The sequence below is a fragment of the Salmo salar genome, chromosome 15 (genome assembly GCF_965601325.2).
Source record: "Salmo salar chromosome 15, fSalSal1, whole genome shotgun sequence".
Classification (NCBI taxonomy): Eukaryota; Metazoa; Chordata; class Actinopteri; order Salmoniformes; family Salmonidae; genus Salmo; species Salmo salar.
Window position 1 is genome coordinate 79,943,178 of NC_138305.1, and position 138,949 is coordinate 80,082,126.

Below are 138,949 nucleotides of genomic sequence, written 5' to 3' on the forward strand. Positions count from 1 at the left end.
GCTGCCACCGATCTACGTTTCTTTTTCCATTTGTTTTGTCTTGATTGTACACACCTGGTTCCCATTACATTATAATTTATTCCCTATTTAACCCTCTGGTTCCCACATGGTTTTGTGCGTGTTTGTTCTTTGTTTAGTGTTCAAGACTTCTGTTAGCTGGTGTGTTTTTCCCTGCGTGGAAATTGTTGTTTCTTTGAGTAAAGTACATCTTTTACTCAGTTCTGTGTCCTGCGCCTGACTCCGTCCTAACCGCTGCACACTGACACATGACACAAATATACATCTGGTACCAAATGCTAGGGGTTAAAATAACTAACATGTCTTAATGTGTCACCAAGATGTTATGGCCCATAATATGTCACCAAGATGTTGGACACAGTAATATTTTGAAAGGTTAAAATGAATGAATCAAATGTATTTATAAAGCCCTTTTTACATGAACAGATGTCACAAAGTGCTTATACAACCAGAAATAACTTATTATGTCACGAGGTACTATGGGTCATTTTGACACCAAAATATACCGAACCAAAATATAAACGCAAAGTGTTAGTTTCATGTTTCACAAGTCGAAATAAAAGATCCCAGAAATCTCCCATACACACAAAAAGTTAATTTTTCTTAAATTTTGTGCACACATTTCTTTACATCCCTGTTAGTGAGCACTTCTCCTTTGCCAAGATAATCCATCCACCTGACAGGTGTGGCATACCAAGAAGCTGATTAAACAGCATGATCATTACACAGGTGCACCTTGTGCTGGGGACAATAAAATGCCACTCTAAAACGTGTAGTTTTGTCACACAACAGATGTTTAAAGTTTTTAGGAAGTGTGCAATTGGCATGCTGACTGAAGGAATGTCCAGCAGAGCTGTTGCCAGAGAATTTAATGATAATTTCTCTACCATAAGCCGCGTCCAACGTTGTTTTGGCGTTTTAGAGAATTTGGCAGTACGTCCTCATAAACGCAGACCACGTGTAACCATGCCAGCCCAGGACCTCCACATCTGGCTTCTTCACCTGCGGGATCGTCTGAGATCAGCCACCTGGACAGCTGATGAAACTGTGGGTTTGCACAAGCAAAGAATTTCTGCTCAAACTATCAGAAACCATCTCAGGGAAGCTCATGTGAGTGTTCGTCGTCCTCACCAGGTTCTTGACCTGACTGCAGTTTGGCATCTTAACCGACTTCAGTGGTCAAATGCTCACCTTCAATGGCCACTGGCACGCTGGAGAAGTGTGCTCTTCACGGATGAATCCCGGTTTCAACTGTACGGGGCAGATGGCAGACAGCGTATGGCGTCATCTGGGCGACATTTTGCTGATGTCAATGTTGTGAACAGAGTGCCCCATGGTGGCGGTGGGGTTATGGTATGGGCAGGCATAAGCTACGGACAACTAACACAATTGCATTTTATCTATGGCAATTTGAACGCACAGAGATACCGTGACGAAATCCTGAGGCCATTTGTCCTATATTTTTATTTTATTTTTTATTTTAAATCCCAGCCCCCGTCCCCGCAGGAGGACTTTTTCCTTCTGGTAGACCGTCAATATATACATACACATACTGTGTGAGTGGGTGGTGTGTGTGTGTGTGTGTGTGTGTGTGTGTGTGTGTGTGTGTGTGTGTGTGTGTGTGTGTGTGTGTGTGTGTGTGTGTGTGTGAGTGAGTGAGTCAAATCAAATCAAATTTATTTGTCACATACACATGGTTAGCAGACGTTAATGCGAGTGTAGCGAAATGCTTGTGCTTCTAGTTCCGACAATGCAGTAATTTCCAACGAGTAACCTAACCTAACAATTTCACAACAATTACCTTATACACACAAGTGTAAAGGAATGAATGAGAATATGTACATAAAAAAATATATGAATGAGTGATGGTATAGAACGGCATAGGCAATATGCAGTGGATGGTATAGAGTACAGTATATACATATGAGATGAGTAATGTAGGATATGTAAACATATACAAGTGGCATTGTTTAAAGTGGCTAGTGATACATTACATCAAGATGGCAAGATGCAGTAGATGGTATAAAGTACAGTATATACATATGAGATGAGTAATGTAGGATATGTAAACATATAAAAGTGGCATTGTTTAAAGTGGCTAGTGATACACTACATCAAGATGGCAAGATGCAGTAGATGGTAAAGAGTACAGTATATACATATGAGATGAGTAATGTAGGGTATGAAACATATAAAAGTGGCATTGTTTATAGTGGCTAGTGATACATTACATCAAGATGGCAAGATGCAGTAGATCCTGTAGAGTACAGTATATACATATGAGATGAGTAATGTAGGGTATGTAAACATTATATGAAGTGGCATTGTTTAAAGTGGCTAGTGATACATTTATTACATACATTTTTCCATTATTAAAGTGGCTGGAGTTGAGTCAGTATGTTGGCAGCAGCCACTCAATGTTAGTGATGGCTATTTAACAGTCTGATGGCCTTGAGATAGAAGCTGTTTTTCAGTCTCTCGGTCCCCGCTTTGATGCACCTGTACTGACCTCGCCTTCTGGATGATAGCGGGGTGAACAGGCAGTGGCTCGGATGGTTGTTGTCCTTGATGATCTTTTTGGCCCTCCTGTGACATCGGGTGGTGTAGGTGTCCTGGAGGGCAGGTAGTTTGCCCCCGGTGATGCGTTGTGCAGACCTCACTACCCTCTGGAGAGCTTTACGGTTATGGGCGGAGCAATTGCCGTACCAGGCGGTGATACAGCCCGACAGGATGCTCTCGATTGTAAATCTGTAAAAGTTTGTGAGTGTTTTTGGTGACAAGCCAAATTTCTTCAGCCTCCTGAGGTTGAAGAGGTGCTGCTGCGCCTTCTTCACCCCGCTGTCTGTGTGGTTGGACCATTTCAGTTTGTCCGTGATGTGTACGCTGAGGAACTTAAAACTTTCTACCCTCTCCACTATTGTACCGTCGATGTGGATAGGGGGGTGCTCCCTCTGCTGTTTCCTGAAGTCCACGATCTTCTCCTTTGTTTTGTTGACATTGAGTGTGAGGTTATTTTCCTGACACCACACTCCGAGGGCCCTCACCTACTCCCTGTAGGCCGTCTCGTCATTGTTGGTAATCAAGCCTACCACTGTAGTGTCGTCTGCAAACTTGATGATTGAGTTGGAGGCGTGCATGGCCACGCAGTCGTGGGTGAACAGGGAATACAGGAGAGGGCTGAGAATGCACCCTTGTGGGGCCCCAGTGTTGAGGATTAGCGGGGTGGAGATGTTGTTACCTACCCTCACCACCTGGGGGCGGCCCGTCAGGAAGTCCAGGACCCAGTTGCACAGGGCGGGGTCGAGACCCAGGGTCTCGAGCTTGATGACGAGTTTGGAGGGTACTATGGTGTTAAATGCTGAGCTGTAGTCGATGAACAGCATTCTCACATAGGTATTCCTCTTGTCCAGATGGGTTAGGGCAGTGTGCAGTGTGATTGCGATTGCATCGTCTGTGGACCTATTGGGGCGGTAAGCAAATTGGAGTGGGTCTAGGGTGTCAGGTAGAGTGGAGGTGATATGGTCCTTGACTAGTCTCTCAAAGCATTTCATGATGACGGAAGTGAGTGCTATGGGGCGGTAGTCATTTAGCTCAGTTACCTTAGCTTTCTTGGGAACAGGAACAGTGGTGGCCCTCTTGAAGCAGACTGGGATAAGGATTGATTGAATATGTCCGTAAACACACCAGCCAGCTGGTCTGTGCATGCTCTGAGGACACGGCTGGGGATGCCGTCTGGGCCTGCAGCCTTGCGAGGGTTGACACGTTTAAATGTTTTGCTCACGTCGGCTGCAGTGAAGGTTTTGGTAGCGGGCCGTGTCAGTGGCACTGTATTGTCCTCAAAGCGAGCAAAGAAGTTGTTTAGTCTGTCTGGGAGCAAGACATCCTGGTCCGTGATTGACTGTAGACCCAGTGAGTGAGTGAGTGAGTGAGTGAGTGAGTGAGTGAGTGAGTGAGTGAGTGAGTGAGTGAGTGAGTGAGTGAGTGAGTGAGTGAGTGAGTGAGTGAGTGAGTGAGTGAGTGAGTGAGTGAGTGAGTGAGTGAGTGAGTGAAAGAAACGAAATAGTTAACAGGTCATGGTTGCATAGCCGCAGGCAGAACAGCAGAAACTGGAACAGCAGCACTACTAGCTGGACTTGGTACGGGGTAAGCCAGAAGTCAGGCCAGGTAGTCCTCCAGCTAGTCCTAGGGCTCAGGTCCTGCAGTAAAGGAGAGAGAGAAAGAGATGGAAGAATTAGAGGGAGCATACCTAAAATCACACAGGACACCAGACAAGACAGGAGAATTTCACCAGCTATGACAGACTGACCCTAGCCCCCCGGCACATAGACTATTTTGCAGCATATATACTGGAGACTGAGACGCGGGGGGGGGGGGGGGGGGCAACCTGGCAGAGACAGTAAGGGTGTTTCGTCACGACTTACAAGTTGAGACATGGATTAGCAGACCATTCAATAAAAATGTAGCTCTATAGGACAAAGCCCTGCCTCAAACTGTTTTCTTAGAAATTATAGGAACAACAAGGAGGCCTGCATCTTGTGACCGTAGCGCACGTGTGGGTATGTACGGCAGATAGGTAGGAGCAAGTCCATGTAATGCTTTGTAGATTAGCAGTAAAATCTTGAAATCAGCCCTAGCCTTAATAAGAAGCCAGTGTAAAGAGGCTAGCACTGGAGTAATATGACTAACTTCTTTTGTTCTAGTCAAGGTTTTAGCAGCCATGTAGAGCATTGCAGTAGTCTAGTCTTGAAGTGACAAAAGCACAGATTATCTTTTCTGCATAATTTTGGGGCAAAAAGTTTCAGATTGTTACAATGCTACAAAGATGTAAAAAGGCTGCTCTTGAAATATTTTTGATATGTTCGTCAAAAGAGAGATCAGTGTCCAGAGTAACGCCAAGGTCCTTCACAGTTTTATTTGAGACGACTGTACAACCATCGAGAGTAATTGTCAGATCCGACAGCAGATCTCTTTGTTTCTTGGGACCTAGAAATATCTTCTCTGTTTTGTCCGAGTTTAAAAGTTAAACATTTAAACACAGGCTTCCAGGGTAGGCAATTTTAGGGCTTCGCCATGTTTCATCAAAATGTACAACTGTGTGTTGTCTGCATAGCAGTGAAAGTTGACATTGTGTTTCCGAATGACATAATCAAGAGGTAGCATATATAATGAAAACAATAGTGGTCCTAGAACGGAACTTTTGAGGAAAACCAAAACTTACCATTTATTTGTCTAAGGACAAACCATCCACAAAGAATAACTGATATCTTTCTGACAGATAAGATCCCCAGGCAAGAATTTGTCCGCGTAGACCAATTCGGGTTTCCAATCTCTCCAAAAGAATGTGGTGAACGATGGTGTCGAAAGCGGAACCAAGGTCTAGGAGCACAAGGATAGACACATACTGTAGCCTTGGTCTGACGCCATTAAAAGGTAATTTGACAGCTTCACGAGGGCGGTCTCAGTACTATGTTTGGGACTAAAACCAGACTAGAGAGTTTCATTTATATTATTTGTCTATTATTTGCTGAGCAACAGCTTTTTCTAAAATGGTTGGGAGGAATGGGAGTTTCAATATAGGCCGATATTTTATATATATTTTTTGGGGTCAAGGTTTGGCTTTTTCAGGAATTATTACTGCCACTTTTAGTGAGTTTGGTACACATCCAGAGGATAGGGAGCTGTTTATTATGTTCAAAATAGGAGGGGTAAGCACAGGAAGTAGCTCTTTCAGTAGTTTAGTTGGAATAAGGTCCAGAAGACAGCTGGAAGGTTTAAAGGCCATTACTATTTTCTTTAATGTTTCAAGAGATAAAGAATAACAAAAATGAGTGTCTCCATTGTTCCAAGGTCCTGGTAGTTCTGTGCAGTTTTGTTGAAGAAGTTCATGAATTCATCCCTGTTGAATTGAAGGCCATCCTTACTTGGGGAATGCTGCTTTTTAGATAGCGTTGCGACAATATGAAAAATATATTCTGGATAGTTTTTATTGTCCTCAATCGGGTTGGAAAAGTAGGCCGATAGAGCAGCAGTGGACAAAACCCACTGAGTAGATGATGGGTCCAAAAGCCTTTTGGAGACAGTTTGTGGACTTCTCCATGTGGATATTGAAGTCACCAAAAATGTGAATGTTATTTGCTATTTCTTCAAGGTCCAATAGGAATTGAAGGAACTCAGTTAGGAATGCTGTATACAGCCCAGGAGGGCTGTAAACAGTAGCTATAAAAAGTGATTGAGTAGGCTGCATACATTTCATGACTAAAACCTCAAAAGACGAAAACACAGGGTTTTTTTTGTCATAAATTTTAATTGACTCATAAATGTTAGCAACAACTCCGCCTTTGCAGGATTCGTAGGGGGTTATGGTCAATAGTGTAACCAGGAGGAGAGGCCTCATTTAACACAGTAAATTCATGAGGCTTACAGTAAAGTACTTAATTGTTACCCAGAAATGATTTAGTATTGATATAAAAATAGCCTTTAATACAATCATTTTATAGATAAGAGTGGGAAAAAAAGCTGCTTGTGCATTGATAAGCAAACCAAAGCACACCAAAGACAGCATAAGTAATAACATCAAAAAGCCTATTTTACACCATAGCCTGCTGAATTTGCAAAATAACTTTTCTTTCCTTTTGATTTAGGCACACACTGATGTTTCAGCATTGTCTCAATGAAGAGTTTGTCGTTCGACTAGCCACATGCGACATATACGAGCAGTTAGTTAGCAGCAGGCGGACGAGCAAAATCCACTGTTGTAGTACAGATGAAGCCTGAGCTGGAATGTGAAGCTGAGTATGTCTAGCTTGCATCGTGGGTGGGGGGGGGGGGGGGGGGGGGGGGGGGGGGGGGGGGAAGTGTGCCTCTACATGAACATTCTCAAGGGAACATTGAGCTGTGAATTTTATTAGAACAATGGATGGGACACAAACCTGTGCTTTCACATTGTATCCACAAGTAAATGAAAAATGACAGCAATAAAGTATTATCCAATTCAACAGAAAGGAATTCAATATATTGCATTACTCTGCTTATAAAAGGAGAGATGACAGACAGCGAGATAGTGGAGCAGCAGCAGCAGCAGGTCCACACCCAGCTAGCCGTCTTCATCCCTGAACCCCGCTGATGATATTAGAGGCATTACTGATGGTGGCGGGCACATAGGGAATTACACACACGGTTTTAGAGACATTACTGATGGTGGCGGGTGCATGGGGAATAATAGCCAGACTAGATTTTGACCGCTTGTAAACGCTTGTAAATAGGCCTACACCTTACCCAGTTAGGTCGGTCCGGGCTATTGTTTTTGTTCGAATATGTCGGAGCTGGCATAAAATATGTCTCGGAAAACGTACCTCAATCCAGGAACAGTCCATGGCACTGTACATTTCTCATTATCCATAAAGCAACACGTGAAGATTGAAATACTGTACTTAAAAAATATTTTACTGCCTTTTGTGTCTTCATGCTAGGTAGCAGAAGCCACAGCATCCATTTTGGAATGCACATTGCATTGAACAACAAAGGATAGTCAGCCAATCAGGCCCCTTGTTGTTCAATGTGACGTGCATTCCAAAATGGCTGCTGTGGCTTATGCTACCTAGTGTGAGGATGAAAAAGGCAGTTTAATTTTAGAAAACGAGCAGTATTTCAATCTTCTCGATGTAGCTTTTTGGATAATGGGAACATCTGGAGTACAGTGCCATGGACTATTCCTGGATTCAGGTATGTTTTCTCGCACCGGCTCCACCGTGTCTTAATCAAAACAGAAGCCCTGTCCAACCTTACAGGGAAAGGTGTACTTAACGAGGGAAGGTCAGAATCTAGTGTGGCTAGGGGAATGACAAAGTGGGAGGCCTGCGTGAGACGACTGAGAGACAGGCTGGGTTGAGGGGAACCCTGCCTCACCCACCCCTCCATCCCCCCTTTTCCATTCCACTACTTCTACACAAGGGCTTTCTGTAAAAATGTTATTGATTTATCTCTCTCTCTCTCCCCCCCCACCCCACCCTCCCTGCCCCCTCCCTCTTTCTCTCAATACTTCTTCTTCAAAGGAGAAAAAAAGAGAGAGAGCAACACTTCATCCTGAGTGTCATAAATAAAGGCCTGGTAGATATTCAATGGACTGCTAAACTGACATCCTGTATCAGGCAGAGTGAAAGTCAATGGGAGAGCAGCCGGGAGGTCTCTATATCTGGCTCACACACATCACAAGTACATACACAGTCACAGCAATACACACACAAACATAGTCTCCACAACACACACACATGAAACACATCGAGATACACACACACAGGCAAACACACACACACACACACACCTGAAACCCATCTAGACACACGCACACACTATTATGCTTCCAGCATGGTTCTATATTTGTGAGTGTGAGACCACCTGGGACTGAGAGCAAGGCAGAGTGGATAGAGGCTGTTGCATTCCTAAGTCGAAAGCAGCCCAGACCCAGTGGGACCAGCAGGACCTGGGGGACAGCAGATACATCTGATACAGTGAGGACTGAGGAAAGGGAAATGCTGTGGGATTGACAGGTTTAAAACAGCAGACAAAACTAGGATGTCCCTCAGACAGTCTGTGTTGGCTGTCTCTGACTCTCACTCTGTTCAGGATAAAAAAATAGATCTTGTATTTTTCTGCAGATGTAATGTAGTACATATTGTTCACCTTATTTGGGAAAAGGGGAAAGTGGAAAGGAACGCTATAAACTAATCTAGGGGTTGGAAAACGTGGATGATAGGCTATTTCACGGCCCAGTACATCACTGGGGCCAAGCTACCTGTCATCTAGGACCTCTATACCAGGCGGTGTCAGAGGAAGGCCCTAAAAATTGTCAAAGACTGCAGCCACCCTAGTCATAGACTGTTCTCTCTGCTACCACACGGCAAGCGGTACCGGAGCGCCAAGTCTACGTCCAAGAAGCTTCTAAACAGCTTCTACTCTTTTTCTACTCTTTTTGTAAACAGTTTCTAATCTTTTCCATATTTTTTGAAACTGCATTGTTGGTTAGGGGCTCGTAAGTAAGCATTTCACTGTAAGGTCTACACCTGTTGTATTCAGCGCATGTGACTAATCCAATTTGATTTGATTTGATATCAATCAATTGTCTACTTCTTCGTAATTTTGGGCAGTACAGTATAGTAAGCAGTGAAAACACCCGGAAAACCACATCATTACTGGGACACAAAGGTCTCTGGTAGTTATATATGAATCAATAAGTGAACGTCTTTCCCTCCTGCAGCCACAAACAGGAAACAAATCAAAATGATCGAATTGCTAAACACGCTCATACGATTCGGCTCAGTAAGCTCAGGTCAGCCTAGCCAGGGAAAGATACCGGGGCCTAAAGCAGAGGAACATTGTGGTCAATGTATCTGATCAGCTCCACTGGCCCAACATCCAAAACAAATCAAATCTTATTGGTCACATACACATACTTAGCAGATGTTATTGTGGGTGTAGTGAAATGCTTGTATTCCTAGCTCCAACAGTGCAGTATTATCTAACAGTGCAGTAGTATCTAAAAACTATTCACAACAATACACACAAATCTAAAAGTAAAATAATGGAATTAAGAAATATATAAATATTTGATCGAGCAATGTCGGAGTGGCATTGACTAAAATACAGTAGAATAGAATACAGTATATACTTATGAGATGAGTAAGGCAGTATGTAAAAATTATTTAAACATTATTAAAGTGACAAGTGTTCCATTATTAAAGTGTCCAGTGATTCCAAGTCTATGTATATAGGGCAGCAGCCTCTAAGGTGCAGGGTTGTGTAACCGGGTGGAAGCCGGCTAGTGATGGCTATTTAACATTCTGATGGCCTTGAGATAGAAGCTGTTTTTCAGTCTCTCGGTCCCAGCTTTGACGCAAATATACCGACCTTGCCTTCTTTATGATAGCGGGGTGAACAGGCAGTGGCTCGGGTGGTTGATGTCATTGATGATCTTTTTGGCCTTCCTGTGACATCGGCTGCTGTAGGGGTCCTGGAGGGCAAGTAGTTTGCCCCCGGTGATGCGTTGGGGAGACCGCACCACCCTCTGGAGAGCTCTGCGGTTGCGGGGGGTGCAGTTGTCGTACCAGGCAGTGTGCACCTGTAAAAGTTTGTGAGGATTTTAGGGGCCAAGCCAAATGTATTCAGCCTCCTGAGGTTAAAGAGGCGCTGTTGCGCCTTCTTCACCACACTGTCTGTTTGGGTGGACCATTTCAGATCGTCAGTGATATGTACTCAGAGGAACTTGAAGCTTACCACTTTCTCCACTGCTGTCCCGTCGAGGTGGACAGGGGCGTGCCCCCTCTGCTGTTTCCTGAAGTCCACGATAAGCTTCTTTGTTTTGTTGGTGTTGAATGAGAGGTTATTTTCCTGGCACCATTCTCCCAGGGCCCTCAGCTCCTCCCTGTAGGCTGTTTCGTCATTGTTTGTAATCAGGCCTACTACTGTTGTGTTGTCTGAAAACTTGATGATTGAGTTGGAGGCGTGCGTGGCCATGCAGCCATGGGTGAACAGGGAGTACAGGAGGGGGCCCCTGTGTAGAGGATCAGCGAAGTGGAGGTGTTATTGCCTACCTTCACCACCTGGAGGCGCCCCATCAGGAAGTCCAGGATCCAGTTGCACAGGGCGGGGTTCAGACCCAGGGCCCTCGAGCTTAACCTGTTGGGGGTAGGGGGCAGTATTGACACGGCTGGATAAAAAACGTACCCGATTTAATCTGGTTACTACTCCTGCCCAGTAACTAGAATATGCATATAATTATTGGCTTTGGATAGTAAACACCCTAAAGTTTCTAAAACTGTTTGAATGGTGTCTGTGAGTATAACAGAACTCATATGGCAGGCAAAAACCTGAGAAGATTCCTTACAGGAAGTGCCCTCTCTGACAAGATCTTGTTCTTCTTGTCTCTGTTTATTGAAGACTGAGGATCTTTGCTGTAACGTGACACTTCCTACGGCTCCCATAGACTCTCAGAGCCTAGGAAAAAGCTGAATGATATCGAGGCAGCCCCAGGCTGAAACACATTTACGCTTTTGGCAAGTGGCCGTTCAGAGGACAATGGGCTTAGGCGCATGCACGAGTCGACCCCGTGCTTTATTTTCTTTCCTCTTTTTACCTAAACGCAGATTCCCGGTAAGAATATTATCGCTTTTTACGAGAAAAATGGCATAAAAATTGATTTTAAACAGCGGTTGACATGCTTCGAAGTACAGTAATGGAATATATAGAATTTTTTTGTCACGAAATGCGCCGTGCTCGTCACCCTTCTTTACCCTTTCGGATAGTGTCTTGAACGCACGAACAAAACACCGCTGTTTGGATATAACTATGGATTATTTGGGACCAAACCAACATTTGTTATTGAAGTAGAAGTCCTGGGAGTGCATTCTGACAAAGAACACCAAAGGTAATAACATTTTTCTTATAGTAAATCTGACTTTGGTGAGTGCTAAACTTGCTGGGTGTCTAAATAGCTAGCCCTGTGATGCCAGGCTATCTACTGAGAATATTGCAAAATGTGCTTTCACCGAAAAGCTATTTTAAAATCGGACATATCGAGTGCATAGAGGAGTTCTGTATCTATAATTCTTAAAATAATTGTTATGCTTTTTGTGAACGTTTATCGTGAGTAATTTAATAAATTTTTTGTAAATTCACCGGAAGTTTGCGGGGGGTATTCTAGTTCTGAACGTCACATGCTAATGTAAAAAGCTGGTTTTTGATATAAATATGAACTTGATTGAACAAAACATGCATGTATTGTATAACATAATGTCCTAGGTGTGTCATCTGATGAAGATCATCAAAGGTTAGTGCTGCATTTAGCTGTCTTCTGGGTTTTTGTGACATTATATGCTAGCTTGAAAAATGGGTGTCTGATTATTTCTGGCTGGGAACTCTGCTGACATAATCTAATGTTTTGCTTTCGTTGTAAAGCCTTTTTGAAATCGGACAGTGTGGTTAGATTAACGAGAGTCTTGTCTTTAAAATGGTGTAAAATAGTCATATGTTTGAGAAATTGACGTAATAGCATTTCTAAGGTATTTGAATAACGCGCCACAGGATTCCACTGGCTGTTACGTAGGTGGGACGATTTCGTCCCACTGGCTCTAGAGAAGTTAATGATGAGCTTGGAAGGTACTATGGTGTTGAATGCTGTGCTATAGTCAATGAACAGCATTCTTACATAGGTATTCCTCTTGTCCAGATGGGATAGGGCAGTGTGGAGTGCGATGGCGATTGCATTGTCTGTGGATCTATTGGGATGGTAAGCAAATTGAAGTGGGTCAAGGGTGTCAGGTAAGGTAGAGGTGTCATGATCCTTAACTAGCCTCTCAAAGCACTTCATGACGAAAGAAGTGTGTGCTACGAGGCGATAGTCATTTTGTTCAGTTACCTTTTCTTTCTTGGGTACAGGAACAATGGTGGATATCTTGAAGCAAGTGGGGACAGCAGACTGGGATAGGGAGAGATTGACTATGTCTGTAAACACTCCAGCCAGCTGGTCTGCGCATGCTCTGAGGACGCGGCTAGGGATGCCGTCTGGGCCGGCAGCCTTGCGAGGGTTAACACACTTATATGTCTTACTCATGGCGACCATGGAGAAAGAGAGCCCACAGTCCTTGGTAGCGGGCCGCGTTGGTGGCACTGTGTTTTCCTAAAAATGGGTGAAAAAGGTGTTTAGCTTGTCAGGAAGCAAGACATCAGTGTCTGCGACGTGGCTAGTTTTCCCTTTGTAGTCCGTGATTGTCTGTAGACCCTGCCACATACGTCTCGTGTCTGAGCCATTGAAATGCGACTCCACTTTGTCTCTATACTGATGTTTTGCCTGTTTGATTGCCTTACGGAGGGAATAACTACACTGTTTGTATTCAGCCATATTCCCAGTCCCCTTGCATTAGTTAAATGCGGTGTTTTGCGCTTTCAGTTTCGTGCAAATGTATTCGTAGTGAGTAGTTAATCATAAAACATACACCACCGCCTTTCTTCTTCCCGGAGAGTTCTTTATTCCTGATTGCTGTCAAGACGGGGACAGTATATCCTGAGAGAGCCATGTTTCCGTGAAACAGAGTATGTTACAATCCCTGATATCTCTCTGGAAGGAGATCCTCGCTCTGAGCTCGTCTACTTTATTATCCATAGACTGAACATTAGCGAGTAATATACTTGGAAGTGGTGAATGGTGTGCACGCCTCCTGAGTCGAACTAGAACTCCACTCCGAATACCTGTTCTCCGCCGGCGGTGTTTTGGAGCAGCCTCTGGAATAAGTTAAATTGCCCTGGGGGGTACGAACAAAGGATCCAATTCGGGAAAGTCGTATTCCTGGTCGTAATGCTGGTGAGTTACCGTCGCTCTGATATCCAAAAGTTATTTCCAGCTGTATGTAATAACAAACAAATGTCTGTGCTAATAATGTAAGAAAAAACAAACACAAAAAAATTATAATTCAAAGTTGCTTAGGAGCAAGAAGCATCTTAAAAACTCCTGGGGCTTTCAGACCAGACGCATCGTCCATGGCGATGGACGATGCGTCTCTTTTCAAGTTCACATCATAAGACAGCACATAGATTTGAACCTTATGACCAGAGACTGATTACTGACCATCCCAGTATTTCCCAGACCAGACTGTTGAACTAAGATGTTGGCAACCTTTATATTAAAGGAGCTTTCCCTGGGAATAGACTGAAATTAAAGTTTCATAATCTGTAACAAGATCATTACAGGGTGGTCCCTTCTTCGTTGGTAGTGAAGGATCAGAATGAGGAATTACTGTCCCTCTTCATTCTCTTCGCTCTCATTGTCTCTTCCTCTCCTCTCCTCTGCTCTCCTCTGCTCTACTGTCACTTGTCTATGTCCTGCTGATCTGAAAGGTCCTATCTTCACAGGCATAGTCTTATCTGTGGCGTGTGATGTTAGGCCTCTATCTCTCTCTGTCTGCAGTCTGTCTCTTTGCTTGCCTGCTTGTCTTGCCTGCTCGACTCTCTGTCTGTCTGTCTGTCTGTCTGTCTGTCTGTCTGTCTGTCTGTCTGTCTGTCTGTCTGTCTGTCTGTCTGTCTGTCTGTCTGTCTGTCTGTCTGTCTGTCTGTCTGTCTGTCTGTCTGTCTGTCTGTCTGTCTGTCTGTCTGTCTGTCTGTCTGTCTCTGCCTACCTGCCAGCCTGCCTATCTGCCTGTTTCTCCCTGTCAGCCTGTGTGTCTGCCTGTTGCCTGTCTGTCTGCCTTGCCTGCCTGTGTGAGTGCCGAGAGCCATTTCTCATGGCCCAGGCACTTCAGCAGTGATTCAGATCCAGGGAAGCCTTGCTTCATCTGTCATCATACAGCACTGGCTGTCATACCACCACATCGCATAGAACTACACACAGGATTGGTCAGAGGATAGGTCTGAGTTAAGGAGATATACGCTCACACTCAAAGACATAAAGTACATACATACAGGCAGAGACATGCTCATATACCCAGTACTACAATCATATCTAAACAAAACAGTTGCCTTGCCTTAAAAGCAGCAATTCTCAATCGTTACCCATGAAAGTCTGTGATTGTCTGATTGTCTTCTGAAAGGGGGGAGTGATGGGGAGTTGACTCCAGTAACTACTGCGTTACTTCCTTATACCCACACCAATGATATCCTTAATTACGCTCATTAATGTGTTTTTACTTACCAGTTACTTAATTAACCCCAATTAGCTCAGTAATGTGGCACGGCATGATTGCAAAGCGTTATTTAGCCAAACATGGACATTTGTATATGTTGGTGGTAATTGAATGGTCATTGGAGCTGGGAATAATTAATCAGTCATTAGCGTAAACTAAAAATAAAATGTGCAGATAACATCAATATGAGTGAGACTGGTGTGGTGCTGGGGGAGTGATGGCTGTGATGTCTCATTCAGCAGAGAGAGGGAGAACGAGAGAGAGAGAACGAGAAAGAGAGAACGAGAGAGAGAACGAGAGAGAGAGCATCTGTGTTAGTATCCTCCAGTGGAACATTCTCTTCACTTTTTTTATTGAGCTCTCTAATTAAGATAATTCATTACTTCACCAGTCAGAAAAACAACACATTTCATATAATACTATAATACTCCCTGGGAGAAAATCAATGGATTCTGTTCATCTAAACTAGCAAATTATCCAAATGGACCAGTGTTCTTGAGCTCTGATTTGTATTTGAGAAAGCAAATTTGTATTTGTGCAAAGTGGTGTATTCGGATGATTACAAAACAATCGACAAAAGACACAATGACGGGTAAAAGACAAAAGGATAAGGAGTCAATTTTAAATATCAAGTCTCCACAGACGAAACATGATGCCGGTCCAGGAATGATGATCCACTCTTCTAGAGTCTAAAGCAATTTACTGTAGCACACCTCTGCAATGCGACCGTGAACAATAAGGGTGCGACAAAGGAAATCCCTAAATTGTGTCATCACATTGTAAAATAAATCGCTATGGTTACGGCCTGCCGCAACGCAGGTTAAACGTAAGCCCGGCCCCCTTTCAGGGGCATCTCAACTGGCCGCATTTTAAAGAGGTGGGAACTCCCAGCGGACCAGGAAATAACGAATGCCCTCTATCCCAGAGAGGAGTGTGAGACCAGCTATTCATAGATCCTTTTTCTCTCTCTACCGCTCTCCTCTCCCTCTGATTCTCACACACGGGCCGCCTCGCACGCACACACAGACACATACCCATAAGCACATGCCCAACTATTCACAGTTAAAAGCAAATGTCTATATCTGTCCCCTAAACACACCAACGATCAGCACACATACAATACACACAGTCCAGACTGACATATGCTGTCTGCTCAGCAGGTTCTACAGGGAGAAATAATGGTAGACAGACAGATAGGTCAGAGAGACTGATGTAACCGTAGTATTGTGTTCAGATTCCACTCAGTAGTCCCTCTCCCTCCCTACTCTGCTCTTCCTCTGCTCTGTCCCTCTTATCACCTGCTCCATACGAGTAAAAAAATACTGAGATCATCTTGTACTTCTCCTTTGAACACCATGTGACACCTGCCACAGAGCATCCCACAGGAATAGTTATCCGTCCCTCCCTCCCTTCCTCCCTCCCTCCTCATTCCAATGTGTATTCAGCATACATATCACACCATGAATGAACCCTCTGACTGGCTCCTGCACCGCATTCAGGATCCATACATCTAGACACTGCTGCCGGAGAGAGGGAGAGGGAGAGAGAGAGGGAGAGGAAGACTGTGTCCTTCAGACAACCATGGCTGGATATAGGGGAGCAGGGAATGGGAAAATATGACTAGTGTACCTGTAGAAATGTATCCCCATTTACAGCCTACAGAGACCATATTATGGGTTATGATGGGGACAGAACATGAGAGGCCCACGGGTCTGAGGGAGACAGGGGGAGAGGGGTGGTGGAATGGAGCTGTGGCAGGCTAACACAGGGGACGGGAGCGGGGGCATTTGGCAGGGGGGATGGAATAAGGAGGGGTGGCGGACTGAAGTGGGGGTGAGTGGGGTTGGGGGTGGGGTTAATGAAGCGCTAAATCCTTTCTTCTCCACTCTGCCAGCCTCCCTCCCATTCTCCTGTCCTCTGGCTCGACCTACCTTCACACATGAACTTCTCTGTTCAGGGGAGAGAACCTACAGCACACACACACACACACACACACACACACACACACACACACACACACACACACACACACACACACACACACACACACACACACACACACACACACACACACACACACACGTACACTCTCTCATAGACACAAACTACAGTGTACCTCCCGAGGCACACACAAAACAAAGTAGATGCACATTTTCCTTTAGCCGTTAAATTAGCCATTATATTTGTCGTCTGGATGGTCTAAACATGTATGAATTGACTATAGACCTCAACGGGGTAGTACTTGCCTGAATCTCACAGAGAGAAAGAGAGACAAAGAGAGAGACAAGGAGAGAGTTGAGTACCCCAGAGATAGAGGGGATAGAGATTGAAAAAGAAAGAGAATAGAGAGACAGTGAGAGAGAGAAGAAAAGAGAACGAGAAGAGAGCGAGAGAGAGAGAGAGAGATGACCTTTTGTGGACTGGTTTTTCCTGACAAGGGCACTGGATGGCATCTCTCTCTGAGGAGGTTCATGCAGAAACAAACGAGGCGACAGGAGGGAACAGACAGCTCAGTGATAGGTTCAGAGGAGGGGGGGGGGGGGGGGGGGGAGTGGGAGAGGAGAGGAGGTGGGGAGGGGAGGTGGGTTTCACCATATCTGTCAAACAGCCAAGGAAAACATCTCGAAAAAATACAACAACAACACTGACAAGTGCATTGAGCAAGGACACAATAAGAAGGAGAAATAAAAGAAATGAAAGAGAAGCTGTGTTGCCCTCATGTCGATGATGAGATGGACACTCAGGAACAGAGGAGGGCAGAGCGCTGGGCACGTCATGCCACCGCAGCCCATCACTTAGACACCGAGCTGGCAGGGAGCAGGGCCGTAACTAGCCACAATCAGTCCGTCTGCACCACACCTGCAAGGCTGAGGCACCGCTGAGCTACGGGAGAATCAGTTAGTAGAGAAACAGGGGTTCTGTCTCTCACCCCTCTTATTATAGCAGAGTGACAGACACACAGAGGGAGAAGAAATGTGTGACAGAAATTGAAAAAAGTAGGGGGAACTCCAGGGTACATTTATGATGCAGAGTGAGTGAGTGAGTGAGTGAGTGAGTGAGTGAGTGAGTGAGTGAGTGAGTGAGTGAGTGAGTGAGTGAGTGAGTGAGTGAGTGAGTGAGTGTGTTTTTTCACATCTTGTTTTATTATGCAACATAATTTCCAGTAGCACTTGTCAGCATCAGTCCAGCAAGTTAGAATACAGCAGTGCGTGTGTGTGTGTGTGTGTGTGTGTGTGTGTGTGGTGTGTGTGTGTGTGTGTGTGTGTGTGTGTGTGTGTGTGTGTGTTGTGTGTTCCTCAGTGTTCCTCCCAGGTGTAGCAGGCCTGCCAGCCAGACCTGACAGTACCTCTGTTTACGATTCCACTTAAACATGACGAGGCCTGCGATGTGACCTGGGGACCAGACCTCTGTCTCAGCTTTACAACAACACGGCCACAGCAGATCAGAGCACAGCAGAACAAGACCAACAGCACTGTGGCAGAGCCTCAGAATAATGAGCATCAGAAAGAGAAAGCACCTTGAAATGAGACTGGAGTCAATGCAGGCCTTTTCCCTCCATTATGTGGGGCCAGAGGGGCCCTGGGTACTATTACACACAGAACTACACTCTATGCCAATCCGCTACAGGGGAAGATTCATATATTACCCTTTAGTGGCGGATGCTGGCTGACTTTGCCTCGCCTCTCCCTCTCTTTGTGTTTCCCAGCAGATATGTTGTGTTTAAATGAGTTATCTCCAACGAGGTTTTGAGCGGCGGTCATGGGCCCCTCTGCACAACAATTAAACCGGTAAATAAAGTTGTTGTGCACGGCCGTTTGCAATTAAACAGTGTTGTCTCGCAGTGCCATCAGCAGACAGAGGGAGAGGAACCCCAGAGGTTCTGGCTGTGTGGCTGCTGATGGCACTCACTGTACCAGGCCACTGCCAGCCCTCAGGGTTACTGTACTGGGGAAAGATAAGCCAGGAGCAGGCAGCGTTCCAGCTACCTGTGGCATCTGGCAGGCAACTCACGGACAACTAACATTTTAGATATCTCCCCAGACCGCCAGCCAGGAGAAATAGTCGGGGAGAGGAGAGGACAGCAACTCCATGTATCTGAAAGTGGCTGATGTAGGATCTAATGAGGGTTAGTAGTTTCAATCAGCCCCAACAGAGGAGAAAAGACTGGTATACTGTCTCCATATATGTTAGTTAGCTACCTGTGTAGGCTGCAGGGCTGCAGAGTGAAGGAACTCTCCCTCTCTCCCAGGACTAAGTCCCTGTTTCAGAGACACAGCTACTTCTCATGGCAGGCAGTTCCAGAAGAAGACCAGGGAAGACACAACCCGAAGGGAAGGAACAGAAATCAATACTGAGTTAAATTGAAGAATCTGTGCCCATTATTTCCCCTGTTTCCCATTCCTGCACTGTGTTTCTGTGACATCGCTTCTCTGCACCGAGACCTCCGCCTGTCCTATTCACACTCACCCACTGACAGATGGAACATGCAAACATGCGAACACACACACATTCACACCCTCTATCTTGTTTACTCACACAAACAAAACAAATCATTAAATAATTCAAACACTTTCCCACCTACAAAAATAAACACTCTAACCACACAGCAAAGCAAATAGAGAAATATTACTCACAACTACTGTAATATAAGGGGTTTATAGCACATTCTCTGAACCTTTGAGGAGGTCCACAATCACAATACTCTACGCTCTGGCAATTACAATACTCTCAGCTATCCTGTATAGTAAAAGGAGAACCGTTGTGCCCCACAGTGCTCACCTGTGGATTCCCCTACAGTAGCCAGAGATGTTAGCTAGCTACAGTAGCTATTTCCTGGCTGCATTATAGTATATGCTGGCTGCCTGGCTGTGAGCTGGCTCTGGCTCTCTGGCTCTGGCTCTCTGGCTCTGGCCTGTCCACCCCACTCCTCTCAACTCTCCACTGCAGCCTCATTACTCACTCTGCACAGCTTAACAGTGCGGAACAATACGGGATCACATCCATTTCAATCTGAAATAATCACCAGCATGAAATCTAATAAATTATGCAGCGCTCAATAGCCCAGGACTTCAGCCCTGCATTAACACTGAGCTAATGATGCCAACACATTATTCTCAAAGTCAACGTGCATCGTTCGTCCCTGGGCTGGGACGTCAAGACTGCAGCCACAGCATGAATCGCTGTACACCACAGCTTCACAGTAAAAGCTCAGCCCATCTTGTAAGAGTGGTGATCCATAATCCAGGCCGTTCTATAACTTCATCACCTTTTTCATGCTGTGGAGCGTTCACCCATTGCATTATTCGAATGTGTTTTCTGAGAACTCCGCTACAGTGCAGCAGATAAAGAATGTGATAACTGCTATCTCATCATCAGCTGAACCATGGGTCATCTTATGGTCCAACGGAAGGATTTATTACATATTCCTGAATCCTATTCTGTGGTCAGCGGTCACTGTGGGGTTGAGTGTACGGTCATAGGTTCATGTCGTGTAACAGAAGATGCGCTCTGATCGGGAAAGCTCCATCTTGGGCTAAAGGGTGGGATGTTATCGCCGCCGCCAGTCACAGTGCTATCTGCCTCTTAAGGCTCTGTGTTACTCTGGAGACACACACGATGACGCAGACTCACCAGAGCTGCTTCTGTCGAGGCTGTGGTTACTGGCTGTCTCTGGAGTGGTGTGTGATTGGAGGTCCATGGTCTATCCACCCCCTCAGCCATGTCCGTTATCTCTTTCTCTCTCGGGGTGAGACGCCTTCTATCGACCGACCCCAAGATAGAAAAGACAGAACACAACACTATCAATAGTGAGAGGGACAAACATACATTTACACATAAACACAAACCCCATGTCTTTGGCTTCTGTTTTGCTAACAAATGTTTTACAACTGAGTTTTGGCATTACGTGTACTGTGTCGTAAAATATCGAGGCAAATTGACTCTTTCCCAAGGCTGTATTAGTGGTTATAAATCGTGCTACATTATTCAGACCAATAACTCACTGCATAGCAGCAGGCATTTGTTTGCAATATGTCAAATGATTTCCACACCAATGCAGAAGACAATAATCATTGATATATCTTTAAGCATAATGAGCAGTATGTTTTGTCATTCTTGTATATAATCAATTTTGAGTTCTAAATAACAGAGCAGCCTGGTCTCATAGACTAGACGTAACATAGTAAACATAAATCCGGGACACTGAAATGAGTATGATATGTTATGTTTGGTATGGTTACACAAGACAGATGGTTACCTAAAGCAAAAAACGAAAGTAGGGTGGTTGATCGGGGTGGATGGATGGGCGTATAACGCAAACATCTAGCAACCCAAAGGTTGCAAGTTCGAATCTCTTTGCAGACAACTTTACCCTTTTAGCAACTTTTCAAAACCTACAATTATTTTGCTACTTTGCAACTACTTAGCATGTTAGCAAACCCTTACCCTAACCCTTTTAGCTAACCCTTCCCCTAACCCTAACCTTAACCCTTGAATTTAACTCCTAAACTTAACCCTAACCTTAACCCTAACCCCAAGCCAACGTTAGCCAGCTAGCTAATGTCAGCCACCTATCTAACATTAGCCACCTAGCTAGAATTTGTAACATATCGTACGTTTGCAAATTTGTTACATTGTTCATTTTACAAATTCATAACATACAATACGAATTGTAATTCGTAACCTATTATATGAAATTTGTGATGGATATACACAAATTAATACATACCATATGAAACGAAACGTATCATACTAAAATGATTGCCCCGGATTTACGTACAGAATAATACAAAATGCTCTGAGACCAGGTAGAACAGAGTGGATAGATAGCAATAAAGATAGAGGGGGTATGGAGGAAGAGCGAGTGATGTAGATGAAAAACAAGAAGAGAGTGAGTTGGAGGGTAAGAGTTGCTTGAGTCTAATTTTGGAAACACTTAGTACTGAAGTCATTTGGCTGTGGGCCAAAGTGTTTCTGCCAGGCAGACTGTTCAGTTACATCTCACACAGTCTCCTAATTATTCCCCCACCACTCACTTAATGCCCCGCTGCCGAGTCCTCCCTGTTACACAGTCAAACAGAGCAAACACAAGGTCATTATTAACACACACAGCACATTACACCAACCACAATACGGTGAGACAAGACGCGGAAGCTGAGGGAAACACATTCAATACTGTATTACTCTCCATTTAAACTCGACATTAAAACTCCCAGAAATGAACGCTCTGGATAAAGTCTAAATGGGGTTTGAAGTTAAAAGCACTAAAATGATAGATCACACAGTCTAAACAAGTTCTCAACTTGTAATTGAAATGTGTGAGTGAATGAACAGCAGCAATGTGCACTGCAGTCCCCTGAGAAAGCAGATGGAACATCACAGCTCAGGGGAACTTTTGAAGAATGTTGTCCATCTGAACTAGCAGAGAGAACCAACCGAAGGAAACCTTGAGGAAACTTCTAGGACTCTGAAACAAAAGTGTGCTGTTCCTCAAGAGCATGGTCATACTGCGGAGTATAAGCCGCACACAGACACACACACACACACACACACACACACCACACACACACACACACACACACACACACACACACACACACACACACACACACACACACACACACACACACACACACACACACACACAGAAATCACTGTGCTTGCTTTAAATATGACACTGGCTCAAAGGAAAACTAGGATTAGCCATATGCAATCGATTAGCCAGGCCCGTGTAATAATTAAAGGAAGCCTGGGTTGCAGCAAGGTATGTGTGTCGAATGCTAAGGTCCCCAGACTCAATAGCATCCCACTCAGTACAATCACTACTACATCTCATTGCCAGCTCTAGGTCCTTGCGATCGGACTGTCACGCAAGGTAGATTGTGCGTGTGTGTCTGCGTGTGCAAGCTGCAAGTTTGTGTGTGTGAGTGCAATTGGTCCTCGCTCACTCCTCAGTGTAATCTTTTGATTTGTCGGATTGACCCCACTTAATTCAATTGAACAGAATCGCTGTGACAGCAACACTGAATGGATTTACAATGCACTGCACCGGCTCTAATAATAACTTACTTCCTTCCCACTGCACTAGTTGGCACAGCCACAAAGTCATAACATCCTAACCATAACCACACCGCTAACCATAATGCTTAACCCTAACCTTTAATTAAGAAAATTTTAGTTTTTACAATATAAACCATTTTCACTTTGCAGCTGGCCCATCTAGAGGAAATCACTCATCTCTGCCTCCAGGACAAGACTCATCCCAATAAATGTCAACCTGCCTGCACAGCAGGAATAGAGAGGATGCAGATAAAGATACTGTGTACATTACAATGTCAGGACAAATGCACACATGAGAATACTGCACTTTGTACAGTAACTCTCTCCCTCTCTCTCTCCCTCTCCCTCTCCCTCTCCCTCTCCCTCTCTCACTGAAGCTGAGGCCAATGGTGGTCTCTATACAAGGCTGCTTGCCGTTGTGTTCCAGATCAATGGCTTCTCTCTCAGTCCTGTCGACCTCTGTGTCTGGCCTGGGAAAGGTCAGAGGGGGAGCCCATATGCCTAGCCCAGCCATCTCTCAGAGAGAGAGAGGGAGAAGGAGAGCGATAGAAAGAGTGAGGACAGGGAGAGGCACAGAGAAAGGGGTGGGACAAAGGAAATAAAGAGAAATCAAAACTCAAGGTGAAGTGTTGAGATTGCTGCTAGTTGTATGTCAACATTATTTGATATGCATATTGATCACCACCACACTGTATGACGAAGCTGAAGTTTAAACAGCGTGTTCATGTAAATTCATCTTCATGACAGGACTACTGGAGGTATCCATTTGAACTGCACAATGACCTCAGCTAATTTACTGTTTTTTCATCTCATTATTATTGCAGAACAGACATTATCGTCCACCAAGATCAATGTCGAAGCCTTATTTTCCCCCAGTTTAACGCTAAAGAGGCATGTTTTAATTTGGAATTGAACAAATAGCTTTGTAGGCCTAAATACACACTGCATCATCCGCTGTCTCTTCTGAGAATGGCGTTTTAATTGCAAAGTAGGACAAAAATCATTAATTCTTTGCAGGGGACAATCTCTCCGTAGAGTGGAACACTGCCAGAGAGGGAGGATGCCTCTAGTCCAATGGGCACAATGCAATGGCGTAAAGGTGGGAATTGCTGCACTTTATTTATTTATTTTTGTTCACCGCCACTTCAGACACCTCAGGCCATTTACCTGCATCAAGAAGTAGAAGAAGAGGTCTGCAGGGAACCCATCTACTCTGTTGACTTAATTTCATTGCACAGAGACAAAGTTCCTGAAATCTTGAACTAAACCGGGTTTTAGTGCAGGTTCTCATACTGTTTAACCTCTACAATACTGTACAATATGTCCAACTTTCAACTTGACTGCCCATTTCTCGCGCTCTTTTGGAACTTAACTCACCTAACATAACATAGCAGGTGTAAAAGTAAAAGAAAAACCTAAGCAGAGTTCCCACATCCAGTTTTCAGCGGAAAAAGAAGCTAGGTTGAAGACTGTATCCCTAAAAACCGGATACATCTGGTTGTTCGCAACTATGCTAAGGGTGTAACTCACCTGATGCCCAAGGGCAGGGTGCTAAGGAGGTGATTGGCCAGTATACGAAAGCAGAGTTTGGCTGGCTGGCTTGTCAGAGCAGGAGCACCCAGTAGCAGGGCCTTCATTACAGTTGCCCCTTTTGGTTGTAGGCTATTTATGATGGTTCTGACTCGTTTTCCCCTCTGTAACTAATACAATATATTTGATACCTCATAGTAAAATAAATGTATTGATGAGAAATCTTAAATAATCTTCGTCAATAACTTGGTCTTGTAAATCCTGCTGTAATGTGTTCCGGACTCCCCCTGCTGGTCAAAAGAGGATATAACAATTCTCAGAATCCTCATTCATTCACCACATATCACAAGAGTTCATGCTAAACAAACAAGTAGGCCATAGCGGATCTTCAAAGGTATGCCAGAGGTCTTGGTTATTATTATGCAAGAGTGAGTTTTATTTGTGAAGCATTAGATCATCACTGTAAGCAATCCCTCACTTAATGCAGGACATTTTCCACGCTAGGTACAGTATGAATAGGAAACCCTGGCCCTCATAAAAAAAATGCATTGTAATCTTTACCTTGTCCCTCCATCTAATTTCGACATCACTGAAACAATAACCAAAGTGGTCATCATCGCTCGCATAAATCCAAACTGAGAAAGCCCTGCTTAGGCTGTAACAGCTGTTATGGAAAGGTGTGCATTATGTGGGTGTCTGCGTACCTACCTCATGAACGAAGCTACGCCTACTGTCCTCCAAGTCTTTAGATCTTTGTGATATGGAGAACAGAACTGAGGCCTATAGCAGGAAAAGCCAACTCTCTAGTACTGCTGAGAACAGCCTTTCCTGTGTACATTGATTTCTTTTCACTTTCAGCCAGCTCTTTCTTTTTGGCACGCCGTCTCAGCCCAGTGAGTTCATTCATATCGAATCACCTGAATATCATAATGCAACGATGATGAATGATAAATGGACAGGGACTCCTGCTTTGATTAACGAGGACGCTATCCTGGTTCACTATTATAAACCATGAGCCTTACCACCATGCAAGACCTAAGCTAACTAGTGAGGGAAAATGTATCAAATATAACCAAAGTGGAATCAAACTTAATTGTGATGTCACTGTTCAGATGAGGCTGAGCGATGGCTGAGAGATTCGACGAGGCAGGTGGCTTTGTACAGTAGCCTAGATTCACGTGACCGGAGTCTATGCTTACATACTGTAGTTGGTGCAGTTTAACCACTGTCTGCAATGGATTATTGCTTTATGTCAAGCTGCCCATTAATATTTATAGCTAAAGAATTTGTATGACTTCAAAGTTGACCTTATTATTCATGGTATTACTGAGCTGCTATTACAACTTGGCCTTGGGAGGAAAGACAAGTTGCACTTTTTGATTAGGGTAATCTTAAGGTATTTTTTTATTTTCTTTTTATTCTCATGCTGAGATCAAGGTCTCTTTCTCAGATGAGCCCTGCATACACATCAATACACATCAATATTCACATCAATACACATCAATGCACTAAAAGCAAAACAATCATAGAAAACAAGCATGGTTTTCAGTAAAAAGGTCCTCAATCAGCCTTTTTTAATTTCCCTAGAGGCACCAATTCATCCAACTTTAGAGAGCCATTCCAAAAGTAAGGAAGGCTTTATAAACAAAAAGGGTGCAATGCATTCATCTACGGGATTTCAAAGAGGGTCAGCGTACTTTCTGATACAAAATGCATTGATGTGTATTGAACTTATCACCCGTAATAAAGCTTACTGCCCTATGATAAACTGCATCCAATGGCTTTAATACAATGTCAACTGCATTCATATAGACAATATCCCCATAGTCTATGACCGGTATGAATAGCGACTGAATGATTTGTTTTCTGCTATTTAATAAAAGGCATGACCTATTCCTATAAAATAAGCGCATTTCAATTCTTAATTTCTTAACTCCTCAAAATGCTTTTTGAAAGAAAGCTTTCCTTCAATCCAGATGCCCAGATATTTATAAGCCCGGACACGATCAATAAAGGCACTATCCAATTAACAAATCACCAGACACATTTTTTACGTGGAGAAAAACATACTTGATTTGACATGCATTAAGTACCAATTTCAGTTCAACAAAGGCTTTTTGCAATGCAATGAAGGTAGATTGAAGCTCCGAAAGAACCTGGTCAACCGTGGGTGCAATGCAATACACAAGTGTCATCGGTATTTTTTTGTTATATACACTGCTCAAAAAAATAAAGGGAACACTTAAACAACACAATGTAACTCCAAGTCAATCACACTTCTGTGAAATCAAACTGTCCACTTAGGAAGCAACACTGATTGACAATAAATTTCACATGCTGTTGTGCAAATGGAACAGACAACAGGTGGAAATTATAGGCAATTAGCAAGACACCCCCAATAAAGGAGTGGTTCTGCAGGTGGGGACCACAGACCACTTCTCAGTTCCTATGCTTCCTGGCTGATGTTTTGGTCACTTTTGAATGCTGGCGGTGCTTCCACTCTAGTGGTAGCATGAGACGCAGTCTACAACCCACACAAGTGGCTCAGGTAGTGCAGCTCATCCAGGATGGCACATCAATGCGAGCTGTGGCAAGAAGGTTTGCTGTGTATGTCAGCGTAGTGTCCAGAGCATGGAGGCGCTACCAGGAGACAGGCCAGTACATCAGGAGACGTGGAGGAGGCCGTAGGAGGGCAACAACCCAGCAGCAGGACCGCTACCTCCGCCTTTGTGCAAGGAGGAGCAGGAGAAGCACTGCCAGAGCCCTGCAAAATGACCTCCAGCAGGCCACAAATGTGCATGTGTCTGCTCAAACGGTCAGAAACAGACTCCATGAGGGTGGTATGAGGGCCCGACGTCCACAGGTGGGGGTTGTGCTTACAGCCCAACACCGTGCAGGACGTTTGGCATTTGCCAGAGAACACCAAGATTGGCAAATTCGCCACTGGCGCCCTATGCTCTTCACAGATGAAAGCAGGTTCACACTGAGCACGTGACAGACGTGACAGAGTCTGGAGACGCCGTGGAGAACGTTCTGCTGCCTGCAACATCCTCCAGCATGACCGGTTTGGCGGTGGGTCAGTCATGGTGGGGGGTGGCATTTCTTTGGGGGGCCGCACAGCCCTCCATGTGCTCGCCAGAGGTAGCCTGACTGCCATTAGGTACCGAGATGAGATCCTCAGACCCCTTGTGAGACCATATGCTGGTGCGGTTGGCCCTGGGTTCCTCCTAATGCAAGACAATGCTAGACCTCATGTGGCTGGAGTGTGTCAGCAGTTCCTGCAAGAAGAAGGCATTGATGCTATGGACTGGCCAGCCTGTTCCCCAGACCTGAATCCAATTGAGCACATCTGGAACATCATGTCTCGCTCCATCCACCAACACCACGTTGCACCACAGACTGTCCAGGAGTTGGTGGATGCTTTAGTCCAGGTCTGGGAGGAGATCCCTCAGGAGACCATCCGCCACCTCATCAGGAGCATGCCCAGGCGTTGTAGGGAGGTCATACAGGCACGTAGAGGCCACACACACTACTGAGTTTCATTTTTACTTGTTTTAAGGACATTACATCAAAGTTGGATCAGCCTGTAGTGTGGTTTTCCACTTTAATTTTGAGTGTGACTCCAAATCCAGACCTCCATGGGTTGATAAATTGGATTTCCATTGATTATTTTTGTGTGATTTTGTTGTCAGCACATTCAACTATGTAAAGAAAAAAGTATTTAATAAGATTATTTCTTTCATTCAGATCTAGGATGTGTTGTTTAAGTGTTCCCTTTATTTTTTTGAGCAGTATATTTTTTTATTTCACCTTTATTTAACCAGGTAGGCTAGTTGAGAACCAGTTCTCATTTGCAACTGCAACCTGGCCAAGATAAAGCGTAACAATTCGACACATACAACAACACAGAGTTACACATGGAATAAACAAAACATACAGTCAATAATACAGTAGAACAAAAGAAAACAAAAAGTCTATATACAGTGAGTGCAAATGAGGTAAGTTAAGACAATAAATAGGCCATGGTGGCAAAGTAATTACAATATAGCAATTAAACACTGGAATGGTAGGTATACAGGTTTATGTTACAATTTTTGGTAATTGTATTTATTTAGGCCTGGTATAACAACAAACCTATTGATGGCTCTTGGACATTGAATGAGTAATAGATATTACCCTGTCCTACTTATTGAGATAGGCATACCTTAATTTAGACTATTATTTAACCTGATGACTCAACTGCATACAATAAAGGTCTAATAAAGATTCATTTAGGCTTCTATATGAAGAAAATATATATAAGAATATATATCATACGATATTCTTTATTGATCATGTTATTTTCCCTGTTCTGTCATTTAGGCCAATTGTGTTTTTGCTTATTTCTAGACAAATATCTACGTGCAGAAACATGTCTCTGCACATAGATATTTAGAGCCAGACTTTGAAAGTACTGCACAAGGAAGTTCATTTGATAAAAAAAACAACGGAGGTGGGTGCATTCAAGTGTTCCTCTCACGTGGGTTCTTTACTCAATGTTTACCTTCAGATAAACATATGAGAAGGCTACATGAAACTGTTTGGGCAGGGGAAGCTGGGTCCCACTGCACGGGTCCTCTCGGTGTATGACTGTACAAATCCACAGTTTTGAAGTCAGATGGCGAATTGTTCACCATGCAGCAGATCCGGGGGCTCTGACCTATTCGGAGAAGAGGATCAGCATCTAACCAGATCTGAGTGATGAACTGCTGAAACAGAAGGCAACCAACAACAAGGTGGATGAAGCAACACGCACATTTTCCACTGCCAACAAGGCTCAAGACTTAAGGGAATGGGGGGTCAGGGAAGGGAAGGGGAGGCAAGGGAAAAATGGTTTACAGGGAGGGTTTTCTGGGTGGGGAACGACCAATTGGTGGTTTTCCTTGTGGATCCTGCTTTTTGTTACACATCCATGCTTATCAACACTAAAGATAACAGTTATATAATTAATATAACATTCCTGTCTGAAAAACTATGACACGGTTAGATATTCTCGCTTGGATTTTGAAAGGGCTAAATTGTCCTATCAAATGTTCCAGCTGTCTTGATATCCTAGCAAGAAACCAAATTGACATAGCAATGCTCCAAGAAGCACACCTGCTCCATAAGGATGCAGATAGAGTATTGTGGCGGCAGGTAGCCTAGTGGCTAGAGTGTTGGACTAGTAACTGAAAGGTTGCAAGATCAATTCCCAGAGCTGACAAGGTAAAAATCTGTTGTTCTGCCCCTGAACAAGGCAGTTAACCCACTGTTCCTAGGCCATCATTGAAAATGAGATTCTGTTCTTAACTGACTTGCTTAGTTAAATAAAAGGTACGAAAAATACAAAACCTTTTGAACAAACGGCTTCTTTTTCATCAGCCCCAAACCAAACTAAAGGTGTAATCATAATCATACATAAAAAAAATTGAAATCACCATCTTGGCTAAAGGCAAAGACCAAGAAGGCAGAATCACTTTACTTAAATGCATCCATAATGAAAAGGACATTTCAATTATTATTGTGTATGCTCCAATTCCATAATTTATTGGGACAAACATCAATGCCATTTTGGACATGTGGGACAAATGTAATAATTAAGCAATAAAGCACACGAGGACAGTTAATTCTATGGGATGCCATCCAAAAGAATAGTGCAACTGCATTTGCATCTGGGTTGAATAAATCACAATTAAAGAAGATATCAGAATTGGAAATGCTGTTAACTGCGTATGAGCATTCAACAAAAGCAAAAAAGAAATCAAACCAGGTAGCTATTACATTTTCCAAAGTCAAGACAGAACTTTAATTATTTATAAGACAGAGAGTTTGACTCAACCATAACTTCCATGTTAATCGTCCCAGTCGTTTACTGGCCAACAAGCAATGCAGTAATAATCAATTAGCTGATATAGCAACTCTTGAATCTAAAACAGTTCATTTGGGTGAGATGTGAATACAGCACAAACGTCGCTTTTATTAAAAAAGGTAAGGACGCTGCCCAGTGTTCTAACTATCACCCCCTATCTTTGATAAACACTTATTAAACTGTTTTCCAAAATGTTGTCATCACATCTTGAGACTTACCTACACAAATTGGTCCACATGGACTAAAGTGGGATTGTTATAAAACATTTATCCTCAGAATAACCTCTGTCGACCATTACATATCTTAGATGCTTCATCAGAAATAACAGCTTTCGATGCTGAAAAAGCTTTTGATAGACTAGAAAGGTCATATCTCTGATCTGTCGTTGAACATATGGGAAATGGCTGCAATTTCATTACTGTGATTAAAATGCTATATGCCAATTCTTCGTCTATAGTTATAACAGGCAATATCTGCTATGCTTCGTTCAGAATCACTAGAAACAACAGACAAAGTTTCCCTAAAATATACAGGTCACGTCATCTCATTATACACAGATGATATTTTACTATATCTAGACAATGTATCTCAATTCGCTCCCAAACGCATTGAATATCATGGATAAATTCAGCTTCATCTCAAGTTATAACATTTACAGTATCTAAGCAAATCAGCTCTACTGCCTCTCAAGACCCCAATGGAATGCCAATTGTTACCCATATTAAATATTTGGGAGTATATATATTTAATTCCTTACATAAAACCATTGCTAGAAACTAACAGAACGCTGAAATTAATTCAATCCGACCTCAGATGGACTAACATCCCAGTTACTTTAAATGGCAGAATATGTACTGTAAAAAATGAATATATTGCCACGGCTGAATTTCTGTAGTTCAATGCTTCTCATGTCTCCCCCTTCTGGCTATTGGGATACAATTCTTAGTGCGGTTTCAAAATTCATATGGCAAGGTAAGCGATCCCAGATAAAATGAACAAACTTACAAAGAGGCAGAGGCGAAAATCTGATATCAACTTTGGAGGGGACAATTACATGAAATTTTCTCAAGAGCAATTCCTGAGGGGGACACCAAAAGTAGTGCTGTAACACATAGCCTACATTGTAATATGGTAAATGTATATTGAGGAACCAAAGAAATAAGGTGTTTGCCGTACTCCTAACTACCGGTACCCAAAACTACACAACTAATCACAACAGCAATACCATTGCCTTTAACAAATCTTAGTTCAGTCACCAGTTTAAGTTGAGAGTGGGGGTATCCATGGCATTTTCCAATTATGTTCCTATTTTACAAGTACAAAAATTGAGAACCTTTCATAATGTTGTCAAACAAAGACTCAACAAACTTACCTGAGACTCCCTGTCTCTGCCAGTCTGTCCCTGCATATCTGTCCCCAACTCTGCTGTCTGTGTGCCATCTGTTGCCTGCTCTGCCTAATGACATAATTGTGAAACATTTCCATTAGAATTTCATTTCTTTCTTATGAACATTTTATCAACTAGTCTTTGAGATATTAGACTACTAGGGTTCTTACTTTGCATTTTGGTGTACTGAAAAATACTCTGATGTCCGTCTTTTATTTTTCTGCCATTTTTCTACCTGGCTTGCTGGCTACACACACACACAGTGTGTAGGTTATTTACAGTAGGAAATGGGCTTCTATCATCTTATCTTTTATCATTCTATTTGGGCTTTGATCTAAAAGGTAGCTAGCAAATGTGAAACGGATTAAAATGACAAGAGTGGACAGCTGTATGAGTTCACCATTTACACAACATATGCTGCAACCTTTTGTAATTTTAATAGTTTCATATTGGCTGGCTTCCAACAATAGCTGAATTTGCAAAGCTAGCGAGCACCAATTCCGTTTCAGTGGTGTTTGCTATAATCTTTGCTACCCGGGTTAAATAAAGGTGAAATAAAATAAATAAATAAAAGTTCCCTTGCGACAATTTAGCTTTTTCAACGAGACCATTAAATATATTTAAGACAATGGTAGAAGAGAGTGTAGTTCTGTTCAGTTTGGACTTCAGTTTATCGCTAACCTTATCACAGGGACTTTGAAGCACTAACTTACATCATCTGCATGCTGATCTTGGAATAAATTGACGATAGCAAAGATTCCATCTTTGACGAGGCCACATAAATGGAATAGGTACTAGCTAGCTTAATAGTTAATATTTGCCCGCTAGCTCTGCATATTCAGCTAGTGTGTGTGCGCGATTGACTGGATTAACCTCACGTCAGTTACGTTCATTGAGTGCCTTTCAGACAGTGGATTCCACCCCTCTGTTACCTTGCCAAATAAGGAACTGGCAGTGGATCAAACCATTGTGAGGCAAAGCGTGGGGGGGTCGCAATCTTTTGAAACTTAAAAACGCGCTATTAAGTGTCTATAATCAGCACTATTGCTTTCATTGCGTATTATGAATATTATTTAAATTACATAGTTATGTTTCAGTGATATATTGGGGGGGACAAATCATATTTTTCCCAGGATGGGGGGGTCGTGTGTCCCCCGTCCCCCCCGGGATTTCCGCCCCTGCAAAGAGGGAGAGATGTATAGTGAGGAATATCCGTACCAAACTTTGAATTGTATTTCCTGGTACTATGCATTTTGACCTATCCTAAATTGGTTTAAACATTATTCTTCCACCCCATGGCGGAGTATAGAAGGAAATATGGTGTCTCCTATTGCCCTATACAATTTAAACTATGCTTTGGTCCAATTATTGCTCACAATTTCTATTTGGCGCAAAATTATAAAAACAATGTAACTGGAAATCAAAATGGCATGCCCATACTCCATTATTTCACAACAATGCCTTTTTCCACCCCCAATGGTCCAAATGTGGAATCTATACCCTTGCCAATATCATGGAGAGAGTAATGGTTTGAGAACATTCCAAGACTTAAAAGACACATACACATTACCAGGCAACTGCTTTTTTCTATATTTTTCTCCATAGGCCAGCATAGCTGTCCCTTGGGAAACCCAACTACCGAACAATCCAATGATGGGATTTTAAAAATAAATGATCTGGGCTCCCAAAAGGACAGATCTCTATAATACAGTCAGTAAGGAATAAAGTTCTTAGCAAAAAAAGACAAGCATAAAGCAAAGAATAAGAGGACCAAACAATTCAAGCGGTAGAGCAAAAGGGGGATGTAGCGTTTGTCAACTTCCTTGTCATTTCTACAGTTCTTTTTGTCACTCCATCACCAGGGTTCACCAGCCATACGAGTCACCAAATTCTGTAATACATGTTCTCATGTCAAGTTGTATAATGATAGGAGACAGGCACAGGAATACGATTTTTTTGTTTTTGTTTCTCTACCCAAATTAGCGTACGTCATGAACATGACAGGGACGAAGCCCAAAACAAACACGTGTATATATATATATATATATATATATATATATATATATATATAACACAGGGCTGTAACACAAACAAAGAGCTAAGTATAAAGCTGTAATAAATACACAGGATGAGACCCGTAATAACAATACAGAGGACGAGACCCGTAATAACAAGTGCACAGTAACACGCAAGCTGATACAACAGAGCACAGGTACTCACAAGACCAACAGCCATGGGACAATAATCAACAAGGACAATGGGGAACAGAGGACACACATATACACATACTAATCAGGGGGAATGGAAACCAGGTGTGCGTAATGAGACAAGACAGTCCGGGGTTGGTGGTAATGATCCAGTTCAGTGACGTCTAGAAGGCCAGTGATGTAGACCTCCAGAGATGGTGAACGGAATGAGCAGTAGTACCAGGAAAATCCGTGACAGTACCGCCCCCCCTCCCCTCCCCCCCGACGCGCTGCACTAGCAGCAGGACGACACCAGCCTCGGTGACGACCACAGGGACGCGGTGCGGGTCAGTCAGGGCGCTGACAGTGAAAATCCCTGGTCAGCGAACCATACACGATGTCCACCGCAGGAACCCAGCGCCGCTCCTCTGGGCCGTACCCCTCCCAGTCGATGAGGTACTGGAGACGCCTGATGCCTTGAATCCAGGACTTCACGCACTGAGTACACCGGACCTCCCTCGATGTCCAGAGGTGGAGGCGGGGCGTCACTTGGTCAAGCCTCAGCGAGGGGACCAGGCACCACTGGCTTGAGGAGAGACACATGAAAAGTTGGGTTCATGCGGTAATCAGCAAGGAGTTGCAAATGGTACGTTACCTCATTAACCCTCCTAAGGACTTTAAATGGCCCCACATACCGCGGGCTCAGCTTACGGCAGGGCAGGCAGAGGGGCAGGTTCCGAGTGGAGAGCCAGACTCGGTCGCCTGGAGAGAAAACAGGCGCCTCACTGCAGTGGCGGTCAGTCTGTTCTGGCCTGTTCCTTGTGCCGATGCACGGCCCGCTGGAGACGAGTGTTCCAGATCTCCTCAGCGTACCGAAACCACTTGTCCACTGTAGGGGCCTCGGTCTGGTTCGGATGCCAAGGTCCCAGGGCCGGCTGATACCACAACACGCACTGGAAAGGAGTGAGGTTAGTGGAGGCGTGGCGAAGGGAATTCTGTGCATACTCAGCCCAAAGTAGAAAATCTACCCACTCCCCCGGCCGGTCCTGACAGTAACACCTCAGGAACCTGCCCACTTCCTGATTCCTGCCCATTTGCTTGAGGACGGTACCCGGAGGTGAGACTGACCGTGACCCCCAGGCGTTCCAAGAACGCCTTCCATATGCGTGAGGTGAACTGAGGGCCACGTGGTCTGACACAATGTCCTCCTGGATCCCGAAGTGCCGGAAGACGTGCGTAAAAAGAGCCTCCACGGTTTGCCTGGCCAACGGTTTGCCTGGAGCCCAGGCAGAGGAAGGAGGCGACAAGCTTTGGAAAACTGGTTCACAATGACGAGAATGGTGGTGTTCCCCTGGGAGGGGGGAAGGTCAGTGACAAAGTCCACCAAGAGGTGAGACCAGGGTTATTGTGGAACCGGCAGGGGAAGGAGCTTTCCATAAGGAATGTGTCTGGGTGTCTTAGACTGGGCACAGATGGAGCAGGAAGAGACGTAAACCTGGACGTCCTTAGCCAAGGTGGGCCACCAGTACTTCTCAGTCAGACAGGCGATGGTACGGCCTATCCCAGGATGACCTGACACAGGTGCCGTGTGCGCCCAGATAAGGAGGCAGTCCCGCACACCCGTGGGCACATAGGCGCGGTTCTCCGGGAACTGTGCCTATGCGGGTTCCGTACGCAGGTGTGGGCGTCCACGTCCCACACCACTGGAGCGATGATACGGAACGGAGGGATGATGGGGTCTCCTCTCCCTGCCTCTCCTCTGCGTCCATCTCTACTCCCTCTGTGGATATGAGGTAGCCCAAAAAGAACACGGAACACTGGAAAAACAAACATTTTTCTTGTTTAACCTGTTGGTGGCTAGGGGGCAGTATTTTCACTGCTGGATAAAAAAACGTACCCGATTTAATCTGGTTACTAATCCTACCCAGTAACTAGAATATGCATATACTTATTATATATGGATAGAAAACACCCTAACGTTTCTAAAACTGTTTGAATGGTGTCTGTGAGTATAACAGAACTCATTTGGCAGGCAAAACCCTGAGACATTTTCTGACAGGAAGTGGATACCTGATGTGTTGAATGACCTTTAAGCCTATGCCATTGATACACACAGGGGTTGATTAATGTTTTGGCACTTCCTATTGCTTCCACTAGATGTCACCAGCCTTTACAAAGTGTTTTGAGTCTTTTACTGTGAGATCTGACCGAACAAGAGCCATGGAACGGTGATGGCCGATTAGACTCTGGCGCGCGAGTTCATGTTGGGTACCCTCGTTCCAATACGTTATAAAAGAGAATGCATTCGTCCACCTTGAATATTATTCATGTTCTGGTTAAAAAAGGCACTAATGATTTATGCTATACAACGTTTGACATGTTTGAACGAACGTAAATATATTTTTTCCCCTCGTTCATGACGAGAAGTCCGGCTGGCTTAGATCATGTGCTAACAATACGGAGCTTTTTGGACATAAATTATGAGCTTTTTTGAACAAAACTACATTCGTTATGGACCTGGGATTCCTGGAAGTGACATCTGATGAAGAGAATCAAACGTAATGGATTATTTACATAGTATTTTCGATTTTAGATCTCTCCAACATGGCCGTTTGTCTGTATAGCAAAGCGTATTTTTCTGGGCGCAGTGCTCAGATTATTGCAAAGTGTGATTTCCCAGTAAGGTTATTTTTAAATCTGGCAAGTTGATTGCGTTCAAGAGATGTAAATCTATAATTCTTTAAATGACAATATAATATTTTACCAATGTTTTCTAATTTTAATTATTTAATTTGTGGTGCTGACTTGACTGCCGGTTATTGGAGGGAAACGATTTCCAAAACATCAACGCCATAGTAAAACGCTGTTTTTGGATATAAATATGAACTTGATAGAACTAAAAATGCATTTATTGTCTAACATAATGTCCTAGGAGTGTCATCTGATGGAGATTGTTAAAGGTTAGTGCATCATTTTAGCTGGTTTTATGGTTTTGGTGACGCCTGTCTTTGAGTTGACAAAACATTACACACAGCTATTGTCAATGTACTCTCCTAACAAAATCTAACTTTATGCTTTCGCCGTAAAACCTTTTTGAAATCGGACAACGTGGTTAGATTAAGGAGATGTTTATCTTTCAAAGGGTGTAACATAGTTGTATGTTTGAAAAATTTGAATTTTGACATTTATTTGGTTTCAAATTTGCCGCTCTTGAAATGCACCTGCTGTTGATAGGGTGCACCACGGGTGGCACGCTAGCGTCCCACATAGCCCCAAGAAGTTAACATATAGATGATGCTCCAACAGTCTTCCCAGCACAGACCTGACCAACGAGACATGCTGGGCGCAGTCAGCAGAATATACCAAAATGTTGCCTATATAATGTCTCGTCCCAGCATGTCCCGAAACACTTTGTTAATAAAGGCCTGGAAGACTGGAGGAGCATTAGACAAGCCAAAGGGCATTACGTGATACTCATAATGCCCCGTAGTCATGGAAAAGGACGTTTTCCATTCGTCGCCTGCACAAATGCGCACCAGATTGTAGGCGCTCCTCAAGTACAGTTTCGAGATGTACTGCGACCCGTGATTTTGTTTGATGATGGTTGGGATGAGGAGTAAATGATAGCTGAACTTAACCTCTTGGGGCTAGGTGGGACGCTAGCGTGCCACCTGTGGTGCACTCCATCAACAGCAGGTGCATTTCAAGAGCGGCAAATTTGAATCCAAATAAATGTCAAAATTCAAATTTTTCAAAAATACAACTATGTTACACCATTTGAAAGATAAACATCTCCTTAATCTAACCACGTTTTACGATTTCAAAAAGGTTTTACGGCGAAAGCATACATTTAGAGTATGTTAGGACAGTACATTTACAAGAGTTGTGTGTAATGTTTTGTCAAGTCAAAGACAGGGTCACCAAAACCATAAAACCAGCTAAAATGATACACTAACCTTTTACAATCTCCATCAGATGACACTCCTAGGACATTATGTTAGACAATGCATGCATTTTTAGTTCTATCAAGTTCATATTTATATACAAAAACAGCGTTTTACTATGGCATTGATGTTGAGGAAATCGTTTCCCTCCAATAACCGGCAGTCAAGTCAGCGTCACAAATTAAATAATTAAAATTAGAAAACATTGGTAAAATATTATATTGTCATTTAAAGAATTATAGATTTACATCTTTTGAACGCAATCAACTTGCCAGATTTAAAAATAACCTTACTGGGAAATCACACTTTGCAATAATCTGAGCACTGTGCCCAGAAAAATACGCGTTGCGATACAGACTAGACGTCATGTTGGGGAGATCTAAAATCGAAAATACTATGTAAATAATCCATTACCTTTGATTCTCTTCATCAGATGTCACTTCCAGGTATCACAGGTCCATAACGAATGTAGTTTTGTTCAAAAAAGCTCATCATTTATGTCCAAAAATCTCCGTCTCGTTAGCACATGATGTAAGCCAGCCGGACTTCTCGTCATGAACGAGGGGAAAAAATATATTTCCGTTCGTTCAAACATGTCAAACGTTGTATAGCATAAATCATTAGGGCCTTTTTTAACCAGAACATGAATAATATTCAAGGTGGACGAATGCATAGCCTTTTATAACGTATTGGAACGAGGGTACCCAACATGAAGTAGCGCGCCAGGTGTCTAATGGGACATCACCGTTCCATGGCTCTTGTTCGGTCAGATCTCCCTCCAGAAGACTCAAAACACTTTGTAAAGGCTGGTGACATCTAGTGGAAGCAATAGGAAGTGCCAAAATATTCCTAAACCCCTGTGTTTTTCAATGGGAGAGGTTTAAAGTCAATACAACACATCAGGTATCCACTTCCTGTCAGAAAATGTCTCAGGGTTTTGCCTGCCAAATGAGTTCTGTTATACTCACAGACACCATTCAAACAGTTTTGGAAACTTTAGAGTGTTTTCTATCCATATATAATAAGTATATGCATATTCTAGTTACTGGGTAGGATTAGTAACCAGATTAAATCGGGTACATTTTTTTTATCCAGACGTGCAAATGCTGCCCCCTAGACCCAACAGGTTAACAGTGGCTTTATTCAGTGTTTGATAATCAATGCAGGGTCACAGTCCCCCATCTTTCTTCTTAACAAAAAGAAGCTTGGGGAGGCTGGTGATGTGGAGGGGTGGATAAAACCCTGCTGGAGGCTCTCCTGTACGTAGGTCTCTAAGGCCTCGGTCTCCACATAGGAGAGGGGGTAGACGTGTCCTCTCGGGAGGGCTGCGTCAGACAGCAGGTCAATTGCACAGTCCCAGGGGCAATGAGGAGGCAGGCGTGTAGCCTGGGTCTTTGAGAAAACCCGGTGCAGATCCTGCTATTCTTCCGGTAAATCCACTTGAGGGGCATGGTCCAGAATTTCCACCGTAGTGGTGCTGACACACATCGCAAGACACCTCCCCTGACACTCCTGCTACCAACCCAGCAGTCTCCTCTCGGACCAGAAAATAACAGGGTTATGCCAACTCAACCAGGGGAGACCTAAAACAACAGGGTGTGTGAGGGTGTCTATAATCAAAAAGGTGATCTGTTCTAAATGAGAGTCATGGTTCAGCAGAGAAACGGGAACAGTGATGTGATGTACGAGCACTGTCCCTATTGGACAATTATCCAGGGCTCGAACCAGAATGGTTGACTGTAGGGGAACCAAAGGAATGCGTAATGCAGCTCCAGAATCTATCAGAGCTAACGGGAGTGAGGGGCTAGGATACTCCGGGAATTTAATGGGAAAACACACTGGTTGAGATGACAGAAAAGGAGAGGAGATCTTGCATCCTCCCTGGGTTGGAGCAGGGGAATTTCCTGGCTTGTCACCTCCTCGCCTATTAGCGGATAGAGGGCAGGTCAGGGAGAAATGACCACTTTCTCCACAATAGGATTAGAGGCCCAGATTCCTCCTTCTCCTACGCGCTGCCTCGGGAAAACTTGCGAGAGCCCACCTCCATTGGCTCTGGCCATGGAGCAGGTGTAGCCATGGGCTCCGGATTCCACACAGGTCTTTTCGTGACTGCAGGAGATTGTCCAACCAGATCGCCATGCTGACAAGCTGGTCGAGTGACAGGTTGTCATCACGGCAGGCTAATTCCAGCTGTACCTCCTCCTGCAGTCCGCTGCGGAAAACGGTGACCAAAGCTGACTCGTTCCATCCAGTGGCGGCTGCGATGGTCTGGGAACTCCAGGGCGAACTCCAAGGCGGTCCTAGATCTCTGGCTTAGTCAGAGTAGGCGTTCACCTCCCTCTCGGCCCTCCACAGGATGATAAAACACAGAGCGGAAGAGGAGGGTGAAGCGCTCGTAGGACCTCGACCTCGACCGCCCATTTCCCAGACCATGGCACCCCAGTCCAGGGCCAGTCCTGTCAGTGCCGAGATGACGGTGGCAACCCTGTCTCTCCCGGAGACAGCCTCGGCGTAGCGAGCGAGGTACAGGTTGCATTGCAGAAGGAATCGCTTGCATCTCACTGAGCGCTCTGGGAGGGACAGGGGTATTCCATGGACTGGCTCAAATGGGACGGAGGCAGGTAGTGGTACTGTGGGAGCTGGTACCGTAACCGGTGTTGGAAACTGGAGGGACTGCACATTCCCCTCCTAACACAGGATGGTTGCCAGTACCCTGTCCATGGCGTTGCCAAGTCTGGAGAGACAGTTCTTGTGATGCTGGTCCGTCCCTACGATGGTCTCCAGCTCGGTCTTTCCCGCTGTCTCCATTAGATGGGTTGATTATTCTGTCACGTTGTATAATGATTGGAGACAGGCGCAGGAATATGAAATAGGGGGGTTTATTTCTCTATCCAAAATGACGGGGATGAAGCCCAAAACAAACAATATATATAACACAGGGCTGTCACCCAAGCTAAGCGCAAGGTGTAACGCTGTAATAAATACAGAGGACGAGACCCGTAATAACAAGTGCACAGTAACACGAAAGCCGATACAACAGAGCACATGTACTCACAAGACCAACGGACATGGAACAATAATCAACAAGGACAATGTGGAACAGAGGGCACACATATACACATACTAATCAGGGGGAATGGAAACCAGGTGTGTGTAATGAGACAAGACAGTCCGGGGTTGGTGGTAATGATCCAGTTCAGTGACGTCTAGAAGGCCAGTGATGTAGACCTCCAGAGCTGGTGAACGGAATGAGCAGCAGTACCGGGGGAATCCTTGACATTGCGCATACACACAGCTCCTCATTTCTTCAATCAGAGGCAACGAGGATCAGCTGCCTCCAATGGGAGATCAACCCAAACAACCCCAACACAGAAATAGAAAGCCTAGAACACAAACATAGACATAGAAAACATAGAAAAACACAAAACACCCCCTGTCAATCCCTGACCTACTCTACTATAGAAAATGACATCTTACTAGGGTCAGGACGTGACATGCGCTTTGCGGAGCAGCGCAGAGGTGCTGTGAAGCAAGTTGTCAAGGAAGGGAGTTTGTGTTTATACAGCACCTCCCACCTCCCGTCAACCAATCATGTTAATGCAGAGCTATACGGAGCCTTCCACATTGTTACAAAATTTGGAAGGCGCACACGATGCAGTATGGAGCTAAATTTGGCCTCGCTTGCCTCTGGAGGCACCGCAATTGCGGCACACCCTCCAAGAGCAACCAGGGTGGCAGAGGAAAGCCCATAAAATTGTCAGGGACTCCAGTTACCCGTCATAGACTATATTCTCTGCTACCGCACGGCAAGTGGTACCGGAGCGCCAAGTCTAGGACCAAAAGGCTCCTTAACAGCTTCGCCCACATACTGACTCGGTACCGGTACCCCCTGTATATAGCCTCGTTATTGTTATGTTATTGTGTTACTTTTTATTATTTTTTACTTTAGTTTATTTGATAAATATTTTCTTAACTCTTCTTGAACTGCACTGTTGGTTAAGGGCTTGTAAATGAGCATTTCACTGTAAGGTCTACACTTGTTGTATTCGGCGCATGTGACAAATAAAGTCTGATTTGATTTGATATGGAGCCTCCGACCACATATTCAGCTTAAGCATAATTGGTTCTTGCTGGGTTAAAGGCTCTGCATGGTCAATCCAACGTCTGCAGTGGCCGTACAGCATTTACTGCGATATGGACTCTGTAGGAGTCAGGGCATTCATACTGTACTTCCTGTGCTTCGCAGAGCTGTTGTCAAGAAAGTGAGTTTGTGTTTATACAGGACCTCCCACCTCCACCTACCGTCAACCAATCATGTCAATGCGGAGCTATACGGAGCCCTCCGCAATTTGGGAAGCGCACAGCGATGCGGTACGGAGCTCGATTTGGACTCTGCAAGCCTCAGGAGACTCCATAATTGCGTCACACATACGGAGCCTCTGGATCGCATGGCTGGAGCAAGCATAAATTGTCTTAGTAGCTCATTGGCACAGGTCAGGGCGCATCGCACCCCCTCCCCCTTTCTGGAGTAGCGACTATGCTTTTTACACGTTTCTCATGGCAAGGACCAGGGACTGGCCTCTGCTGCCTCTTGAGGGCCTGCACTCCTCTGTCGAACCGAACGGCGGAACGAGTGAACCCAGTCCCTCTGCAAGCCAATACGTCACTGAGGCAGCAATCATTTTGGTGCCAGGGATGCACTCTCTTTTCAGCATATCCCCCTCCGATCTCCCTAATGGAAGTGACACCGCAAACCTCCCACACTCCTACACACTCACCCAGCCACCAGGCCACGCACCACTCACCGGGATAGCAGCGGAGGGCACAGCCATGGCGGCCACAACAGTGCTGGGCAAGTGCCCCTCCTCAGCACACCTCCGTCCCACTCACCCAAACACCACAGCGCACTCCAGGCTTCAGATGCTCCACTAAAACCAAGAGTAACCAGAGAGGCATACAAATCTAAATGCACCAATACAAATACTAAAACGATACCTTACCAAATAAATAAACACTTCAAATATTCCCATGCTCCGGTACCTGATCCTGCCGACTATCGTCAAATGTACATAGGGGATTTCACACATAAAATAATATTGCCATAGCCCTACTTCACCACTTTTTATCTATGAAAGCTGAGGTCCTCAGCATTAGTCTAAAATACACAGGTGCTTTGATTCAGGGAGTGGAGCATGGGAATGACCAGTCCAGAAATATATCAAAAATATATGTTTTATTAACAATCTGAATTACTCAAACAGCTCAATAAAAGCTTCTCATGGAGATCATCTTTAGCCCCTAGCGCCTCACACAATCACTGCTGACAAGAACAACAGGGTTAAATCATCTTCTGAGTTCCATCAGCACATAGGCATTCAATCGTCAATCAATGTACTACGTTTTAATCAATATACTTATCATTTCTGGTCAACACACAAAAGACATACTTAGGAAGACACGCTATGGGAGAAGGAGAACAGATACCAAAGGCTACAGGCAACCTTGTCATGAACGTACTCACACTACATCACATTTGTCTAGGCCACTATCACCACACCCATCCTCCCAAGGCACGCCAACCTGCACATTGTAACGGGGTCCAGTGAATGAATGAAACAAACAAGTATTTGTACCTTGGGCCATACCCTTAATTGGCACTTACAGACAACTGGCGCTGACAGAGCCTGCGTTCAAGACTTCAACAACTTCACTCTGTTACACACTTTCACAACATACATTGCTGCTACTGCACCACATACGCTGCTGCTACAGCTCAGTCTATTATCTATCCTGTTGCCTAGTCACTTTACCCATACTTATATGTACATAGCTACCTCAATTACCTTGTACCCCTGCACATCAACTCGGTACTGGTACTCCCTGTGTATAGCCATGTATCTTCAGGCTATGCTCAAACCCTACACTTCAACCCGAGCACTCCGTTCTGCCAGCTCTGGTCTCTTGGCCCTCCCAGCCCTACGGGGGTCAGCTCACACTCAGCCCAGTCAAAGCTTTTCTCTGTCCTGGCACGCCAATGGTGGAACGAGCTTACCCCTAATGTCAGGACAGTTGAAAACTGCTGTTGTTCTTATTTTACTATTATGTAATACCTGGTTCTTAAATACAGTCCTTACCTATTGTGCTATTGCAGTTCTGTTCCATTTTTATTTACTTTTGTACCCCATTTCATATGCATATATTCATCCTGCTCTAGTCATTGCATTTAATGTGTATATTCATTATCTCTCTGTTTCTGGACCTTTACAGACCATCCCCATGTACATCCCCATGCTCATCTTCCCTTGTGCGGATCATGTTTTTGTGTGTGTTAACTCTTGGGCTGCTTTATTCCCCTCTAACCGGGAACGGTGCCAGTGAGTCACAAACCAGTAAAATACGTAGAGCCGGGTCACTCTCTTTCACTAGGACTATTGAATAAATGGAGATTACCTTCTCCCACTAACTGAGATAGGCCTTCCTTGATGTAGACCATTATTGTAATAGGGCTTGATATCTCAACTGCATACAATAAAGCACTAACTGTAAGATTAATCTAGACTTTTATATGAATAATACACAGTATATGATAGGTGTCATGACGTGGCCCTTTCTGGGTGTAGATCGTGGCTTCCCCCTCTCTCACTCGCTCCTACTTCCAGGTTCTGTTATCTCAGGTTGTAAATTCCTGGCGGAGACTCTCTTCCCCTTTTCATGCAGAGAGAGAGACAACAGAGTGAACAAAGGATTTCACGTGGCCGAACTCCTAAATGGGAAAATGAAACTAGATGTCCACTTGTGAGAATGTGGGAAGGGTCCGTGGACACTTAAGGGACAGTTATGTTGAATGTGTTTCATTTGGTGACCTCACGCAGGACAGGAAACACACATAACTATATTTCTGAATGTGTACATTTCTCAATTATGGTGTTTGCATGTAATTCTTGTATAAAATAAATTAGTAAAGATGAAACTATTTGTGATATGATGTAATGTGATGTTAACCTTTAATTTTGAGAGAATTGTATTCCCTGTAAAGTTCAACTAGTCAGTGGACACACCCCCGTGAGCACAGACATTATCTGGCGTCATGGAACCACCTTTTCTATTGTTACAAATAAACCCCCCTCCTGAGGAAATCCTCTTCAGACCACGCATACCTCGGTGTAAGCTGAGGTGGCACAGGTTTGAGTACCAAGATTAGAAAACCATACCACGTGGAGCATTGGCTACATGGCTGGAAATGGTTAAACTCTGAGACTATCGATCCCTACAGAATAAGAGCAAATCTTAGATTCTAATTACTAGTCTGCTGCCAGAAATTATGTAAACTGGAGATGCGAATACCGACAACCACCGAAACACCTATTCTTTGAAAACATTTCTGAATGGTACTCTGAAGTAGCCACTCTAACCAAGAAATACCTTGATCTTCAGGGAAACAGAAAGAGAGAGAGAGATTCGGATGAACTCTCCAGCAGACGGATCTGATTCCAACAGAGAAGACAACAATGAGATACACCGTAAATATGTACTTGCAATTATTCTCGAATGAGCGGCTGTTCATGTGCGAAGGATTAGCATTTCAATGTATATAATTATAGACTGTGTACCCCCCCCCCCCCCCCTTAAAAGATTTAGATGCACTATTGTAAAGTGGTTGTTCCACTGGATATCATAAGGTGAATGCACCAATTTGTAAGTCGCTCTGGATAAGAGCGTCTGCTAAATGACTTAAATGTAAATGTAAATGTAATGTAAATGTAATGAATTCATTTTGTCTTTCCCGCTCTTTCTCAGTCCACACCCCTTCCCTTTGTCCACCAAGCCGTCATATCGGTTTAGCCCACTAGGGAATCATCCCTATCAATGTTAGTAACCAATATCTACTGTTTGTTTGTTTATGCATTTCTGTGATTATTTAGTTAGTTAGTAAATAAATGATTAAGCCAATTGGTGTATGGATGATTTATAGTAAAGGCTGGGTTCGTGCAGATAACCAACAATTTACGGCGTTCAGATGAGACTAACGTGAGGTAAAGAATAATTCATTAATAGAAGACTAATTGATTAAAATATATCTGAAGCATTATATTGGGAAAATTATAACTTTGTAATCTGAAGATTTTCCGTGGTACCCCGACTTCCTATTTAATTAAATGTATATGATTAGTTTAATCGCGTAATTATAATTACAGAGAAATGATTTGATAAAATAACAATCCTCACCTTTAATGATGCCAAAGACACGACATAGGATATATATTTATTGATAATCTTAATCTTAATTTTCCCTGTTCTGTCATTTAGACCAATGGTGTTTTTGTTTATGTCTAGACCAATCTCCATTTGCACAAATTTGTACAGGGAACCGGAAAGGTGAAGAATATTTGAGGAAAACATTTTCTCCTGACTTTGAACCAGACTTTGAAAGTTTACTGCACAAGGAAGTTCACTTGATAGAAAACAACAGCGGTGGGTGCAATCAAGTGCTCCACCTACATAGGTTGCATGTCTCTTTACTTAATATTAACCTTTAGATTAACACATGAAAATATATACATAAAGTATAATCTAAAATATTATTGTCAATGGTTATTCTAAACTGTCAATGGATGAATTGTCATTTGCCAATATAAACCTAGGAGATTGTTACTATGTCACGTCCTGACCAGCAGAGGGCGTAAGTGTATTAGTTTTGGTCAGGACGTGGCAGAGCTTTTGTGTTATGTGTTAGTTAATTGGGGTTGGACTCCCAATTGAAGGCAGGTGTGTTGTGTTGTCTTTGATTGGGAGTCCTATATAGTAGTGTGTGTTTTTCTTTGGGGTTGTGGGTAATTGTTTCTTGTTTAGTGTGTTTGCACCTGACAGGACTGTTGGCTGTCAGTTTCCTTGTTTTGTTTGTTGTAGTGTTCATTCTAATTAAATTGAAATATGAATACTAACTCCGTTGCATTTTGGTCCATTCCTGAAGACAGCCCTGACATACTATGTGTGTGTTATTTGACATTTACATTTTAGTCACTTAGCAGATGCTCTTATCCAGAGCAACTTTCAGCTAGTGTATTCATCTTAAGATAGCTAGGTGGGACAACCACATATCACAAGCATAGAAAGTACATCAGTAGAGTCAGAGATAGAATCCTTAATCATTTACTTAAATCATATCTTAAATCACTTAAATCATTATTTTCTACACTTTGCCCCTTAACAACTCCTTTTGTATATATGATTTGTATTATTTTATTAGATAAATATTAGTATTCAAAGAATATCGTAATATGTTGATTTCATCTAAATGTTTGTTGTTGTGAGAAATTACATGTCTGTGGCAGAGTATTGTCTGTAAAATGTAGGCACACTTTGAACCATAATAAAATGCCACTCAAGTTCCCTGGCAAAGCCAACCCATTGAGGGAGCTGATAACCATCTCTAAATAGGAAGGGAGAGGAGAAGAAATCATCAGTTTGAAGCATTTCGAGACAGAAATCAAGCAAGAGTTATATTTTAGATCTATATTAAAAATGTTCAGAAGAAAAAGGGGAAATACTTTTCCGGTGAGTTACCTTCAAAATGCTTCAAATGTTTTGCAGATTGATGACTTGACTGATTGTAATAGTGTTTAAGACTGGAATGTACTGATCATAGAAGTGTTTGTCACAGTATTTCTCACCAATGGTTCTAAACTGTTTTACAGACTACAGCAAGCTGGAAGAGAGAAGACCACTATGACAGCATCACTCTCTCACTCACCCCTGATCCACCTGTGCCTTTGTCTGTTGGTCTGGTCACACCTGGGCCTGTCTGAGGTCTCCCACTGCCGTCAGTTAACCACCATCTAGTGCACCAAGCCCCATTTGTTCCTGGCCACAGCCTTGTGGGCCAGGGCTTCGACGTGGTCACGCTACAGCTCAAAGGGGCCTACGTGATTAACTCTCAGAGCTACCTGATCACCACCACCAACTCATGTACCTTGTGTGAGAACCCACTGATGGGCAACAGGTTTGAGAAGCTGCCCCTCTCTGTTCAGGACTTGTGGGTGAACAGCAGCTGAAGCGTAAGGCTCTCCAGCTCTGCTTTAACGTCTGTCAGCTCCTTGGTGGGGAGTGTCTCAATGATACAGAATGATTGGAGGACGGCTGCGGGGTTGGCAGGATTCACCAACCTGCAGCTGGAGGGCAGCCAGTTTCCGGCTTCGCCTCCGTCAGAGCCAGAGTGGATGTTATTAGCGTGCAGAAAGTCGATTTGTAGACAGGACAATTGTTAACTTGTTTTTTTCTTTGATTTATTTATTGTTTTTGTTTGGCGTTTTGCATTGACTGCTTGTTCTTATTTTCTACTGTCTTTCAATTCTTTGTTTAAGTATTTGTTAAATGCGATTTTGCATACTGTCTTTGATCAGAGCCCTATACTACGTACATAGTTTGAGAAGTTAGTGAGGTAACTTTGGTCAACTCTGAGTTCAATTCGGGATAACCGGTATCACGAAAGTGGCTCACCTTTTAGCCACGTACATTTCGATGGCAACGAATCCTTCAGAATTAACCTGCTCCTGGGCAGGCTAACTCCATTTATCCTGAATGAAGTGCCTGAGCAGCGAGTTGAGGACCAACGAAATCATATTCCCTCCCTCTCACAAAGACTGCATCCTCATCCCCTTCATTTGAAGAAGACGACTGATTCAATATTTTATTATTAATCAAATGTTTTTTGTGTGTACATTTTTTTTATTGTTAAATACCTATCACATTACACATTCAGTAATGACAGAATGCATTTTCAACTTCACACACAGTAAAACATATGACTTAATACAATTATTTTATCGATAGGAGTGGGAAAAAAAGGTTATTGTGCATTGAAAAGCACACCAAAGATGGCATTAACGATAACAAGCCTATATCACACCATAGCTTGGTGATTTTGCAAGATAACTTTTCTTTCATTTTGATTTAGTCACAAATGAAAATGTGGCTCAGACTCATCCATTGATTGATGTTCCAGCATTGTCTCAATGAAGAGTTCGGCTTTCGACTAGCCATGTGTGACATGCACACGCAGATACAAGTCTGCTAGAGTTAGTGGCAGGCAGATAAACAGTATCCACCGCTGTAGTACGGATTAAGACTGAGCTGGAATGTGAAGCTAACTGAAGCTGGCTAGCTTAATAAAGTATATCTAGCTTCAATCAATCTGAGCCCATCATAAAAAGAAAATACAAAGTAGGTCACAAAAAAAAAGAAGATTTGAAATACAAATGAACTAACATCAAGAAGTTTATGATGTCACTTTTTGCATCTTCTGTTCTTCTGTTTTTCAGGTACTGTCTCTTCATCACCCCTCTCTACCCTGACTTCCACCAGGAGACTCTCTCCCTCCCCCAGATGCTCAACAGAACCACACTCCCCATGCAACGGCACTTCATCACCACCTACGGCACCCACCACATCCCTCAGGTAGTGACTCCAAATGAAATACTGTACCGTGTTTGACTACCACTGCTTTTAGTGTATCAAAGCTCTATTTGAGTGGTCGACAATGTGGTTTTTAAAATCTGTATTTTGATCTATCATTGTGGAGTGACACTTTAATACGTTTTCTAATTCTAACTTCCTCAGATGACCCTGGGAGGAGGGCTGAAGAGGGTGATTTCCCTCCGCACCTGCCTGGCCTCCCTCAACAAGGTGTGGTTTTGCATTCTCGTTCTGCCTAGCATGTGATAATCACCTGACTGGCACCCAGTGTAACCATTACAGGCCCTCTCTCAACTAAGAAGCAAACCTCAATATATACTGTCTGCTTTAATTTACCCACGTTCAATGTTTCAACGTCTTTTAACTCACCCTAGTGTTCATACACCCATGAAATATTTGACCAAGAAGAAGAATGATGGAGTGCTGCATCAGATGACCTGGCCTCCACAATCACCCGACCTCAACTCAGTTGAGACGGTTTGGGATGAGTTGGACCGCAGAGTGAAGAATAAGCAGCCAACAAGTGCTCAGCATATATGGGAACTCCTTCAAGACTGTTGGAAAAGCATTCCAGGTGAAGCTGGTTGAGAGAATGCCAAGAGTGTGCAAAGCTGTCATCAAGGCAAAGGGTGGCTACTTTGAAGAATCTCAAATATAAAATATATTTTGATTTGTTTAACACTTTTTTGGTTACTTCATGATTCCATGTGTTATTTCATAGTTTTGATGTCTTCACTATTATTCTACAATGTAGAAAATAGTAAAAAATCAAGAAAAACCCTTGAATGAGTAGGCGTGTCCAAACTTTTGACTGGTACTCTACATATTTTTTTATACAAGGCACTTTGTTGACGAGTAGCCTAGTGGTTAGAGCATTGGACTAGTAACCGAAAGGTTGCAAGTACAATTCCCTGAGCTGACAAGGTACAAATCTGTCCTTCTGCCCCTGAACAAGGCAGTTAACCCACTGTTCCTAGGCCGTCATTGTAAATAAGAATTTGTTCTTAATAACTGACTTGCCTAGTTAAATAAAAAAAGTTATGTAACCAACCATAGCAGCGTCGACGATTATGTTTACCTCCCAGCGTCCCCTGCCTACTTCTATTTCCCAGCAGTGCTGTCCAGAGCTGAACTTACTGTCACTCATTGTGTGTGGTATGCTCTCATTGTATGTGATATAAAATTGATGGACTATATTGTGCTGTATGAGCTGATTTAGCTGATGTAGCATTTCTAGGAGTACAAAATACACCGCATCTGTCATGGGAGTTTTTGACTATCTTTTGTAGTGCCAGTCTCTCTGGGAGAGGTTTCACGACCTGCAGCATCTGCAGCATGTAGTTGAATGAAAATAAACTACATTCATTCCCTCCTGTGGATACTCTGCATTTTAGACGACAACCAGAGGAACCAGAGAAATATGTGGAGAGAGGTGATTACACCTTCAAAAATAGCAGCATTGTGTCCGTGTAACAGCTACCTCCCAAAGGCTTGGCAGGACACAGTGGAGACACCTCCATCAAAAGGAGTGTGGCTTAGCTGGACAGGTCAGGCCACATCATCGGAGTCTCGTTTCACATTTGATGACGCACCACTGTTTGTGAAACACTTGGAAAGCATTCGAAATAGCAATACACTGAAAGTACACACGGCAACATGATATCATACTCTGCAATGTATGACAAATACAGATTCCGAAATAAATGTCTCATGACAATAATAATAAGTTGTGAATAAAGTTTCACTATCATTAAATGGAAACCAGCCAAGTTATCCATTTAACTACCTGATCCAAACAGAGGACGAGTTAGAAGACACATGATCTGGATGCATGAAAGGAAACAAGCAAAAAACAAGCACAACGAAAAAGCATAACATCCAGCATCACTGCAAATTAAAATTCTAACAATACATGGCAATTAACAATTACTCCTCCCCCTTTCAGAGTGAGGAGTTTGAAACAAATGAGAACACACTAAAACAATCCGTATAGTGCTAATACCTTCCCCACCCCTACTGTATTTCCGGCATTCATCTACAGTATAAGATTTCCAGTCTTGTTACATTAGTTACACCATTTAGTAGAATTCTCAGTAACATTAGCCACAACCGACTTGAAAATACAGCTGTCTATATACCTACCCAGAAAATAAACACGCAATTCCAATGCAACAATTTCCATACAAGGTTTTTCTAAAGCCATCCTGTCTGAGAGAGCCACTCTCGCTGTGTGTGCAGTGTCTTGTGCTTGTCCAATAGTCAACACGAGTTTGTGATATTCATCTTTATCATTACAATTGATACCTTTGCTGTAAAACCAGCTGAGGATCGCATCATTATTGTCACTTGAGTTCAAACCCATTTGATGTGCAGGAATGAGATCCTCAGCGGCATGGACCGCCCATGTCTCCAAAAACGCAGCTATTGGCTTAACATTATCGCTTAGCTCGCTATCCATATTGAAAATAAGGAGCGTTTCACGAATTCGAAAACGAAACAGTACAATGTTGTATCTTTATGTCTCCAAAACTATCATTGTCCTATTCACAGTATCTAGGAAGAGCAGGCCACAGTAAATCAACAGTTCAGCGGCAAACTCAAATAAGTCCAACTCCCACAATTCTGCAGTGGGCTTATGTGCCAAACAGAAAGAAGGGCCTCAGTGTCCATGTACGGCTTCCATTAGGTCGGGAGAGCTAAGTGTTTTTAAATGTTACAGTTAAATATTCAATGTTATGTCTATGTCCTCGTTCGTTGGCCTAGTCGTGTTAAATGTTTTTAGAATGTACAGTTTTTCAAATTTGATTCAGAAGGAATTGTTCTTTAAATGTTGGTGAATGGAACCTGGAAGAAAATAATACAATTACGTTTCCCTGCGGTAAAACACATCACGCCAGGGTCACCATTATGTAGTTGAATGCAAATGATGTTGAATATGATAAATAATAAATGACATTCATCAATCTGACTTCAATATTATGTGAATAAATGCAACAGGCCCTGTACGTCTCTGGTGGATCAAGTCAAGGTAGCAAGCTTTGCATCACCTCTCAGTATGACTACAATGAACATGTGTCTATCTTTCACTGTTATTGAATTTAATTGATGTGGACCCAGAGGATATCACTTGAAAGTATTAATTCAAATTACAAACAACCATAACTACATTCAATTATATTGACATCCTAAAAAGTGGCACTATTCACTGCACTTCTCCCTAACCTTAAAAATCAACCATATTCATTTCACATTAAAACAATCTAATAAATACACCTGACCAGCCGTAGGGGGCACAAGGGGAAGTGGAGTGGTTTCTCTTACTTAGACAACCTTGTCCAAATGAAAATCTTCAACTGCTTTTTAAAGCTTTTTCTACTTTTTCTTTGCTTGATCTCCAGGGGGAGGCTATTCCATAGACAAATGCCTGTATAGAAAAACGTGCTCCTCGCAGTACTGTTTACTCTTTGGATTTATGCAATTAATAAGATGCTAGATACAAATAGCTAATCCTGACGACCAATGTTGTAGCATTCATGTATTGAGTCAAGTAGTTCAGGGATGTCAAGGTGGAACCCAAGCATATGCTATGGGTAGTGTAAATTATATAGTATTTACCAATAGACCTACTAAATTATGAAGGTATAGTCAAATAATTACTCTGTAAAACAAGGAATGCATTTACTCATTTCAACTAATAGAATGTATTAGTTACCACTAGTTAACACTAAAACAAGTACATAAAATACATTATACATTACAGAATAACACAGAATAACTGACTATCAACTAAATAAGACCTAACGAGATAACGTGTCTTCAGTTCAACATAATCTCTAAGAGAAATAACTAAACTCAGCAAAACAAATAAACATCCTCTCACTGTCAACTGCGTTTATTTTCAGCAAACTTAACATGTAAATATTTGTATGAACATAACAAGATTCAACAACTGAGACATGAACTGAACAAGTTCCACAGACATGCGACTAACAGAAATTTAATAATGGGGGTCAAAATCTAAAGTAACAGTCAGTATCTGGTGTGGCCACCAGCTGCATTAAGTATTGCAGTGCATCTCTTCCTCATGGACTGCACCAGATTTGCCAGTTCTTGCAGTGAGATGTTACCCCACTCTTCCACCAAGGCACCTGCAAGTTCCCGGACATTTCTGGGGGGAATGGCCCTAGCCCTCACCCTCCGATCCAACAGGTCCCAGACGTGCTCAATGGGATTGAGATCAGGGCTCTTTGCTGGCCATGGCAGAAAAATGACATTCCTGTCTTGCAGGAACTCACACACAGAACGAGCAGTATGGCTGGTGGCATTGTCATGCTGGAGGGTCATGTCAGGATGAGCCTGCAGGAAGGGTACCACGTGAGGGAGAAGGATGTCTTCCCTGTAACGCACAGCACTGAGATTGCCTGCAATGACAACAAGCTCAGTCCGATGATGCTGTGACACACCGCCCCAGGCCATGACGGACCCTCCACCTCCAAATCGATCCCGCTCCAGAGTACAGGCCTCGGTGTAATGCTCATTCCTTTGACAATAAACGCGAATCCGACCATCACCCCTGGTGAGACAAAACCGCGACTCGTCAGTGAAGAACACTTTTTGCCAGTCCTGTCTGGTCCAGTGACGGTGGGTTTGTGCCCATAGGCAACGTTGTTGCCGGTGATGTCTGGTGAGGACCTGCCTTACAACAGGCCTACAAGCCCTCAGTCCAGCCTCTCTCGGCCTACTGCGGACAGTCTGAGCACTGATGGAGGGATTGTGCGTTCCTGGTGTAACTTTGGCAATTGTTGCCATCCTGTACCTGTCCCACAGGGGTGATGTTCGGATGTACCGATCCTGTGCAGCTGTTGTGACACGTGGTCTGCCACTGCGAGGACGATCAGCTGTCCGTCCTGTCTCCCTGTAGCGCTGTCTTAGGCGTCTCACAGTACAGACATTGCAATTTATTGCCCTGCCCACATCTGCAGTCCTCATGCCTCCTTGCAGCATGCCTAAGGTACGTTCACGCAGATGAGCAGGGACCCTGGGCATCTTTCTTTTGGTGTTTTTCAGAGTCAGTAGAAAGGCCTCTTTAGTGTCCTAAGTTTTCATAACTGTGACCTTAATTGCCTACCGTCTGTAAGCTGTTAAGTGTCGTAATGACCGTTCCACAGGTGCATGTTCATTAATTGTTTATGGTTCATTGGATAAGCATGGGGAACAGTGTTTAAACCCTTTACAACGAAGATCTGTGAAGTTATTTGGATTTTTACGAATTATCTTAGAAAGACAGGGACCTGAAAAAGGGCCGTTTCTTTTTTTGCTGAGTTTATGTGTGTGATACACACAGGAGCTTGCTAACAAGTTCTCAAAGCCAGATTCTAATCTAATCAACTCAATTTAAATGATAGGAGTGCACCCCTGTGTCGCTCCCTCTTTGAACTATCCACCGTCTGACGAACAGAATAACAGTTTCCCTGTAACAATAAATCTATAGCACTTACAGCACAATAAGCACAATAGAACACATTCTTAGCTCTCGATGAATTCATGAAACAATCCAAACATGAAAATGTGATTCACAGTAACATTAGTTAGTTTCGTCGATTCAAGTTTCATCAGACTTCACACCTCTCATTTTACATTTAAGTTTTAGTCATTTAGCAGACGCTCTTATCCAGAGAGACTTACAGTAGTGAATGCATACATTTCATACATTATTTTTCCATACTGGTCCCCCGTGGGAATCAAACCCACAACCCTGGCGTTGCAAACACCATGCTCTACCAACTGAGCCACATGGGCGTCAGTGAGTCTGGACTTCTGTGGGAACGTCTTATCCCCGAGATTGCCACGTATAAGGTGTGGCTCTCGCTTGTGAGATGCAAATATATGGCCAGCTACGTATAAGGTGTGGCTCTCTCCAGTGAGATGCAACTACATGGCCTTCCATCTAAACAATGTATTGAGTCCAAACGCTGGGCCTCACCACCTTCTAATTTTTTCACTACACCCTCTCATGTTCTCCACGGCTTCCCTTTCTTTCTCCTGCAACTCCTTTTTTTTAAATCTCTTCTTCCTTCTTTAGAAAATGGTGCATCTCCTCAAACTGGATGCTGATTTGAGTCATTAGCTGACAGGACTCAGTCTTGTTTTCTGTCATTTATTCTTCCTGTTGTTTGGTCAGGTGCTCTACGGAGCTGTTGTCACAGAGTGAGGAACTGAATTGCCTCCTCTAGTTCCTCCTGGCCACGGCTGTCTCTTTGATACGTTTAAACGTTTTCTCATGATGCTTCTCCCCATTCATGCATATGACGCAAACCAACTGTTGGTCTGTTGCACAAGTCAGTCTCCTTGTAAGAGAAACAATTATGAGAATAACAATATGTTAAGTCTTTCCAGAACATCCCCATAGAACACTGGAGAAATGAAATTACCAAATTCAAGAAGCGAATGAAAGGATAAAAAAGGCTGTTTTGTAAAAGGCTTTAATTGAAATGAATAGGAATCTCTGGATCAATGGTCAATGTTCTATTTATTTAGGCTGAGCTTTCAGTGGTCAGACCTTCATCAGGCTTTTATTACCTTAACTTATCAATCCAATTTAGTTACAAAACTCACCCCTCTTCCCATTATGGACTGCTACCTTTTTTGTCTTATCTTGTTAACCTTTTTCGGCCATGCTCTTCAGAACATGGTTTTTTGAGAGGTTTCCCTCAGCTGTTGGGATTATAGCGCGGCAATGAGGACAACGTTTCTGTGTTCTCCAAAAGTTTGTAAAGCATTGTCTGCAGAATGAGAGACTGCAGGAAAGGCTAAATGGCAGGGCCGGCTCTGGCCTTTTGGGGGCCCTAAGCGAGATTTAGTTTTGGTTCCCCCCAAGAAAGGAGGGGTCGGGGAGCTCCCTAGTGGCCGGGGCCCTAAGCGACTGCTTATGTTGTTTATGCCTGGAGCCAGCCCTGCTAACTGGATCAATGAAGAGAGAAAGACATGCAGAACAGGTTAGTTCCTCCACAGGCCATCTCTCTCAGCTGATCCTTACCTAAACCTGGGTCAGAATAAGGAAATAGTCTCTCAAGCCACAATTAATTCATTTCCTTATGCTACTTCTCATTTTATGACTGTATAACTGATTAAGTAGATCAGCTGATGTTATGAAGCACTTTTACTTCTGCAAATTACCACAGTTTGGTTTGCTACCCAACATATCAGTATGAATTATTACACTCTCCTCTCAAGGAAGTATGATAATGTCACAATCATCAAACCAATTTGGAATCAATGGATTTATCTTTGCACAATAGCCTGCTGTATGTGGTAACGAATAATCTGACATCTGCCAGGAATCTTCCAAGATCTTCAATTACTGGCAACAGCATACAGAAGTGCAACATCACACTCTAGTGGTAAACATGTAACATGTAAACATGTAGTAAATGTGACTTCAGAGAGAGTAGCTGAGGTTGTTACACAGCAAACATACAGTATAAGCTAAATACTTCCCATTTTTCTGTCCTGGCCCTAAGACATGATTGATGTAACTTATTTGTATCTTCAGTTTGCCCCTTTCATGTGCCAACCTATAGGTATTTTTAATGACATTGTTAAGGGGGCTGTGTGCACATCAACTGCACACTCAATTTAGGTTATCAAATCTAATCAAACTTTATTTGTCACATGCGTTGAATACACAGTGCAGTTTCAAGAAAGAGTTAAGAAAATATTTACCAAATACACTAAAGTGAAAAATAATAAAAAGTAACACAATAAAATAACAATTACGAGGCTATATACAGGGAGTACCGAGTCAGTGTGCGGGGTACAGGTTAGTTGAGGTAATTTGTACATGTAGGTGGGGGTGAAGTGACTATGCATAGATAATAAACAGCGAGTAGCAGCAGTGTAAAAAACAAAAGAGAGGGGGGTCAATGTAAATAATCCAGTGGCCATTTGATTAATTGTTCAGCAGTCTTATGGCTTGGGGGTAGAAGCTGTTAAGGAGCCTTTTGGTCCTAGACTTTTGCTCCGGTACCACTTGCCGTGCGGTATCAGAGAAAACAGTCTATGGCTTGGAGTCTTTGACAATTTTTGGGGCTTTCCTCTGACACCGCCTAGTATATCTGTCCTGGATGGCAGGAAGCTTGGCCCCAGTGATGTACTGGGCCATACGCACTACCCTCTGTCGTTCCTTACGATCAGATGTCGAGCATCACCGCCATACCAGGCGGTGATGCAACCGGTCAAGATGCTCTCGATGGTGCAGCTGTAGAACTTTTTGAGGATATGGGGACCCATGCCAAATCTTTGCAGTCTCCTGAGGGGGAAAAGGTGTTGTTGTGCCCTCTTCACGACTGTCTCGGTGTGTTTGGACCATAATAGTTTGTTGGTGATGTGGACACCAAGGAACTTGAAACTCTCAACCCGCTCCACTGCAGCCCCCTTGATGTTAATGGAGGCTTGTTCGGCCCGCCTTTTCCTGTAGTCAGAGAATATCGTTGTTGGTGATCAGGCCTACCACTGTTGTGTCGTCAGCAAACTTAATGATGGTGTTGGAGTCGTTTGGCCACGCAGTCGTGGGTGAACACAGAGTACAGGAGGGGACTAAGCAAACACCCCTGAGGGGCCCCAGTGTTGAGGATCAGTTTAGCAGTCGTTTATGCAGGATTATACACTAAGTATACAAAACATTAAGAACACCTGCTCTTTCCATGACATAGACTGACCAGGTGAATCCAGGTGAAAGCTATGATCCCTTATTGATGCCACATGATTCACTTCAATCAGTATAGATGAAGGGGAGGAGACAGGTTAAAGAAGGATTTTTAAGCCTTGAGACAATTGAGACAAGGGTAAATGGTCAAGACAAAAAATGTAAGTGCCTTTGAACATGGTATGGTAGTAGATACCAGGTGTAATGGTTTGTGTCAAGAACTGCAGGGTTTTTCAAGCTCAACAGTTTCCCATGTGTATCAAGAATGGTCCACCACCCAAAGCCAGATTCATCCAACTTGACACAACTGTGGGAGGCATAGACAACACTAATGCAAAGGGTAAAATAATATAGAACACCACACATTTTATATGAATACTTATCTGTTATCGCCGAAGTCTGAGACTGCCATTATTAGCACCCCATAATGAGAAGAGAGGGGTGAGTTTTGTAACTAAATTGGATTGATAAGTTAAGGTAATGAAAGCCTGATGAAGGTCTGACGACCGAAAGCTCAGCCTAAATATGTTGAAAATTGTCTATTGATCCTGAGTGTACAGAGATTCCATTTAATTTCAAGTAAATACTCAAGGCATAGACACCAGTAATACAAAGTTAGAGTAAAATAATATACCATTTTATTTGTCAAGTTTTTTGCACACAAGTTACAATATGTGCAAGTGAGGAAGATGAAAAACCCTTGTGAAAAGCCTCTAATCATCTAAATCATACATTCTTAATTATAAAAAGTCAACAAGTATGATACAATTTGGAATACAGTCAGATCCATAATTATTGGCACCCTTGATAAAGATGAGCAAAAAAAGACTGTGTATAATACTAATACTGAGATATATTGTATGCAAAAGAAAAGGGAAATTGTATATGATTTTAGACTAATACAATTGCTCATGGAAAGAGATTTTGTAAGAATGAGGAAACAGCATTCTACTTATTTTCGATGTGTAACTTATTAAATAGATCAACCAGTTTGCACTTTGCCCTGCTGTAGATCACCCCACATTGTCTATGAATACTTACAGTGTCTGTTATCAGCCAAGACACAGAGACAGAAATGTTATAGCAGTAAGAAAGGAGGCTACATGTGCAACATCATATTCTAGTGGTTAATCATTCTAAACATAGACTTTAGTCAGAGGTTGTGTTACACAGCAAACATTCAGAATAATTTGCCCTGGCCCTAAGATATGTCATGTTTATCTTCAGTGTGTCCCCAACATTATTTTAATGACAATGAGGGAGACTAGGCACATCAATTCCACACGTATAATTTACTTTGCAGGATTATACGCATGCTTGTGAACTCCTCAACCATAGCAGTAACCGAACAGAGAACAAACAACCCCTTATCTGACCACAAAAACAGACTTCTGAGACTGGGATGCACCTGGTCTGCCTCTGACACACACAGTACAGCCACCTATAACATCCGTGAGAACATCACTTCGTAAGGAAGATGATGCTGCAGACTGCAACCACGTCCTCAACCTGCCAACCCAAACAGGACATGGTTGAATGACACCCAGACAGAGTTGCAGATTACTTCACCCTCACAACACAACAGTATCTGATGACAGACATGGACTATATACTGTAGCTCTACAACCCCTACACATTTAATTGGGTAAATATTTTCACATGAATTGCGCAGGAAACACATACAGTACGTTGGTAGCCTAAAATACAAGCTGCTCCAAAATCCTTCTCATCTAGCCTAGCCCACTTCTGTAGCCTACACTTTCTCCCATTTAATATATTTATTTTAAACTATATTGAAATGAATGACATCTCAAAGCAGTTTAGACTAATCGTTTGACCAAATATCGTAAGAAAGGTCCCGAATTGGAGCCACGTCTCATACTCAAAATCGATACCTGTCATCCGCTAGATCCTGCGTCACACCAACTGCGTCAGAAACAATAGTGCCATAGGGGGATCTATACGTGCTTTATTTCAAAGGGATATTGTATCCATTCCTTATGTCACAACTTACTGGAATACATTTGTCAATAATATCTGTTGGAAAAAAGTCTGGTTATTACCATAGAAATACCTGCTTGTTAACAAGGTGAAAGAGGTCTCTTTCAGAATGATCCATAAGTATTACCCTGCAACTCATTACCTGAAGAAACTCAAAAAAAGACATAACTGTACTTTTTGTGTTGAGCATCCAGAAACAGTTTTGCATTTATTTTGACATAGTCTACATGTAAATACATTCTGGAAAGATATTGTAACGGCTGTCTTCTGTAAAAATGGACCAAGGCGCAGCAGGTATGTGAATACTCATCTTTAATAAAAATAAAGGAGTAGAGCATCCACTTCACAATTCAAACAGTATATAAGACAGGAACAGTTTTGCAGGCACACAATACGCAGTGCAAAAACAACTACCCACAAAACCAAGTGACAAACATACTCCTACATATATGACTCCCAATCAGGAACAACGATCCCCAGCTGTTCCTGATCAGGAGTCACAAGACCAACACAGAACACAAGACTGCCACGTCCTGACCCCAAAACTACAACAACAGCTCCATCTGCTGGTCAGGACGTGACAGTACCCCCCCCTCAAGGTGCAGACCCCGGAATGCACCTAACAACGAAAAAACACCAACAAACAAAATCCCCAACAAAACCCATAAACAATAACCCCTAAACAATAAGGGAGGGAAGGGAGGGTGGCTGCCGTCAACGACGGCACTGTGCTACACCCTCCCTCCCCAACCCACCTATCCTGGAGGTGGCTCCGGTGCAGGACGTGGACCCTGCTCCACCCTCGGCGTCGCCCACTTCGGTGGAGCCGATAGCTGCGCCAGGCAGACGGACCCCTCGAGCCGGGCCGGAGGACAGGAGGGCCCCTCGGGCTGGGCCGGGGGGCAGGAGGGCCCCTCGGGCTGGGCCGGGGGGCAGGAGGGCCCCTCGGGCTGGGCCGGGGGGCAGGAGGGCCCCTCGGGCTGGGCCGGGGGGCAGGAGGGCCCCTCGGGCTGGGCCGGGGGGCAGGAGGGCCCCTCGGGCTGGGCCGGAAGGCAGGAGGGCCCCTCGGGCTGGGCCGGAAGGCATGCGGGCCCCTCGGGCTGGGCCGGAAGGCATGCGGGCCACTCGGGCTGGGCCGGAAGGCATGCGGGCCACTCGGGCTGGACCGGAGGGCTGGAGGACCACTCGGGCTGGACCGGAGGGCAGGAGGACCACTCGGGCTGGACCGAAGGGCAGGAGGACCCCTCGGGCTGATCCTGACAGGCCGGGCACCCTGGCAGATCAGGGCAGGCGGGCACCTCTGGCAGAACCGGGCAGTCCGGCCACTCTGGCAGAACAGGGCAGTCCGGCCACTCTGGCAGAACAGGGCAGTCCGGCCACTCCGGCAGAACAGGGCAGTCCGGCCACTCCGGCAGTTCAGGGCAGTCCGGCCACTCCGGCAGTTCAGGGCAGTCCGGCCACTCCGGCAGTTCAGGGCAGTCCGGCCACTCCGGCAGTTCAGCGCAGTCCGGCCACTCCGGCAGTTCAGCGCAGTCCGGCCACTCCGGCAGTTCAGCGCAGTCCGACCACTCCGGCAGTTCAGCGCAGTCCGGCCACTCCGGCGACTGTTGACTGGCGGGCAGCTCCGACGACTGTTGACTGGCGGGCAGCTCCGACGACTGTTGACTGGCGGGCAGCTCCGACGACTGTTGACTGGCGGGCAGCTCCGACGACTGTTGACTCCTGATGCGTGGGGCAGGTATTGGACGTACCAGCCTGGAGACACGCACCTCCATGCTAGTGTGTCTAGCGGGAAACACCGGACCGAAAGGGCGCACTGGCGGTCTTGAGTGCAGGGTTGGCATCACCCCTTCCGGCTCGATGCTCCCCTTGCCCTGGCACCTGCGGGGCGCTGGTACTGGGCGCACTGGGCTGTGCGTCCGTATAGGCGAGATGGTGCGCACCTCAGCGTAACATGACGCCCTCCACCTCGTACGCACCTCCCTGTAGTCACGGGTAGCTGGCTTACGGCTCTTCCCTGGCCTGGCCAAACTACCCGTGTGCCCCCCCCAAAAAAAATCTTGGGGCTGCCTCTCGGGTTCCCTTAGCTCCCTTAACTTGTCCGCCCAGAATTTTCTTTCGTCCTGCCAGGTCCATTCTTCCATTTCCTTCTCCTGTGGCTTCCTCCTCTTCTGCTGCTTGGTCCTTTGGTGGTGGGTAGTTCTGTAACGGCTGTCTTCTGTAAAAATGGACCAAGGCGCAGCAGGTATGTGAATACTCATCTTTAATAAAAATAAAGGAGTAGAGCATCCACTTCACAATTCAAACAATATATAAGACAGGAACAGTTTTGCAGGCACACAATACGCAGTGCAAAAACAACTACCCACAAAACCAAGTGACAAACATACTCCTACATATATGACTCCCAATCAGGAACAACGATCCCCAGCTGTTCCTGATCAGGAGTCACAAGACCAACACAGAACACAAGACTGCCACGTCCTGACCCCAAAACTACAACAACAGCTCCATCTGCTGGTCAGGACGTGACAGATATTCATAGTTTTATAATTGTTCATATTTTTTGATGACTTGTTTTTTATGGGAGAATGTGCTGCTCGGTTCCTTAATTTTATCTCGTAAATTTAACTTTGCTAATGGAAAAATGTCATATTCATAAATGTAAATTCAATAATAAAAACCACTCTTCTGTGTTTTCTATAAGGAATTTGAGCAGTACATTAAGACAATTCTACATTATTCTAATAAGAATGCTGTTAAAGCAATCAATATGTGTGTTTCTTTTAAGGTCTTTGTATAATCTGTAATTTGTTGTACCTCCTAGCATATGTTGTCATTGTCTTGTATGTATACTGGTTTTTCTGCAAATTCTTTTCTTTTAATAATAATAAAAATATAGCGCCATAGGGGGTGGAATATCATTGGACACCATCAGCCTCTTTGAATTCGCCTGCATACCATTTTGCGTACCTACACAACTATACTATACTACAACTATAACGCATGTGGCTTGATGTGAGAATGTACCATGTGGTTATTGTTTTACTAAAAACCCAAGTCAATAGGCTATATACCAACTTAACTGTCATAGATCCACAAGTAGCCTAAAACTATATGGTACAGCTCAAAGAATATATACACTGCTCGAAAAAATAAAGGGAACACTTAAACAACACAATGTAACTCCAAGTCAATCACACTTCTGTGAAATCAAACTGTCCACTTAGGAAGCAACACTGATTGACAATAAATTTCACATGCTGTTGTGCAAATGGAATAGACAACAGGTGGAAATTATAGGCAATTAGCAAGACACCCCCAATAAAGGAGTGGTTCTGCAGGTGGGGACCACAGACCACTCTCAGTTCCTATGCTTCCTGGCTGATGTTTTGGTCACTTTTGAATGCTGGCGGTGCTTTCACTCTAGTGGTAGCATGAGAGTCTACAACCCACACAAGTGGCTCAGGAAGTGCAGCTCATCCAGGATGGCACATCAACGCGAGCTGTGGCAAGAAGGTTTGCTGTGTCTGTCAACGTAGTGTCCAGAACATGGAGGCACTACCAGGAGACAGGCCAGTACATCAGGAGATGTGGAGGAGGCCGTAGGAGGGCAACAACCCAGCAGCAGGACCGCTACCCCCGCCTTTGTGCAAGGAGGAGCAGGAGAAGCACTGCCAGAGCCCTGCAAAATGACCTCCAGCAGGCCACAAATGTGCATGTGTCTGCTCAAACGGTCAGAAACAGACTCCATGAGGGTGGTATGAGGGCCCGACGTCCACAGGTGGGGGTTGTGCTTACAGCCCAACACCGTGCAGGACATTTGGCATTTGCCAGAGAACACCAAGATTGGCAAATTTGCCACTGGCGCCCTGTGCTCTTCACAGATGAAAGCAGGTTCACACTGAGCACGTGACAGACGTGACAGAGTCTGGAGACGCCGTGGAGAACGTTCTGCTGCCTGCAACATCCTCCAGCATGACCGGTTTGGCGGTGGGTCAGTCATAGTGTAGGGTGGCATTTCTTTGGGGGGCCGCACAGCCCTCCATGTGCTCGCCAGAGGTAGCCTGAGGATCTCAGACAATACAAAAGAGAGGTTGAACAGGCTAGTAATAGGGGTTGCAACAATTTCGGCAGATCATTTTAGAAAGAGAGGGTCCAGATTGTCTAGCCCGGCTGATTTGTAGGGGTCCAAATTTTGCAGCTCTTTCAGAACACCAGCTATCTGGATTTGGGTGAAGGAGAAATGGGGGAGGCTTGGGCGAGTTGCTGTGGGGGGTGCAGGGCTGTTGACCGGGGTAGGGGTAGCCAGGTGGAAAGCATGGCCAGCCGTAGAAAAATGCTGATTGAAATTCTCAATTATCGTGGATTTACCAGTTGTGACAGTGTTTCCTAGCCTCAGTGCAGTGGGAGTGCTGGCTGTTTGGTTGGTGGTGATGTCAGGTCCAGGGGCTGCCACCGATGGAACCGGGGGTGCCTCAGCCGGCTCATCAGGCTTCCACTCCCTAGTTGGCTCGAGAGGTTTCCTTGCCCTGGTTGGCTCAGCAGGCGCACATCCCATGTCAGGCCTCAGCCGGATCGTCAGGTTTTACGCCTCAGCCAGCCGTAAGGCATCTACGCCTCATCTACGCCTCAGCCGGCTCATCAGGCTTCCACGTCCCAGCGGGATCATCAGGCTGTCATTCCTCAACCGGATCATCAGGCTCTCACGCCTCAGCCGGCTTCGCCAGGCTCCTTAGCCTCTGCCAGTTTGTCGGGCTTCTACACCCCAGCCGGCTGGTCCAGCACCCATGCCTCGGCCGGCCCGTCAGGCTCGTCCAGGTGGGACCTGGGTGGCGCCACTTGAGGGTGGGGTACTGTCACGCCTGCTCCCGCTCTCCCTCCCTGGTGCTCGAGGGCGCCAGGCTGCCCAGCATTACACACTCCTGCCACCATCATTACGCACACCTGCTTCCCTTGTCACGCGCATCAGCGTTTCATTCCACTCACTTGGACTCAATCACTTGTGTTATTTCCTCCCCTATATCTGTCTGTTCCCCAGCTCTGTCCCCCACTTCAACATTAATTGTAGTATTTTGTTTTGTTACCCGGTTCTGAAGCTCTTCCTGTCCTGTTCCTTGTCTGTGCAATTTTAAATGTTCAGTCTTCGTACCTGCTTCTCTACTCCCGTGTCAGTTCTTACAAATAATATTCTACCCATGAGGCCACGAGGTAATTTGACTGCAGGAAAGGGCTACTGATTATATAATTGATTAAGTGTCTCTTTCCTTGTAGAATGTTGACAGCTGTCTAGAACACATTGTATTGCTAAGATGCTCAAACTTAATAGATACACTCACCGACACAGGATAAACTTTAACCCTCATATTGGCCTTGACCAAACCGGTAAGTTGCCACTCACTATAGCTGCACTTCGCCACTTGCTCATCTTTGAAAAATGCAAAAAGGTCTGAAATAGACCTCAAAGTCGACATACTGTACAAACAATTATGTAGGCTAAGTAATACAAAATAATTGTTTTACCTACTGCTCTCCTAACTAGCTAGCTAAAGTGTAGTCAATGGCTAGACAGAGAAAGGAGACGGAATTCATTCAATTAATTTCAATACAGCACAAGGTCTCTGATCGTGCTGATGAACGGTAGCTGACAGTGACGGCTAGAGATGATTTGCAGGAGATTCCTGCAGGAATTTTTTGTCTTGCTGAGGTCTTCCCTGTTGCTAATTAGCATTTCAAATTTTGGGGAGTAAATTGAGGCTTACATATTGATAAAACTAACCTTGTCTGAGAGAGAATTACACGATTATCAAAACGTCGCGCCAAGGTAAGCCTACACCAAACACATACTTAAGTGTTTTTAAAATTCCCTATGTAAAAAATGTATGGTGGAAAGACGATTGGAACCATTTCTGTGTTTGACAGCTAGGTTTTATGGGTATTATGACCTTTCTAATGTGGCAGACTATAAACTGTATGGTTTCCTGAGTCGTAGTGGGAGGACAACACAACATAAAAGCGTTTCCACCGCAATTTCTCGCAAAATTAATTTTACAGAAACAAAACGATCCCACCATGAAGAACAAACAAATTGTCTCTCTGTATTTATAAAATTGTACTGACATATCCTGTTTCCATCAGCTGGGTTGTAACTTTTTTCATGCATCAAATCAGGTAATTCATCCATATGAAATGGTTGGATGGAAACCTTGTTAAAGAGAAGAATAAAACGAATGTATCTAAGTACACGGTGAGTTATCCTTTATTCTCGTTACAAAGTACTATTGGGTTACATTTGCACCACAGCCCTTACGAAAAAAGATGGCATTCAGAGTGCAGTATAACTGCTGTCAATAGAAATGTCACACACACAAACTGAGTGTGGGGATGGTGGAAGAACATCACAGGGTCATATTTAAATGAGTCCAAAATAACACCGTTTCTTTTAACTGCAGTAATTTTGCAGTGTAACTGCAGTTATGTTGCAGTAAAACAGCAATTTAACTGCAGTACCCCGCAGATATTCTGCAATTACTGCGTCCAAAATACCACAGTTGACTGCAGTTACTGCACTTTGACTGCAGTTTCAAAAAGGCAATATTTTTTGTAAGAGACAGAACGCACTGCCTCTGCAACGCAATGCTGCAAGGCAAATGCAGGGTTCTATTGGAAATTCATGTAGGCTACATCTTGTGTACCAAAACGCAATAACACTGTCTATCTAATCGAAATGTCACTGTCTGTCTAATCGAGGCGTAGAGACCCTACGCTGCCGCCAACTGGGAGGACCAACAAAAAAGGAAGGACGTCGTTACGTATCAATGTAGACATTTGAATCATTATTTCATCCACCCAATGGAATGGTCATCCGCCCAATGGCATGGTCGAGACAACGGGTAGCAACCTAAAAGGACACTAACATGTAAGTATTTTACATTTTGTATCCGACACATCAGTCATTCCAGTTCCGTTTAGGGATACTCTCAGGACTTCTGTATCCCGATGGCCAGCATCAGCATGTTCGTGGTCTATGGCTGTCATTACTGTAAAGCCAAAGAACGTGGATGCCGTTACCCAGTGGCGCACATGTTTTACGCCAAGTCATTAATACAACCTCTGCATAGCTCTGCATAGCCTAAACTGATTAAAGCATTGTTGTTCCTCGGTCACATCGGGCTTAATGATGGTTGATAGATAAACAAAAGCGTCGTACAGCATCAACAACATCTGGTTGTATCTAGCCTATTTAATCCCTTACATTGCGTAGGAAGCATTACGAAGGCATTCTGTATAGGCTGTAAATTATTTAGTTCATACAATACAGTCACCATACTGACTGATGGGCTGATAACCGACTGTTTGATTATTATTATTATTGACCATTATTTTACAATTAGGTGGATTTAACTGGCTACCTGTCCATTGGTATATGCCTTAGCACATATTCTATTTACAGGAGTATGAGAGGATTCACTCGAATACTTTTTTGGTTATTAGCGCATGAATTTGCTGCCGGATTTGCCCATCATGACAAGAGGAAGTGTTGAGGCGTGACACCGAGGAAAACAACGGAAGAAAACGAAATGGATATTATATAGGGCGAAACTAAACTTGTTGGCATAATTTCGCCTGGTATTATTATTCCGCTATAACAGTGCCACAGCAGCGAATTGTTTTTGGTCTAACTGTTGTAGCCTGAATAGCCTACATATCTGATCAATTAGCGGTCGACATGCAGGGAGGGTGTTTATATATAAGACACCTACGTCTTTTCTGCATAGGCCTACTGGGTTTCCGATCATGCTCCCATCCTTTGTCTATGCAGTCGCGCAACAAAGCCATGCAGCGCGCAACACAGGTTCATGCATGTTATTGTATTCACTCAGGTTATTATTAAAAAGGGTCAAATAGTAACACCTGCGTCTCTATGGTCAAACAGTGACACCTGCGTCTCTATGGTCAAACAGTAACACCTGCGTCTCTATGGTCAAACAGTAACACCTGCGTCTCTATGGTCAAACAGTAACACCTGCGTCTCTATGGTCAAACAGTGACACCTGCGTCTCTATGGTCAAACAGTAACACCTGCGTCTCTATGGTCAAACAGTAACACCTGCGTCTCTATGGTCAAACAGTGACACCTGCGTCTCTATGGTCAAACAGTAACACCTGCGTCTCTATGGTCAAACAGTAACACCTGCGTCTCTATGGTCAAACAGTAACACCTGCGTCTCTATGGTCAAACAGTAACACCTGCGTCTCTATGGTCAAACAGTAACACCTGCGTCTCTATGGTCAAACAGTAACACCTGCGTCTCTATGGTCAAACAGTAACACCTGCGTCTCTATGGTCAAACAGTAACACCTGCGTCTCTATGGTCAAACAGTAACACCTGCGTCTCTATGGTCAAACAGTAACACCTGCGTCTCTATGGTCAAACAGTAACACCTGCGTCTCTATGGTCAAACAGTAACACCTGCGTCTCTATGGTCAAACAGTAACACCTGCGTCTCTATGGTCAAACAGTAACACCTGCGTCTCTATGGTCAAACAGTAACACCTGCGTCTCTATGGTCAAACAGTAACACCTGCGTCTCTATGGTCAAACAGTGACACCTGCGTCTCTATGGTCAAACAGTGACACCTGCGTCTCTATGGTCAAACAGTAACACCTGCGTCTCTATGGTCAAACAGTGACACCTGCGTCTCTATGGTCAAACAGTAACACCTGCGTCTCTATGGTCAAACAGTAACACCTGCGTCTCTATGGTCAAACAGTAACACCTGCGTCTCTATGGTCAAACAGTAACACCTGCGTCTCTATGGTCAAACAGTAACACCTGCGTCTCTATGGTCAAACAGTAACACCTGCGTCTCTATGGTCAAACAGTGACACCTGCGTCTCTATGGTCAAACAGTAACACCTGCGTCTCTATGGTCAAACAGTGACACCTGCGTCTCTATGGTCAAACAGTAACACCTGCGTCTCTATGGTCAAACAGTAACACCTGCGTCTCTATGGTCAAACAGTAACACCTGCGTCTCTATGGTCAAACAGTAACACCTGCGTCTCTATGGTCAAACAGTAACACCTGCGTCTCTATGGTCAAACAGTAACACCTGCGTCTCTATGGTCAAACAGTAACACCTGCGTCTCTATGGTCAAACAGTAACACCTGCGTCTCTATGGTCAAACAGTAACACCTGCGTCTCTATGGTCAAACAGTAACACCTGCGTCTCTATGGTCAAACAGTAACACCTGCGTCTCTATGGTCAAACAGTAACACCTGCGTCTCTATGGTCAAACAGTGACACCTGCGTCTCTATGGTCAAACAGTAACACCTGCGTCTCTATGGTCAAACAGTAACACCTGCGTCTCTATGGTCAAACAGTAACACCTGCGTCTCTATGGTCAAACAGTAACACCTGCGTCTCTATGGTCAAACAGTAACACCTGCGTCTCTATGGTCAAACAGTAACACCTGCGTCTCTATGGTCAAACAGTAACACCTGCGTCTCTATGGTCAAACAGTAACACCTGCGTCTCTATGGTCAAACAGTAACACCTGCGTCTCTATGGTCAAACAGTAACACCTGCGTCTCTATGGTCAAACAGTAACACCTGCGTCTCTATGGTCAAACAGTAACACCTGCGTCTCTATGGTCAAACAGTAACACCTGCGTCTCTATGGTCAAACAGTAACACCTGCGTCTCTATGGTCAAACAGTGACACCTGCGTCTCTATGGTCAAACAGTAACACCTGCGTCTCTATGGTCAAACAGTAACACCTGCGTCTCTATGGTCAAACAGTAACACCTGCGTCTCTATGGTCAAACAGTAACACCTGCGTCTCTATGGTCAAACAGTAACACCTGCGTCTCTATGGTCAAACAGTAACACCTGCGTCTCTCGTGTTGCTTCCTCGTACGTAGGCTAAATCAACATGGCAAAATGTCTTCCATGCAGTCTCCAAACGCTACTGTGTGCGAGTGGCGTGCCTGCATTGTGCACCTGCTCTTTTACAAAAGCACGTGAAATAGGCCCCAATGAATGCATACCAACCTACTAAAAGATAAACCTCATGCTTACTCATTATGTGCATCCTATGGTCTGTAACCTTTGGTAACCAACATTTGCATATAAACCTATAGCATACAGAATAAAACAGAAATGTCGACAACAAAAAAGAAGAAAAAAGAAATGTCCCCTATATCTTGTATGCCTGGGGATATATTGTCATTACACTATAACAGTCTCTGTGAGAATTTGATTTCAAATCTGAACCACTGCCAGACCAGACTTGACACATGGTAGTTTTACTCACTAAAACCCTTCTCTGTTTCCCCATGCCTGTAACATTTTCATATTTTAAGAGTGATTCTCACTAACACTCGATCCCTTGTCCCTTATACATAATTGACAGGGGTCTCCCATGTGAGCTTGTCCATTGTTAAATGCCCATTGACTCTGGTGTGCATCCCCCCTCCCCCATCCCACAGGAGACCACTACTCACTTTAAAAACCACATGAAAAATTAGTCCTGTTGACCGAGTGACAGCAGTGGTTGCAGAGGGCAACGTGTTGAAGGTCTTAAACCAATCGCGGTTCCCAGACCCCCCATACCCTCCCCGACCAATCCTACTGTATGCCACTATGTGGATGGAGAGAGTATCCTCTATGTGTCATGGTGTGGTTGCAATAAATTATATAGATGTTAATCATAATATGTTTTGATCCAAGGACCATACATTTTAGGGTCATATTGAATAAGGTCGTGTAAAACTAAGTGTGTGTGTGTGTGTATGCATGTGTGTGTGTGCGTATGCTATTATTGAATGTGTGTGTGTGTGTGCTGGTGAGGAGTTCAAAGGAAAGAATAAGACCTATATACATCATATCCCCATGTTTCTTGTTATACTGTGTATGCATGACCATGCCTGCCATAATCCCATGCAATAGCAATGAGAACCGTGTACGGTCTGGACTCTGGTTAGGCATCCCCAGCCTGGTTCTGGTTAGCAAGGTTCAGCCTCCTCCCTCTCCCTGCCACCTGCTCCCCATTTGAGCCTGGCAAACGGATATTGCCTGAGTGAGCTCCATTTGGCACAATAAGGAGAGGTAGCCACCAAAACAAACCACTTATCAGTGGTATGCTATCCAATACTGTGTGTGTGTGTGTGTGTGTGTGTGTGTGTGTGTGTGTGTGTGTGTGTGTGTGTGTGTGTGTGTGTGTGAGAGAGAGAGAGAGAGAGAGAGAGAGGTAGGTCAAGTTAGTATGTGATGTAACGTACATCAAATCTAAAAGAAAACATGACTGAGTGAACTTTATAAGAATAGAAATACTCTGTACTCAGTTACTCTGTAAATATAGTTTACCAAACTATTAGTTACTTCACACCAGAAGAACTTAAGCTACGCTAAAGCTACCCCTAAGAAAAATATAGTTTACTCAACTGAAGTTACTTCACAAAGAAGTTCACTACATCTAAACTACTTCGTGATATATTATCATATCTAAATCTTAAATGTCATAGACTACAAAGTGCAAGAACAGATCACTCTGGAGTCAGGTGTTAACAGAATGTGTAATTTATTAAATGCAAGTGAGAATTAGACATGTCTGATGTTGAAAGAGAAAGGAAATTCTTGCCTACTTCAACTATGTTTTCTTCTTGCAAAAAAAGTAGTGTGTAGTTCCAGTAGTTAGCTAAATCCGCTCCATGGTAAAAAAAAATAAAAGTAACTGAAAACACTACCGAGATTTAAATTTAGTTAAACTACCACCAAGCTACAGTTGAAGTCAGAGGTTTACATACACTTAGGTTGGAGTCATTAAAACTTGTTTTTCAACCACTCCACAAATTTCTTGTTAACAAACTATAGTTTTGGCAAGTCGTTTAGGACATCTACTTTGTGCATGACACCAGTAATTTTTCAAATAATTGTTTACAGACAGATTATTTCACTTATAATTCACTGTATCACAATTCCAGTGGGTCAGAAGTTTACATACACTAAGTTGACTGTGCCTTTAAACAGCTTGGAAAACTCCAGAAAACGATGTCATGACTTTAGAAGCATCTGATAGGCTAATTGACATCATTTGAGTCAATTGGAGGTGTACCTGTGGATGTATTTCAAGGCATACCTTCAAACTCAGTGCCTCTTTGCTTGACATCATAGGAAATTCTAAAGAAATCAGTGAAGACCTCAGAAAAAAAATTGTAGACCTCCACAAGTCTGGTTCATCCTTGGGAGCAATTTCCAAACGCCTGAAGGTACCGCGTTCATCTGTACAAACAATAGTACGCAAGTATAAACACCTTGGGACCACACGTTCTGTCTCCTAGAGATGAACGTACTTTGGTGCGAAAAGTGCAAATCAATCTCAGAACAACAGCAAAGGACCTTGTGAAGATGCTGGAGGAAACAGGTACAAAAGTATCTATATCCATAATAAAACGAGTCCTATATCGACATAACCTGAAAGGCTGCTCAGCAAGGAAGAAGCCACTGCTTTCATACTATGGTTTGCAACTGCACATGGGGACAAAGATCGTACTTTTTGGAGAAATGTCCTCTGGTCTGATGAAACAAAAATAGAACTGTTTGGCCATAATGACCATCGTTATGTTTGGAGGAAAAAGGGGGAGGCTTCGAAGCTGAAGAACACCATCCCAACCGTGAAGCACGGGGGTGGCAGCATCATGTTGTGGTGGTGATTTGCTGCAGGAGGGACTGATGCATTTCACAAAATAGATGGCATCATGAGGTGGGGAAATTATGTGGATATATTGAAGCAAACTCTCATGACATCAGTCAGCAAGTTAAAGCTTCGTCGCAAATGGGTCTTCCAAATGGACAATGACCCCAAGCATACTTCCAAAGTTGTGGCAAAATGGCTTAAGGACAACAAAGTCAAGGTATTGGAGTGGCCATCAAAGCCCTGACCTCAAGCCTATAGAAAATGTGTGGGCAGAACTGAAAAAGCGTGTGCGAGCAAGGAGGCCTACAAACCTGACTCAGTTACAGCAGCTCTGTCAGGAGGAATGGGCCAAAATTCACCCAACTTATTGGGGGTAGCTTGTGGAAGGCTACCCAAAACGTTTGACCCAAGTTAAACAATTTAAAGGCATTGCTTCCAAATACTAACTGACCCACTGGGAATGTGAAGAAAATAAATTAAAGCTGAAATAAATCATTGTCTCTAATATTGTTGTTCTGATATTTTACATTCTTAAAATAAAGTGGTGATCCTAACTGTCCTAAAACAGGACATTTTTACTAGGATTAAATGTCAGGAATTGTGAAAAACGGAGTTGAAATGTATTTGGCTAAGGTGTATGTAAACTTCCGACTTCAACTGTACATGTAGTTCACTACTCCCCAACACTGGATAGTGGCTAGTTTGGTTGTCAGACAAGAATTTGCTCATTATGTTATTTTTAAACATACTGTATCCCCTTTTAAAGCTTTACTGTTATCTGCAATGCTTTGTCAAATACTATAGGGAAGATACAAGCTATTGCAATGCCTAGTGTACTGTAGATAGATACCACTCTTCCCTGTCTTTATTTGCATGAAGAAAATAATTGAAATAACTTTAAATAGCTTGACATTGAAAGACAACTGTCAAACCGACTCACATGTTAGATTAATTTTACATTACTGAGCTGATGTGAGACTTGTTAGCACTATAATGAATCTAATCAAATGTTATTTGTCACATGGATTGTAAACCACAGGTGTAGACTAACACTGAAATGCTTACCTACTGGTCCGTTTCCAACAATGCAGAGTTAAATACAGCCTAATACCAAAGCATGTCTGTTCTATGTAATATATTCCCAAATAAATGTATTCTCAGGTATTTAATTGTAGGTGTTATGCTGTGTGTAATGAACTGACATGATTGATTGTTGCTGACACTGATGTTCAGATGAAGGGAATTAAACATTGTACGATGCGCACCACCGTGGCACTCAACTCAGGGCGATGTTAACAAATTAGCAAAAACATCCTTCTCAATAACACTTGTGTCTGTAGGCACCGCACACTACAACAAAAGCTAGCTAAACCGTGGGAAAGCTAGGCTACTGCATGCACTCTCAGGAGTGACGTGTCGAGGCCTTCAAGAAGGCGGAAGTAAAAAAAAATCCTTAGGCATTCTCTGAGGGCGTAGAAGGCCCTCACTGTTTCCCACTGCCCTTCACTCTCCATGTCGTTGAACTGGCTGACCTATATCCTGCTCTGAGTGTTCCGTAGCTTCACTGTGAGGTCTGGTTCATTTGTAGCGCTGTGTTTATTTTTTCAGTCTTTCTTTTCATCTCTGTAGTTGAGGCAAGCTCAACCTCGGCAGGCAGTGAGCATCAGGGTCAGCAGACACGGGTAATTAATTAGCATCATCGACATGGTGGCCTCTCCTCACCCCTCAGAAAGCTAATTTAAGGGTAAGTCTGGCTTGGAGATGTCTGATTGGCTGACTGGAGGTCATTTCTTCCAGTTGGTTTCACCTGCGATCCGACACATCAACAGGAGATAGCGAGCCTGCCTGGAAAAGTAGGGCAGGAGGTTAATTGTGTGTGTGTGTGTGTGTGTGTGTGTGTGTGTGTGTGTGTGTGTGTGTGTGTGTGTGTGTGTGTGTGTGTGTGTGTGGGTATGCGTGTTATTTTTGGATGGAATTGGACCTTTACACAGTGATCTGTACAGTAAATGTACATAATTTTCCTCCACTCAACAAACTCATACCTATCCCCATCAAAATCACCCCACCCCTATAGGCCTGAGGCAGCACATTACATCACTCAAACTACACACAGTCAGAGGGATAGGGACCAATCCTCCTTTAAAGCCTCTCAGTATACAGCATTTCTGGCTTTGATTGGCTTTGATTTAATTCATCACATATGTATGCACCCAACTCACAAATGTAGATTTGCATATGCATATGATAAACTATATAACATCTGAGGAAGGATGCATTGGTGTGTCCCCATTTATGACTCTCAGCCGCCAAAGACAAATATTGCTGGGGTGCAGCCAGGGGAGGAGAGAGTAAAAAAAGCCGTCCCCTCTCCTACTAGTGTTTCACGGTATACCAAAACTTCAGTACTTTTTTGATACTAGAACATGAAAAACATTTTGGTACTAGAATTTGTGTTACTTTCGGTCAAATGTGTCTCATGTCATATACCGATTGAGAGGATCGAGTGTCTAGTAATTTGTCTGAATCTTTTCAAGGTGGCAGTAGCTAGCCAGGCTACTTTGGCTTGGTCATGCAGCTGACTTTTGTCATGCAAGCCACTTTTGAGAAGCAAGTGAGAGGAGAGAGAAAATGAAAAACATCATACCTCCATGCCTGCAGCTTGTTGACAAAACTGGCTCCAGAAGCGAACTATGGGAATACTTTGATTACAGAGCAGATGATGAGGGGCCAGTCCACCGAAACAACTATGCAAAGGGTATTACAAAGCAGTGCAGTGTACTGTATCATTGTCGTTATTCAATAAAATTATAATTATTTTTGATTGACAATGACATGATCATACTGTATATTCAGTATGACATTCATGTGAGCATTATAGTATGAGGGCAGCAGGTAGCCTAGCGGTTAAGAGCTTTGGGCCACTAATAGGTCGCAGGTTCAAATCCCCGAGCCGACTAGGTGAAAAATATGTCGATGTGGCCTTAAGCAAGGCACTTAAACCTAATTGCTCCTGTAAGTCTAAGAGCCTGCTAAAAATGATTTTTATTTTTTATTTTAAATTACACAACCCTAAAGTCATGTGAAATTCACTATATTTAGACTACTTGGTATTTGTCTAGGCTTGCTATCAGTAACCACTAGCCAACCAACAGCCCTGGGTGGAGCATTGCACCCTGGGAAGTGAAATTGTAGTATGCTGTGTAAAATCCATTATATTTATATGGTGTGTAGACTATTGCAGTATAGAAGCTTCAAAGAGTTTTTATGTCGTTTTGGAACTAAACTATTAATTTAATACATTAAATTATTTAGCTGAAAAGAATTAATGAATCACATGAGAATAGGTGGAACCTCAATTGGGGAGGACAGGCTTGTGGTAATGGCTGGAGTGGAATATATGAATGGTATCAAATAAGTCAAACATGGTTTGATGCCATTCCATTCACTCCATTATTATGAGGTGTCTTCCCCTCAGCAGCCTCCACTGTAATGAATCATAGGTCATTTGACCCAATATTAACCCATACAGGAGATAAAAAAATTAACACTGGGTCTCTGATATGGTTTTGCATAAGGTACATTTAAGGTATTCTTCTGTTATTTAATATGGGATTTATTTTTTGCAAGAAATTGAATAAAGAATTGGCCGCAGGGTGATGTTAGCCCAGTGAGCAGCAAGTGGAAAGCCATTATTGGGTCAGTGCCTGCCTTGTCCAGTCTCATTAGCTCCAATAGAGTGAGCTGTGGCCTGTGGGGTGTACTGTTACTGCAATGAGCTGGAAGGCTGGGGGATTTTTCCACACATACCTTTCTGTACAGGAGGATATCACACACTGGTTGGCATATTATGGGTGTCAATGGAAACCGTCCATTAAGAAAGCTATTGATATTAAATACAGTTGGGGATATCTGTTCCTGGAGTCTCCCCACAGCCCAGTTACACATCTGACTCACCTGTTGTTCTGAGGCAGTACCAGGAAGTGCTGATTAGGCTTCAAGATCAGCCAAGAGGTTTCAAAGTTCACATTTCTTTCAACTAGGATGGAAAGGCCTCATCCAAAACACTGAACGTGCCAATCCCAAGGGAGACTGGGCAGGTCATAGGTTTGATATCAAGAGACAGCAATGTGCTGCTCAACTGCTGTGTAGGGAGATACAGGCTGTTAAAACTGCTGCTACTGCTGCTGTTAGGGGAAAACTTTGGGAGGGAAGCTTTCGGGATTTAAAATGCATTTTAGCTCAGTGGATACAGTATGTTAGATACTGTACTAGTGGATGTACCCAGCGGATCACCTGACAGAACTGGTCTCATCTGCTGTATGGAATACATATAAACAGAAGGGAAACGAAAAGACAGTCAGCACATCTTTAGGAGGTAAATAATCTAAAGGAAAAGGAAAGTAAAACTGAAGATCAGTTACTCTGACTTGGTATGTACAGTAAACAGTTTTTGAATAGGTCTTACTTACATTTTCCAAAATTCTAAAAGGAAATCTCTGAATACACTTGGCTGAATCAACTGTGGTTGAGGTACCTGTATCAAGCACAAATATGAAAGGCATCTAGTTTTATGGCACACAGTTGTATTGTATATGCATTCCATAATAGAGCAGTAAAGTGTAATAACATCAACTTACTGTGAGTAGGATTCCAAAGGGCACCCTGGACCCAGTGTCACTACAGCTGCTGTCACTGTTGCATTTGGTAGGGTACAATGTAACGTGCGTAACCAGAGTACATTTGTATAAATTGTAGCTAAGGAGATGGACTACATATTTGGAAATGTAGGACCTATTTCCCACCTTGTGAAAAACTAAATCGTAATATTTCAAATTCTTCACTGGTCATGTTGATATTTCATGTAGCCTTATCATGCATAGCCTGCAGAAGCATCATGAAGAGAAGCTTAGTAGCTACCTGTTAAATTGGCAGGTAATGTCCCATGATAACGGCATCTGGACAATGATAACAGAAAACTGCTGCCATAACCAGGATCATAAACGGATGAGTCCTGTCCGCCCCATGTGTTTCAGGTTGGCCCTGCCTTACGCTTCAAGCACCCAGAGGGAAAACTAGCCACTAACATGCACACAGGGGACTGATGCATAGACAGTGCGTAGGTACAGTGGGAGTGTGTGACAGATAGTCAGTTAAAGATGGAGAACTGGGACCTATAGTGTGGCGTATTGTTTAGAATGAGCGCGTGTAGCTGTATGGGATGCGTTACGGCTTGGATGTTGGAGAGGGACGGACAGACAGACACTGTGTCTCCATGCTGAGTTCAGGGCCTGGCTTTCTGGCAATGTCATACTGCCTAGCCTCAGCCCCAGTCAAGATCTCTGCTGGCCTAAGGGACAACCTGCTGACGCCTACTCACTGAGGGCCCGGCTGTCTGTCCAGCCGTCTGTCTGGCAGTTCTATACCTGCTGTGCCATGGCCTTTCTGTCTGTCAGTTCTTGTTTGCAGCTCTGTCTACTGTATGATGTAAGTTGTAGTTTTCTTGTGGCTGCTATGTATGGAGTGTATCCCTCTGTCTTGCTAGTGCTTTTGGGGTGACTGTGTGCATCACCTGACTCTGATCATGATGTCCATAATGTGCACTGATCACCTCATAATTCATCATCAGGCACTAGTCAGAACAATGCTGCTCATCTATGAGGTCATACTGGTACTCCTACAGTATGTAAACATATTGGCTGTAATGGATTGAATACATGATGTAAGACTTCAGTGCACATCATGATCAGAGTCATGTGATGCACACAGTTACAGTGCCTTGCAAAAGTATTCCCCCCTTGGCGTTTTTCCTATTTTGTTTCATTACAACCTGTAATTTAAATGGATTTTTATTTGGATTTCATGTAATGGACACAAAATAGTCCAAATTGGTGAAGTGAAGTGAAAAAAATAACTTGTTTCAAAAAATAAATAAATAAATAAAAACGGAAAACTGGTGCGTGCATATGTATTCACCCCCTTTGCGAAGCCCCTAAATAAGATCTGGAGCAACTAATTACCTTCAGAAGTCACATAATTAGTTAAATAAAGTCCACCTGTGTGCAATCTAAGTGTCACATGATCTGTCACATGATCTCAGTATATATACACACCTGTTCTGAAAGGCCCCAGAGTCTGCAACACCACTAAGCAAGGGGCAGCACCAAGCCAGCGGCACAATGAAGACCAAGGAGCTCTCCAAACAGGTCAGGGACAAAGTTGTGGAGTAGTACAGATCAGGGTTGGGTTATAAAAAAAGATCTGAAACTTTGAACATCCCACCATTAAATCTATTATTAAAAAAGGGAAAGAATATGGCACCACAACAAACCTGCCAAGAGAGGGCCGCCCACTAAAACTCACGGACCAGGCAAGGAGGGCATTAATCAGAGAGGCAACAAAGTGACCAAAGATAACCCTGAAGGAGCTGCAAAGCTCCACAGCGGAGATTGGAGTATCTGTCCATAGGACCACTTTAAGCCATACACTCCACAGAGCTGGGCTTTACAGAAGAGTGGCCAGAAAAAAATAAGCAAACATGTTTGGTGTTCGCCCAAAGGCATGTGGGAGACTCCCCAAACATACGGAAGAAGGTACTCTGGTCAGATGAGACTAAAATGTAGCTTTTTGGCCATCAAGGAAAAAGCTATGTCTGGTGCAAACCTAACACCTCTCATCACCCCGAAAAAACCTTCCCTACAGTGAAGCATGGTGGTGTCAGCATCATGCTGTGGGGATGTTTTTCCATCGGCAGGAACTGGGAAACTGGTCAGAAATGAAGGAATGATGGATGGCGCTCAATAGAGGGAAATTATTGAGGGAAACCTGTTTCAGTCTTCCAGAGATTTGAGACTAGGACAGAGGTTCAACTTCCAGCAGGACAATGACCCTAAGCATACTGCTAAAGCAACACTGAGTGGTTTAAGGGGAAACATTTAAATGTCTTGGAATGGCCTAGTCAAAGCCCTGACCTCAATCCAATTGAGAATCTGTGGTATGACCTAAAGATGTACACAAGCGGAACCCATCCAACTTGAAGGAGCTGGAGCAGGTTGGCTAGATGTGCCAAGCTTATAGAGACATACCCCAAGAGACTTGCAGCTGTAATTGCTGCAAAAGGTGGCTCTACAAAGTATTGACTTTGGGGGGGGTGAACAGTTATGCTGTCATGGCTGTCAAAAGGAGCAGACCAAAGTGCAGCGTGGTTGTAGTTCCACATTTTATTTCATCCGTGAAACTTTGCAATACCTAAATAACTGAATTGACAAAACAACAAACCGTGACACAGAGAGAAACAAACACTTCTCAAAATATAATAACCCACAAACCCAGGAAGAAAAACCACTACTTAAATATGATCTCCAATTAGAGACAACGAGGACCAGCTGCCTCCAATTGGAGATCAACCCCAAAAACAACATAGAAATAGAAAACTAGAACTAAACATAGATATAGAAAACAGAGAACAAAACACCCCCGTCACGCCTTGACCTACTCTACCATAGAAAATATCTTACTATGGTCAGGACGGGACTGAAGACTCCGGGCTGCAGGCCATCTCAGGAGGCTCCGGACTGGGGAGCGTCGCTGGAGGCTCCGGACTGGGGAGCGTCGCTGGAGGCTCTGGACTGGGGATGCGCACTGGAGGTCTGATGCGTGGGACTGGCATAGGTGGCGCCAGACTGGTAACACGCACCTCAGCGCGAGTGCGGGAGGAGGCACAGGACGTACTGGGCTGTGGAGGCACACTGGAGGTCTGGAGCTTATGGCTAGCACAACCTGTCCTGGCTGGATAACCCCCGTTGCATGGCAAGCGCGAGGCATTGTGACAGGTCGCACAGGTTTGTATTGGCGAACTGGGGGTACCGTGCGTAGAGCTGGCGCAGGATAACCTGGCGCAGGATAACCTGGACCGAAAAGACGCACCGGAGACCAGGAACGCTGAGCAGGCACACTCCTTCCTGGCTGAATGCCAACTCTAGCACGGCAACTGTGGGGAGCTTGCACCGAGCGCACCGGGCTGTAGCTGCGCACTGGCGACACAGTGCGCATCCCCGCATAACATTGTCATGACGTTGGCCTGTAGGTAAGGTTTATGACCCCCTCATAAATACCTTTCTCCCTTCCCCTCTCTTTCTGACCCTACTGAAGGACTGCTGTCCTGAAGGACTGCTGTCCTGTTAAATATAGAGAGTTTGGGAACATCAAACAAATGGGGAAAGGAACCATATTTTGGTAATAAAACCAGTTGGAAATATGCTTTGGAACGTAATGAGTATGGATGTCAGTTCGGTTGTCATCTGAGACATTATGACTGATGACAGGACGACATAAACTGTACCTGGGAAAGTATACACCCTCTAGTTATCAGAGTCACATGGAATTGTTATGCAATTGAAATGTTTGATATTGAAATTGTTTGTTAGGAGTTTAAATGTAATTTTAGCTTCCAAATGAGAGAATTGGGTTTTCATAAGGAAAGTGCCCTGCTTGATCAGTGGCCCACCCCTGTGAAGAGACAGGGGTTATAAACGATGAAACACATCCTTCCCCCTCTCCACTATATAAGCCTTTGACGAAAAGATAACCACAGGTTCCAGTACGTGAGGTCTGCAGCCTCTACGTTAGAAGGACACACATGTCAAGTACAGAACTAAGCCAACCTCGGCGTGAGCTTTGGTGGCGAATGGTATGAACTTTGAGCTTAATCACTACAGAAGTGATACTTCCTAGCCATTGAGTTAGCAGCGGCCGCTGTAGACGGGGGCTAGGAAAGGACGGACGACAGATCCAGTCTAACAAACAGACGAAGATACCACCACGTATCCAATTTACCACCAGAGACATTCTTCCGAGGACAGGAAGATCTGTTGGCCGACCCGGCCAGCATCTACGACCAATCTACCGAAGCGCAGCTCAGAGTAAATATTTATTGCATTTTCCTTTTGCAAATGGGCGGTAATTTAGAATGCATAAGATACTGTATTTACGATAGCATAGCTGCTGTTTCTTTGTTCCTAAATCTTCCCGCTCTTTCATTCAAGCCCAACCCCCTTTCCTTTGTGTAACCAGCCATCATGTATGACATCATTTGTATTCGGTGTATTTGTAATTCTGTGTGATTAGTTTAGGTATTTAGTAAATAAATAATTAAACCCAATTTTGTATTGCTGATTCAACTTGTTAGCCAGGGTTCGTGAAGATAGCCAAGAATTTACAACTTTCATTATGAGACTGAAAATAAAATAAGATGATTAAGATGACGGCTATCGATGTAAAATATTACTAAGTATTTTTAAGAGTTTATTCGGAAGATAACGGCTCTATAAACGTTCTTCCGTGGTGCCCCGACTTTCTAGTTAATTACATTTACATGATTAGCTTAATCAGGTAATATTAATTACAGAGAAAGGATTTTATAGGTTAGCATGTCATATCACTTAATCCGGCATAGCCAAAGACACGACAACATGGTGCTTGCTCGATCACTCGCCCCCCACAGTAAGCACGGGGAGTTGGCTCAGGTCTCCAACCTGACTCTGTCAAGCTCCCCGTGTGCCCCCCCCCCCCCCCCCAACAAAAAATGTTGGGGCTGTCTCGCACTTGCCTCGTGGTTGGTACAGCGCCTCATAATAACGCCGCTCCGCCTTCGCTGGCTCAATTTCCTCCTTTGGCCGGCGATACTCCCCAGCCTGACTCCAGGGTCCTTCCCCGTCCAGAATTTCCTCCCAGGTCCATTTCTGTTGCTCCTGGGCACGCTGCTTGGTCCTTTGATGGTGGGTTATTCTGTCATGGCTGTCGAAAGGAGCAGACCAAAGTGCAGCATGGTTGTAGTTCCACATTTTATTTAATCCGTTAAACTTTGCAATACATAAATAACTGAATTGACAAAACAACAAACTGTGACGCAGAGAGAAACAAACACTACTCAAAATATAATAACCCACAAAACCCAGGAAGAAAAACCCTACTTAAATATGATCTCCAATTAGAGACAACGAGGACCAGCTGCCTCCAATTGGAGATCAACCCAAAAAACTCCAACATAGAAAAAAAACTAGAACTAAACATAGATATAGAAAACATAGAACAAAACACCCCCTGTCACGCCCTGACCTACTCTACCATAGAAAATATCATCTTACCATGGTCAGGACGTGACATATGCATGCTCAAGTTTTCTGTTTTTTTGTCTTATTTCTAGTTTGTTTCACAATAAAACAAATATTTTACATCTTCAAAGTGTTGTATTGTGTAAATCAAATGAAACAAACCCCCCAAAAATCAATTTTAATTCCAGGTTGTAAGGCAACAAAATAGGAAAAATGCAAAGGGGGTGAGCCAGTGTACCAAGCCAGTGTATTAGTGTAATGTTTGTGATGAGAGTCAGAACTTTTATTTTTTATTTAACTTGGCAAGTCAGTTAAGAACAAATTCTTATTTACAATGACGACCTAGGAACAGTGGGTTAACTGCCTTGTTCAGGGGCAGAACAACATATGTTTTTACCTTGTTAGCTCAGGGATTCGATCTAGCAACCTTTTGGTAACTGGCCCAACGTTCTAACCACTAGGCTAGCTGCTGCCCCACAATTTACTGTAAGTGCTCAACTTGGGTGGTATTAGCCTACACAGCACGTGCAATGGGTGTCGACCACCTCATAAAATTTCATATTATTTTTTTGAGGGCATACAGTATGGATGTACTGTAACTGTATAAAGATAAACAGTATGGAGAACAATACTACCCTGGGGCCAAACAGAGATGAAGGAATCTCAGGATTTTAATAGTGTACTTTGTAGACTAGACACAATGGTTAGATCAGTATCGGAGATTGTTCTAATGGAAATAGTATGTTTGCTGTTGCCTGAACCTCCCAGGAACATTGAGCCAACGGGGGCTGAAAGACAACAATGTTAGTGGGCTGTTCCCTGGTTCGTTTTGTAGTGATTGGTTAAATTTGAGTTTTTCTTTCGGACATCTATGACGTTGCAGTCAGACCATACATTGTCTGATCGCAGCAGGCAAAACCAAATCGTGTGTGTGCTCTGGACCAATCTGTCACAAGACAGATACAGAAACATACAGTACTTCCCCAAATTATTCATTTTCAAATATGTTTAGTTGAATATTTTCCCTAAAAATTATGTTTGACAGCGTCAAGTTACAGTACCTTATTACCGAACTTAAACCTGATAATAAGTGTGTTACATCCATATTCCATCCTCTATGTTGTAGTTGAGGAAAGGAGGTTGAATGAAGCATTAGTATTGAAAGTGCTTCCCTTCCAGGAACAACAGGTGAGAATGAGTAGGGTGGCTTCCTTACCCTGCTATTTTATGTGAGACAGTGGTTCTACACAGAGCCACATATTTAGGGTGTGTTTGTAAATTCACTCTGGCAATCTACTCCCACATTCAGAGCACTCTGGTTTGAGAGTATCAGAGCGAAGAATAATTGATGAATTTACAAACAAAAAACTGTAATTAAACCTTAAGATAACATGAAAACAGTATAACCAGCTCTGCTAGGGCGAGTGAAATGGTCCGAGTGAGGTGTTCTCTCATTTGTGACTAAAAGTAGCTATCAAGCTAGCCAACGTTAGCCAGTTAGCTTGGGTGCATGATTGCTGTTGTGAGGTCAGATTGCTCGGATCAACTCTACTTCTCGGCCAGAGCGTCCAGTGTGCACTCTGAATTTACAAACTGACAACACTCTGAATTTAGGAACAGCCCAGAATGCACTCTTGACTATCCAGGGTAAATTGACGAACGCACCCTTAAAGAATTGGGCCTTTGAGGTTTCTGAATTATGATGCATTTGCATGGCACTACAACATTCTATGGCAGCCATGTTAACTCCCCATTAAAATTACATGGGGGATATTTAAACAATGCTATGGAACTGAATGTCTAGAATAAGAACAATATAAACAATTGTAAAAGTTGTCCCAAATCTAAATATATGGCTCTGGTTCTACCTCTTGGCTCTGCATGCAATAGCCATGTGAGCGCCTCCAACAACACATCAAAGGAAACTGTTTACCAAAGAGGAGGAAACCCTCCTCACTCCAAAGCAAACACTGCTGCTATTCATAAGAATGAGCTGCTATTCATAAGAATGAGGACCGGTAGCCCCTTTGCTTATTCATCTGAGCTCCCTCATTTTGATCTCACTTTGATATAGAAATGAAAAGACTCGAAGATCCTAATATAAATGGAACAGGTCTGTAAAACACTAGAAGGTTTGCCAAATCTTGTGTTTAGGCCTTGTTTTTCTTCATATATCCGTTGCACTGGGATACGCAAACAACTAAATAACGGACATCACCCCATGGCTCATTGTGAACATTGTACCCTGGCTCAAGTGCGTCCTTCCAGCTCCAGACTCGTTCCCATAGTCTAATCTAGAGTCTTACTCTCTCTCTCTCAAGCTATCTGAGGGAAATGGGGATATCTCCACTTGGCCATCAATCAACTGCTCAATACGATTTAATTAGGATTTAATCAAATGTTCTGGTCTGGCTCACCACCGCATACTCTTATATCTGCAATCATCATGACCATTGTTGCTGAAGCCAGATAGTACTCGTCTTTCTCTGTTGTTTTAACAGCAGTAACAGACCACCAGTGCTATCATTTCATGCAGAATTATGAGGACAATATTACTACTACTGTATATGGCATGTAGCCAAAAACCCTGATGTCATAAACATCCTCAAAGCTGTGACAATCAGGTTTTTGATATTACCTTTGTGGACTGAGCGCAGAGGTTCTGGCAAATAATTGCTAGTTTTGAGGATCCTGAAGGCAGCAGCAGATGATTTAACCTGTAAAGTGGCACTCAGGGAAAATCAGGCAAAACCTGAGGGTATATCTTAAAGGTGATGTGGTAAAGGGTGTATTTGTTTGTGTGTGTATTTTAGCGAGGGAGAGAGAGAGAAACACCACACAAACACACACAACACTGTTATAATTCACTTCAGAAGAGCTGAAGTGCTATTCAGTTCACTGTTAGGATAACGTTTCCCTATATACTGGTCCTGAAACGACCCCACACAAACAATGGCTGTGTGGCTGGCGGTCAGACTAGGCTATTTCATTCTCCTATTCACACACAACATTCACATTCATTTGCTGCTCTAGTGAATAATGAGTTTGCATTTACAGTAGTTACCGTTGTTTACAATTCACCCTTTGAGCTATAACCACAGAGATGTGTGATCTAAAACGAGATTATACTGCAGTTATTATATTATATCATATATATTATATTATACTGTATTCTACAGCGGTAGTGTGTGTGTAGCTGTGTGCGTGTCTGGGTCGGGTAGGGTGGTCAGTGGGAGGTGGTGGTAAGCCCTAGCCAATTATCCAGGTGGATTAGGTACTGTAGTGGTGGGCTGTCCCACATGGCTGTCATCAGCAGGATCTGTACGTCAGGATTGGGCGTTGTGCTGTCTCAGTGTTAGCCTTTAAGAGGCTTGGAGAGACTGGGTTAGAACCTGGGATACCTCCGTCTCTATCTCTCTCCCTGACTCAGTTTCCCTTACCCTGTGAGGAAGAGTGGAGGTAGGATGCAAATAATGCTTAATATTTCGCTTTCTACTTAGTATTTATTGTAATGCTTCATTATTGGTATTGAAGAGTAATTGAGAAAACAGTATGATCAATCTGAGGATTTTATTTTATTCTGTGTGAGTTTAATCTTCAATCTGATTATATTGTTAACTAAATGATGTTGTACTGAGGAGTGGAGGGTTAGCATATTATATGAAAAGGTGATAAATAGTCTACAGGTCCTGCGTATCTTCCAAAGCTGAGGAAGAAAGGATTTTCTCCAGTCTCAAAATAACAGATAACAGCAATATGCTTTAATTGCATACTTGAAACGGTTGTTAGCTTTTCTTTCCTAGTACTTGCTCACCAAACATTAAGAAAAGGAGGAGCCAAAAAAATGATATGGGTTTAGTTGATCATTCAACAAAGCATCACATGTTCATGGCTCTGAAGAATGTTGGCAGACCAAACTGTTTCTGCAGGTATCATGAAAGTTCTCGAGCCGTTGGATTGTATGGAATAGAATGTTTTCAAAAATGTAAACCAAAAATGGTCTGTACAAACCAAGCAACAAGGAGTATGTTTAATAAGGTATTTTTTATGTTTGAAATAACGATTTGGTCATAAAAATATCCAAGTGTTATCTGACTAAAGGCTTTCAGTTCTTTTTCATTGCTGTTGGAATAGGTTTAATGAGATGGAGTCTGAGCTGTATAATTTTATTTAAGCAGTAATAGATGAGAGGTCATGTGTTATGACAATTGTATCATGGCAGTGACAGCCACGAGGCGAAGCCTAGTGGTTTAGCCGTAGACCACCACAGCCATGATAAACATGTCATAACACATGGCCTCGCATATATTATTGCTTTTATACAACAGGTTATCAGCATTAAAAAGCAAGATTCTTTCCCAAACCATACATTTTTCTACAAAATGTGATGCTACATTCACTAACACTGGTTGTCAAGTGCAATTGCAGGCGCTTTCTGGTCATTAGTTCTATTCGTATTGGCTGCCATGTAAAGCAAAACGACCCAAGCGCTGGTTGATAGTTCCAGAACTTTACAGGTTGCTATGGCAAGCAAAAATGGTTGCTATGGAGGCTCTTCCCCCTTGCTAGATAGCCAACTACACAGCTACCACACACCCACTGAATCTGGAAAGACAGCAAACTAGCTGCATTTTGTTTTGTTTTATCAGTTTTTCTATAGAAAATTCTTTGTATCCATAAAAGTTATGCAGATACATGATTTTGACTGGCTGAGAAAAGCTGCCCGTCTGTCATGCCCCGATTCCTAACACATTCATTATTATGGGACGCAGTGGAGATCGAATTTGGACATAATGTCTAGATGCTTTTTACAGTGGACAAGTTTATAAATTGCATGGCTTGGCAGATGAGACAGTGGATCTGTAAAGGTAGTAGTGTGTTGCTAGGTAATGACGTAAACAATGGCACTTTATGAATGTACTAGCCATGTGTATATTGTCTCATTTGCATTTACATTACATTTTAGTCATTTAGCAGACGCTCTTATCCAGAGCGACTTACAGTAGTGAATGCATACATTTCATACTTTTTTTTCTTCTTTTCATACTGGTCCCCCGTGGGAATTGAATCCACAACCCTGGCGTTGCAAACACCATGCTCTACCAACTGAGCCACACGGGACCATAAAAATGGGTTGTTTGGATTCTGGATGCTAATTGGTTGATACAGTATACGGGAGTTGTGGGACAATGCTCCTGCAAAATATCATGCCGTGTTAATGTCATAATTCCACTGTCCTGTCCACTGTCCTGTCCACTGTCCTGCAGCCCAGGTATACAATTCATAATATATTTTGGTTTGCAAAAGTTTGGGGTTGTATAAACTTACCTGTCTGCCCACGACCGGTGCAACAATGTATCATTTTACAAATGCGATCTCTTCTGTTCCAAGAATAAATGTGAAACTAATAATTGACCACGGAAACCATAAACATTCATTCATTCATTCATTAACCAGCGCACACTTATTGGATATTTATTAGCTAAATCATTATTTAGTGAAGTTCTTGTCTCTCATCATCATTGAATCTCTGCTAGCTAGTTACATGCCAATGATTTGTTTAGTACAGCAACGTTGAATGATTAGAATTAACGACTGGGTCAAAACATGACAAAATAACTAACATCCAGCCTGCTTGGGTAGCTACTTCAGAATGCAAAAGTTATCTGATGCGGACCTGGAGGCAAGGGAAATAATGGCTGTGAATGGTCATCGGTGTGAGAGCTCACTCAATAGTTATTGGCTGCACCATGGAGAACAGAAAGTGCTGGAATGCCATTTTAGCAGGCGATGATGTAAGTGGGGCGTCCCATGCTCAGCCAAAGAAGAGGCAAGCACTGGCTGTCACCAACCAGCGCTAGGACCATGGACAGTTCTTCCACTCTTGTGCCATCAACGGAAACATCACTATTAACATCACCAACTAGCTTCATTAGTTCAGACTTGCCAACCCTAATAGTTGTTGCTTATGTAGGCTTTTATTAAATCATTATTTATTGAAGTTCTTGTCTCTCTTCATCATTGAATCTCTGCTAGCTATCAAAATTCCAATGATTTGTTTAGCTTAGCAACGTCTAATGAATAGAATTATTAGAATGAATGACTGGGTCAAAACATCCCTTAGTCGTGAGTTATTTAAGCAATAAGGCACGGGGGGTGTGGTATATGGCAAATATACCAAGGCTAAGGGCTGTTCTTAAGCACGACGCAACGCAGAGTGCCTGGATACAGTCCTTAGCCATGGTATATTGGCCATATACCACAAACCCCGAGGTGACTTATTGCTATTATAAACGGGTTCTACTTCATACCTTTCAGACCGTCAGTACGGTTGAAAGTATGGATTATATTCCTCGCGCTCAGCGCAGGTCAAGTAATAATAACAACAAAGTCATGCCGGTGACGTTTCTTATTTCTTCTCGCAAAGTTAGCTTAGCCGCATCGCACAAGTTGACTGCTCCGCTGCTCCCGTTTTTCAGATTGCATCTTCCCAGGTCCCGGGAGGGTAAGCTAAACTCTGTGTGAGTTGTGTGTACTGTCAGTCTGTCACCAACAGCCTGTGAACTCCGGGTCAGAGCACGAAATTCGCCCCCCAAGCCTGTGTGACAGCTCTCTTTTATTGGAGGATATCGGGCTTCCTTGTCTAGCTAGTGTGTGTGTTGGCCACAGTACTCCGATGCTAACCTTGTCAAGATATCCTCCACTGCTGTGCTCGTTATTGAGGCCACCGGGCACTAGTCGTCCGTCGACTATTTAAAACTCGAACAGGTCACTTCCCTAAATAACCACATCTAGGAAGATTGTTAGCTTAGCCAGCTATATGACGTGAGATTCAGATTTCCTCCCGTAGGCATCCCTCTCCCCTGGTATTACTAGCATGCTGCAAGCTAGCTAGCTAGCCAGTTTACTAACTCAACCTAGCTGCCACTGTGTGTCGTCAGCTAGCTTACCAACTTCACATAGCTGCCACTGTGTGTTGTCAACTTGGCTTATCAAATGACGGCCATTTGTGTGTGTTTCGCATAAATAAGCCTACATTTAAATATGTTACCTCTCCTGCTCCAGCCCTGTGGTCATAGCTAGGCTCACTCAAAATTATTTTTACGGCTGCTGTACAGTCGTGGCCACAAGTTCTGAGAATGACACAAATATACATTTTCACAAAGTTTGCTGCTTCAGTGTCTTTAGATATTTTTGTCAGATGTTACTATGGAATACTGAAGTATAATTACAAACATTTCTTAAGTGTCAAAGTCTTTTATTGACAATTACATGAAGTTGATGAAAAGAGTCAATATTTGCAGTGTTGACCCTTCTTTGTTAAGACCTCTGCAATCCGCACTGGCATGCTGTCAATTAACTTCTGGGCCACATCCTGAATGACGGCAGCCCATTCTTGCATAATCAATGCTTGGAGTTTGTCAGAATTTGTGTGTTTTTGTTTGTCCACCCGCCTCTTGAGGATTGACCACAAGTTCTCAATGGAATTAAGGTCTGGGGAGTTTCCTTGCCATGGACCCAAAATATCGATGTTTTGTTCCCCGAGCCACTTAGTTATCACTTTTTCCTTATGGCAAGGTGCTCCATCATGCTGGAAAAGGCATTGTGCGTCACCAAACTGTTCCTGGATGGTTGGGAGAAGTTGCTCTCGGAGGATGTGTTGGTACCATTCTTTATTTATGGCTGTGTTCTTAGGCAAAATTGTGAGTGAGCCCACCACCTTGGCTGAGAAGCAACCCCACACATGAATGGTCTCAGGATGCTTTACTGTTGGCATGACACAGGACTGATGGTAGCGCTGACCTTGTCTTCTCCGGACAAGCTTTTTTCAGGATGCCCTTAACAATCGGAAAGGGGATTCATCAGAGAAAATGACTTTACCCCAGTCCTCAGCTGTCCAATCCCTGTACCTTTTGCAGAATATCAGTCTGTCCCTGATGTTTTTCCTGGAGAGAAGTGGCTTCTTTGCTGCCATTCTTGACACCAGGCCATCCTCCAAAAGTCTTCGCCTCACTATGCGTGCAGATGCACTCACACCTGCCTGTTGCCATTCCTGAGCAATCTCTGTACTGGTGGTGCCCCAATCCCGCAGCTGAATCAACTTTAGGAGACAGTCATGGCACTTGCTGGACTTTCTGCAATCTTACTGGCAGCAATATCCTTGCCTGTGAAGCCCTTTTTAGTGCAAAGCAATGATGACGGCACGTGTTTCCTTGCAGGTAACCATGTTTGACAGTCGAAAAACAATGATTCCAAGCACCACCCTCCTTTTGAAGCTTTCAGTCTGTTATTCGAACTCAGTCAGCATGACAGAGTGATCTTCAGCCTTGTCCTCGTCAACACTCACACCTGTGTTAACGAGAGAATCACTGACATGATTTCAGCTGGTCCTTTTGTTGCAGGGCTGAAATGCAGTGGTAATGTTTTTGGGGATTCAGTTCATTTGCATGGCAAAGAGGGACTTTGCAATTCATCTGATCACTCTTCATAACATTCTGGAGTATATGCAAATTCCCATCATACAAACTGAGGCAGCAGACTTTGAAAATTAATATTTGTGTCATTCTCAAAACTTTTGGCCACGACTGTACAGCTTCCGCCAGATTATTGTAGCTGTTGTATATAGTCTTCGGTCACTATTATATTACTTAGTTTGATGAGTTTGCATGAGAAATATTTCATATTTATAATTTATTTTCTTCACATTCTGAGCTGAGAGAACACTGCATCACCATGATGCTGGGCATGCATGGCTGATCCTCCTGTGGAGCTGAACTACAACTTGAAGATGGTTAGGCGTTGTCCACCTGCGTGAGGCCCTTTCTGACCCCTGCATTAACTGTGCCGTCCTTCCTGCGAAGGTGAGGCAAGCGCGGCTAGCCAGAGTTGAGTGCCTGGTTTTCGCAGATAATTTACCAGCGTCCGTCGTTGTTCGCAAGGTCCCACCCAGGGCCACCAAAAGAAGGAAAGCACATAAAACACTGATGCCGAACCCCCCCGTCCCCGTCCCCGGTAAAAAAAGTTTAAAAAATAAGAGCCTCACTTGGAAGGTAGATTCCATATCCTCTGAGATAGAGCAGCTACAAACGCTTTTGCATTCCTTCAAGCCTCCTGAGCCGGGGCCCTCTACCACACCCTCCAGCATGGGGGACGCAACAGAGGACTCAGATAGCCGGGATGATGACCTGCTGTCCACTCGGGCATCCAGTGTTGTGGAGCCATTAAGTCTCAAAGCTAAAGATGGGACAGAGGAGTCATTCCGAGGCTCTGATCACACAGATTCAGAAGGAAGCTCTGCCTCACTATGCGCGGTCCTGCGTGCGGCCTTAGCTAGGCTAGAGCTTGATGACCCTCAAGCCACAGCCCCTGCCGCTAACCTGTTCTTTAAGAAGGCCCCGGCAGCTACACCGTTCAGTGTGCCACCTTCACCGGCTTTTCTTACAGAGCTTCAGAGATGCTGGGTGACCCGCGGGCACTTGCCCAACACGGCAAGGACAGTAGGACGCTATCTTGCCATATGCGATGCAAAACAACATGGGCTGGACCATATGCTTGAGGTGGATGAATGCATAGCAGAGCTAATGCTCTCCGCAGATGAAGCCTTGAAAGATGACGCCCGCTGCCCAAGACCTCAGTGCAGGGCCACAGAGGAGCTACTGTCACGTGCCTACAACACAGCGGTCCGTATGGCCCACATTGGGAACTCCTTCTCAGTGCTCATGCTAGCACAGAACAGGATGCTCCAGCCAGAGCACGCAGACCTGGACCTCTGCAACCTAGATGACACATCTCTTCAAGCGTTTGCATTCATGACCAGAGAGCTAGGCAGACTAATGTCCACCCTTGTTGTGACTCGTCGCCAGGTCTGGCTCGCCTAAGCCTCAATGTCCAATGACTCCAGACGCACACTGAGAAAGCTCCCAGTGTTCCCCGGACTGCTTTTCAGCCCTGCGGCTGAGCGGGCCATCGAACGCAGAAAACAGATGACTTAGGCTACACCACTGTGGAACCCACAGGCCAGAAACCAGGCATCACAGTCGTGGCAGAGGGAGGCGTGACGCACGTAGACCTCGCCGTTCTCACTTGGCCCAGCCGTACACACACCCTTGGTCCTACCACCAGCCTAACACAGGTGCTCGCCAGCCCCAGACGGCGATGCAGCCACCCCCCAACCCCCAAGGGGCCGGGGCTGTGGTCATTGTCAGTGCCCCCCCCAACCCCACAAACAGGCGTGGAGGCAGAAACTGAATGGCGGGGCTCGGTCATAGGCCGATATACCCAGCAGCACCTGACCTACTGGGTATCCCACTCCTCAGACCCATGGGTGGTGATGACCCTCTCACAGGGGTACAGGCTGCATTTCCGACGCCGACCCCCACCATTCTCAGGGATCAGAATGACTTGAGACACAGAACCCCTGAAAGCTTGCACCCTCAACCAGGAGATTACATCATTCCTGGGGAAGGGCGCGATCACAATAGTAAAAGCACCAGAACAGCAAGATGGCTTTTACTCAACCTATTTCCTGGTTCCGAAGAAAGATGGAGGCTTCTGTCCAGGTCTGGATTTAAAATGGTTCAATGTTTTCCAAAAAGTTCTCCCCTTCCACATGTTGCGGACAGTCGACATTCTCCAGACCTTAGCCGCGGGGAAATGCTTCACGTCCCTTGACTTACTATCACATTCCGGTGTTACCAGAACACCGACATTTTCTGCGGTTCGCTTTCCAGGGCCAGGCATACCCGTTTCCGGTATTACCCTTCGGTCTCTCCCTGGCTCCTCGCGTCTTCACAAGATGCCTGAGCACAGCCTTGAGCTCCCTCCACCTACAAGGGATCAAGATCCTTCCTTACCTCAACAACTGGCTCATCTGCGCCCCATCTCGCGAGTGTGCGACCGAGGGCACAGCGCTGACTCTGAACCACATTATTGGCATGGCTCTGAACTCCTGCACTATCAGGGCATGTATAACACCTCTGCTCGTGGACACTATTCTTCTTCTTCTGCAACAATTTCAATTGATTGCATTGGTGAAGGTACGAACGTTCCAACAACAGATGGGCATGCTCGCGGAGGCCTCTGTGGTGACACCGTTAGGCCAGCTGTCTTTAAGTCCACTACAAAGATGGTTCAACGACCTCCACTTGGACCCCAAGCGGAACAGAAACACCAACATACTGGTGACAAGGGCATGCTACTCCACTCTACGGCCGTGGAGGAAGAGAGCCTACCTGACTACAAGTGTCCCTCTCAAATCAATTCCGTCAAGGCGGGAGGTAGTGACGACCGACGCTTTGCTAACAGGCTGGGGAGCAGTGTGGCAACACAGGTCTGTATGGGGAGAGTGGTGCCCCCGCTGGAGGAAAGAGCATATCTACGTGCTAGAACTTCAGACAGTTTACCTAGCTCTGACTCACACTCTGACGGTTCTCTATCACAAGCATGTCCTGATACAATCAGACAATACAGTGGCTTGCGAAAGTATTCACCCCCCTTTGCATTTTTCCTATTTTGTTGCCTTACAACCTGGAATTAAAACAGATTTTTTTGGGGGGGTTGTATCATTTTATTTACACAACATGCCTACCACTTTGAAGATGCAAAATATTTTTTATTGTGAAACAAACAAAAAATAAGACAAAAAAACTGAAAACTTCTGCGTGCATAACTATTCACCCCCCAAAGTCAATACTTTGTAGAGTCAACTTTTGCAGCAATTACAGCTGCAAGTCTCTTGGGGTATGTCTCTATAAGCTTGGAACATCTAGCCACTGGAATTTTTGCCCATTCTTCAAGGCAAAACTGCTCCAGCTCCTTCAAGTTGGTTGGGTTCTGCTTGTGTACAGCAATCTATAAGTCATACCACCGATGCTCAATTGGTTTGAGGTCTGGGCTTTGACTAGGCCATTCAAAGACATTTAAATGTTTCCCCTTAAACCGCTTGAGTGTTGCTTTAGCAGTATGCTTAGGGTCATTGTCATGCTGGAAGATGAACCTCCGTCCCAGTCTCAAATCTCTGGAAGACTGAAACAGGTTTTCCTCAATAATTTCCCTGTATTTAGTGCCATCCATCATTCCTTCAATTCTGACCAGTTTACCAGTCCCTGACGATGAAAAACATCCCCAAAGCATGATGCTGCCACCACTATGCTTCACTGTGGGGATGAAGTTCTCGTGGTGATGAGAGGTGTTGGGTTTGCACCAGACATAGCGTTTTGCTTGATGGCCAAAAAGCTACATTTTTGTCTCATCTGACCAGCGTACCCTCTTCCATATGTTTGGGGAGCCTCCCACATGCCTTTTGGCGAACACCAAACATGTTTGCTTATTTCTTTCTTTAAGCGATGGCTTTTTTCTGGCCACTCTTCCATAAACCCCAGCTCTGTGGAGTGTACGGTTTAAAGTGGTCCTATGGACAGATACTCCAATCTCCATCGTGGAGCTTTGCAGCTCCTTCAGGGTTATCTTTGGTCTCTTTGTTGCCTCTCTGATTAATGCCCTCCTTGCCTTGTCTGTGAGTTTTGGTGGGCGGCCCTCTCTTAGCAGGTTTGTTGTGGTGCCATTTTCTTTAACTTTTTTAATAATGGATTTAATGGTTCTCCGTGGGATGTTCAAAGTTTCAGATATTTTTTTATAACCCAACCCTGATCTGTACTTGTCCACAACTTTGTCCCTGATCTGTTTGTAGAGCTCCTTGGTCTTGCTTGGTGCTGCCTGCTTGGTGGTACCCCTTACTAAGTGGTGTTGCAGACTCTGGGGCCTTTCAGAACAGGTGTATACATACTGAGATCATGTCACAGATCATGTGACTCTTAAATAAAGTCCACCTGTGTGCAATCTAACTAATTATGTGACTTCTGAAGGTAATTGGTTGCACCAGATCTTATTTAGGGGCTTCATAGCAAAGGGGTGAAATCATATGCAAGCACCACTTTTAATTTTTTTATTTTTTCAAACAAGTAATTTTTTTCATTTCACTTCACCAATTTGGACTATTTTGTGTATGTCCATTACATGAAATCCAAATAAAAATCCATTTAAATTACAGCTTGTAATGCAACAAAATAGGAAAAACGCCAAGCGGGATGAATACTTTTGCAAGGCACTGTACATCAACAGTGTTCCACATCAACCATCAAGTGGGAATGAGGTCTGTATGGTCCCTACATGTGGCCCAACAACTCTTGATATGGGCCCTACCACATCTGGCCTTCCTACGAGCCATTCATCTCCCAGGCAAGGTGAACGAGGTGGCAGACTTTTTGTTATGACAGAAACCGCCCCAGGGGGAATGGAGACTTCACCCACAGGTAGTGAAGATGATATGGCAGAGGTTTGGAACAGCACGTGGACCTGTTTGCCTCAGCAAAAACATCCTACTGCTCCCTCTGGTTCTCTCTGGAAAAGTCCAAGAGCCCCCTGGGCATGGACGCCTTAGCCCACACATGGCCAGGGCCTTCTGTATGCTTTCCCTCTGAACCCCCGATCTTAGCAATGCTGCACAGGGTCTCTTGGGCTCAACATAGGCTGCTGCTTGTAGCCCCCAGATGGCCAGCGAGACCCTGTTTTCTCCAACCCTCCTCAGTCTTCTGGAGAGAGTGCCATGGTAGCTGCCTCACAGACAGGACCTGTTTTCACAGTTGGAATGCAGGATATGGCATCCCAGCAAAGAGAAACTTCAGCTACGGGTGTGGCTTCTGAAGAGCCCGACCCTCTACTGATTGGCTGCGATCCTGTTATTATCGGAGGAGCCGGACATAAAATGGTTCTCCCTGAAAATGGCTTTCCTCTTAGCTATTTCATCAGCGAAATGTGTGAGTGAGCTCCACACGGTCTCTATGAGCCCGGTATGCCTACAATGGAAGGCAGACGACCTAGGTGTGACCTTATGGCCCAATCCAGTATTTTTGTCTAAGGGGTTTATCACCCCTTCACATCAATCAAGCCATTGAACTGGTGGCCTACTGCCCCCCTCCTTTCCAGAATGCGGAGGAGGAGCGAGCAAATCTCGTGCCCAGTCCGTTTCATCAAACACTACAATGAGGGAAAAAAGTATTTGATCCCCTGCTAATTTTGTACGTTTGCCCACTGACAAAGAAATGATCAGTCAATAATTTTAATGGTAGGTTTATTTGAACAGTGAGAGACAGAATAACAACAAAAAAATCCATAAAAACGCCTGTCAAAAATGTTATAAATTGATTTGCATTTTAATGAGGGAAATAAGTATTTGACCCGATCTCATTCAGAAAGATTTCTGGCTCCCAGGTCTTTTATACAGATAACGACCTGAGATTAGGAGCACACTCTTAAAGGGAGTTCTCCTAATCTCAGTTTGTTACCTGTATAAAAGACACCTGTCCACAGAAGCAATCAATCAATCAGGTTCCAAACTCTCCACCATGGCCAAGACCAAAGAGCTCTCCAAGGATGTCAGGGACAAGATTGTAGACCTACACAAGGCTGGAATGGGCTTCAAGACCATCGCCAAGCAGCTTGGTGAGAAGGTGACAACAGTTGGTGCGATTATTCGCAAATGGAAGAAACACAAAAGAACTGTCAATCTCCCTCGGCCTGGGGCTCCATGCAAGAGCTCACCTCGTGGAGTTGCAATGATCATGAGAACGGTGAGGAATCAGCCCAGAACTACACGGGAGGATCTTGTCAATGATCTCAAGGCAGCTGGGACCATAGTCACCAAGAAAACAATTGGTAACACTACGCCGTGAAGGACTGAAATCCTGCAGCGCCCGCAAGGTCCCCCTGCTCAAGAAAGCACATATACATGCCGTCTGAAGTTTGCCAATGAACATCTGAATGATTCAGAGGACAACTGGGTGAAAGTGTTGTGGTCAGATGAGACCAAAATGGAGCTCTTTGGCATCAACTCAACTCGCCGTGTTTGGAGGAGGAGGAATGCTGCCTATGACCCCAAGAACACCATCCCCACCGTCAAACATGGAGGTGGAAACATTATGCTTTGGGGGTGTTTTTCTGCTAAGGGGACAGGACAACTTTACCGCATCAAAGGGACGATGGACGGGGCCATGTACCGTCAAATCTTGGGTGAGAACCTCTTTCCCTCAGCCATGGCATTGAAAATGGGTCGTGGATGGGTATTCCAGCATGACAATGACCCAAAATACACGGCCAAGGCAACAAAGGAGTGGCTCAAGAAGAAGCACATTAAGGTCCTGGAGTGGCCTAGCCAGTCTCCAGACCTTAATCCCATAGAAAATGTGTGGAGGCAGCTGAGTTGCTAAACGTCAGCCTCGAAACCTTAATGACTTGGAGAAGATCTGCAAAGAGAAGTGGGACAAACCTGGTGGCCAACTACAAGAAATGTCTGACCTCTGTGATTGCCAACAAGGGTTTTGCCACCAAGTACTAAATCATGTTTTGCAGAGGAGTCAAATACTTATTTCCCTCATTAAAATGCAAATAATTTTATAACATTTTTGACATGCCTTTTTCTGGATTTTTTTGTTATTCTGTCTCTCACTGTTCGAATAAACCTACCATTAAAATTATAGACTGATCATTTCTTTGTCAGTGGGAAAACGTACAAAATCAGCAGGGGATCAAATACTTTTTTCCCTCACTGTATATGCAAGCCTCGGAACACTACAGAAAGTCAGAGCAGCTGTTTCTGTGATTTGGTGGGAAGTCAATAGGCCTTGCATTATCCAAGCAGAGGCTTTCACACTGGGTTGTGGATGTCATCACTCAGGCCTACAAGGGAGTTGTCCCAGAAGGGACAAGGGCTCCCTGTCCTACAAGGGCTCCCTGTTGTCCTACAAGGGCTCCCTGTCCCAGAAGCTGTGATATGTCACTCGACCAGAGGTGTCCTGGACTGCGACCAGAAGTGTCCTGGGCTGCGCTGAGAGGCGGCCCCCTGAATGAGATATGCGCTGCTGCTATCTGGCCGTTGCCCTGCACGTTCTCAAGATTTTACAAAGTCAACGTCGCATCCTTCCACACCATGGGCTCTGCCATTCTTCCAGTGGCACTGGTGCATTAATCAGAGGTTAGTAGTGCTATTCCTTGTGACCTTGTTGGTATGAGTCATCCGTACTTTCAACCGTATTGACGGTCTGAAAGGTATGAAGTACAATGGAAGTTCCGAATGTAACTATGGTTCTACGAATACCTGGAAGACCGTCAGTACTTTCCTATCACTCGGAATCTTTTGGGCAAGAAGATCCTCTGAGACAGTGTGTGGTTTGACTTACAGTTTTATATGAACCGCGGGGGCAGGTCCTCCCATGCTGTCACGTCACCGTCGTGACTTTATTGTTATTATTACTTGACCTGCGCGGAATGCGAGGGATATAATCCATACTTTCAACCATACTGACGGTCTTCCAGGTATTCGTAGAACCATAGTTACATTCGTAACTTCCGCTACTAACGTAATTAGAACAGTAAAAATAAATGTTTTGTCATACCCGTGGTATACGGTCTGATATAACCAATCAGCATTCCGGGCTTGAACCACCCAGTTTATAATGCACTTTAATCCTCGGGATCTCATAATTTATTGCTTAATTCTACAACAGGTGGGTCTAATCCTGGATGCTTATCGCATTCTAGCCAGTGTATATTCCACAAGTTACCACCGGCAAAAGCTATGACGTTGAAATGCCAATTTACTCTGTTCCATCTCAATGCTCAATCCACTGTCTCATCAGCCCAGCCAGGCAATTTATAAACTTGATCTCCACTATAAAAAGCATCTTGACATTATCTCCCATTTCTTTTTGATTTTCAAAAGCGGAGATTTGTATAAACCTAGCTGTCTATTTCAATATTGAAATTCGATCTCCAGGTGTCCCATAGTAATTCACTTTTCAGGAGTCGGGACGAGACAGACAAGCAGGCAACTTTTCTCAGCCAGTCGAAATAATGAATCAGCTGGCATCATTTTTCTGGATATATACAAAGAAATGTCAATAGAAAACAGGTCAAACGAAATGAAATGCAGCTAGTTTGCTGTCTTTCTAGCTTCAATTTGAAGTGATTGTGTTAGATATGCTGTTGCCTAGCTCCTCTGCACAATAGTGTCCTGACAACAGAGTACATTTTCTATGCCAGGCAAAATCGTGCATCATTAGCTCATTGTTATGGATGTATCCAAATAAATGTCACTAGAAAACTGCTTAAACAAACGCAAATGGAGCTACCTTGCTGTTATTCTGGCTGCATTGTTTGACGTTACTGTAAGTTAGTTGGCTAGCTAGCAAGCAAGGGATAAGAACGTTGCCAGCCAGTATGGCAATGGAACATTTAGAACAAATGACTGGGTCGCGTCCATAGATACAGAACAAAAAGACTGAATGACTGGGTCGCATCTCTGGCAACCGAACTGATAGAACGAATGACCAGCCGGCTTGGGTAGCAACCCTAGATTTGTATCGGGACTATATCTTGTGGAAGGATGAAATAGTATGAATAAATTAATCAAAATAAAGATATTAATCAAAATATTTAAATCGTTATTTCAATATGTTGGTAACCCCTTGTATAAAAGTGTTAATACCCTCTAAGCCGGTGTTTGGAGGATATATTGGCACGGTTTTCCGGCCCGAGACGAACAACACCCATGCCAATATGTCCTCAGAACACCAGCTTCTCGGGCATTGGCACTTAAGTATATCATTGGCAGGAAAGGACATAACAATTGGAATTCCAAACCACCCGTTGTATAACAGCTAGTAAGCTCATAGTCCGTGTTGGTATTAGGTAGAACGGCGCAGCCCCGCCCGCCTGTGAGGAAAACAACCTGTGGTTATCTAGGTTACCCCATTGGCTCACAGCAAAATCTTTTTCAAACGAAATGTTCTTGTTGTGTGCTTGTTTTAGTAAATTACAAAACTACATTTAAGAAAAGTACAACATGTCTAAAGATTGCATTTCAACATTGTCTGCTCCAGAGCGTTTTCACTACTTAGAATTTTTTTCATAACAGCACTAGCAGCCACGTGAGTGAGTGCCAGCTACCTACCTACCGGAACATTAAGCTAGCAAAGACCAGCAATTAAATTAACAGACTATACAGCTACAAGTAGTGAATGGAGTTACAAATGGACTATACCTAACAAGTTAAATGGTAATTGCTGTGACATCTGATGCACAGACAGCTTCTCCCACTCTTATTTAGGCCAGAATTGAGGGGGGAAAGTTGCTAAATCCTATTAAAACCGTTGGTGGTAAAACCAAGGCAGCCTGAAAAGTAGACGGATTTGTAATTTTTGACCAAAACTGGACAGGTCTGAAAACTTGCTAAATACAGAAACAAAGTTGCTAAATTGGCAACACTGTGCTTAATGTCAATCACTCCTATGCCTAGGGTATAAGGGCACTGTGTTTCTGTTTTATATTTTAGTGTTTGCATTGTTAACAGTGTCTTGGAAGCGTAGGGCTATTGATGCAGAAAGCTATTGTGGCTGTGGTCAGCTGTCTGAACCATGGACACACACATACATACACACACAGCCCTTCACAGAGTTAGGCATATATTTCAGTACTTCTCTCCGCCTTACCATCCATTTTAATTTGTTTACTCGGTGTGGGGAATGAGAAGTGGAGGCGAGGGAAGGTGGGTTAAGAGATCGAGCGGTCAGACGATGCTCTGATGGGTGACCTTTGGTTCACCTGTTAGCCTGTGCTCTCTACCTTCTGTTCCACAGCACCGTATGCAATCACTTTGTTTATTTGTATACAGTATTACCCTCATATGGTACCATTGTTTAATCCGAGATATTATTCAAAGTGTTTCCACTGTCATTCATGGAGCACAATGAGAGTCAGTAGAGTACAGTATATAGGGAACAGTCACTGACTAGATATGTCTTCATGTAAAATGGGGGATTTTGATTGTCACATGGTTGAGTTGTCAACTAATGTGAATTTCAACATGAAATCAGCAAAAAAAATGCACCCTGTCATTGGATTTAGGTTAAAAGTTAGGTGGAAAAATATGAAATTCCCTTAGAAATCAAATAAAATGATATTTGTCTCATGTTTTGTAAACAAAAGGTGTAGACTAACAGTGAAATAAATGGGCCCTTCCCAACAATGCAGAGAGAAAGAAAATAGAGAGCTAATAGAAAAATAAAACACGTAATATTAAATGTAATAGTAGATACACAATGAGTAACGATAACTTGGCTATATACAAGGGGTACGAGTTAATTGAGGTAGATATGTACATATAACTAGGAGTAAAGTGACAGTTAATAAACAGAAGCAGCAGCGTATGCGGCAAGTCAAAAAATATAGTGCAAAAAGGGTCAATGCAGATAGTCCGGGTAGCTATTTGGTTAACTATTTAACATAGTATTTAGAAGTCTTATGGCTTGGGAGGTAGTTCAGGGTCTTGTTGGTTCCAGACTTGGTTCCAGACAGGGTCCTGTTGGTTCCAGTGCATCGGCGCTGCTTACTGTGCGGTATCAGAGAGAACAGTCTATGACTTGGGTGGCTGGAGTCTTTGACAATTTTTAGGGGCTTCCTCTGACACCGCCTGGAATAGAGGTCCCAGATGGCCTCCCGAGTGGCGCAGTGGTACGGCGCAGTGGCACGGCATCGCAGTGCTAGCTGTGCCACTAGAGATTCTGGGTTCAAGTCCAGGCTCTGTTGCAGCCAGCCGTGACTGGGAGACCCATTGTGCGGCGCACAATTGGCTCTGGGTTAGGTGAGGGTTTGGCCAGTCAAGATGCTTTCAAAGGTGCAGTTGTTTAACTTTTTAAGGATCTGAGGACCCATGCCAAATCTTTTCAGCCTCCTGAGGGGGAAGAGGCGTTGTTGTGCCCTCTTCACAATTGTGTTGGTGTGTGTGGACCAGTGGTGTAAAGTACTTAAGTCAAAGATATTTTAAAAGTACTACTTTAGTAGTTTTTGGGGTTATCTGTCTTTACTATTTATATTTTTCACAACTTTTACCTTTTCTTCACATCAAAAGTTAAACAACTGCACCTTTGAAAGCATCTTGACTGGCTCCATCGCCGCTTGGTATGGCAACAGCTTGGTATCCGACTGCAAGGTGCTACAGAGGGTAGTGCGTACAGCCCAGTACAACAATGGGACCGAGTTCCCTGCCATCCAGGACCTTGTTTTTTTTTTTACCCAGTTTTCTCGTCAATTTTGTGGTATCCAATTGGTAGTTACAGTCTTGTCTCATCGCTGCAACTCCCGTACGGACTCGGGAGAGGTGAAGGTCGAGAGCCATGCGTCCTCTGAAACACAACCCAACCAAGCCGCACATCCCTGCCGGGGCAAGTCCTTTGCTTAGTGATGAGCTTGGAGGGCACTATGGTGTTGAACGCTGAGATGTAGCCAATGAACAGAATTGTCACATAGGTGTTCCTTTTGTCCAGGTGGGCAGAGCAGTGTGGGGTGTAATAGAGTAGTGTTTCAAATCAAATCAAACTTTATTTGTCACATGCACCGAATACAACTGGTGTAGACCTTAACTTGAAATGCTTACTTACAAGCCCTTAACCAACAGTGCAGTTCAAGAGGAGTTAAGAAAATATTGACCATTTTTTTTTTCTTTAAGTAACACGATATTTTCATGAGGTATTCTACCACAGGCGAGCAATACCTCGAGACTTCTTTAATATTAGACATTGCGCACCAGCAGTTATTGACAAATAGACAGAGACCCCCGCCCCTTACCAGACTTCGCCACCCAGCTCTATATTATCCATGTCGTCGTTCAACCACGTCTCAGTGAAACATAAGATATTACCGTTATTTTTTTCTTCCCCTTTGTAATCCGTGATAGCAAGCTCTGCCAGATCCGACGAGCATCAGAGTCCTGCTTTGCCTGTTTGATGATTTGTCGGAGGGCATAGCAGAATTTCTTATCAGTGTCTGGATTAGTGTGGCGCTCCTTGAAAGCAGAAGCTCTAGCCTTTAGCTCAGTGAGGATGTTTCCTGTAATCCATTGCTTCTGGTTGGGATATGTACGTAAGGTCACTATGGGGACAAAGTCATTGATGTGCTTATTAATGAATCCGGTGACTGATGTGGTAAACTCCTCAATGCCATTGGATAACAGAGACACACGCCTCCTCCCTTGAGCTTACCTGACGTTGTCGTTCTGTCCTGCCGATGAATAGAAAAAATAGCTTGATGTATATTATCCATGCCCTTGTTACACCACTGTCCCGTTGATAGGATAGTCTTGAACGGATCTCGTTCAGTTTGTTGTCCAGTGATTGTACATTCGCCAATAGAATGGAGGGTAGAGGCGGTTTATGTACTCACCGATGTAGTTTCGTCAGGGTGCCCGCAAGTTGGCCTCTCTTATGTAATTGTTTAATTTTCTGTGTCACTGGGATTAGGGCCTTTCCAGGGGAGCAGTATGTCCTGCGCCTCCGACTCATTGAAGTAGAAATCTTCATCCAAATCGAGGTTAGTGATCACTGTTTTTATGTCCAGAAGCTATTTTCGGTCATAGCGGAAACATTATGTACCAAAAAAGTTAATATCAGCGCAGAAAAAACACACAAAATAGCAGAATTGGTCAGTAGCCTGTACAACGAATGCTATCCAATACAGCGCCATTACTCATATGTTGATGACTTTTGGCAAATTCAATCAGTTTTCTACGATGATTCAACGGCAACACATACAAAAATGTGTTGATATGATGTGGAAAAAGCGTTGATTCAACCAGTTTTAGCCCACTGGGCTGTGTTTGTTGGGGGAAACCTGTGGGTCTGGACAGATAACAGAAAGCAGTAATAGTTGTGCTAAAGCTACCATGCAGAGCTAATCACGTTAGTGTTTTGTTCTGGTCCTCTGGACCACTCCAATGCCCTGGCACCATCACAGGAGGGTAATAGTCAGTATAGTACAGTACCATGAGACCTGGCTAAACCCAACCAGAGACAGATGTCCTCTGTCAGCAGGCACTAGGCAAAGGAATTGGATTAAATGTGTTGTATTAGAATCATGATTTTTTTATCCCAACATTTTCATATTTTCAAAATATGTCCTGTTCTCTCCTCTCTTTAGGATGAAGTTTCCCAGAGGCTCCCGAATGGCACGTCCTGTCCATTCCCCGATATAGTGGACCTCCTGCAGAGCTGTGCTTTCCACATGCAGAGACTTTGACAGCTCCATGGCATAGGCACATACCGGGAACAGACAGTAGCCTACAGGAGAACAGCATCCTTATCTTTTAGCAGTCTCTCCCTCCCCCAAAATACTACCCTGTCTCCCAGGCCAGACCCTGTCTCTCAGAGAGCCTCTCCCTGGGGCCATGCCCATCCTACTTAATGCTGACACCTCCTTCAGCTCCAAGCAGGAGCTCCTGGATCTCCAGAATGGCCCCATGGGCCCCTCCCTGGATACACCCAGCCCCTTGAACTCTCACGAGGATAGCCCAGTGGACTCAGGCCCCGGCAGCCCTGCTGGAGAAGGCCCTGCTGGCCACCTCATCCTCACCAGGGCTTCTGCCCCTCTGCCTGGACAGCTTTACGGGGTTGAGGTGCCCACAGAGACCCCCCTGGGCCTCAAATTCATCCCCACGGACTCAGAAGGGCTGTGTGGCTGGGGGGCCCTGACACCCCGAGCCATCCAGACCTTCAACACCCCTCGCTGGGTGCTCTTCTTCCTCTGTGTGGCTTCCTTCCTCCAGGGCATGATCATCAACGGCTTCATCAACACCGTGGTGACCTCCATAGAGAGGCGCTTTGACCTGCGTAGCTACCAGGCCGGGCTCATCGCCAGCTCCTACGACATCGCTGCCTGTGTGTGCCTGGCCTTCGTCAGTTACTTTGGTGGGACGGGGCACAAGCCTCGTTGGCTGGGCTGGGGGGTGCTAGTCATGGCGCTAGGCTCTCTGGTGTTCGCCCTGCCTCACTTCACCACTCCCCCATACCATGTCAGCATTCCTGAGCGGACAGGTGTGTGCACAGGAAACCGTACCAGCCCTTGCCATGATAGCGAGGGTGGGGGCCTGTCCAGCTACCGCTTTGTCTTCATGCTGGGCCAGTTCCTGCACGGGGTGGGAGCCACTCCCCTGTACACTCTGGGGGTCACCTACCTGGACGAGAACGTCAAGTCCAGCTATGCTCCAGTGTACATTGGTGAGCCACTAAGCACAACGCTGACTGTAGTACCATTGTTCTATCTAATCTTTTTTGGAATGTGTATTTTCTCAGGTGTACTTTTCAGATTTAATGTGGTGCATATATTTGTCATCAATCAGAGAATAGTTTTAATTGTGTTTAATAATGTTACAATATTTGATTTTAACGTAACTAAAAACACCAAATGTACTGTGTCAAAGGAACTGTGAACTGTAGATGACTTACTTGATTTGCTTATGGTCTAAACCAGGGTACTCAACTCTTACCCTATGATGTCCGTAGCCTGCTGGTTTTCTGTTCAACCTGATAATTAATTGCACCCACCTGGTGTCACAGGTCTAAATCAGTCCCTGACTATAAGGGAACAATGAAAAAATGCAGTGGAGTTGAGTTTGAGGGGTCTAGACTTGCTTCATGCTACTCTTGAAGTGTGCTGCCAGTATTTGTGGCTGCTGTGATGGCTGATATCCTGTGTGATCTATAACCCTGTGGTCACTTCTAAATTAGGTGTGTCCACAGAATGACCCACGCTGCACAGAAGCAGTAACCAGGATGCTGTGAGACAAGTTATAATGACAGAAAAGTAGTCAGGATGAGAGCAGAGCCTGCTTCACTGATGTAATAGGTGAATAAATTAGACCTTTGAGATGTCACACATCGGAGAAAGACTCAGTAAAAAAGAGGTATTAGATGTGAAAGTGAGGGTTATATCTAATGGCTCGGAAAGGCAGTATTTAACTCTAAAACAATAACAGACTGTTACATCCCTGTTGATTGAGCTTGATTGTAGGTGAAAGTTGTTGAAATTGGATGTGTGCGACGTTATGTCTCCACCTGAGGTTCAGCAGACAAGCCACAGAAACCCCCGCCACATCTGACGTTCCCTATTGACCTACCATCAAGGAGGATCAATGTCACACCCAGAATGAGGCCTACAATTTTGACCCTCTCAGGCTCCCTTAGACTTCCCATCTTTCCATTCAGCAGTTTCAACACAGACATCAATAATATGCCCTTGAATTGGGCCTCTCCACCGCTATCCTAATTTCAAAGGCAACAGAGGCAATCAAAGACAATGTCCACCTTGCTGACCCCAGTGAGGATTCAGTGAACGCACTCTGTTTCTGCGAGCTTATCTATCACAATAAAACAACACAGATGAAAACCAAACCATCAAAGCAGGAACAATTAGGTATTTTTACTCAGTTGAAAGGAAGTAGGAAGTCCCTAACTGACACACGCAGCTCTCTTCTGGTCTCTGTTTCCTTAGGGATCTTCTATACAGCAGCCATCGTGGGTCCAGCAGCAGGGTACCTTCTAGGAGGACACTTTCTCAACATCTATACAGAGGTTCACGTGACGTGAGTACCTCAGTTATTCTGTCTCCACCTACCATACACCTGGACTAACCTCAGGGAGTTAGCTACTTAACGTAGCTGTACTTACCGTTTCTAGATCAGTTAGACCCATAGACTGTATAAAAATTGTTCACCTTAAAATTGGAGATTGCAGCAGAGCAACATCTTTCTACAGATAAAGAATAGTGCCACCTAGTGGCCATTTGCAGTGTAACCTTTGCTCAACCCCCCCCCCCCCCCAAAAAAAGCTATCAACTTAATTATTGCCCCTAGCACACTCTTTCTCCCTCTTTGTCTCTTTCTCATCTTCTTCATTCCTTCTTCTGTGCCCCTTCCCTGTGTGTAGGACGGAGCTGACTCCAGAGAACCCTCTGTGGGTGGGGGCCTGGTGGATTGGCTTCCTTGCAGGAGGGGCAGCAGCGCTGGTCATTGCCCTGCCCATCCTGGGCTACCCACGCCAACTACCAGGTTACTTACCAATTTATTGTCACTTATCCAGCACCACAGAACACAGAACACTAAACAATCAGATCAGCAACTAACCCAATCTTTGCCATCAACATGAATATCTCTATTTTCCCCCTTCTCTCTCTAGGCTCTCAGAAGTATGTCGCCATGCGTGTGTCTGAGGCCCACCAGCTGAAAGATGGCAGTCAGGCCAGTGCATCAGACCCTCAGTTTGGGAAGTCAGTGAAGGACATGCCTAGGTAGGTGACCATACACTCTAGGGCACTAGAGGGACCACCAGAAAGCCCTACACTCTTACTTCATAACTCTCACACAGATATCAGACTTATATACGATAGTGTAATCCCTCCATGCATAGCTACAGTGTTTATTATGTGTCCTGTACCCCACTTGGGCTCAGAAAGCCAGCTGGTTCTCCATGGCAACAGAGGATTACTGAGAGGAAACAGGACAATGATTACATCGTATAACATGGTAGTAAAGTATTTATTTTCACTGTGGCTGTCATTTCCAGGGTCAGGGATGGACCTTTAATTAAGAAGATAAGGTCTTACTAAAGAGATCTCTCTTGCGCGCTCTCTCTCACTCGCTCTCTCTCTCCAGGTCAGTGTTGCTCCTGCTGAAGAACCCTCCCTTCCTCTTCCTCTGTCTGGCGGGGGCCACGGAGGCCACCCTCATCGCTGGCATGTCCACCTTTGGCCCAAAGTTCCTGGAGTCTCAGTTCAGCTTGAGTGCATCTGAGGCAGCCACATGGTTCGGTGAGAGACTACTGAACCAGACAACTAACATTACCCCATACGCAAACATGCACTTATAGCAGATTGTATATTTGAAACACCACCTACCCCCCTCCACTATATTAGGACCCTACCTCATCTACCTCTCTTCTTTTAGTCACACTACTACCATTTAGCTATTTATGCTTCCATCCTCATCCATCCTCATCCATCCTCGTCCCTCACATACACATGGGTATTAACCTTTCCTTTACTCCCACCAGGCTACATGGTGGTGCCCGCGGGCGGAGGTGGCACCTTCCTGGGCGGCTACATCGTGAAGAAGCTGAACCTACGTTGCCGTGGCATCATCCGTTTCTGCATGGTGTGTGCCCTCGTCAGTCTACTGGCCATATTCATCTTCCTCATCCACTGTCCCAATGTCCCTATGGCCGGGGTGACCGCTCCCTACCCCAGCAACCTGCCACCGGGCCATCAGTACAACAAGAACTACAATGAACAGTACTATGAGCAAGCCAACAACCGCCGCAACAGGTAAACCCAGACCAGGCGCATTGAACAGACAGACCATCGGTGTCCATTAGAAGGATCATTTGACATTATTTATGTAATGTTACATTATCATATGGTAAGGATATGTAGGTGAAAATCAGGACGAGCTCAATTGAATTATGAAAATCTTAAGAGACTAAATAAAGCATACAGAGTAGCCCACAGTAAACAACACCAATGACTCAACATTAAACCAGCACACATTAACACTGAGTTGATTACACATTAGTTGATGCCCTCTAGCTGTGGAATACTAATTAACAGAGAGGAAGCAGGGGGATTGTACAACCCACCAGGGGAGGAGAGGAGGGTATGCTGTTTGACAAGTATTTTACAGTTTAAAACTTTGACTTTGTCAGCCGCATGTCTATGCACAATGTGATAGACAAGACATTCCCCCTCAAGCAAATTAATATATTTAGCTAGTCAACAACTAGACCAGCTCCTTATTGTCCTATTCCAGTTCCATTCCACGAAACGATCAACAGTTAGCCATGGTACAAGTCTGTTTAGGTTACATACCGCCGAATAGTGACTTTGCAATGACAAAGAGTTTAAGGAGTGGAATGTTAGCTAAACAGACTGTTTTGCAGGCTAATTAACATTAATAACACAGTAGAATAAATACTACTGCATACAGAGCAAGACATTAATCATGGATGTCATAGAAAATAACCTTTCAACTCTATTTCTCTCTCCCTCTCTCAGCTCTTTGTTGGGGGGCAACCTGACAGTGGGGTGTAATGCAAATTGCAACTGTTTACGAGAGCTCTATAACCCAGTCTGTGGAGACGACGGTGTGATGTATTACTCCCCATGCCATGCAGGATGCAGCACAATCAACCACACAGAGATCTCAACAGGCAGACAGGTAATGAACCAAACCTTCAGCAAAGATCTCACTTTGGTTAAAACTCTAATTGTAAAAATCGTTGGGCAGGGTCTGTGTAACAGGTCTCTGTTAGATGAAGGAATGAAGATACATTAAATAAATTAGTTAAATTAGATACATTAGTTAATGAAGATGAATGATAGCCAGTATACAGTTGAAGTCGGAAGTTTACATACACTGTTTACATACACTTAAACTCCGTTTTTCACAATTCCTGACATTTAATCCTAGTAAAAATTCCCTGTCTTAGGTCAGTTAGGATCCCCACTTTATTTTAATAATGTGAAATGTCAGAATAATAGTAGAGAGAATGATTTATTTCAGCTTTTATTTCTTTCATCACATTCCCAGTGGGTCAGAAGTTTACATACACTCAATTTGTAATTGGTAGCATTGCCTTTAAATTGTTTAACTTGGGTCAAACGTTTTGGGTAGCCTTCCACAAGCTTCCCACAATAAGTTGGGTGAATTTTGGCCCATTCCTCCTGACAGAGCTGCTGTAACTGAGTCAGGTTTGTAGGCCTCCTTGTGCGCACAGGCTTTTTCAGTTCTGACCACAGATTTTCTCTAGGATTGAGGTCAGGGCTTTGTGATGGCCACTCCAATACCTTGACTTTGTTCTCCTTAAGCCATTTTGCCACAACTTTGGAAGTATGCTTAGGGTCATTGTCCATTTGGAAGACCCATTTGCGACCAAGCTTTAACTTCCTGACTGATGTCTTGAGATGTTGCTTCAATATATCCACATAATTCTTCCACCTCATGATGCCATCTATTTTGTGAAGTGCACCAGTCCCTCCTGCAGCAAAGCACCCCCACAACATGATGCTGCTCTTCGGCTTGCAAGCCTCCCCCTTTTTCCTCCAAACATAAGGATGGTCATTATGGCCAAACGGTTCTATTTTTGTTTCATCAGACCAGAGGACATTTGTCCAAAAAGTGTGATCTTTGTCCCCATGTGCAGTTTCAAACCATAGTCTGGCTTTTTTATGGTGGTTTTGGAGCAGTGGCTTCTTCCTTGCTGAGAGGCCTTACAGGTTATGTTGATATAGGACTCGTTTTACTGTGGATATAGATACTTTTGTACCTGTTTCCTCCAGCATCTTCACAAGGTCCTTTGCTGTTGTTCTGGGATTGATTTGCACTTTTCGCACCAAAGTACGTTAATCTCTAGGAGACAGAACGCATCTCCTTCCTGAGTGGTATGACGGCTGCGTGGTCCCATGGTGTTTATACTTGCGTACTATTGTTTGTACAGATGAACGTGGTACCTTCAGGCGTTTGGCAATTGCTCCCAAGGATGAACCAGACTTGTGGAGGTCAACAATTTTTTTCTGAGGTCTTGGCAATTTTTTTTTGATTTTCCCATGATTTCATGCAAAGAGGCACTGAGTTTGAAGGTAGGCCTTGAAATACATCCACAGGTACACCTCCAATTGACTCAAATGATGTCAGTTAGCCTATCAGAAGCTTCTAAAGCCATGACATCATTTTCTGGAATTTTCTAAGCTGTTTAAAGGCACAGTCAACTTAGTGTATGTAAACTTCTGACCCACTGGAATTGTGATACAAGTGAATTAAGAGTGAAATAATCTGTCTGTAAACAATTGTTGGAAAAATGATCCATGTCATGCGCAAAGTAGATGTCCTAACCGACTTGCCAAAACTATAGTTTGTTAAAAAGAAATTTGTGGAGTGGTTGAAAAACAAGTTTTAATGACTCCAACCTAAGTGTATGTAAACTTCCGACTTCAACTATAGCTTGCACTCACTCACGTGGCTGCTAGTGCTGTTTAAAAAAAAATTCAAAGTAGTGAAAACGCTCTGGAGCAGACAATGTTGAAATGCAATCTTTAGACATGTTGTACTTTTCTTAAATGTAGTTTTGTAATTTACTAAAACAAGCACACAACAAGAACATTTCGTTTGAAAAAGATTTTGCTGTGAGCCAATGGGGTAACCTAGATAACCACAGGTTGTTTTCCTCACAGGCGGGAGGGGCCGCGCCGTTCTACCTAATACCAACACGGACTATGAGCTTACTAGCTGTTATACAACGGGTGGTTTGGAATTCCCATTGTTATGTCCTATCCTGCCAATGATATACTTAAGTGGCAATGCCCGAGAAGCTGGTGTTCTGAGGACATATTGGCACGGGTGTTGTTAGGCCCGAGACGAAGTTGCTTAGAGGGTATTAACACTTTTATACAACGGGTTACCAACATATTGAAATAATGATTGACATATTTTCATTAAAAACTTTGTTTATTAATTTATTCATACTATTTCATCCTTCCACAAGATATTGTCCCGATACAAATCTAGGGTTGCTACCCAAGCCATCTGGTCATTCGTTCTATCAGTTCGGTTGCCAGAGACGCGACCCAGTCATTCAGTCTTTTTGTTCTGTATCTATGGACGCGACCCAGTCGTTTGTTCTAAATGTTCCATTGCCATAATGTCTGGCAATGTTCTTATCCCTTGCTTGCTAGCTAGCCAACTAACTTACAGTAACGTCAAACAGTGCAGCCAGAATAACAGCAAGGAAGCTGCATTTGCGTTTGTTTAAGCAGTTTTCTAGTGAAACTTATTTGGATACATCTATAACAATGAGCTAATGATGCACGATTTCGCCTGGCATAGAAAATGTACTCTGTCGTCAGGACACTATTGTTCAGAGGAGCTAGCCAACAGCATATCTAACACAATCACTTCAAACTGAAGCTGGAAAGACAGCAAACTAGCTGCATTCCGTTTTGTTTGCCCTGTTTTCTATTGACATTTAATTTGTATATATCCATAAAAGTTATGCCAGCTGATTAATTATTTCGACTGGCTGAGAAAAGTTGCCTGCCTGTCTGTCTTGTCCCGACTCCTGAAATGTTCATTACTATGGAACACCTGGAGATCGAATTTCAATATTGAAATAGTTTTTGAAAATCAAAATGATGTCAATTAGCCTATCAGAAGCTTCTAAAGCCATGACATCATTTTCTGTAATTTCCCCAAGCTGTTTAAAACTCTTTAGGGATAGGGGGCAGCATTGGGAAGTTTGGATGAAAAGCGTGCCCAGAGTAAACTGCCTGTTACTCAGGCCCAGAAGCTAGACTATGCATATAATTAGTAGATTTGGATAGAAAACACTCTAAAGTTTTCAAAACTGTTAAAATCATGTCTGTGAGTATAACAGAACTCATATGGCAGGCAAAAACCTGAGAAAAATCCAACCAGGAAGTGGGAATTCTGAGGTTTGTACTTTTCAAGTGAATGCCTATCAAATATCCAGTCTCTGTGGGGTCAGATTGCTCTTCCTAAGGCTTCCACTAGATGTCAACAGTGTTTAGAAGTTGTTTCAGGCTTCTATTGTGAAAGGGGAGCGAATAAGAGCACTCTAAGCAGATGCCCAGGTGAAAGCCTTTAGTTTAGTCACGCCCGTGACCTTGAGCGTGAGCTCCGTTCCCTTTCCTTTCTAATGAAAACAGTATTGTCCGGTTGAAACATTATTGAATATTTATGATAAAAACACCCTACGGATTGATTAGAAACATCGTTTGACATTTTTCTACGAACTCAAATGGAACTTTTTTGACTTTTCGTCTAGACTTTGTGCCTGCGCTTTGTGCATTTGGATTACTGGCCTAAACGCGCGAACAAAAAGGAGGTATTTGGACAGAAAGATGAACTTTATCGAACAAAACAAACATTTATTGTCTAATATGGAGACCTGGGAGTGCCATCAGATGAAAATCATCAAAGGTATGTGATTCATTTTAATGCTATTTCTGACTTTTGTGACACCTCTCCTTGGTTGGAAAATAGCTGTATGGTTTTTGGGGCTAGTCGCTGACCTAACATAATCGCATGGTGTGCTTTCACCGTAAAGCCTTTTTGAAATCGGACACAGCGGCTGGATTAACAAGAAGTGTATCTTTAATCGTATTTATAACACTTGTATCTTATATCAATGTTTATGATGAGTATTTCTGTAATTTGATGTGGCTCTCTGCATTTTCACCGGATGTTTGTTTGAGACAATGCATTTCTGAACATAACACGCCAATTTCAAATGAGGTTTTTGGACATAAAGATTAACTTTATCGAACAAAACAAACATTTATTGTCTAACATGGAGTCCTGGGAGTGCCACCAGATGAAGATCATCAAAGGTTAGTGATTCATTTTAACGCTATTTCTGACTTTTGTGACACCTCTCCTTCTTTGGGAAATGGCTGTATGGTTTTTTGTGGCTAGGCGCTGACCTAACATAATCGCATGGTGTGCTTTCACCGTAAAGCCTGTTTGAAATCGGACACTGTGGTTGGATTAACGAGAACGTTATCTTTTAAATGGTGTATAATACTTGTATGTTTGAGGAATTTTAATTATGGGATTTCTGTTGTTTGAATTTGGCGCCCTGCAATTTCACTGGCTGTAGGCCAGGTGTTCCGCTAGCGGAACCCCCTTCCCAGAAAGGTTAAAGGCATAGTCAACTTACTGTATGTAAACTTCTGACCCACTGGAATTGTGATACAGTTTATTAATCTGTCTGTAAACAATTGTTGGAAAAATTACTTGTGTCATGCACAAAGTAGATGTCCTAACCGACTTGCCAAAACTATAGTTTGAACAAGAAATTTGTGGAGTGGTTGAAAACGTTTTAATGACTCCAACCTAAGTGTATGTAAACTTCCGACTTCAACTGTACATGTTGACTTTGACTGACTGTCTCCTCTGTCTGGTGTGTCCCTGTGCAGGTGTACTCGGGCTGCAGCTGTGTGGTAGGTGGGAATGTGACATCGGGGCACAAGGGCCTGGCACGGGATGGGAAATGCACCAGCTCCTGTAGCCACATGCCAGCCTTCCTCACCTTCCTCTTCATCATCATCTCCTTCACCTTCCTGTGTAGTATACCAGCCCTCACCGCTACCCTCAGGTGGGTACGGATCAGTCAGACTAAAGAGAGAGAGAACTCAATGGTATAGTCCTGTTATAACCAGGCATGAGAGAGAAACCTGTGTGTGAACTCTGTCTCTAAACTGCTCTCTCCCTCCAGGTGTGTTCCAGACAACCAGAGGTCCTTTGGACTGGGGATCCAATGGATTGTGGTGCGAAGTCTAGGTACTGTATGCTCTTGCTGAATTTGATTTTATTTGATTAATGGCCTTGTAGCCTAACATTCCCAACAACAAGCATTATATGATTTGATATGTTCTTCCTGAAGGTGGGATCCCAGGCCCGATAGCATTTGGCTCTGTGATCGACATCTCATGCCTGCTGTGGGAGAACCAGTGTGGAGAGCAGGGCTCCTGCCATCTCTACCAGAACTCTGCCATGAGCCGCTACACCCTTATCGCTGGCATCATCTACAAGGTAACTCAAGGCTTACAAGTTGTCTGGGCTGTTATCTAAGCCTGTTGCAGGTGGAGGATTGTGTTCAAGGATTTTCTTTATATTTGTAACCATATCAAATGTTTGTTTAACTGAGAGAGAATTCTATTCTCCCTACTTTAACTATAGTGCATGTCTCATTCCCTCCCTCCCTCCCTCTTTCTGTCAGGTTCTCGGCACGCTGTTCTTCCTGCTGGCCAGTGTTCTGTACAAGCCCCCTCCAGAGTCGCCCCAGAGCAGCTGTGAGAGCACCGACCATGGGCCGGGGGACAGCGGGGGCGAGACGGGGGACCTCCCCATCAAGGACCTTCCACCAGAGATCATCGCCAATGTACACACCAGGTTATGATGACTTCAGACCCCACCCACCCTGCACTACAGTGTGTATCACCCCACATCTCACCGCACGTGTATGTTGGTGTGTGTGGCGTACCACTGCTTCCCTCATCACTGCCAGCCTATGCCCGTCTCATAGACACTCCCAACACATAGACACATCACCCCAGGGCATGTCTCACCTACTGACCCCACGTTCATCCCATCGGCCTGCCCTCCACTGCCAGCCCACTGAACTTGGGGTGTGTGTGATGTGATGTGATGAAAGACTAAGGTCACAGATAGGGTCAGAGGTTAGTCTGAGAAGTAGCTAAGAGGTTTCTCCTGATGGCTTTTGGGATTTGAACCAGTCCAAAATCACATTTTTAAATGAAGATTTTAAATGTAAAATGACATAGAAAGTATGTTTTTTTGTTTTGTTTCCCAGTCAGGTCTAAAGGATGTGACATAGGGGCTGTTTGTATAGCTTATGTCATGCCATGAGTATGAAGCATTCCTTATGAGTGTTGAAAGAGGCATTTACACCCGTAAAACAACCCTGTTGTCTCGTCCTATCACAGATACAAGTTTTTTTTAAATCTACACCGAAACAGAATTGAAATACAAAGAAAAACTGAATTTTCATATCATATAAAAACTATAGACCAAGAGTATTTAAAGGCACTTACTGTTATTATAACTATACCTATTGAAACAAATAACACACATAGATTTTAACAAATGGAAGAGCACACACCTATTTATGACAGCCTTTAGCACATGTATGACATTGAATGACCTGTAGCAGGCTGCCATTTAACAGAAGTGAAGACAAAACCCGAGAGGCCGTGAAGATGATGATGCTATATCATCCTGTCCATGTGTCATACAACAAGACAAACTGTTTTGTATGAAGGGGTAATACCAAGACCCTTTTTCACAACCAGACACATTGCTGCGCTTTAAAACTAATCAGCTCTGATGAACTTAGACAATTGTATTATATGAGAGTTTTTCTGGCAGTGTATGCTGGTTGTAATACATTGTAGGAACAATGCACTAATGGAATGAGTTGCCGTAAAAACAAGAACAACGGGGCCTCTTATCCAAACCGCCAAGTGTGCCAAAGTAGCATTGCCCCAATCTCTCTTCTGTTTTGTGATCTAATTCATTCAGATCATTTATTTATGATGGAAATTAAAAGCACAGATTGCTCATATAGTCTTTCAATTTGTTGTTTTTAGCATGATTTGATATTGTCCAGCCATATTTGTATAAAGAGGCTGTAGTTAATGATTTATACTGAAAAATGGACCCATAGAAGTTTACCATGACAAACAATCTCCCCTAGAACTACCCTGTTCTATAGTGTTAAAATGTGTTAAAATTGAGTCTTTATTGTTTAATGTAACAGTAATGACACTTTACAACTTGTGTTGGTAATTTGCATTTCTCATGTTTTAAATGTATTCATTTGTTATGGACCCAAATGCCTCCAGATCAGCTCTCCCCCATTCTCCAATTGGGGAGAGCGGGGCTTGACCGCCTTTAGAGAGTATGTGTAACCATAAACATTCCTAGTCTTATTGTTATGCCTCCTCACTCCCTAGCACTTCGTAAAATTAGACTTTTGGATTTTGTTTTGGTACTTTTGTAAATGAAATGGAAACGTATGAATTTTATTAAAATGTTTCTTAAGATGTCATGTTTTTTTAAACAACAGGTGAACAGCGAAATCATTTGTTTTGTTTAGTATTTTTTATCAGTATTTGAAAGTATTGGATGTGTCTGCTCACTTCAAACTCTCTCGCATGTACCACATACATTACCAGTCAAAAGTTTGGACACACCCACTCGTTACAGGGTTTTTCTTTATTTTTACTATTTTCTACTTTGTAGAATAATAGTGAAGACATCAAAACTATGAAATAACACATACGGAATCATGTAGTAATCAAAAAAGTGTTATATTTTATATTTTTGAAAGTAGCTACCCTTTGCCTTGATGACAACTTTGCATGCTCTTGGCATTCTCTCAACCAGCTTCATGAGGTAGTCACCTGGATTGCATTTCAATTAACAGGTATGCCTTGTTAAAAATGTATTTGTGGAATTTCTTTCCTTCTTAACGCATTTGAGCCAATCATTTGTGTTGTGACAAGGTAGGGATGGTATACAGAAGATGGCCCTATTTGGTAAAAGACCAAGTCCATATTATGTCAAGAAAAGCTAAAATAAGCAAAGAGAAACGACAGTCCATCATTACTTTAAGACATGAAGGTCAGTCAATACGGAACATTTCAAGAACTTTGAAAGTTTCTTCAAGTGCTGTCGCAAAAACCATCAAGGGCTATGATGAAACTGGCTCTCATGAGGACTGCCACAGGAAAGAAAGACCCAGAGTGACCTCGGCTGCAGAGGGTAAGTTCATAAGAGTTACCAGCCTCAGAAATTGCAGCCCAAATAAATTTTTCACAGAGTTCAAGTAACAGACGCATCTCAACATCAACTGTTCAGAGGAGACTGTGGGGAATCATGGTTGAATTGCTGCAAAGAAATCACTACTAAAGGACACCAATAATAAGAAGAGACTTGCTTGTGCCAAAAAAACACAAGGAATGGACATTAGACCGGTGGAAATCTGTCCTTTGGTCTGATGAGTCCAAATTTGAGATTTTTGGTTCCAACCGCCATGTCTTTGTGAGAAGCAGAGTAGGTGAGCGGATGATCTCCGCATGTGTGGTTCTTACCGTAAAGCATGGAGGAGGAGGTGTGGGGGTCCTTTGCTGGTGGCACTGTCGGTGATTTACTTAGAATTCAAGGCACACTTAACCAGCATGGCTACCACAGCATTCTGCAGCGATACGCCATCCCATCTGGTTTGCACTCAGTGGGACTATCATTTGTTTTTCAACAGGGTGGCTACTTTGAAGAATCTTAAATATAAAATATATTTTGATTTGTTTAACACTTATTTGGTTACTACATGATTCCATGTGTGTTATTTCATAGTGTTGATGTCTTCACTATTATTCCACAATGTAGAAAATAGTAAAAATAAAGATAAACCCTTGAATGAGTAGGTTTGTCTAAACTTTTGACTGGTACTGTATATACACATAACCAAACAAATGACAAATGCATGTGACATATGTCCCACAGTTCTCTCTTACTCTATCTCTTCCTGTATCTTCTTGTATCTTCCTCAAACAAACACACACATTCTCTCATCCCCTCACCCAGCCAGCAGAACCCACAACTAAATGGGGACAGCCAAATATTTCAGCTTTTTTAATTCCACGGGATTCAATGAATATGACTTTTCCACAGCTCAAAACACAGACACTGTCACAGGGAACATTAGGCCAACAAACATGGGCACTTTTGTACACAACACATTGATGGATTTAATAGTCACCGGGTTCTTCATAGAACGGTATTAAAGAAATGAGCAAGGTCACACAAAAAGACACAGGATTAAAAGACAAACTATGTAGGAGAGAGGATTGTGGAACAAAGGATACGTTTCCATGGATACTGGTTGAGTCACAACTCAGCAGCGCTGCTGTCTGTCTTGTCTGGTTTGTGTGCAGACATTACATTTATGACCCTTGGCAAATAAACGCAGGGACACATTAATGAACATTAAATACTCATAAAGATATCACGCTCAAATACACATACTTACAGAAAACCAAACACAGTATGAATCAATGTACTGACAGAAATAATAGTGGATTTTGTGACCATAATGATAATATATAAGAAATATATATATATATATGTTGACCCTTTAGTAGTTATGATATCGAACATTATCAGTAGCCATTTGAATCTACATTGACGGATCTCATAACGGTACATCCATTAGGATCACCTTCTCTTTCCATGGCAGACTGACCAGGTGAATCCACGTGAAGGCTATGATCCTTTATTGATGTAACCTGTTAAATCCACTTCAGTCAGTGTAGATGAAGGCGAGGAGACAGGTTAAAGAAGGATTTTTAAACCTTGAGACAACTGAGACATGGATTGTGTATGTGTGCCATTCAGAGGGTGGATGGGCAAGACAAAATATTTAAGTGCCTTTGAATGGGGTATGGTAGTAGGTGACAGGTGCACCGGTTTGAGTGTGTCAAGAACTGGGTTTTTCACCCTCAACAGTTTCCCGTGTGTAACAAGAATGGTCCACCACCCAAAGCACATTCAGCCAACTTGACACAACTGTGGGAAGCGTTGGAGTCAACATGGGCCAACATCCCTGTGGATCGCTTTCGACACCTTGTAGTCCATGCCCTGACGAATTGAGGCTTTTCTGAGGGCAACAGGGGGTGCTACTCAATATTAGGAAGGTATTACTAATGTTTTGTACACTCAGCGTATAGTGTTTTCAATAATAACTATTACCGATCATGAGCTTTTTAATCCCACCTTTCAGTTACTCTCACCCCATCCCACTTATCTCAGTAGACAACCCTCTTTTTCCACGTGACATATATTTTTCAACTGTGCTTACATGAGTTTTGAACCTTTCTAATTGCATAGCATCCACAGACTGTAAATTAAAGATGATTCTTTTTCCTAAGAGTATTATTATATCATTGATTGGTTGGCTGTGGCTTTCCAAATCACCCAACACTGCTATTTGTAAGGTTCATTTTAAATGAATGTACTGATTTTTCAGCCAATCCTGAACCTGTGACCAGAAACAAGCTACATGTTGGCAATAGCTTTTCACAGGAAATCTGCATAGCTGAGATATTCTGTTGGTGGCAAAAATGTTGTATAATAATTTAAATTGAAAGTTCATAAAGCATGTGCCATGCAATCGGTACATCGAAAATAATCTTTGTCCTGACATGATTTATGCCAACTTTTTCAGCCTGTTTTTGTCTTTAATATACGACAGACAAACAAGTTCCCTACCTTCCCCCTTTCCACTTGCCTCCTCCATTTTTGTGGTAATGCTGCAATCAGTTGGTTGTAACTTTGGATGGAGCAGACATTCCGATATACACTGCTCAAAAAAAATAAAGGGAACACTAAAATAACACATCCTAGATCTGAATGAATGAAATAATCTTATTAAATACTTTTTTCTTTACATAGTTGAATGTGCTGACAACAAAATCACACAAAAATAATCAATGGAAATCCAATTTATCAACCCATGGAGGTCTGGATTTGGAGTCACACTCAAAATTAAAGTGGAAAACCACACTACAGGCTGATCCAACTTTGATGTAATGTCCTTAAAACAAGTCAAAATGAGGCTCAGTAGTGTGTGTGTGGCCTCCACGTGCCTGTATGACCTCCCTACAACGCCTGGGCATGCTCCTGATGAGGTGGCGGATGGTCTCCTGAGGGATCTCCTCCCAGACCTGGACTAAAGCATCCGCCAACTCTTGAACAGTCTGTGGTGCAACGTGGCGTTGGTGGATGGAGCGAGACATGATGTCCCAGATGTGCTCAATTGGATTCAGGTCTGGGGAACGGGCAGGCCAGTCCATAGCATCAATGCCTTCCTCTTGCAGGAACTGCTGACACACTCCAGCCACATGAGGTCTAGCATTGTCTTGCATTAGGAGGAACCCAGGGCCAACCGCACCAGCATATGGTCTCACAAGGGGTCTGAGGATCTCATCTCGGTACCTAATGGCAGTCAGGCTACCTCTGGCGAGCACATGGAGGGCTGTGCGGCCCCCCCCAAAAATGCCACCCCACACCATGACTGACCCACTGCCAAACCGGTCATGCTGGAGGATGTTGCAGGCAGCAGAACGTTCTCCACGGCGTCTCCAGACTCTGTCACGTCTGTCACGTGCTCAGTGTGAACCTGCTTTCATCTGTGAAGAGCACAGGGCGCCAGTGGCGAATTTGCCAATCTTGGTATTCTCTGGCAAATGCCAAACGCCCTGCACGGTGTTGGGCTGTAAGCACAACCCCCACCTGTGGACGTCAAGCCATTTAACATTTACATTTAAGTCATTTAGCAGACGCTCTTATCCAGAGCGACTTACAAGTTGGTGCATTCACCTTATAATATCCAGTGGAACAACCACTTTACAATAGTGCATCTAAATCTTTTAAGGGGGGGGTTAGAAGGATTACTTTATCCTATCCCAGGTATTCCTTGAAGAGGTGGGGTTTCAGGTGTCTCCGGAAGGTGGTGATTGACTCCGCTGTCCTGGCGTCGTGAGGGAGCTTGTTCCACCATTGGGGTGCCAGAGCAGCGAACAGTTTTGACTGGGCTGAGCGGGAACTGTGCTTCCTCAGAGGTAGGGAGGCGAGCAGGCCAGAGGTGGATGAACGGAGTGCCCTTGTTTGGGTGTAGGGCCTGATCAGAGCCTGAAGGTACGGAGGTGCCGTTCCCCTCACAGCTCCGTAGGCAAGCACCATGGTCTTGTAGCGGATGCGAGCTTCGACTGGAAGCCAGTGGAGAGAGCGGAGGAGCGGGGTGACGTGAGAGAACTTGGGAAGGTTGAACACCAGACGGGCTGCGGCGTTCTGGATGAGTTGTAGGGGTTTAATGGCACAGGCAGGGAGCCCAGCCAACAGCGAGTTGCAATAATCCAGACGGGAGATGACAAGTGCCTGGATTAGGACCTGCGCTGCTTCCTGTGTGAGGCAGGGTCGTACTCTGCGAATGTTGTAGAGCATGAACCTACAGGATCGGGTCACCGCCTTGATGTTGGTGGAGAACGACAGGGTGTTGTCCAGGGTCACGCCGAGGCTCTTAGCACTCTGGGAGGAGGACACAAGGGAGTTGTCAGCCGTGATGGCGAGATCATGGAACGGGCAGTCCTTCCCCGGGAGGAAGAGCAGCTCCGTCTTGCCGAGGTTCAGCTTGAGGTGGTGATCCGTCATCCACACTGATATGTCTGCCAGACATGCAGAGATGCGATTCGCCACCTGGTTGTCAGAAGGGGGAAAGGAGAAGATTAATTGTGTGTCATCTGCATAGCAATGATATGAGAGACCATGTGAGGATATGACAGAGCCCTCATACCACCCTCATGAAGTCTGTTTCTGACCGTTTGAGCAGACACATGCACATTTGTGGCCTGCTGGAGGTCATTTTGCAGGGCTCTGGCAGTGCTCCTCCTGCTCCTCCTTGCACAAAGGCGGAGGTAGCGGTTCTGCTGCTGGGTTGTTGCCCTCCTACGGCCTCCTCCACGTCTCCTGATGTACTGGCCTGTCTCCTGGTAGCGCCTCCATGCTCTGGACACTACGCTGACAGACACAGCAAACCTTCTTGCCACAGCTCGCATTGATGTGCCATCCTGGATGAGCTGCACTACCTGAGCCACTTGTGTGGGTTGTAGACTCCGTCTCATGCTACCACTAGAGTGAAAGCACCGCCAGCATTCAAAAGTGACCAAAACATCAGCCAGGAAGCATGGGAACTGAGAAGTGGTCTGTGGTCACCACCTGCCGAACCCCTCCTTTATTGGGGGTGTCTTGCTAATTGCCTATAATTTCCACCTGTTGTCTATTCCATTTGCACAACAGCATGTGAAATTAATTGTCAATCAGTGTTGCTTCCTAAGTGGACAGTTTGATTTCACAGAAGTGTGATTGACTTGGAGTTACATTGTGTTGTTTAAGTGTTCCCTTTATTTTTTTGAGCAGTATATTTTTGATAGCTGCTTGTGTGACATAACTCCACCATCAAATCACAAGTCACATGTGCTGAATACAATAGGTGTAGACTTACCGTAAAATGCTTACTTACAAGCCTTTCCCAAACAATGCGGAGTGAAAAAGTAAGACAAATTTGCATTAAATAAAAAAGTTAATAATAACCAAACGGTGCAGCTATATAACTTCAAATTGCATTTGTCACAGGTTTCGTAAACAACAGGTGTAGACTAACAGTGTAATGCTTACTTACGGGCCCTTTTCTAACAATACAGTTTTAAAGACAATAAATGTACAAAAACAATGCTATTTAAATAATGAATAACAATAACAAGTAAAAAATGACATGGCTATATACAATGAGTACCAGTACTGAACCGATGTGCAAAGGTAATTGAGGTAGCTATGTATAGAGCCTTTGGAAAGTATTCAGACCCCTTTACTTTTTCCACATTCTGTTACGTTACAGCCTTAGTCTAAAATTGATAAAATAGTTTTTTTCCTCATCAATGTACACACAATACCCCATAATGACAAAGCAAAAACATGGTTTTAGACATTTTTGCAAATGTATTAAAAGAAAAAACAGAAATATGACATTTACATAAGTATTCAGACTCATTACTCAGTACTTTGTTGAAGTACCTTTGGCAGCGATTACAGCCTCAAGCCTTCTTGGGTATGACGCTACAAGCTTGACACACCTGTATTTCGGGAGTTTCTCCCATTCTTCTCTGCAGATCCTCTTAAGCTCTGTCAGGTTGGATGGGGAGCATTGCAGCACAACTATTTTCAGGTCTCCAGAAATATTGTGTTTAAGTCCGGGATCTGGCTGGGAAACCAAAGGACTTTCAGAGACTTGTCCTGAAGCCACTCCTGCGTTGTCTTGGCTGTGTGCTTAGCGTCGTTGTCCTGTTGGTACCCTTCCCCAGATCTCTGCCTCGACACAATCCTGTCTCAGAGCTCTACTGACAATTCCTTCGACCTCATGGCTTGGTTTTTGCTCTGACATGCACTGTCAACTTTGGGACCTTATACTGACAGGTGTTTGCCTTTCCAAATCATGTCCAATTAACTGAATTTATCACAGTTGGACTCCAATCAAGTTGTAGAAACATCTCAAGGATGATCAATGAAAAGAGGAAGCACCTGAGCTAAATTTCGTGTCTCATAGCAAAGGGTCTGAATACTTATGTAAATAAGGTTTCTGTTTTTCTAAAAACCTGTTTTCACTTTGTCATTATGGGGTACTGTGTGTAGATTGATGAGGATTTTTTTTAAATTTAATCCATTTTAGAATAAGACTAAAATAACAAAATGTGGAAAAAAACAAGGCATACGAATACTGTCCGAATGCATTGCCTACAGTGCATTCATAAAGTATTCACACCTCTTGACTTTTTCCACATTTTGTTGTGTTACAAAATACTCTGTAATGTCAAAGTGGAATGAAAATTCTAACATTGTTTAAAAAATAAGGAAAATTAAACACTAATATATCTTGATTAGCTAAGTATTCAATCCCTTGAGTCAATACATGTTAGAATCCCCTGTGGCAGTGATTACAGCTGTGAGTCTTTCTGTGTAAGTCTCTAAGAGCTTTGCACACCTGGATTCTACAATATTTGCCCATTATTCTTTAAAAAAAAATTCAAGCTCTGTGAAGTTGGTTGTTGATCATTGCTAGACAGCCTTTTTCAGGTCTTGCTATAGATTTTGATGCCAATTTAAGTCAACACTGTAATTCAGGAACATTCAATGTCATCTTGGTAAGCAACTCCAGTGTATATTTGGTCTTGTGTTTAAGGTAATTGTCCTGCTGTAAGGTGAATTTGTCTCCCAATGTCTGTTGAAAAGCAGACTAAACCAAGTTTTCCAGTAGGATTTTGCCTGTGCTTAGCTCTATTACGTTTATTTTTCTTTAAAAAAAACTACATTTTCTTTGTTGATGACAAGCATACCCATAACATGATGCAGCCACCACCATTCTGCTTGAATATATGAAGAGTGGTTCTCAATGATGTGTCATGTTGGATTTACCCCAAATACAACTTTGTATTCAGGACAAAAAGTGCAATTCTTTGCCACATCTTTTGCAGTATTACTTTAATGCATGTTTAGATGCATGTTTTGGAATATATTTTATTCTGTACAAGCTTCCTTCTTTTCACTATGACATTTACATTAGTATTGTGGAGTAACTACAATGTTGTTGATCCATCCTCAATTATCTCCTATCACAGCCATTAAACTCTGTAACTGTTTTAAAATCACCATTGGCCTCATGGTGAAGTCCCTGAGCGGTTTCCTTCCTCTCTGGCAACTGAGTTAGGAAGGACGCCTGTATCTTTATAGTGACAGGGTGTATTGATACACCACACAAAGTGTAATTAATAACTTCACCATGCTCAAATGGATATTCAATGTCTGTTTTTTTTATCTACCAATAGGCACCCTTCTTTGCGAACCATTGGAAAACCTCCCTGGTCTTTGTGGTTAAATCTGTGCTTAAAATTCACTCCTCGACTAAGGAACCTTGCAGATAATTGTATGTGTGGGGTACAGAGGTGGGGTCATTTATACAAAAATCATTATTGCACACAGAGTCCATGCAATTTATTATGTGACGTGTTAAGCACATTTTTACTCGTGAATTTATTTAGACTTGCCATAAGAAAAGGGTTGAATACTTATTGACTCAAGACATTTCAGCTTTTCATTTTTAATTCATTTGTAAACATTTCTTAAAACTTAATTCCACTTTGACATTATGGGGTATTGTGTATAGGCACAAAATCTCAATTTAATCCATTCTAAATTCAGGCTGTGTCACAACTTCCGCCGAAGTCGGCTCCCCTCCTTGTTCGGGCGGCGTTCGGCAGTCGACGTCACCGAACTTCTAGCCATCGCCGCTCCATTTTTCATTGTTCCATTTGTTTTATCTTGTTCTCCACACACCTGGTTTACATTCCCTAGTCACACTGCACATATATATTCCTCTGTTCCCCCCATGTCTTTGTGTGGAATTTTTTTGCTTCGTGTTTAGTGTTACGCGCCAGACTGGTTTCTCCGGGTATCGTGTTTTGACCCGTAGTATGTTTATTGTCATACATCTGCATTATTGTGAGTGTTTGAGCTTATTCACTTTTGCCATTGGCTGGAGGTTTTTTGACGCAGTTGCATCTGTCTTTTGTGCTTCTGCCAAATAAAGTGCGCCTGATCACAACTCTCTGCTCTCCTGCACCTGACTTCTTACCAGTAGTGCACAACCATGACAGAATTCCACACCACCCATGGAGTCAGCAGGAACAGGTATCCCAGTCAGAGGAGTCGAGGAGCGTGTCCGAGAACACTCGGCGATGCAACAACATCTCGGCGCGACGATGGCTCGAGTTGTCCATACCAAGGACCGCTGGGAGAGACAGGGAGTCTCTCCAGTGCCTCGACCAGCACAACCGGGGTTACCTCTACCCGTCTCTCCTGTATCCGGGCCCAGTGGGTTGCGTCTCTCCCTTCCCAGGGAGTATGATGGGACGGAAGCAGGGTGCCAGGGGTTCCTGTTACAGCTGGACCTATACCTGGCCACCATTCACCCAGCTCCCTCGGGAAGAGAGAGGGTGTCCGCCCTCATCTCGTGCCTCTCGGGGAGAGCTCTGGAGTGGGCAAACGCCGTGTGGGGAGAAGGAGATACGGCATTGGACCACTTCGAGGAGTTCACCCATCGCTTCCGGGCAGTCTTCGACCATCCGCCCGAGGGTAGAGCGGCGGAGGAACTGCTCTTCCACTTGAGGCAGGGGATGAGTAGCGCCCAGGAGTTCGCCCTGGAATTTTGGACCTTGGCCGCCGCAGTAGGATGGAACGACAGGGCCCTTATCGACCACCACAGATGCAGCCTGCACGAGGACGTTCATCGGGAGTTGGCCTGCAGGGATGCCACCATCACCTTTGACCAACTGGTGGATCTGTCCATTCGGTTGGATAACCTGCTGGTCACCCGCGGACGTCCAGAGAGGGCTCTGTTGGTTCCATCTTCCAGCACCACCGCTCCGGTGCCAATGGAGCTGGGAGGGGCTGCGCTTAGGGAGGCTGGAAGAGGGGCCTTCACGTGCACCATCTGTGGCCGCAGAAGGCACACTGCCAGTCGGTGCTGGGTTGGTCACTCTGGGAGTCGAGGCAACAGGCAGGGCTCTCTGGCGTCACCCCAGGTGAGTCTGCACCACTCTCATCCAGAATCCTTTGTTGTCCACCTGTTCGTTCATGTTTGTTTTCCTGAGTTTTCCCTACATTCCCAGAAAAAGGCGCTCGTCGATTCAGGCGCGGCTGGGAATTTTATCGACAGAGCGTTCACCCTTAGTTTAGGGATCCCCATTGTTCCTGTGGTTAGACCCTTCCCGGTACACGCTCTGGATAGTCGACCATTAGGGTCTGGGTTAATTAGGGAAGCCACCATCTCCCTGGTCATGGTGACGCAGGGGGGTCACGAGGAGAGAATCAGTCTCTTCCTCATTGACTCTCCTGCGTTTCACGTGGTACTAGGCCTTCCCTGGTTAGCTCGTCATGACCCCACCATTTCATGGCAACAGAGAGCTCTCACGGGGTGGTCGCGGGAGTGCTCGGGGAGGTGTGTAGGGGTTTCTGTTGGTGCTACCACGGTGGAAAGTCCAGACCAGGTTTCCACTGTGCGCATCCCCCCAGAATATGCCGATTTGGCTCTCGCCTTCTCCAAAAAGAAGGCAACTCAATTACCACCCCATCGAGGGGGGGATTGTGCGATAAATCTCCTGGTAGACGCTACACTTCCCAGGAGTCACGTGTATCCCTGTCGCCAGCGGAGACATATGTCTCTGAATCCCTGCGTCAGGGGTACATTTGGTCCTCCACTTCACCCACCTCCTCGAGTTTCTTTTTTTGTGAAGAAGAAGGAGGGAGGTCTGCGCCCGTGCATTGACTATCGAGGTCTAAATCAAATCATGGTGAGGTACAGTTACCCGCTAACTCTCATCGCAACAGCGATTGAGTCAATGCACGGGGTGCGCTTCTTCACTAAATTGGATCTCAGGAGCACTTACAACCTGGTGCGTATCCGGGAGGGAGACGAGTGGAAGACGGCGTTTAGTACCACCTCAGGGCATTATGAGTACCTCATCATGCTGTACGGGTTGATGAATGCTCCATCAGTCTTCCAATCCTTTGTAGACAAGATTTTCAGGGACCTCCACGGGCAGGGTGTAGTGGTGTATATTGATAACATTCTGATATACTCCGCTACACGCGCCGAGCATGTGTCCTTGGTGCGCAGGGTACTTGGACGACTGTTGGAGCATGACCTGCACGTCAAGGCTGAGAAATGCCTGTTCTTTCAGCAGGCCGTCTCCTTCCTAGGGTATCGCATTTCCACATCATGGGTGGAGATGGAAAGTGACCGAATTTCAGCCGTGGATAATTGGCCGACTCCCAACACGGTAAAGGAGGTGCAGCAGTTTTTAGGGTTTGCCAATTACTACCGGAGATTTATCCAGGGTTTTGGCCAGTTGGCTGCTCCCATTACCTCACTGCTGAAGGGGGGTCCTGTATGTTTGCAGTGTTTGCAGGGATTTTGGGCACCTAAGGGCTCTGTTTACCTCGGCTCCCGTGCTGGCCCATCCGGATCCCTCTTCGGCGTTCATAGTGGAGGTGGACGCATCCGAGGCTGGGATAGGAGCCGTGCTCTCTCAGCGCTCAGGTACGCCACCGAAGCTCCGCCCCTGTGTTTTCTTCTTGAAGAAGCTCAGCCCGGCGTGGACGGCGTGGAGAAATTGGCTTGAGTGGGCTTAACACCCTTTCCTCATCTGGACTGACCACCGCAACCTGGAGTACATCCGGGCAGTGAGGAGACTGAATCCTCGTCAGGCAAGGTGGGCCATGTTTTTTTACCCGTTTTGTGTTTACCCTGTCCTACAGACCAGGTTCCCAAAATGTTAAGGCAGACGCACTGTCGCAGCTGTATGACACAGAGGAGCGGCCCATGGATCAGACTCCCATACTCCCGGCCTCCTGCCTGGTAACGCCGGTCGTGTGGGAGCTGGACGCGGACATTGAGCAGGCATTACGTACAGAGCCCGCTCCCCTCCAGTGTCCCGTCGGGCGTCTGTACGTTCTGTCTGCTGTCCGTGGCCAGTTGATCTATTGGGCTCACATGTCACCCTCCTCTGGTCATCCGGGGATTGGCCGGACGGTGCGCTGTCTGAGTGGGAAGTACTGGTGGCCTACCTTGGCAAAGGACGTGAGGGTTTATGTTTCCTCCTGCTCGGTGTGCACCCAGTGTAAGGCTCCTAGACACCTGCCTAGAGGTAAGCTACATCCCTTACCCGTTCCACAACGGCCTTGGTCACACCTGTCGGTGGATTTTCTGACCGATCTTCCTCCCTCACAGGGAAACACCACGATCCTGGTCGTTGTGGATCGTTTCTCTAAGTCCTGTCGTCTCCTCCCTCTGCCCGGTCTCCCTACGGCCCTACAGACTGCGGAGGCCTTGTTTACACACGTCTTCCGGCACTACGGGGTGCCTGAGGATACAGTGTCTCATCGAGGTCCCCAGTTCACTTCGAGAGTCTGGAGGGCGTTCATGGAACGTCTGGGGGTCTTGATCAGCCTCACCTCAGGTTTTCACCCCGAGAGTAATGGGCAGGTGGAGAGAGTGAACCAGGATGTGGGCAGGTTTCTGCGGTCTTATTGTCAGGACTGGCTGGGGGAGTGGGCGGCGTTCGTGCCCTGGGCCGAGATGGCGCAGAACTCACTCCGCCACTCCTCCACTAACCTCTCCCCCTTTCAGTGCGTATTGGGGTACCAGCCGGTTCTGGCGCCGTGGCATTAGAGTCAGACCGAGGCTCCTGCGGTGGACGACTGGTTCAGGTGCACGGAGGAGACATAGGAAGCCGCCCATGTTCACCTCCAGCAGGCCGCGCTGCGCCAAAAAACCAGCACGAATGCCAAAAAAACAGTGAGGCCCCGGTGTTCGCACCGGCTCTCGACCCAAAACCTGCCCCTCCGCCTGCCCTGCCGGAAGCTGGGTCCGCGGTTTGTGGGGCCATTCAAAGTCCTGAGGAGAGTGAACGAGGTGTGTTACAGGTTACAGCTTCCCTCTGATTACCGCATTAACCCCTCGTTCCATGTGTCTCTCCTCAGGCCGGTGGTGGTTGGTCCGCTCCAGGAGTCTGAGGTGTGGGAGGTTCCTTCGCCCCCTCTGGACATCGAGGGGGCCCCGGAATTCTCCGTCCGTTCCATCCTGGATTTGAGGCATCGGGCGGGGGACCCTGAAATGCTGCGGGAGTTCCACCGTACATGCCTCGCTCTCCGGGTCGTCCCCGAGGTCGGGGTCAGCGCACTGCTGTAGCCGCGCATCAAGGGGGGGGTGTACTGTCACGACTTCCGCCGAAGTCGGCTCCCCTCCTTGTTCGGGCGGCGGTTGACGTCACCGATCTTCTAGCTATCGCCGCTCCATTTTTCATTGTTCCATTTGTTTTGTCTTGTTCCCCGCACACCTGGTTTACATTCCCTAATCACACTGCACATATATATTCCTCGTTTCCCCTCATGTCTTTGTGTGGAATTGTTTTGCTTCGTGTTTAGTGTTAAGTGCCAGACTGGTTTCCCTGGGTATGGTATTTTGACCCGTAGTATGTTTATTGACATACATTTGCATTATTGTGAGTGTTTTCGCGCTTATTCACTTTTGCCATTGGCTGGAGGTTTTTTGACGCAGTTGCATCTGTCTTTTGTGCTTCTGCCAAATAAAGTGCGCCTGATCACAATGCTCTGCTCGCCTGCACCTGACTTCTTACCAGTAGCGCACAACCTTGACAGGCTGTAACACAACAAAATGTGGAAAAAGTCAAGGGGTGTGAATACTTTTTGAAGACACTGTAGGTAAGGGCTTGTTTAATCATTTCAGCCCCCCAAACTCATTTCATTATACAAATAGTCATGTTTAATTTTGTCTGGCTTTGCGTTCCAAATAAAGTGAACTGTTTTTGGCTCATATGGTTTAAAAAACAAGTTTTCTGGTGTGGGTAGTGCCATAAGTATATAAGTAAACTGTGATGTGACGAAAGAGTTAATCAGGGTGATTTTTCCATAAAGACAGGTATTTATCTCTCCATGGTTGAAGGATCTTGTCTATTTTTGCTAACTTTCTGTATCAATTTGTTGTGGTAAGTTCATTTATATCTTTTGGGAGATGAATACCAAGTATGTCTACATCACCAACAGCACATTTTATTGGTAAACTACAGGGTCATGTGAAAGTTGTGTCTTTTAAAGATCCAGTATGTAATATGGTACACTTATCATAATTGGGTTTTAATCCGGAGGCTAGAGAAGGGATCTAGATCTTCAAAGAGACCATGCAGGGATCCAGATTGCGGACTTAAGTTAAGAGGAAACTTGACACTTTTGTTTTTAATAATATTAATATTAATACAATCTCTTTACACGTACATTCATACTATATATTTGATTCATTCATCTCTTATTCCCCCTCTCTCTCTTATCCTCCCCTTTCTTGGACTCAGGAATAAACAACTTGTCATCTAACCTGTGACACAGATCCTGCTGGTTGGTTGGAAGGAGAAAAGGAAAGGAGACCCCCAGGTCTGGGAGGTGGAAGGAGAGGTCAAACAGTAGCCCTCTTCTCCTGCAGCCTGTGAGGCCCACTGTGCAACTGGTCCAACGTAAGTCTTGAGTATATATTGCCATGGAGCTGTCGCCTAATGATAGAGGAAGGTCGCAGGGCTAAAGTGCTGCAACGTCAGTGAGAGCGATGGGCCAATGCCTCTCATTGAGTCAGCCATGCCATACCCCCCAGTCAGGAGACACTCTGATCTGAACACCTTGGACTATCTGCTGCTCTGCTCCGCTATGGAGATTTACCACAACACAGTGCCTTCAAGAGCTGAGGGGAGGTGGATGGATGGATTTACTGGGTTTACTGCGTGTGTGCATGTGTGCGTATGTGCGTGTACTGTAAGTGTGTGGTTGTGTGTAGAGGGAATGAATGCATGAGGAGGTTGCGTTTGAAACAGTGTTTTAATGTGCCTCTAATCTATTATCATCTACTGTTGCTGTTGTGTCAAATCATGAATGAAGAAGAAAAATATAAGATAACAGAGTGATGTTGTGTTGCGTTGACATGTATGGAGTTTGCACTGCAAGATAACTGTTACGTTCCCCAGTTTCTGTGTTGTGGTTTGTGTATTTTCATGTATGTATTTCAGGAAATGGTTTCCTGAAATTCTCTACAAGCAGCTGATTGGTCAGCCCCATTGATGATTGGAGAGCTGACCCCGCCCCCTCGTCAGGACGCAGCTGTCTCCAAATACCAACCCCACCTAAAGCTATATAAGCCAGTGTTCTGTTGCTCAGAGGAGAGATGATTGGTGAGAGAAGGTTGATGGCAGAGGGTTATACACACACACACACACACACACACACATTATATATATATATATATATATATATATATATATATATATATATATAAAATGTGTGTGTGTTGGTTGTTTCTCAGAAAGAGAATTGGGTATGTACTGAGTTAGTTGTTGCTGAGAAAGCTTATTGTTATGTTCTGTGTTTGGTGCTCAGAATTTTCTTTAATGTCCTGGATTAGTGTTTTCTCAGGTTTTGTTGTGAAGTAGTTTGTACATTTTGTGTTATTCTGTTTCCTTTGTTCCCAGGGGGAAGGGGAAGGCACCTAGGGAGTGTTTAGGCAAGAGGCCCGCGGGCATACATTACCCGTAGTAGTTTACTGTCTATGCACACTAGGAAAGACCTGGGCGGACCATCCCCTGTATTTTGGTTAGTGCACCAGGTGGTGCTAGTTAGTTAAGTAGTGGGTAGGCAGGTAAGGTAGGAGAGGGGGCTTCGATATTTACTTTCTTTGCTTTGGTTCCGTCCAGCCCCTTTTCCCCAAACTTACCGTGTGAAGGAATAAATTCCCTGTAAACGGTATTCTCTGCCTTTTTGTCATCCTTACTCACACCTACAGTCCATACCTCTTTCACACCACGGAGAGTTGAGTTGTAGCAGGGTGTTGCGTTCCCTCTTACTAGAGGCGTGCGTAACATAATGGGTGCTCATCCGGGATTCCATTAAACCCAACGGACCCTGCTGCACTGAGCTCTCTGTGATTGGTGATTGAGGTGTGATGGTAGGTTGAGTTTGGATGACTTGTTTAGTTTGTGTGTGTTCAGTGGACTTCTGTGTACAAGATGGCTGCCACAGCGCCCTCTATTGATTCTTTGGTGAGGTTTTGGAAAGCAGACCTTTTAGCTGTAGCTGACCATTATGGATTTGTTATCCCTGAGAAAGCCCTAAAGGCTGAGCTTTTGGTGCTAGTCAGGGAGGGTTTAGTGAGAGAACACATTCTCTCGTTGGAAGATGACAAGAGGGAGGCTTCAGGAGAGGAGACAGGTAGACCTTCCGATGCCAAGTCGGAGGACAGGGCGGAGGAAGGGGTTGCTCGTACCCCCTTTACATTTCCTCGATTCGATCCTTTATCTTCTGCTTCAGGTGGTTCAGGCGGGACCGCTAGGCTGAAGGTGAGGCTGGCCCGGTTAGAAATGGAGCAAAAAGATAGAGACAGAGGAAGTTTGAACTTGAAATTAGGAAAATGGAAATTGAAAAGGAAAAGGTGAGAATCCGACAACTGGAGCTAGACGCTGGCTTCAATGCGACTCCACAAACTGCTTATCATCAAGCCCACTTTGATGTAAGTAAAAACATAGCTTTAGTCCCTCCATTCTGAGAGTCGGAAGTTGATTCCTATTTCTCTGCTTTTGAGCGTGTGGCCACTGCGCTACATTGGCCACCCGAGGTTTGGCCCTCCAGTTACAATGTAAATTGTCTGGGAAAGCCCAGGAAGTAGTAGCTGCTCTCTCCCTGGAAGACGGTTCACAGTATGATACAGTTAAAACTACCGCTTATGAGTTGGTGCCTGAAGCTCACTGTACTTTTGTTGAGTTTGCTAGGGACAAAGTCTGTTTAATCGCTGGTGTTCAGCCAGCAAAGCTAACACCTTTGCTGATATTCGGGAGTTGATGCTGTTGGAGGATTTTAAAAGCAACCTCCCTGATAGAATTGGAGTTCATTTAAATGAACAGAAAGTGGTGACATTGGCCCAGGCAGCAGTGTTGGCAGATGAGTACGCTTTGACACACAAGACTGTCTTTGGTGCACCTCGTTTTGAAGGCCGAACGATTACATCATCAGGGCCTCGTTCAGGTCGCTTTTCCTCTGATAACCCTAAGCCTTTTCATGAAATCCGTGAATGTCTTTACTGTCACCAAAAGGGTCATGTGATTGCGGACTGCCCGGTTTTGAAAAATAAACCGAAACAGTCCCTGTCACCGTCCCCAAAAATGAAAAGTGTGGGTTTAGTCAAGTCTATGGCTCGTCCGTTGGACCGAGATATTGATTTAGCATTTGAGAAACCGGATCCTGTCTATGCTCCGTTTATATCTGCCGGTTGTGTTTCCTTAACTGGAGAACAAGCTGATCAAAAGCCTATACGAATCTTACGAGACACCGGGGCTGCGCAGTCAGTAATTGTTACTGATGCTTTACCCTGGTCTCCTGAAACGTATTGTGGCTCTCATGTCATATTACAGGGGATAGAGACAAAAACAGTACCTGTACCATTACACTGGGTCCACTTAGTGTCAGACTTGGTATCAGGACGTTTCCGTGTTGGTGTAGTGTCTACACTGCCAGTAAAAGGAGTCACATTGTTACTAGGGAATGATATTGCTGGTGGTAACGTCACTCCTGTGTTAGAGGTAGTAGACAACCCAGAAATCATAACTACAGATGAGAAATTGGTTCAAGCATTTCCACATGTTTTTCCAGCTTGTGTGTTAACGAGGGCACAATCTCGCAAGTTAGGAGATGTGGTGGATTTGGCTAGTTCCATTTTTGAGAAGGTTGAGGTAGAAGACAATGCACCGAGTATTCCTTCTGCAATGCCGACAGTTTTTACGGGGGTAAAAACTAAGGCAGAGGAAAGCGAAATCGCGCCCCAATTACATGACATTCTTTTGTCTGTCACCCCCGAGAAGGTGATTGAATGTCAAAAGGGAGACATCAGTCTTCGCAAGTGTTTTGCTTCGGTAATTTCCACTGAGGAAGCTAAAACTAAGGCGACTGCCTACTTTACGGAAGCAGGAGTTTTGATGCGTAAATGGGCAGCTCATGACACCGTAAGTGACTGGAGTGAAGTGGTTGTTCCTACACCGTTCCGACAGCAGGTGTTGTCACTCGCCCATGACCAGGCGTGGTCCGGACACTTAGGGATCACGAAGACTTATAACCGAGTCCTTCGACATTTTTGGGGGGCCAGGTTTGAAGTCTGACGTTGTCCAATTTTGTGAAACATGCCACGTATGTCAACTCACTGGGAAAGCGAATCAAATGGTTCCTCGTGCGCCGCTCTGCCCGATTCCTGTGGTGGGGGAACCGTTTGAAAAAGTGATAATTGATTGTGTAGGTCCGTTGCCGAAAACCAGGTCAGGTAACCAGTTCTTACTAACAATAATGTGCAGTGCTACTCGATACCCAGAGGCTATTCCTTTCCGTACAATAACGGCTAAGACTGTGGTGAAGGCACTAGTGAAGTTCTTCTCTACGTTTGGACTCCCTAAAGTAATCCAAACTGATCAGGGATCCAACTTTAGGTCAAAGCTGATCTCTAATGTGTTAAAGACGCTGTGTATTTCCCATCAGGTCTCCAGTCCGTATCATCCGGAGAGTCAAGGGGCTCTCGAACGCTGGCATCAGACGCTAAAGGCAATGCTACGCAAGTATTGCATAGATACCAGTACCGATTGGGATGAGGGGGTGCCCTTTGTCCTATTTGCTATTAGGGAAACAACACAAGAGTCCTTAGGGTTCAGCCCTGCTGACCTTGTGTTTGGACACACCCCACGGGGTCCGCTGAAAGTTTTGAAGGAGCATATCTTATCTCCTACACCCAGTAGCGCCCCTAAAAATGTGTTGGATTATGTCAGTAAGATGCGGGAGAGACTGCACGCTGCATGTACGTTAGCCCAAAAGTCTCTCTCCTCTACTCAAAAACGCATGACGTTGCATTATGACAAAAAGGCTGTTCGCGGTTCTTTTGCACCAGGGGATCAAGTTTTAATTTTGTTGCCAATCCCTGACTCATCTTTGTCAGCACGTTTTTATGGACCATATCTTGTGGAAAAGAAACTCAGTGACACCAATTATGTGATAAAGACCTCAGATCGGAGGCGTTCTTCCCAAGTGTGTCATGTTAACATGCTGAAAGCATATTATGTGCGTGATTCTCCCAACAGTTCCTCAAGTAAGCCGGTCCAGCCCGCCGTCTCCAGTGTGGCTGTGGTGATGCTGAAGCCTGGCTGGGACCTAGAGAAGGATAAGGAGGATGGGTTGGAGTTACGCCATACGTTACAGCAGTGTGAACGCTTATGTAATTCAGAGATGCTGAAAAAGTTACCCTCTCAAATGGAACATTTGGATAACGATCAAACTAAGGATCTTATCCTATTGATAAACAGTTTTCTCAATGTGTAATATTCCGACAGGGAATCTCCTTTTCGGCAAACAGAGGAAAAAATCCCAAAGGCGGGGGCGGTCGGGGTCACGCGCATAAGCCAGTGTCTCTTGATCGGCCACTTGAGAAAGGCGATAATGTGTTTCAGCCTGGGGCTGGAATGACGACATTCTGTTTTTTCCCGGGCTCTGGCGCCTATGGACGACGTGGGAAGTGTCACGTTAGAGCAGAGATCCTTAGTAAATGATAGAGATGGAAAAGAAGTTCAACAAATGGTCAGACAGGCCACTTCCTGTAAAGGAATCTCTCAGGTTTTGACCTGCCATTTGAGTTCTGTTATACTCACAGACACCATTCAAACAGTTTTAGAAAATTTAGGGTGTTTTCTATCCATATGTAATAAGTATATGCATATTCTAGTTACTGGGTAGGAGTGGTAACCAGATTAAATCGGGTATGTTTTTTATCCAGCCGTGTCAATACTGCCCCTTAGCCCTAACAGGTTAAGGACGTTCCAAGTCGCACGTCCATCTTGGAACATGACGTGGATGTGGGGAACGCTGTTCCTATAAGTCAGCATCCGTACCGGGTTAATGCAAAGAAAAGGGAGGTAATGAAAAGTGAGGTAGCTTATTTATTACAGAATGACATGGCAAAACCCAGTAACAGCTCCTGGAGTTCCCCGTGTATTCTTGTTCCTAAGCCTGACTGTACGTCTCGCTTATGTACGGACTATCGTCGAGTAAATGCCATTACAAGGTCTGATTATTTTCCTCTACCTCGCTTAGATGACTGCATTGATAGAATTGTCTCTGCTGCTTACATTAGTAAGTTAGATTTGCTAAAAGGTTATTGGCAGGTGCCTCTGACCTCTTGAGCTTCTGACATCTCGGCTTTCGTTATGCCAGATAACTTCGTACAATACACTGTGATGCCCTTTGGAATGTGTAATGCACCTGCAACTTTTCAGCGCCTAGTTAATATTGTGTTCGCGGATGTGCCGAATTGTACTGCTTATCTTGACGATGTGGTGATTCGTCTACTTGGTCTGATCATCTCGCCACTTTGAAAAGTGTGTTTCTGCAGTTGGAGAATGCTTCTTTAACCCTCAATTTGGCCAAGTGTGAGTTTTTGAAGGCTACAGTGACTTACTTAGGGAAACAAGTGGGACGGGGTCAAGTGCGCCCAGTAACTGGCAAAGTGGAAGCAATTGTTGCTTTTCCTGCTCCCACGACTCGCCGCCAGTTGCGCAGATTCCTGGGGATGGTAGGTTACTATCGTACTTTCTGTAAGGTTTCTCGACGGTAGTAGCTCCCCTTACATCTCTGCTTAGTCCCAAGATACCATTTAAGTGGTCCCAGGACTTTAACTATGCATTTGAGTCCGCTAAAGCGCTACTTTGTAGTGCCCCAGTACTTGCCGCCCCCAACTTTGACAAACCTTTTAAGTTGGAGGTAGACGCTAGTATAGTGGGGGTGGGTGCGGTTTTCTTGCAGGAAGATGGAGTAGATCAGCCAGTCAGTTTCTTCTCCCGTAAGTTCAACTTGTGTCAGTCAAGGTACTCCACAATTGAACAAGAGACGCTGGCTTTATTGCTAGCCTTACAGTTCTTTGAGGTATATGTGGGCTCCAGTGCCTTGCCTGTAATGGTCTTCACGGACCATAATCCTTTGGTGTTCTTAAAGCAAATGTACAATCAGAACCGTCGCCTTATGCGGTGGGCTCAGATTGTACAAGGATACAATGTACAGATAGCCTATGTGAAGGGCGCGGCAAATGTGGTTGCCGACGCTCTATCACGGGTTTAGTAACTGGGGATGCATTAGGTTTTGTTATTGCAAACTGTATGTTTGCATTTTTTGTGGTGGACGTGTTACGTTCCCCAGTTTCTGTGTTGTGGTTTGTGTATTTTCATGTATGTATTTCAGGAAATGGTTTCCTGAAATTCTCTACAAGCAGCTGATTGGTCAGCCCCATTGATGATTGGAGAGCTGACCCCGCCCCCTCGTCAGGACGCAGCTGTCTCCAATTACCAACCCCACCTAAAGCTATATAAGCCAGTGTTCCGTTACTCAGAGGAGAGATGATTGCTGAGAGAAAAGGTTCATGGCAGAGAAGGTTGATGGCAGAGGGTTATAGATATACCGTAAATTCCGGACTATAAGCCGCAACTTTTTTCTCACGCTTTGAACCTCGCAGCTTAACCTGTTGGGTCTAGGGGGCAGCATTTGCACGTCTGGATAAAAAAAATTTACCCGATTT

The 138,949-nt window shown here is 44.2% G+C and overlaps 1 protein-coding gene across 6 annotated transcripts; it reads left to right on the forward strand.

Annotated features, from left to right (window-relative positions):
• Positions 1–66,427: 66,427 nt before the first annotated feature.
• LOC106572122 (solute carrier organic anion transporter family member 4A1) lies at positions 66,428–117,182 on the forward strand. Of its 6 annotated transcripts, none has more exons than XM_014145979.3 (13): positions 66,428–66,772; positions 104,018–104,087; positions 104,694–105,769; positions 107,043–107,133; positions 107,477–107,598; positions 107,726–107,837; positions 108,202–108,356; positions 108,599–108,869; positions 109,596–109,758; positions 114,534–114,712; positions 114,833–114,897; positions 115,001–115,149; positions 115,337–117,182. In XM_014145979.3, exons 3-13 carry the CDS (start codon positions 104,941–104,943, stop codon positions 115,514–115,516), a joined length of 2,316 nt encoding a protein of 771 aa, XP_014001454.1. In that variant the 5' UTR covers positions 66,428–66,772; positions 104,018–104,087; positions 104,694–104,940; the 3' UTR covers positions 115,517–117,182. The 6 variants fall into 6 exon arrangements, with proteins under 6 accessions (XP_014001454.1, XP_014001456.1, XP_045552016.1 ...); XM_045696060.2 differs by lacking the exon at positions 66,428–66,772 and adding an exon at positions 76,669–76,936; XM_014145980.3 differs by lacking the exon at positions 66,428–66,772 and adding an exon at positions 85,990–86,129.
• The last annotated feature ends 21,767 nt before the right edge of the window (positions 117,183–138,949 follow it).

Excerpts from the sequence above, each read along its gene's own strand:
- LOC106572122 (XM_014145979.3), top strand. The coding sequence starts at position 104,941 with ATGCCCATCCTACTTAATGCTGACACCTCCTTCAGCTCCAAGCAGGAG. Across the intron at positions 105,770-107,042 it reads CTATGCTCCAGTGTACATTG|GGATCTTCTATACAGCAGCC; the intron begins GTGAGCCACTAA and ends CTGTTTCCTTAG. Across the intron at positions 115,150-115,336 it reads TCGCTGGCATCATCTACAAG|GTTCTCGGCACGCTGTTCTT; the intron begins GTAACTCAAGGC and ends TCTTTCTGTCAG.